The 144,179-nt window shown below is 41.2% G+C and overlaps 1 protein-coding gene across 1 annotated transcript; it reads right to left on the reverse strand.

Moving 5' to 3' along the window:
* Window positions 1–19,228: 19,228 nt before the first annotated feature.
* Window positions 19,229–100,929, reverse strand: LOC132380199 (transient receptor potential cation channel subfamily V member 6-like). Its single transcript, XM_059948886.1, has 16 exons — window positions 100,804–100,929; window positions 86,085–86,182; window positions 84,034–84,156; window positions 83,477–83,617; window positions 72,009–72,107; window positions 70,907–71,079; window positions 69,644–69,793; window positions 68,534–68,746; window positions 63,273–63,359; window positions 60,161–60,237; window positions 48,893–49,058; window positions 47,384–47,450; window positions 46,226–46,494; window positions 27,795–27,901; window positions 26,177–26,289; window positions 19,229–20,338 (listed from the first exon to the last, which is right to left on the reverse strand). Exons 1-16 carry the CDS (start codon window positions 100,914–100,916, stop codon window positions 20,235–20,237), a joined length of 2,100 nt encoding a protein of 699 aa, XP_059804869.1. The 5' UTR covers window positions 100,917–100,929; the 3' UTR covers window positions 19,229–20,234.
* Window positions 100,930–144,179: the final 43,250 nt, after the last annotated feature.

The following is a 144,179-nucleotide window of genomic DNA, read 5'->3' on the forward strand; positions in this document are numbered from 1 at the left end:
TGTTTCAGGAGCAGCTTCTTCACCTCCACCATCAGATTTTTGAATGGACAGTGAATCCTTGAACACCTCCACATTAGTTTTTCTCCTCTCTTTTTACATAATTTTTAATATATATTTTGTATTAGTTTTAGAAATAGTTTTTTTAGAAATAATTATGTATTGCAACATACTGCTGCCACCAAACAAAAAAATTTCACAATATATGCTATTGATATTAAATTGGATTCTGATTCCCTCATGGGTGAGGTAAAGCTTACAGCCTGATGCTAAAGTCTAAGATTGACCTTATCATTGACCATGGAATCCAACTCATATCCCTATCTTATTAATCTGTAATAAGGTCTGAATCTTAATTATGTTAGATGGCTTCTAATGGCAATGTTGATGACTCTATCCATCACTGTGTTGATAATGGAGAAGAGTCTGATGGTGTGTTAATTAATGAGGTTGATTGTCCTGTTTTTATTTGTAGCTGGGATGCATTTGGGCAATTTTCCAACTAGCTGGTAGATTGCCATATTATGATTGCACTGAGCTAGATTGGAAAGGGTACAGTCTGCCAATGGCCTCTTGTTTAATGTTATTCTTGATTTTAAGTCCATCTGTGGCCTCATCCCCAGTGGCGTATCTAAGGTATGGCCCTGGGCGCCACTTGAAGGGGGGGGGGGCGCCACTGAGCAGTTTCTATTAAAGTCAGACAAGCCATCCTCAGATACTGAAAGAAGAATTTTCTTCAGATGTATGATGTGTCTTTGAGTATCATGGATGAGAAGCACTAGGATGGCCTTATTTCAGAGCATTGTGTAAATGACAACCTGTTTTACCTTGACATTTGTAAGCAAAGCATAAAACTGGTTAATATCCCAGAACATGCTGACATTAAGAATGTGCTGGACATTTTATAAAATATTAGTATAGGTAAGTCACTGAGGCCAGACGGGAAATCTCCCACATTGCTACGGGAAGCAAAGAAAGAAATTGCTGTTCCTTTGGCGATGATATTTCCATCGATGGCAATGATATTAGGCCACAGGAGTAGTACCAGATGATTAGAGGGTAGCAAATGTTATTCCTTTGTTCTAGAAAGGGAGTACGGATAATCCTGGGAATTATAGACCAGGGAGTCTTAATTTGGTGGTGGGAAAATTATTGGAGATGATTCTTAGGGACAGGATTTACAAGAAATTGCAGAGCATAATCTGATTAGAGGAGGTCAACATCGCAGTGTGGCAGAAAGGTCATGCCATGTGAGCCCGATTGAATACTTTGAGGATGTACCAAAGCATATTGATCAAAAGCAGAGCAGTGGGTGTGGTGTATATGGATTGTAGTAAGGCATTCAACAAGGTTCCAGAAAGTCTGGAGGCATGGGACCCCGGGATACTTGGCTGTGTCAATTCAGAACTGGCTTGCCCTGAGGAAGCAGAGGGTGGTAGTAGATGGAGAGTATTTGGTTTGCAGGTCAGTGACCACAAGGATCTGTTCTGGGATCCCTGCTCTTTGTGATTTTTATAAATGACTTGCATAAGAAAGTGGAAGAATGGGTTATTAAGTTTGCAGATGACACAAAGGTTGAGAGAGTTGTTGAGAGCGCAGAAGGTTGTCGTGGGTGACAACAGAACATTGATAGCTGGGGAAAGGCAGATGAAATTTAACACAGATAAGTGTTGCACTTTGGGAGGGCAAACCGGCATAAGACTTACATGGTGAGTGGTAGGGCATTGAGTATTGTGGTAGAACAGAGGAATCTGTGAATACAAATCCATAAGAAGTGACATTAGAGATAGAAAGGGTCATAAAGACAGCTTTGGGCACATTGGTCAATTCGAAATATTAAGTATAGAAGTTGGGATGTTATGCAGAGGTAGTTTAAGACTTTGGTGAGGTCTAATTTAGATCATAGAAGACAAAACAGTATAGCACAGGAACAGGGTCCTCGCCTCAGAATGTTTTGCTGAACAAATTAAAATAATAATCAAATGGCCATATGAACTAGCTCCTTCTGCCTTCACAATGTCCATGTCCTTCCATTTTTCACATATTTATGTGCCTAAATAAAATGTCTCTTAAAAGTCCTGAATGTATCTATCTCTACAACATCCCCAGCAGTGCACTCCAGGCACCCACTAGACAGTGTAAAAACAACTTGCCTCTCACATCTCCTTAGAAACTATCCCCTCTCACCTTAAATTCATACCCACTGGCATTAACTATTTCCACCCTGGGAAAAAGGTACACTCTACTCTATCTATGCCTCATAATCTTATAAACCTCTATCAGATCTCCCTTCAACCTCCTTCACTCCAGGGAAAACAACCCAACTTTGTCCAACTTCTCGACATAGCATATGCCCTCTAATCTAGGCAACATCCTGGTAAAAGGCTTCTGCACCCTCTCAAAAGCCACAATGTCCTCTGGGGCAACCAGAACTGCATGCAATGATGCAGGTACAGCCTAACTAGAATTTCTGTTACTATTTCTGTGACTTTTGAACCCAATGCCTCAATTAATAAAGGCAAGCATGCCTTATAGAAAAACATAGAAAATCTACAGCACAACACAGGCCCTTCCACCCACAATGCTGTGCCGAACATGTACTTATTTTAGAAATTACCTAGAGTTAACTATAGCCCTCTATTTTTCTAAGCTCCATGTGCCTATCCAGGAGTATCTTAAAAGACCCTATCATCAATAGCTTATCTAAGGTATGGCAGGTATGGCACGTGCCCTGGGTGTCACTTCAAAGGGGGTGCCACTGAGCAGTTTCTATTAAAGTCAGACAAGCCATCCTCTGATAGTGAAAAAAGAACTTTCTATAGATGTATGATCTGTCCTTGATTATCATAGGTGAGAAGCACTAGGATGGTTTTAGTTCAGAGCATTGTGTAAGAAGACCATGAAACATTTCTTCACAAAGAAAAAGGAAAGTGGAGCTTAAGGATGGTACGAGATGAAAGTTTGAGGTGGAGGAAGCCAAGAAATAGAGCAAGTTCTTCATGCCCTTCTTTGAAAAGCCTGGAGCAAATAGTTCGACACGTTCCATGGAGTCACCTGCAACTGCTACAAGTTTGTTAGAATCTGAAAGTGGATCGAGTACAAATGTGTCACAAGCCGAGGAGGAAGTCAAATCAGATAAATCCGAGTATGATGAGATTAAGAGTGAGGCTGCCACAGAGAATGTGGACATGACAGGAGGGGAAGACAATGTGGTGGTGGTGATGTTGAGTTTATTGACAAGATTTTACCTGATGAACTGAACCTAGTGAACTGGATGGTGCCAAAAGAGCCTCAAACTGTCATACCAGAAGTGATTAAACAGCATGACATTGGACTTCTGAAGTTCGACAAGGATACTGGAAAAGCAATTCTCCCTGACATGTTGAGAACAGAAATAATAAAGCTGGGTTCAAAGTATTTCCAGAACAGTGAGAGGCCTTTCCTACCAACAAATAACCACTCAATGAATTAACTTGGTTCAAGAGGAAATTGGGAAATGGTCGTGGTGAGGAAGTGACTCGCTCATGGCTGGTCTATTCCCCTTCTAAAAAGTCTGCATTTTGTATCTATTGTCTTCTCTATTTCCAGTCAGACCATCAATCCTCATTGGAGCAGGAAAGTGGATTCAACCAGTGGAAAGCACCTGAAAGGATTAGTGTTCATGAAAATGCCAAGGATCATCGGGAACGCTTCACATAGTGGAAAGAAATGGAAAGAAATTTAGCTGGAAACAGAGGAGTTATTGACATGGTATTTCAATACCATGAGAAGGATTCAATACAGATTGAGAAGGAAAAGCAGAAGTGGCTTGATATCTTGACGAGAATCCTTCACTGCATAAAATTCCTTGCAACTCAGAAGCTGGCTCTGCGAGGACTCAGGGAGTCACTTCAGCTAGACGATGACTCCAATGTGGGGAATTTCCTTGGCTTACTGAAACTACTGGCCATCTTTGACCCTGTCATAAAAGAACACCTCACTCATTTGGAAAGTCATCCTGGATCCACATATTTCACTGTGTGTCCAGTATGAATTCATCCACATTGATGGCATCCAGAATGTTACTGAGAAGTATTTGTAAAGCTAAGTACTATGGTCTCATGTACAACTGGACTCCTGATCAGGCACACCGTGAGCAAATGTCAGAAGTAGTGAGCTGTGTGGAAGTTGACTTTGAGAGGAAAACAATCTGTGTTAGAGAGTCCTTCCTTGGTTTTATCCAGATAAGCCAGAAGGATGCTGAGAGCTTGGTTGAAGACATCTTGCAACAGCTAGAGAAGGATGAAATGGAGCTACAAAATTGTCGGTCACAGTGCTATGACATTGCTGCTGTGATTGCTGGACTCAGAAATGGTGTTCATCAAAGAATAAGTGAGAAAAACAATCTGGCAGTGTTTGTGAATTGCAACGATCACTCACTCAACTTGGTGGGTGTACATGCAGCCAAGCAGGATACAATGATGGTCACGTTTTTTTGGAACCATTGAAGCTCTCTACGTGCTTTCCTCTTGTTCAACACAGTGCTGGGAAAAACTCATAAACGCCATGCCTGTGGTTGTTAAGTTGGAGTCCGAAACCAGGTGGAGTGTAAGGACAGAAGCAGTGAAGCCTGTCAACAAGTACCTTGAGGAGATACTTCAAGTTCTCCAGGACATGATAGATAATGAAAAGGAGACCAGTGAAACAAGAAATGGCACAAGGCAGCTGTACAACTGCATGTTGAGTTACGATTTTCTGATTTTGCTAGGATTTTGGAACAAAGTGCTCATTCGCATTGACCGTATTCAACAGAGGCTGCAGGATCCTAGCATGAAGTTCCACGATGCTGCCCTGAATTTGAAAGTGCTCTGAGATCATTTTTATGATGAAAGCGAAGTTTTAGTCAGTGAGTCACTCGAAGAAGGAGTCGGTCTCTGTCAAGAATAGAATACTGAAGTTGAAAGATGTCAGAGACGAAAGAAATGAATGGCTGATGAGAACTCGAGAGATGCTGGGTTAACAGCTAAGGAGGAAATGGAAAGCATCATGAAGGGAACACTCGACTGCCTTCACAGAGCAATGGATGAAAGGTTCTCTCATTTGCATACACTGACGCCAAGTTTAGGACCCTTCTCGATGTCGAGGGACTGTGTTATGGCGCAGACAGTAATAACCTAAAGAAGAACCTGAAGATTTGTACAGCTCTAATGTTGATGGACAGCATCTATATGAAGAAATTTTGGTTTGCAGTATGTTGCTGTCAAGGCGGGTCAACATGAAAATATCAAGACTTGAATAGCTTCTTGAATTTATTACTCAGTATGGAGATGAGAGCGTCTTCCCCAATCTTCGCATTGCCATTCAGATAATACCAACCATCATAATTTCCATCGCCAGCTGTGAGAGATCATTCAGCAAGTTAAAACTAATACTTTTGTATTTGAGAGCCTCCATGGGTCAAGGAATACTCTGTGATCTTGCTCTGCTGAGTGTAGAAAGAGAAGAAACTGAAAAAACTAACTTTGATATCATCATAGACCAATTTGCATCAGTGAAAGCAAGGAAGGTGCAGTTATAATTTTCATGTAGTGCTATAATTAAATGATTAATGAGCTTGACTTGTATTTTTGAGCTGATATTATGGTAAAGTTATCTAAAAGATGGGTGTCAGATATTTGAACAGGGGCATAATTTCAGTGCTTGCCATAGGCGCTATTTTCTGTTGATACGCCCCTGCCAATTGTATCCGCCTCCACCACCGTCACCAGCAGCACATATCACACACTCACCACTTTCTGCCTTTTGTCTTCTTAACCACCCTATCAACTTGTGTAGCCACTTTCAGGGAGTTATGAACTAGGAAGATTCCTCTGCTCATCAACATTGTTAAGGGTCTGTTTAGGAATCTCTTGTCCTAGACTCCCTGACCAAGCAAAACATCATAGAACCATAGAACATTACAGTACAGAAACAGACCTTTTGGCCCTTCTTAGCTGTGCCAAACAATTTTTCTGCCTAGTCCCACTGACCTGCACCTGGCCCATATCCCTCCATACACCTTGCATCCATGTACCTGTTTTCCTTAAATGTTAAAAGTGAGCCCGCATTTACCACTTCTTCTGGCACCTTATTCCACACTACCACCACTCTCTGTGTGATGAATGCCCCCCCAATGTTCCCTTTAAACTTTCCCCCCTTCACCCTTAACCCATGTCCTCTGGTTTTTTTCTCCCCTGGCCTCAGTGTACAAAGCCTGCTTGCAATTCACTCTATACCCATCATAATTTTATATACCTCTATCAAATCTCCTCTCATTCTTCTATGCTCCAGGGAATAAAGTCCTAACCTATTCAACCTTTCTCTGTAATTCCATTTCTCAAGTCCTGGCAACAACCTTATAAACCTTCTCTGCGCTCTTTCAACCTTATTAATATCCTTCCTGTAATTCGGTGACCAAAACTTCATACAATACTCCAAATTAGGCCTCACCAATGCCTTATGCAACCTCACCATAACATTCCAACTCTTATACTCAATACTATGATTTATAAAAGCCAATGTACCAAAAGCTCTCTTTAGTATCCTATCTACCTGTGACGCCACTTTTAGGGAATTTTGTATCTGTATTCCCAGATCCCTCTGTTCTACTGTACTCCTCAGTGCCCTACCATTTTATCTTACATTATTACCTTGTATGTTCTAACTTGGTTTTTCCTTCCACTCAGAGAAGCAATCCTCCACTACCACTCTCTGACTTCTCCCATTGAGCCGATGTCTAATCCAATTTACTACCTCACCATGTATACCTAGTGACTGAATCTTCCTAAATAACCTTCCATGCAGGACCTTGTCAAAGGCCTTACTGAAGTCCATGTAGACAACATCCATGCCTTCCCTTCATCTACTTTCCTTGTAACCTCCTCAAAAAACTCTAATAGATTTGTTAAACATGACCTACCACGCACAAAGCCGTGTTGACTTTCCCTAATATGTCCCTATCTATCTAAATACTTGTAGATCCTATCTTTTAGTACTCCTTCCAATAATTTACCTACTACCAATGTCAAACTTACTGGCCTATAATTTCCTGGATTACTTTTAGAGCATTTTTTAACCAATGGAACAACATGAGCTACAAACCCTTTGATTCCCTGAATCATCCTTGTGAACCTCTTCTATACACTCTACAATGTCAGCATATATTTTCTTAGAGGAGCCAAAAACTGTTCACAAAACTTAAGGTGAGGCCCCACCATTGCTTTTAAAGGCTCAGTATCATATCCCTGCTCTTGTAATCCAGACCTCTTGAAATGAATGATAACATTACATTTGCCTTTCTCAACACCAACTCAGTCTGCAAGTTAACCTTTAGGATGTTCTGCACAAGGACTCTCAAGTTCCTTTGCATCTTAGATTTTTGGATTTTCTCCCTGTTTAGAAAATAATCTGTAAATTTACTTCTACTACCATGCACTTTCCAACATTGTATTTCATTTGCCACTTACTTGCCCATTCTTCTAATCTGTCTTAATCCTTTTGCAGCCTACTTGTGTCCCCAACACTACGCTTCCCTCACCAATTGTCTAACCATCTGCAAACGGCAACAAAGCCATCTATTCCATCATCTAAATTATTTATATACAGCATAAAAAGATGCAGTCCCAACATCGACCTCTTCAGAGCACCAGTAGTCACTGGCAGCCAACCAGAAAAGAATCCTTTTACTGCCTCTTGCCAATCAGCCAACATTCTAATCATGCCAGAAACTTTCCTGTAATACCATGGGCTCTAAACCTGTAAACACTTTGTTCAAGGCCTTCTGAAAATCCAGATATACAATGTCCACTGCATCCCCTTTATCTGTCCTACTGGTAAACTCCTCAAAGAATTCCAACAGGTTCATGAGGCAAGATTTTCCCTTAAGGAAACCATTCTGACTTTGTCCTATTTTTGCCTGTATCACCAAGTACTCCATAACATCATCTTTAACAATTGACTCCAACATCTTCCTGTGGAGGCCTGTGATTAGACATGGCATCATAGGTTAATGGGAGAAGGCTGGAAACTGGGGTTGAAGAGGTAGTAAAACAGATCAGGCATGATTGAATGGTGGAGCAGACTCGATGGGCCAGATGGCCTAAATCTGCTCCTATGTCTTATGTTCTTATGGTCTAAATGGTAGTGGTCACCTCAAGAGTTCCCTCACCTCCTCAAGCAAGGCATTTCTCTCAGTTTGAAGTGGTATTTCTCCCACCAGAAAAACAAGAGCAGGACTTCCTCCCAACCCCACTGATCTGTAAATATGTAAGCAATGACCCTTTCCCAGTTGATAATTGTGCTTGACTTTAAACCGTTCCCTTTCCAGATCATTCAGTATTTTTTTTTAAATTTTAAAGAGCTGTGCATTGAACTGAGATCTGAGTGAATTGGTTGCCATCTCCCTCATAATGTGTCAGTACAAACTGTACTTACTGAGATATTATCATTAAATAAGTTAGTCGTTCTTGTTGCCAATGTAAAGCTTTTTGGGAAACATTTCATTGGCTTTATTTGATCACAAAATGTGATTGCAATCACCTGTGCAATCAGAGGGGTCTGTGCAGAGCCAAACAGAAATGTATCATGAAACAGAAGGTTCTGTTAAAATAGTCATCGTGCGTTATGGCTTTTAATAGATTTACATCAAAGAAAGAGTTTTCCAGTGTTTTTTATTTCTGCAACCCAAATTGATCCAGAGCTCATCAGCGGGGTGAGTGGGAAATATTTCATTCTTACAGAATCGTACAATGTGAAAGCTGATCCTTTAACCCACTGAGTCCATCCTAACCACCTACCATCTATTTACATTAATCCCTTACTAATCCCATTTTATTCTCTCAATTTTCCCATCAACTCTCCTGGGTTCCACCACACCCCTACATATTACAGATAGTTTACAATGGCAAGTTAACATACCAATCTGCTCATCTTTGGAAAGTGGGTAGAAAATGGACTGTCCCATGGCAAACTTATTGACACATGCAAACTTCATGTAGAGTGTCATTGGGGTCAAGATTGAACCCAAGTCACCACAGCTGAGAGGCAGCAGCTCCAGGCATCTTCCTGTTCTCCTGTCCTTCTGGAAGATACTGAATCTCAGAAAGCTGGGACACTTGGGATGTTATGTTGACAGAAAGTATTAACTGGCTACTTATCTACAAAAAGTATCTGCACATGCAGACACAGTGGAGCTGCAATGGTTATATGACTGGATTACAAACCCAAGACCTTGGTTAGGATTGGGTGGAAACACTAGTCTTGCCAGTATTTCTCACATCCTGAGAGATGTGTGGTGACACAGGCTAATCTTCTTCCTCCCAAACCCTGAGGTGCAGATGCTAAATTGTAACAAACTTTCCTTAAGCATGCAGAGATCCATGAACTCAGTAAAGATGTGGGATCAAGGCCAGAACTAACCAGTACTGGGGCTTCAACAGTGAGAACACAAAAAATTAAAAAATACATCTGTTATAGGAATAACTCTTGACAGTTCTTCCAGCCAGTTATGATCTCTGACTCAAATAGAGAATTCGCTGGTGATTTGGTCACATGTTGGTCTTCAGTTTGATCAGACACATCAAAATCTTGTTTTCTGGTGTTTGGGGTAGAAACAACCCATTTCAGTATCTCAGTGATGTTTTAAGGACACATTCCAGGCCTTTCCATCTGAGCAGTAACTGGGCAGAAGTCATTGTTAAACTCCAACTACCACATTGCAGCCTCTGCATCCTAACCACCTGTACTGAACAATGGCTTACAATAGACAAAGTGGGATCAAACAAGTCCAGTCAGATCTGTTTCAAATATCATACTGTTGGCACGCAGGAACTTCCCTTTAGAGTTCAGGAAGTTCAAAGCTTTCTGCACATCTGTATATCCTACACTGGATGTCCTGCACTGTCTACTATCAATTAAGTGCCTTTAGAAATCTAAGAGAGCTACAATATAGTAAAAAATATGGCAGAGAATTTGTATAGTCCATGGTCTTGCAATTAGCAGGTGCAAATAACTATCTGTTTTAGTAGATTTGAGGGAGGCAAAGATCAACTTTTGTTCTTGAAAATGGTGCTGTAAAATCATCTGTGTCTCAATGATTAGCACAAAGGAGCTGGAACTGAGCAGTGTCATATATGGTGATTTGTGGTGATAGGATATGAGATATACAGTACATACAGAATATACTGTATGGGGTATCCAGGGAAGGTTGGCACCTCTGGTAAAGGGGTTTGTTGTGTCCATTCTGGGCAGCTAACTCAGCTTTGGTCCCCACTGGACACTCAACTCTCAACTCTCACCTGTGGCTCCATGCAGTTGCGGTACACAGCTTCGACAGGCAGACTAAACCAGGTGAGGGTAGCTGTTGGCCTCATACTCCAGTGAGACAAGGAGGTGCTTGTCCTAGCATGCAATGTCAGCTCTGAGCGGATAAGATCCACAGTGAGATCCAATGGCCAAGAAGGTGTTTCTGCAAAACCGCATGGAGTGCAAAAGGCATGACAAGGTACAGTAGATGTCATGGTCATCCACTGCAACCAAGGAAGACCCCAGTTTGTGACATTGTGTGTAGCACTGGACTTGGACTTCTAAGGTCTAGAAAATGGTACTGTCCCAGTGCAAAAGCTTTTCCACTTTAAAAATTTTCCCACACAAGTTTCCTGTCATCGTTGGATATGATGGACAACCACCATATTGGCACAGATAATTGAGTAAATAATTGCAGGGAGAGAATTGTGGTGTGGATGTAATTAGATGGTTCAATGCAATGCATGTAAGGTCAAGCCTAGAATTATCCAGTACTGGGGGTTCAGCAGTGGAAACACAAAGAATCAAAGTGACAACACTGCACTTCCTGAGGGGAAGCAAATTTAATACAGGCGATAGCATTCAAACAAAAAGCTGGAAGGGCAAATAATTGCAGGGAGAGGATTGTGGTGTGGATCTAATTAGATGGCTCAATGCAAGAGCCAGAAGAGTGAATCAAATGGTCACCTGCTGAGCTGCTTCATCCTTTAATTCTAAGATGCAAGGTCAGACCTTTGGCAGCAACGTACAAAGTATCTAACACAACTTGAGGGAATAGCCAAAGCGATGGACTGAACTGGTAGTTAAAATGCAGAATCTGGGGCGAAAGGTCTTCTTACAGCTCCATTGGAAAATTCTGGAGTGGGTCTTTGCAACCTCACAATACCCACACCTGGGACATGTTGTTTCTGTAGAACTGGAAACTTTACACAAATCTCCAAATGCCATCAACAATAACTCATACTTCATAAACAGTCATATCAGGGACAGGCAATGGCAATGATGTTCACTGATGTCTATGAGTAATGAGGCTTATCAAAGAAAGGAGTATCAAGAGGGTTGTGTGAGTAACATAGAGGTCATGGTAAATTCAGGTGAAGGTCAGTGACATGAATGATTCATTTGTTCCTGTCGCCACAGATCCTTCTTGATATGCTGGATATATCCAACATTTTTAACCTTTAATTCCCATCATTCGTGGCATTTTATAACAGAGAAAATAACAGTGAGATGTGGGGACAAGAAATTGTTGAGTGGGGAAAAAGTAGATGGTCCCTCAAGCGTGTCCACACCTGGGTGGCTACAATGTGTCACAAGGTTTCATTTCACCCTTCCACGTCCCTCTCACCCTTCATCTGTTCTTCCCGGGGCAGCCACAAAAGAAAAGAAAGCATGTCCAGAGTCAATACAGTCCAAAATTCCTCACTGACACCTCCTGAATGTTAATACAATGAAACAATCCACAGAAGTTGAGTTCAAATCTGAAAGACTGAATTATAAATACAAAAGATTCTGCAGATGTTGGAAATCCAAAGCAACACACACAAATGCTCAAGGAGCTTAGCACGTCAGGCAGCGTCTATGGAACTTTAAAAACAGTCAACGTTTAGGACCAAGGTAAAAATTTCAAGTTTATGCTTGAAAGACTGTATCACTAATGTGGCCTTGAAGCTGTTAGATTGAAAACAAAGCTGATTCACTGATGTCAGTCACAGAAGGAAATATGTTGTTTTTACCTGGGCTGACTTATACGTGATGCCAGACTAACACTTTAACAGCCAAGAAATCCACTGTCACTTTAAACAGAACAAAGCAACAAAGATTGGATAATAAATACTGCCACTGCCAGCAACACTCACACCTTGAGGACAAGTATTTAACCAGTGACTGAGTACACCAATGTGAGGTGTGGGAAGTTTCATACAGAGTCTTATCTGAAAGTAGTGTTTTTTTAAATGCACATTATCCATGTGTTGTATGTGGCCATGTGTTGTACGCTCTGGCCATGTGTTGTACGTGTAAACTGGAATGAATGCCCTGCTCCACGTGGGATTTTGTGCATTATCTTGAACTTGAGAATGTATGAAGTTACATTTCAATAACAATGGAACATCTAGGCTGATTCCGATTTCCTCAGTGGACCACAAGGCAGATACATTCCCTGAGTATTATTCACAACATTAATGGATTCACTTGGATTAATGGATCCGTTCTGAAGCTATGCTCTATTTCAGACTAATACTGGAAGGAATGCATCATCTGTAAGGATTATTAGCAACGATCCTTCCCAATAGTTCTATTCCTTTATTTTTCCCCTATTATCATATATTTCATTGTATTGCTGCCACAAAGACAACAAATTTCACAACATATGCCAGTGATATTAAAGCAGATTCTGATTCTGATTCTGATCATTAGTATTTCCCCATTGGCAATTGTAAAGCTTGGAGCAGCGTGGTGAAGTTATATGGTTTGGATCTCGGAGACTCGTATCATTGTCAACGTATTAGAATTGCCTCAGAATCGGAATCAGCCTCAACGCATATATCATGAAATTTGTTGTTTTGCGGCAGCGGTCCATTGCAATACATAATAATTAAAAACTATAAATTACAATAAGTATATATAAAAAAATAAAATTAAATAAGAAGTGCAAGAAGAGAGGGGGAGAAAGTAAGGTAGTGTTCATGGGCTTGTCCATTCAGAAATATGATGGTGAAGGGGAGAAGATGTTTCTGAAATGGTGAGTGTGTGTCTTGAGGCTCCTGTACCTCCTCCTTGATGGTAGCAATGAGAAAGGGGCATGTCCTGGGTGATGGAGATCCTTAATGAAGGATGCATCCTTTTCGAGGCATCACCTTTTGAAAATGTCCAGGATGCTGGGGAGGTTAGTGCCCATGATGGACCTGACTGAGTTTACAACTTTCTGCCACCTTTTCTGATCCTGTGCAATGTCCCTCCATAACAGATGGTGATACAACTGATGAGAATAGTCTAGATGGTACACAAATACTGCCAGATTGATTTTCTCACTTATTCTTTGATGAACACCACTTTTGTCTCCAGCCATCACAGCAGCGTTATCATAGCACTGTGACCGACAATTTTGTAGCTCCATTTAGTCCTTCTCTAGCTGTTGCAAGATGTCTTCAACCAAGCTCTCAGCATCTTTCTGGCTTATCTGGATAAAACCAAGGAAGGACTCTCTAACACAGACTGTTTTCCTCTCCAAATCAACTTCCACATAGCTCACTACCTCTGACACTTGCTCACGGTGTGCCTGATCAGGAGTCCAGTCGTACATGAGACATGTGGTTGAATTCATTCTGGACACCTGGTGAATGATAAGATGTGGATCCAGGATGACTTCCCAAATGAGTGAGGTGTTCTTTTATGACAGGGTCAAAGATGGCCAGTAGTTTCAGTAAGCCAAGGAAATTCCCCACATTGGAGTCATCGTCTAGCTGAAGTGACTCCCTGGGTCCTTGCAAAGCCAGCTTCTGAGTTACAAGTTCTGAGTTATGCAGTGAAGATTCTCGTCAAGATATCACGCCAATTCTGCTTTTCCTTCTCAATCTGTGACTGAAATGCCATGTCAATAACCCCTCTGTTTCCAGCTAAATTTCTTTCCATTTCTTTCCACTGTGTGAAGCATTCCCGATGATTCTTGGCATTTTCATGAACATGAATCCTTTCAGGTGCTTTCCACTGGTTGAATCCACTTTCCTGCTCCAATGAGGATTGATGGTCTGACTGGGAATAGAGAAGGCAACAGATACAAAATGCAGACTTTTTAGAAGGGGAATAGACCAGCCATGAGCGAGTCACTTCCTCACCATGACCATTTCCCAATTTCCTCTTGAACCAAGTTTAGTTCATTGAGTAGTTATTTATTGGTAGGAAAGGCCCCTCATTGTTCTGGAAATACTTTGAACCCAGCTTTATTATTTCTGTTCTCAACGCGTCATGCAGAATTGCTTTTCCAGTATCCTTGTGGAACTTCAGAAGTCCAATGTCATGCTGTTCAATCACTTCTGGTATGACAGTTCAAGGCTTTTTGACACCATCCAGTTCACTAGGTTCAGTTCATCAGGTAAAATCTTGTCAATAAACTCAACATCACCACCACCACACTGTCTTCCCCTCCTGTCATGTCCACATTCTCTGTGGCAGCCTCACTCTTAATCTCGGCAGACTCGGATTTATCTGACTTGACTTCCTCCTCAGCTTGTGATGCATTTGTACTTGATCCACCTTTGGATTCTAACAGACTTGTAGCAGGTGCAGGCGACTCCATGGAATGTGTCGAACAACTTGTTCTTGGCTTTTCAAAGAAGGGCTTGAAGAACTTGCTCAACTTCTTGGCTTCCTCCACCTCCAACTTTCATCTCTTCCATCCTTCAGCTCTACTCTCCTTCTTCTTCATGAAGAAACGTTTCATGGTCTTCTTACACAATGCTCTGAACTAAGGCCATCCTAGTGCTCCTCACCCATGATAATCAAGGACAGATCATACAGCTGAAGAAATTTTTTTTTCACTATCTGAGGATGGCTTGTCTGACTTTAATAGGAACTGCTCCTTTAATAGGAACATGCCATACCTGCCATACCTTAGATACACTATTGACGATAGGGTCTTTTAAGATACTCCTGGATAGGCACATGGAGCTTAGAAAAATAGAGGGCTATAGTTAACACTAGGTAATTTCTAAAGTAAGTACATGTTCGGCACAGCATTGTGGGCTGAAGGACCTGTATTGTGCTGTAGGTTTTCTATGTTTTTCTAAAGGCATGCTTGCCTTTATTAATTGAGGCATTGGATACAAAAGTCACGGAACTAGTAACAGAAATTCTAGTTAGGCTGTACCTGCAGCATTGCATGCAGTTCTGGTTGCCCCAGAGGACGTTGCAGCTTTTGAGAGGGTGCAGAAGCATTTTACCAGGATGTTGCCTGGATTAGAGGGCATATACTAGTCGAGAAGTTGGACAAAGTTGTGTCGCTTTCCCTGGAGCGAAGGAGGTTGAAGGGAGATCTGATAGAGGTTTATAAGATTATGAGGCATAGATAGAGTAGAGTGTACCTTTTTCCCAGGGTTGAAATGGCTAATGCCAGTGGGTATGAATTTAAGGCGAGAGGGGATAGATTTTAAGGAGATGTGAGAGGCAAGTTGTATTTACACTGTCTAGTGGGTGCCTGGAGTGCACTGCTGGGGATGTTGTAGAGATAGATACATTCAGGACTTTTAAGAGACATTTTATTTAGGCACATAAATATGAGAAAAATGGACGGACATGGACATTGTAAAGGCAGAAGGAGCTAGTTCACGTGGCCATTTGATTATTATTTTAATTTGTTCAGCAAAACATTCTGAGGCGAAGACCCTGTTCCTGTGCTATACTGTTTTGTCTTCTATGATCTAAATTAGACCTCACCAAAGTCTTAAACTACCTCTGCATAACATCCCAACTTCTATACTCAATATTTCGAATTGACCAATGTGCCCAAAGCTGCCTTTATGACCCTTTCTATCTCTAATGTCACTTCTTATGGATTTGTATTCACAGATTCCTCTGTTCTACCACAATACTCAGTGCCCTACCACTCACCATGTAAATCTTACACTGGTTTGCCCTCCCAAAGTGCAACACTTATCTGTGTTAAATTTCTTCTGCCTTTTTCCAGCTATCAATGTTCTGTTGTCACCTACGACAACCTTCTGCACTCTCAACAACTCTCTCAACCTTTGTGTCATCTGCAAACTTACTAACCCATTCTTCCACTTTCTTATGCAAGTCATTTATAACAATCACAAAGAGCAGGGATACCAGAACAGATCCCTGCGGATACCACTGGTCACTGACCTACAAGCCAAATAATCTCCACCCTCTGCTTCCTAAGGACAAGCCAGTTCTGAATCGACACAGCCAAGTGTCCCAGGGTTCGATGCCTCCAGACTTTCTGGAACCTTGTTGAATGCCTTACTACAATCCATATACACCACACCCACTGCTCTGCTTTTGATCAATATGCTTTGATACATCCTCAATGTATTCAATCAGGCTCACACGGCATGACCTTTCTGCCACACTGTCATGTTGACTACCTCTAATCAGATTATGCTCTGCAAATTCTTGTAAATCCTGTCCCTAAGAATCATCTCCAATAATTTTCCCACCACTGAATTAAGACTCCCTGGTCTATATTTCCCAGGATTATCCCTACTCCCTTTCTTGAACAAAGGAATAACATTTGCTACTCTCTAATCATCTGGTACTACTCCTGTGGCCTAATATCATTGCCATGGATAGAAATATCATCGCCAAAGGAGCAGCAATTTCTTTTCTTTGCTTCCCGTAGCAATGTGGGAGATTTCCTGTCTGGCCTCAGAGACTTACCTATACTAATATTTTATAAAATGTCCAGCACATTCTTAATGTCAACATGTTCTGAGATATCAACCAGTTTTACTCTTTCCTTACTCTGTCAAGGTCCCCCTCACTGGTGAAAACTGAAGCAAATTATTCATTAAGGACCTCCCCTACTTCCTCCATCTCCAGGAACATGTTTCTTCTCCTATCCCTGATCAGTCCTACCCCCCTCCACTCTAGTCATCGTCCTGTACTTCACAATTGTGTAGATTATCTTGGGGTTTTTCTTAATCCTATTCACCAATGTCTATTCATGCTCCCTTCTGGCTCTCCTAAATCCATACTTCTGTTCCTTCCTGACTACATGTAACTCTCTAGAGACGTGTCCTAAACCTTAAGTAAGCTTCTTTCTTCCTCTAGTCACCCATGTTTCCTTCACGCTACCATCCTTTCCCTTTCTGAATAGGACAAATCCAGAACTCCAAGCAAGTGCTCCCTAAACAATGTCCACATTGTTGTTCATTTCCCTGATTACATCCATTCTCAATTTATGCTCCCAAGTTTCAACTTAAGATAATCATAATTCCACCCCCCCTAAATTAAATACATTCCCACATTGTATGGTCCTATCCCTCTCCAAGGCTATGGAAAGTGTCAGGGAATTGTGGTCACTATCTCCAAAATGCTCTCTCACGGAGTAATCTGATACCTGACCTGGTTCATTGTCCAGTACCAGATCCAGTATGGCCTCTCCACTAGTTGGCTTGGCTACATATCCTTCCTGGACGCATCCAACAAATTTGCCCCACATAAATTTTTGCACTAAGGAGGTGCCCATCAATATTAGGGAAGTTGAAGTCTCCCATCAATAATACTGTTATTTTTCTACTTCTCTGAAGTCTGCCTCCTGCTCTGTTCCTTAGTGCCTCTTTTGCTATGAGGAGGGGGTGGGGGGGTAGTGGGCTGTAGAATACTCACAATAGAGTAATTGCTCCCTTCCTGTTTCTGATTTCCACCTACACTGTTTCGGCCAAGCCAATTTTGAATCCAAGGATCTCCATGGATCCCATCAGTCTTAATCTTCTGTATTAGCCTACCATGAGGTTGCAATGAGACATTGACAGGATTCAGAGATGGACTGAGAAGTGGTAGATGGAGTTCAGCCCGGAGAAGTGTGAAGTGATTCCCTTTGGAAGGTTGAATTTGAAAGCTGAATACAGGGTTAACGGCGGGAATCTTGGTAGAACAGAAAAATCCTGTTTCCATAGATCCCTCAAAGTTGCGGGTCAGAGGATAGGGTTGTTAACAAGGTGCATGGTCTATTGGCCGTTATTTTTGGAGGACTGTGTTCAAGAGCATTGAGGCTCTTTGCAGCTCTATAAAATTCTGGTTAGACCACTCTGGGAATAGTTTGTCACTTGCTTTACTGGCCAGAAGGCCTATGGTTTCTATACTATATGAAGCTCTCCCAAGACATTTATAATTTTGACTCATTGGCCCCATTTTGCTAGATCATGGCTCAGCTCATTCTACCTACAAAGGATGCTTGTCTCTTATTGCTTGTTCCCAATGCTGATCTATCAGTCTCAGTCCTGAATGGTCCAAATTATATCTTGGGGAAATGAGTTTCCAGAATTCCATAGGACTCTAGTCAATGCCACAGTGCTCCTTACACTTGGAACATGCATAGTTGCCACACCAGAATGTATTGCAATGGAAATAAAAAGATTCAGTTCTTTAGAAACTGGACACCTTTGTACTCATTTTTATATGTAAATTGTGAATCATCCATCATATTTCCAAAAAATGGCATCAACATTCCTGTCACCTACTGATTAATTCCCGACAAAGACCAGATCATAATCACAGCTTTCACTGTTATCTCCTGTTTCCATGAGGACTGAAAGTTGTGTATTTTATTGGACTAATCTTTCCCCACAGACATGCTTTTTATGATTTATAAATCCCACCAATGTATCAAAAATCTCATAGCAGAGAACAAATCGAAGCCATGATGGAAGTGTGTCTTCTGATTACAGAGATCTCACTCTCTGACCTTGATGTTGTTGCTGCCCACTGGGGCTTAGAGCTATCTGCAATGGATGGCAGTGTGTTTTGGCATGTCTCCACCTCCTCCTCTCAGCCATTTTCAGTGCCACAGCTTTGATGATGATCGTGAAGGATCCCATTAGAAGTGGCACTAGACCTATAGACCTGCTCCATGAAGTGGAGGGTCCATCATCAATACACGTTGAAACACCCTGCTTCTCTGCTCTTGCTCTGTTGCATGCCCTCCCTATTCACTTTTGGTTCCTTACTCGGTTTGGCTACCATAATCAACTTTACAGCACACAGCTCTTAAAGAGATATTAGCATTCATTTCAGGCAAATGTTACATACGTGGGCATTCCAGTTGGCTTTTAGTGCTTCTTAAATAAAGTAAACCACAATGATAACTCCTTAAATCAAGGATTCAGTTCAATTCAGGTTTAATTGTCATTTAACCGTGCATGAATACAGCCAAACAACATAGTGTTATTACATGGGCCAAGGTGCAAAGACACATTACCAACAGTCACACAGTAAGCACAGACAAGACCAGAATCAAATAACAGGAATCCCAACACCCACCTTCCCTGCGACACCTTGGCTTGATGCCTAGTCCTTGCATATACATGTTGACAAACCCATATAGAATATCAGTAAAAATACAACGATGCAAACTATGCATATTCTAGCTTTGAGGCCCAGTCCTCACATATACAAGCACATCTAGATTAGTGAAAACACAACCAGATCAATATATGTGTATATCGTCCAAACCCCTCAGCCCATTTTAAATCTTCAGTCATTACAACTGTGCTATGCCACACCCAGTAGAGCACAACGTCTCTGATCCCTAGGCCTGAGTCCTCTGAAGCGCCAATTACACAATTTTTCCCTCGTCCCTCCAGTTTGACATTTGGACAGGATGTGCTGCCTGCTCAGCCCTCCAAAAACACAACCTTAGGACACAGAAATCTTTTCCATTGTTAGAGTTTTATTAACAGGAAGATGGAAGAGAAATCTACATTTGTTGCTTGCACTTCTAAAATGCTGCCAGCCTTTTCAGTCAACAGACATAATGAAGTAATGTTCCTGTGCACTGTTGTGGACATGAGAATCATAGGATCATATTGGACAACATATAGGTGGATATATAATACAATTGAGACAGACGCTCTTAATGAATGATACTGTGTGGGTAGTGTTGGGATATTCATAGCCACAGCATAATTGTTGAGAAACTTACAATTAAACCAAATGAGAATTATCTTCAGCCAGTGAGGTAAGATTGACCCAAATATTCTGCAGACACACAACCACCAAAGTTTAGTTGTCAATGAATCCACCAACTAAAAGAAAAGCAAATGAAACATCCCAGTAATGTTAAATGTGATCGGCCTCATTGTAGCTCTCGTTGTACAGATCGCTGGTGTTCTGGCCCATCCTTCTCTGCCTCACCATGTGCCACCCCTGGCGAGTCTTCTGTTTGTTTTTGTTTTTGACTAATGCTTCTTCTTTCTCTGTCCTTTCATCCTGCCTCTTTGTTTCCGCAGCCTTGCTGTTAGATGGGATCTCCAAGACAGCATTGTCATTCCTGCTATCCACCCTGCAAAAGTCAACCACAATGTTAGCCTGGCTTTCCACAACACTAAATCTAGTTCATTTCATGCAGCTTAAACACAGATTTAGAACATAGAACATAACAAAAGTTTTTTTTTTCAGATATATAAAGAGAAAAAGAGAGGTGAGAGTAGATATTAGACTGCTGGAAAATGACACTGGGGAGGTAGTAATGGGGACAAGGAAATGGCAGACAATCTGAATGAGTATTTTACATCCACCTTCACTGTGGAAGACACAGGCAGTATGCCGGAAGTTCAAGAGTACCAGGGAGCTTGAAGTAACTGCAATTGTTATCATTAAGAAGAAGGTGCTTGGGAAACTGAAAGGTCAGAAGTAGGTAAGTAAGTTACACCAGATGGTGTTGATACCAGGTTTCTGAAAGAGGTAGCTGAAGTGATCATGGAGGTATTAGTATTTATTTCTCAAGAATCACTAGATTCTGGTATGGATCTGGAGGACTGGAAAATTGCAAATGTCACTCCACTCTTTGAGAAGGGAGGGAAGCAGAGGAAAGGAAATTATAGGCCAGTTAGCCTGAACTCAGTGGTTAGGAAAATAATTGGAGTCAGTTGTTAAGGATGAGGTCTCAGAGTACTTGGAGGCATATAATAAAATAGGCCAAAGACAGCATGGTTTCTTTAAGGGAAATTATTGCCTTACAATTGCCTGTTGGAATTGTTTGAGGAAATAATAAGCCAGATAGATAAAAGAGAGTCAATGGACGCTGTGTACTTGGATTTTCAGAAGGCCTTTGATAAGATGCCTTACATGAGGCTTATTAACAAGATAAGAACCAATGGTATTACATGACTAGCATGGACAGGGGATTGGCTGAATGGCAGGAGGCATAGTGTGGGAATAAAAGGAGCACAGTGTGGGAATAAAAGGCTGCCAGTGACTAGTGGTGTTCCAGAAGGGTTAGTGTTCGGAGTGCTTCTTTTTAATTTTAGATGTCAATGACTTAGATGATGGAATTAATGGATTTGAGGCCAATTTTGCGAATGATATGAAGATAAGTGGAGTGGCAGGAAATGTTGAGGAAGCAATGAGAGGCTGTGAGGATTTATCAGGTTAGAAGAATGGGCAAAGAAGTGACAGATGAAATACAGGGTTGTGAAGAGTATGGTCTCGTACTTTGGTAGAAGAAATGAAAGTTTTCTAAGTCGGAAGAAAATTCAAAAATCTGAGGTGCAAAGGGACTTAAGAGTCACTGTATAGCATTTTCTAAAAGTTAACATGCAGGAAAAATCAGTGGTGAGGAAAGTAAATGCAATGTTAGCATTCATTTTGACGGACTAGAAAATAAAATCAAGGATGTAAGCTGACACACTGCTGAGTCTTCACTTGGAGTATTGGGAGCAGTTTTTGCCTCTTATTTAAAAAAGGATGTATTGACATTGGAGAGGGTTCAGAGGAGGTTCATGAAAATGATAACTGGAATGAAAAGGTTAATATACTAGGAGTACTCACTGGAGATAAGAAGAAATGTGGGGGGAATCTCATTAAAACCTACTGAATTTTGAAAGGCCTAGATAGAGTGGATGTTTCCTATGGTGAGGAAGTCTAGGACCAGAGGGTGCAGCCTCAGAAAAGAGGGGTGTCTATTTTTCTAATAGAGATGAGGAAGAATTTCATTAGTCAGAGAGTGCGTTGCCACAGGTGGCTGTGGAGGCTAGGCCATTGGGTGTATTTAAGGTAGATATTGATAGGTTATTGATTAGTCAGGGCATGAAAGGTTACAGGAAGAAGCCGGGAGAATGGTGTTGAGATGGAAAGTGGATCAGTCCTGACTGAATGGCAGAGCAGACTTGATGGCCAGAATGGTTAATTCTGCTCCTATCTCTTATGGTCTAACATGGAACAGTACAGCCCTTTGGCCGTTGTGCTGACATTTTAACTTACTGCAAGATTAATCTAATGCTTTCCTCCTAAATAGCCCTCCATTTTTTTCATCCATGTGTGTATCTAAGGGTCTCTTAAATCTTCTTATCGTATCTGCCCCTACCACATTCCTGACAGTGGGTTCCATGCACTTACAACTCCCTGTGTAAAAATCCTACCTTTGACAGTCTGCCAATACTTTTCTCCAATCACTTTAAAATGATGCCCTCTTGTATTAGTCATTTCAGCCCAGGGAAAAAAGGTGCTGGCTGTCTACTCTGTCTATGCTTTCTGTTATCTTAAACATCTCTATCAAGTCACCTCTCACCCTCCTTCACTCCAAAGAATAAAGCCCTATCTCAATCAACCTCTCCTCATAAGACATGCTGTCTAATCCCAGTAAATCTTCTCTACATCCTCTCTAAAGGTTCCACATCCTTTCTAAATTGAAGTGACCGAAGCTGAACACAATACTTCAAGAGTGATCTCAATGGAATTTGATAGAGCTACAACAGTACCTTGCAGCTCTTGAACTCAGTCCCCCAACTAATGAAGGTCAACACACCAGAAGCATTCTTAACCACCCGATCAATTTGCTCTGCAACTTTGAGTGATCTGTAGATGTGGACCCCAAGATTCTGCTACTCCTCCACAAGGCTAAAAACTTGCCAATATCCTTGACCTCTGATCCATTGTACCCTTTCATAACTTGGTTCATCAATGAAAGTTCTGTGGAACTATAAAATGATCAAATGCAGCGTAAATCAGACAATAATTAACTGACATGGCTGTCAGTAGCCACGCAAAAGGGAAGGAGGGGGTTGGAATTTGCAGCGGTTTCCCTGTGAGGGACCTTAACATCTGAGAGCATTGGGGCAACTGACAGCTGGGGCTGGTGCTTAGACAACCAGGTGATAATATTCATCAAAGGTGAGGTTCTTTCTTGAAACACATGGAGATGAGTAAAATACTGACATCAAACACACATTTATAGGAGTCCTGCACTAATTGCATTTTGTATTCTCCTCACACCCCCATCAACTCCCACCAGATTCTTCTACCCCTCTCTTACTGACTAGCAGCAACATACCAACACCATGTATTTGGAAAGTGGGAGGAAGCCTATCCAGGAATGGGCAGTACGTGAAAACTTAGCACAGATAACGTACAATTAAATCTGAGTCTCTGGCTCTGTGAGGCAATGGCTCTATAAGCTATTTCATCCATAGAATGAAAAATTGAATCAATGCTTCTGGCTATTTGTCCCATCTGAAACATTAACTGCTTCTGCTTCTACAGATCCTGCCTGATCCGATAAGTGTTTCCAGCATTTTTTGTTTTTGGTTCCGATTTCCAGCAACCACAGTTTTTATTCTGAAGCACAGGGAAGTGAGGAACAGTAAAATATGCCCTGGCCCTAAAAAAGAGTTTTATGCTTTATCCAACTGCTTTATATCTTCAATACATAAGTGTACCTTATCCTTGTCAGAGTGGAACAAAAGACCAACTTTGTCTTTAAGCTTCAATGTTGGGGAAGTGCAATCAGATGTTTCCCATTTGGGAGGGGGTGTATTGTGTACATGATGTAAAGGGATTTCAAGGTCCAGGGCCTGACTGAATGTATCGTGAGACTTTTTGGGAAGTGAGAGAGAGTATTGCAGAGACCCTTGCTTCATTGTTAGCCACTGGTGAAATTCCCAAAGACTGGAAGGTGGTTAATATTGAGATCTTAAAACCTAGGCCATTTGGCACATTGAGTCTGCTCTTCCATTTGATCATGGCTGATCCATCTTCCTCTGAACCCCATTCTCCTGCCTTCTTCCAGTAACCTCTGATGCTTTGACTAATCAAGAACCTATCAACCTCCACCTTAAATACACCCAATGACATGGCCTCCACAGACACCTGTGCCAATGAATTCCACAGATTCACCACTCTCTGGCTAAAGAAGTTCTTCCTCATCATTTTAAATGGACATCCTTCTATTCTGAGGTTGTGCCCTCTGGTCCTAGGCTCCCCCACGATAGGAAACGTTCAGAATCATAATCAAGTTTATTATCACTGGCACGTGTCATGAAATTTGTTAACTTAGCACCAGCAGTTCAATGCAATACATAATACAGAAGAAAAAAAGTAAAAATAAAATTGGTAAATCAATTACAATATATACTGTATATATTAAATAGATTAAAAATCATGCAAAACAGAAATAATACATATTAAAAAGTGAAGTAGTGTTCATGGGTTTAATGTCCATTTAGGAATCAAATGGCAGGGGGGAAGAAACTGTTCCTGAATCGCTGAGTGTGTGCCTTCAGGCTTCTGTACCTCCTACCTGATGGTAACAATGAGATAAGGGAATGTCTTGGGTGCTGGAGGTCCTTAATAATGGACACTGCCTTTCTGAGATACCGCTCCTTGAAGATGTCTTGGGTATTATGCAGGCTAGTACCTAAGATGGAACCGACTAAATATATGACCCTCAGCAGATTCTTTAGTTTCTGTGCAGTAGCCCCCCCCCCCCCACTCCTTCCCATATGAGACGGTGATGCAGCCTGTCAGAATGCTCTCCACGGTACATCTATAGAAGTATTTGAGTGTTTTCATTGACATTCAAAATTTCTACAAACTCCTATTGAAGGTATAGTTGCTGTCTTGCCTTCTTTATAGCTGCATCGATATGTTGGGACCAGGTTAGGTCCTCAGAGATCTTGACACCCAGGAACTTGAAACTGCTCACTCTCTCCACTTCTGATGCCTCTTGGAAAACTGGTATATGTCGCTTTGTCTTACCCTTCCGGAATTCCACAATCAGCTCTTTCATCTTACTGACACTGAGTGCAAGGCTGTTGCTGCAACTCCACTTCACTAGTTGGTATATCTCATTCTATCTGAGATTCTTCCAACAATAGTTGAATCATCAGCAAATTTATATATGGTATTTGAGCTATGCCTAGTTACACAGTCATGGGTATGGGAGAGAGTAGAGCAGTGGGTTAAGCCAACACCCCTGAGGTGCACCAGTGTTGATTGTCAATGAGAAGGAGATATCACCAATCCACACAAATTGTGGTCTTCGGTTAGGAAGTTGAGGATCCGTTTGCAGAAAGAGGTACAGAGGCCCAGACATTCACTCTACCGAGGCCTTTTTTCAACGTTCGATAGGTTTCAATGATATTCCCCCTCATTCTTCTAAATTCCAGTGAGTACAGGCCCAGAGACATCAAATGCTCTTCATACATTAACCCTTTTATTCCCAGAATCATTTTTTGTGATTTTCTTTTGGAATTTCTCCACTGTCAGCACATCCTTTCTTACATAAGAGGCCCAAAACTGCTCACAATACTCCAATTGAGGCCTCACCAGTGCCTTATGAAGTCTCACCATTACATCTTTATTTTGATATTCTGGTCCTGTTCAGTTGTTTAAGAAGGGTAACAAAGTTCTCACATGGTAGGCTGTTCTGGAAGGTCCATGGAATCCAGGAAGGGCTAGTTAGGTGGATTCAAAGTTGGCTCTGAGTTGAGAAGGAGATGATATTGGTTGATGGCTGTTTCTCAGAATGAAGGCTGGTGACTCGTGATGTGGTGTAGAAAATGGTGTTGGGACTTTTGTTATTTGTTATTTATAGAGATGATTTTGATGCAAATGCATAAGGCTGGATCAATAAGTTTATAGATGACAAAAGTGCTAATGATAGCGAAGAAGGTTTTTGTAGATTATAAATGGATCCTGATCAGTTAGGGAAGTGGTTGGAGGGGTAGCAAGTGAATTCTAATACACACATGTGCGAGGTTCTTTGGAAAGTCAAATGCCTGAAGACATGCTATGAATGGTAGGGTACTGGGGTGTGTAATGGAACACAGGGACCTATGAGTACAAGTGGATATTTTATCAAAAGTGCATCACAGTTAGACAGGGTCATGAAAAAGGTACTTACTACATTGGCATTCATCCATCAGGCACTGAGTGTAGGAGCTGGGACATGATGTTGCATTTATATAAGTCATTGGTGAGGCTGCATTTGGAGTACTGTGTACGGTTTTGGTTACCCTGTAGTAGGAAAGACGTAGCTAAACTATAAATAGTACAGAAAAAAATTACAAGATGTTGCCAGGTCTAGAGGAACTGAATTATAGGGAGAGATGAGCCAGGCTGGGAATTTATTCCTTTAAACATAGGAGAATGAGGGGTGACTTTATAGAAATGTTTACAATGAAGAGGGGCATAGATAAGGTGGATAGTAATAGTCTTTTCCTCAGGTTAGGGGAGATCGGAACTAGAGGGGCACAGATTTAGGGTGAGAGGGATAAGATTTAAAAGGGACCTGAATGGCAACTTTTTCACATGGAGGGTGGTGTGCATATGGAATGAATGCTAGAGAGAGTGATTAAGCCAGGTACAATATTATTCTTTAAGCAGCACTTGGGTGGGTACATGGTGGGTGGAACTGAGAGGGGACTACTAATGCAGGAAATTGGGACTAGCTGGGTGGGCACTGAGGTCAACATGGTGTCTTTGACTCTATGATCCCTCTTCAATGATATTGGTGTCTAAGCCCTAAGATCAGTAAGTCTCAGATTTGCACAGTCTTTCACTGGGTTAAAAATGGGTTCTATCTTTACTGGTGTCCACAAGTTGGAAAATACATAATATCACTTGATATGGTAATTATATGTTAATGGTGCTGTAATGAATGGTATTAATGAAGGCCAATTAACATCAATGTTTATTTATTGTCTTTCCCTGCATGGTTGCAATGGTACAGAAACAAACTATCCCACATCAATTGGCTAGTTTCAGTGTGTTTGAAGTATCAGTAGAAGCTATTTTTAAATGCAGTTTTATTTTATTTATTTAGAGATACAGTACATCACCACAGGAACCCCAATTCAATGCTGGCCGAATCAAGAGAAAATTTACAATCACCAGTTAACTTAACAACCAGTATGTCTTTGGACCATAGGAGGAAGCACATGGAGAAAACTCACAGGGAGGATGTACAGACTCTTTACAGATGATGTCAGAATTGAACTCTGAACCCTGATATCCTAAGTGGCCTCTCACCGTGAAACTGGCAGCCTGTCCTAAAGATCAATAGTATTTGAATACTGTGGGGAGGTTACATTTTTTCTTACAAGTCTAGTTCTCATTTGAGTTTAATAATATTTTTTACAGGAGCTTGCTCATATGTATGGTTATACTAAAATTAGCTATTGTAAACCTGGGAAGGGCTTGTAAATGGCTTTAAATGGAAGGCATAATCAGTTTGGTTAATATATTTCTTGAACTAAATCCTTGGAAAGAGAAACAGTTAATACCTCATGTCTGGGATCCTTTATCAGAACTGATAGAGAGTTCTGGGCCTGAAATATTAACACCATTTCACTCTCTCCACGAAAGTTGCCCGACTTACTGAGTGTTTCAAGCATCCATCAACCTCAGGTTTTCACTTCACTTTTCCAACATATGCAGTTCTTTTGATGTTTGTTATATGTCTTAATCTGCTCAATTCTATGAGCACATCCTTCAAGACTAATAGTGACCTTTGAACTCACCGCATATACCAGCTATCTCCAAGTCCATACTGTTTTCCACAAATTCCCAGGCGAGGAAACAACCAGGTTGGGAGTCGCCGCTCAAGGAGGAGAACTGTGGCAACAACCTTGGAACTCAACAAAGGTCAGGTATTAAAACACAGTACCAGGATAAAGTACAAGTTGAAACTTGCCTGGCAATTCACATGGTTTGGCACATAATATAAATTATAAAAGTGGATAAATCTCCAGGTCAATTAAAGTAAAATTGGATAGGTATATGGACAGGAAAGGAATGGAGGGTTATGGGGTGAGTGCAGGTCGGTGGGACTAGGTGAGAGTAAGCATTTGGCATGGACTAGAAGGGCCGAGATGGCCTGTTTCCATGCTGTAATTGTTATATGGTTATATTAAATCTGTAGTGCTGATATGTACTAATTCATTCTAACTAAAATCTAATAGTACCCAAGATCTGTCTGACCCTTTTATGGTGTCCAAATTCTCTAATTAATTTTCTTCCTTATATTTCCAATTCTGTTTTTCTAATTCGGAATCTTTGTTATGTTTCCTACTTCCTAGTTCTTGCTTAAACCTTTTCTATCAGCATCAGCATGCTTGCCTATAAAGATAAGGTGTATTTTCCCTGTTGAAGTGCTCCCTGTCTGACCTGATGGGTCTCACCTTCCCCACAATTAATCACAATGCCTCAGGACTCTAAAGACCCCCTTTCAATGCCAATTATCCACCTATGTACTCTCATGCGACCTCACCACTCAATGGTATATGCCACCAGCAATAATCCAAGATTACCAGCACTGAGGTCTTGTCACTCTTCTGAACTCTTGCAACTCTTCTGCTAAATCTTATCCTCTCTTCTATTTGTATCATCAATACTGATGTGGACCATAACTTCTGCTTGTTCATTTCTCAACTTCCAGGATGTTCTACATCTATGAAGTGATATCCTTGACCACAGGAGCAGAGAGGCAATATATCATCTGCTATCACTTCTGCATCAACAAAATCCCCTGTCCATCCTCCTAACTATAGAATTCCCTATCTTGACTTTCCTCCTCCCTCTTTGTATGGCTGAGACACAGCTGATGTCACAAACTTTGGCCAGTCTCCGCATGCCAGGGAACTCCTTCTTGGTCAGTATTCAGAACCAAACTGCGTTCGATCCAAATAACTGCTCTATCTTTGTCTCTTGTTTTCCTTCTGTCCCCTGTTCCACCCTCCCCACCTCTCCCTCCCTCTCAAACAAACTTCTAGAGATGTATAGAGGAGAGAATCCTGATTGGCTGCATCACAGCCTGGTATAAAGGTTCCAAAGCATAGAGACTGCAGATGGTTGTAGATTCAACCAGCTCCATCGCAGGCACAATTCTCCCCACCGAGGACTACTTTAAGAAATGGAGATTTAGAAGGATGGCATCTATCAATCAGGACCCTCACCACCCAGGACATACCCTCTTCTCATTACTACCATCAAGGAGGAGGTACAGGAGCCTGAAAACCAACAGTCCATAGTTCAGGAACAGCTTCTTCTCCTCTGCCATCATATTTCTGAACAATGCCTCATTAATTCATTTTTTTGCACTATTTACATATATTTGTAATTTATGGCAATTTTACGCCTTTCACTGTACCACCACTATACAGATCAGTGAGATGCAGTGAGATTCCACCGAGATGCAACACTGAGCGTCATAGGAAGTCATTCCTGCCTGTGGCCATCAAACTTTACAACTCCTCCTTCAGAGTGTCAGACACCCTGAGCCAATAGGCTGGTCCTGGACTAATTTCCACTTGACATTATTTACTTATTATTATTTAATTATTTATGGTTTTATATTGCTATATTTCTACACTATTCTTAGTTGGTGCGAATGTAACGAAACCCAATTTCCCTCGGGATCAATAAAGTATGTCTGTCTGTCTGTGATAATAGACTGGATACTGATTCTCAAGCTCCGTGGAGTGCGGTTGAACAGGAGATATGGGAATAAAGGTCCATAATCCATTGAAAGTGGCATCACAGGGAGACAGGGTTATGAAGAAAGCTTTTGACACATTGGCTTTCATAATCAAAATACAGGGCATGTTATGTTGAAGTTGTATAAGATTATCAATAAGGCCTAATTTAAAGCATGGTGTGCAGTTTTGATCACCTACCTACAGGAAAGATGTAAATAAGGTTGAAAGAGTACAGAGAAAAATTACAAGGATGTTGCTGGGTCTGTAGGCCCTGAGTTATAAAGAAAGATTGAATAGGTTAGGTCTTTATTCCTTGGAATGTAGAAGATTGAGAGGGGATTTGATCGAGGTATACAAAATTATGAGGAGTTTAGATAAGGTAAATACAAACTGGCTGTTTTCACTAAGGTTGGGTGGGACTACAACCAGAGGTCATGGGTTAAGGGTGAAAGGTGAAAAGTTAAATGTTTAAGGGGAACACAAGGGGAAACTTCTTCACTATGAGGGTTGTAAGAGTGTAGAACAAGCTGCCAGCACAGGTGGTGCAAGTGAGCTCAATTTCAAAGCTTAAGAGAAGTTTCGATAGGTACATGGGTGGTCAGGGTATGGAGGGCTGTGGGCCTGGTGCAAGTTAATAGGAGTAGGCAGTTTAAATGGTTTGGCACGGATGAGATAGGTCAAATGGCTTGCTTCTGTACTATACTTTTCTATGACTCTAGGATGTGCATCTTTTACAACATGCTATTCACAAAATGCAGCCTCTAAGGTGGTCTACGCTAGTGGTTCTCAAAGTGGGCGATATTGCCCCACCCCATCTCCGGGGATGGTGGAGTGGCACTCGGTAAGCTAGGAGAGCAGCTGAGGGATTACAGACTTAATTTAAGAAATTAAATACTTATTATAAGTATTTTATACTCATAATCAATTATAATGATCACTTAATCACCCCATCTCTTGCTAACCCACTGTCTTTGAGTTTGCTTGAACAGCATGACAGCTGTTGGAAAGGAATGTGACTCTTCTATATTTGGCATATCGTGAGAAATTTGGACCAAAGAAATCATGCCACACATTATTGCCGTTCACTACTGTAGTACAGTTTTAGATAGGACAATTCCTATACTCTAATCATGCAGTGACGCAATTCATGTGAATTAGGGAATGACGTTCAATGGGGTTAAGTTCAGAATCTGTCCTTTTGAACGATCTTGATAGCATTTCTCTAGGCCACAGCCTAACTGAGGTATTGCTACCTCCACTTTATGGACTTTCAGGTAGAGTCATTTTTTTCCTGAACTATGATGACATCATAACTTTCCCCTTTTTTGATCGCAGCACAGGAGGTTGAACTTAAACAACAGGAGATTGACCGTGGACGTGAATCCATAATGAAAATGGCAGAAGCAGAACAAATGAAAAATAAGTGTTAATGGTATAGAGTGGAGTATCTGGAAAATGGATTTAATCCAGCATCAAGCAACCAACAGCAGCCAATATTGTGTAAAAAAGCTTTTTTCAAATGAGGCAATGAAACTATCCATTCCTTGAACATTTTGAGAATACATTTTGATAAAGCAAACAAGAACTTGGCTTATTTTCAGTCACTTCGTGAAAACTTGCAAGAAATGGAAAACATTTCAAACTATGTTTGCCAGCACTTCACACAAAACAGTGATGGTTTCCATGCTTAATACAACATTTCATTGTCCATTACTAAATCTGGAAAGCTCCATACAATGGAATAAGAACAGATTCTTCCAGCAAAAGGGGATATTCTGAGTACGGTTTTGCATAAATCACCAAACCAAATAATTTGAACAATTCTGTTCAGTGACAGCTCTGTTCAAAGATGAATAGATGAAATGTCTGAGACACATTGTGCAACAACAGAATTTGCTCCGCAGTTTTATCAATCAACTTTGTAGGGTAACAAATCTTTTCTTCTTCATTTCATAAAAGATGAAAGCATGGTTCAAGAGTTGTTATTTGCAAGGTGACTAGAGCAGATATGAAGGTGAAATCAATATTTGGGGTTGTTGAGCAATTTTTTCAAAGAGGACATTTCTGTCACCAGCATTCTTATCAGCACATTCTTCGGAGCAAGGAGGCTGCGAGTGCATGTCATCAGCCACTACAGCACAAAAAGTTTAAAAAGGCAAGGAATCTTCAATGGTTTTTGATTTGGAGCAAGAAGGCTGCGAGTGAATGGTTGATTTCAGGAGCGAAGGCAGTTTTTACTACATGGGTTAAAAGAGATACAAGATTGCGCAGGCACGTGTCATCACCCAGCAGAGTGCGAAAGGTTTAAAAAGGTAAGGAATCTTCAACAGTTTTTTGATTTGGAGCAAGAAGGCTGCAAGTGAACGGCTGATTTCAGGAGTGAAGGCAGTTTTTACTACACAGGGTGAAAGAGAGGCAAGACTGCGCAGGTGCATAACATCAGCCAGTAGAGCACGAAATGTTTAAAAAGAAGACTGCCATATCCAGTGGTCAGTGTTTGGAACAGGCAGCAAAATGAGAGGCAGCAGAGTGATAGGGCTTTGGCTCAACGGGCTTAGGCAGTAACGGGACGAGGCGAGATAGGTTTTACCTGTGTTAATTGCAGAAAGGAGCAAGTATGTGTGTGAGGCCAGTGTTCTGTGCTCAGTGTCAGATGAGGGATGCCCTGGAGTCTCCCAGCCTCCCGGACAGCCATAGGTGTACCCGGTGTGTCGAGCTGCAGCTCCTAAGGGACCAAGTTACTACCAAGAACTAGAGATGCAGCTTGATGAGCTTCTCCTGGTCAGGGAGAGTGAGGAGGTGATAGAGAGGAATTATGGGCAGGTGGTCACACCGAGGCCATGGGGGACAAACAAGTGAGTCACAGTCAGGAGGGGGAAGAGGAAGAGTCAGGTACTAGAGAGTACCCCAGTGGCTTTACCCCTTGACAATATAATTCCTGTTTGAGCACAGCCTATCTGGGGGAAGTGACAGTGGCCGTGCCTCTAGCACAGAGTCTGGCTCTGGGGCTCAGAAGGGTAGGGAAAGGAAGAGGAAGGCAGTAGTGATAGGGGACTCTATAGTCAGACAGGTGATTCTCTGGATGCAGGAAAGAAACTCCAATGGTAGTTTGCCTCCCAGATGCCAGGGTCCGGGATGTTTCAGATCGTGTCCACGATATCCTGCAGTGGGAGGGAGAACAGCCAGAGGTACATATTGGTAAACAGGACCGCAAAGGTAGTAATCTCGGGATTACTGTCTCTGCCACATGACAGTGAGAATAAGAATAGAATGAGGTGGAGGATAATTGTGCGGCTGAGGGATTGGAGCAGGGGGCAGGGATTCAGATTTCTGGATCATTGGGACCTTCTTTGGGGCAGGTGTGACCTGTACAAAAAGGATGGGTTGCACTTGAATCCCAGGGGAGCAATATCCCAGTGGGGAGATTTTCTAAGGCTACCGGGGAGAGTTTAAACTAGAATTGTTGGGGGATGGGAACCAAACTGAAGAGACTGAGGAAGAGGCAGCTGGTTCACAAATAGAGAAAGCTAGGAGACAGTGTGCGAGGGAGAATAGGCAGGTGATAGAGAAGGGACACGCTCAGACCGAAGGTTTGAGATGCGTCTATTTTAACGCAAGGGGTGTTGTGAACAAAGTGGATGAGCTTAGAGCATGGATCAGCACTTGAAAGTATAATGGGGTGGCCATTACAGAGACTGGGATGGCTCAGGGACAGAGATGGTTACTTCAAGAGCCGGGTTTTAGATGTTTCAGAAAGGACAGGAAGGAGGCAAAAGAGGTGGGGGCGTGATCAGAAATAGTGTGACGGGTGCAGAAAAGGTGGACGCCATGGATGGATTGTCTATGGAATCTCTGTGGGTGGAGATTAGGAACAGGAAGGGGTCAATAACTTTACTGGGTGTTTTTTATAGGCCACCAAACAGTAACAGAGATATCAAGGAGTAGATAGGGAAACAGATCCTGGAAAGGTGTAATAATAAGAGTTGTCATGATGGGAGATTTTAATTTCCCAAATATCAATTGGCATCTCCCTACAGCAAGGGGTTTAGGTGGGGTAGAGTTTGTTAGGTATGTTCAGGAAGGTTTCTTGACACAATATGCAGATAACCCTATAAGAGGAGAGGCTGTACTTGATTTGGTACTTGGAAATGAACCTGGTCAGGTGTCTGATCTCTCAGTGGGAGAGCATTTTGGAGATATTGATATAATTCTGCCTCCTGTACAATAGCATTGGAAGAGAGAGGAACAGACAAGTTAGATTGGAGAGGTATTGATTAGGAGTAGTCAGCATGGCTTTGTCAAGGGCTGGTTGTGCCTTCTGAGCCTGACTGAATTTTTTAAAGATGCATCTAAACACATTGATGAAGGAAGAGTAGTAGAAGTAGTGTATATGGATTTCAGCAAGGCATTTGATAAGGCTTATTGAGAAGGTAAGGAGGCATGGGATTCAAGGGGACATTGCTTTGTGGATCCTTAACTGGCTTGCCCACAGAAGGTAAAGAGTGGTTGTAGACGGGTCATATTCTGCATGGAGGTTGGCCTCAGGGATCTGTTCTGGGACCCTTACTCTTCGTGATTTTTATAATTGACCTGGATGAGGAAGTGGAGGGATGGGTTAGTAAGTTTGCTGATGACACTAAGGTTCGAGGTGTTGTGGATAGTGTGGAGGGCTGTCTGAGGTTACAGCAGGACATTGATAGGATGCAAAACTGGGCTGAGAAGTGGCAGATGGAGTTCAAGTGGGAAGTCGTTCATTTTTTTAAGGTCAAATATGATGGCAGAATATACTATAAATTGTAAGTCTCTTGGCAGTGTGAAGGATCAGAGGGATCTTGGGGTCCGAGTCCATAGGATGCTCAAAGCAGCTGCACAGGTTGACTCTGTGGCTAAGAAGGCGTACATCATTTGTTGGTCTACATCAATCGTGGAATTAAATTTAGGAGCTGAGAAGTAATGTTGCAGCTATATAGGACCCTGCTCAGAACTCACTTGGAGTACTGTGCTCAGATCTGGTTGCCTCACTACAGAAAGGATGTGGAAGCCATAGAAAGGGTTCAGAGGAGATTTACAAGGATGTTGCCTGGATTGGGGAGCATGCTTTATGAAATAGGTTGAGTGAACTCGGCCTTTTCTCCTTGGAGCAATGGAGGGTGAAAGGTGACCTAATAGAGATGTATAAGATGATGAGAGGCATTGATTGTGTGGATAGTCAGAGGCTTTTTCCGAGGGCTGAAATGAGTGCCACATGAGGACAAAGGTTTAAGATGCTGGGGAATAGGTACAGAGGAGATGTCAGGGGTATGTCTTTTTACTCAGAGAGTGGCGAGTGCATGGAATGGGCTGCCTGCAATGGTGGTGGAGGCGGATATGATAGAGTCTTTTAAGGGACTTTTGGATAGGTACATGGAGCTTAGAAAATTAGAGGGCTACGGGTAAGCCTAGTAATTTCTAAGGTAGGGGCATGTTTGGCACAACTTTGTGGGCCTGAAGACAGACAGGCAGACAGACAGACTGACAGACAAACATACTTTATTGATCCTGAGGGGAAGTCGGGTTTTGTTACTGCCGCACCAACTAAGAATAGTGGAGAAATATAGCAATATAAAACCATAAATAATTAAATAATAATAAGTTAATCATGCCAAGTGGAAATAAGTCCAAGACCAGCCTATTGGCTCAGGGTGTCTGACACTCCGAGGGAGGAGTTGTTAAGTTTGATAGCCACAGGTATTGTGCTGTAGGTTTTCTATGTTTCTATTCTTGCTTGTGCAAAATGAGACACCATCAATGACAGATTGCCTCCATAGGGTTTTTACTTTCTTTAAAAAAGCTGTACCTAACTCATTTATCATTCTCTGTGTAATGCCAGACAACATCTTCTCAGATAAAAACCTACCTATGCACAAATAATTAAATACTGTTATAACAGCAGTAAATAAAGTCAAGTTGCATAGTCTCAGTTTTCAACTATTTTGAGAGCTTTGCATTGAGAATGATAAACAGTTTCATTGCTTGCTGTTGTACACAGAAGTCAGATGGCTCTTAAAAGGAAATTGCCTGAGATGCTTTTATGTGATTTTTGAAACTGTGTTAAAATTCTCTGAAGACTCCAATGCTTCATTCAGTAATCAAATCAAGAATATTAATACCAAGATAAATAAAATAATTTTTAGCAATATTAAAAGGTATTTGATCATAATAATCAGAGTAATTATTAATAGGAAATAATTCACATTCATGTAAGTTTAGTTTATATCCAGAAAAAATACTAAATTCAGTAAATATAAATAACATAAAGGGAATAGATTCCCTAGGGTCTGAAATATAAACTAATAAATCATCTGCATATAATGAAACCTTATGTAGTTTATCCCCTCTCTTAATACCCTGTATAGAATTAGAATCCCTAAGAGCAAGAACAAGTGGTTCTAAAACCAAATTAAATAATAAAGGACTGAGAGGACAACCCTGACAGGTTCCTCTATATAATCTAAAATAAGGAGACTTTTGATTATTAGTTATAACTGCTGCCACTGGGGCTTGATAAATCAGTTTGATCCAGGAAATAAATCCCGGACTGAAACTAAACCTCTTCAAAACCTGAAGCAAATAAGGCCATTCCACCCTGTCAAAAGCTTTCTCTGCATCCAGAGACAAAATACATTCAGATTCTTTAACTGAGGGGGAATAGATGATATTTAACAATCTTCAAATATTAAAATGCGAATACCTATTTTTAATAAATCTAGTTTGATCATTTGAGATAACAGTAGGCAAAATATTCTCAAGTAGGCTAAAATCTTAGAGAGAATTTTAAAATCCACATTCAGTAAAGAGATAGGTCTATAGGATGCACATTCCGATAAATCTTTTCCTTTTTTAGGAATCAATGAAATTATTGCATCATAAAAAGTTTTTAGAAGATTCCCAGAGGGTATAGAATCAGTGAAAGTTTGACAAAGATGTGGTGTAAGCATTTCATTGAAGGTCTTATAAAATTTCACTGTATATCCATCTGGTGTCGGAGCTTTCCCTAATTGCATAGAGGATACAGCTTTAGCTATTTCCTCTTGTTTAATAGGTGCATCTAGTATATTAATATCTTGAGTCAAAATTTTCAGGTGTATTTCGTTTTTGCAAGAATCTGTTCATAATAAAAGTATTACCAGAGAATTGAGATTTATAAAGATTGGATTAGAAACATAAATATCTTATTAATTTCATAAGGGTCTAACGTTTCAATTCAGTTCCACATGGCAGGCTTATTCAGAAAGTCAGAAGGCATGGGATCCAGGGAAGTTTGGCCAGGTGGATTCAGAATTGGCTTGCCAGCAGAAGGCAGAGGGTTGTGGTGGAGGGAGTACATTCAGATTGGAGGGTTGTGACTAGTGGTGTCCCACAAGGATTTGTTCTGGGACCTATACTTTTTGTGATTTTTATTAACAACCTGGATGTGGGGGTAGAAGGGTGGGTTGGCAAGTTTGCAGATGTCACAAAGGTTGGTGGTGTTGTAGGTAGTGTAGAGGATTGTTGAAGATTGCAGAGAGACATTGATAGGATGCAGAAGTGGGCTGAGCAGTGGCAGATGGAGTTCAACCTGGAGAAGTGTGAGGTGGTACACTTTGGAAGGACAAACTCCAAGGCAGAGTACAAAGTAAATGGCAGGATACTTGGTAGTGTGGAGGAGCAGAGGGATCTGGGGGTACATGTCCACAGATCCCTGAAAGTTGCCTCACAGGTAGATAGGGTAGTTAAGAAAGCTTATGGAGTGTTAGCTCTCATAAATCAAGGGATAGACTTTAAGAGACGCGATGTAATGATGCAGCTCAATAAAACTCTAGTTAGGCCACACTTGGAGTACAGTGTCCAGCTCTGGTCGCCTCACTATAGGAAGGATGTGGAAGCATTGGAAAGGGTACAGAGGAGATTTACCAGGATGCTGCCTGGTTTAGAGAGTATGGATTATAATCAGAGATTAAGGGAGCTAAAGCTTTACTCTTTGGAGAGAAGGAGGATGAGAGGAGACATGAGAGGAGACATGAGAGAGGCGTACAAGATATTAAGAGGAATAGACAGAGTGGACAGCCAGCACTTCTTCCCCAGGGCACCACTGCTCAGTACAAGAGGACATGGCTTTAAGTTAGGGGAGGGAAGTTCAAGGGGGATATTAGAAGAAGGTTTTTCACTCAGAGAGTGGTTGGTGCGTGGAATGCACTTCTCTAGTGTGGTGGAGGCAGACACACTAGAGAAGTTTAAGAGACTACTAGACAGGTATATGGAGGAATTTAAGGTGGGGGTTATATGTGAGGCAGAGTTTGAAGGTCAGCACAACATTGTGGGCCGAAGGGCCTGTAATGTGCTGTACTATTTTTTGTTCTATGTTCTATCTGGTCTACATATTTTCAAAATCTGTCTTCTGACTATGTTTGCCTTTAACTGACCAGCCAAAAGTATATCTCCATGTATATAAAATAAACTTTTAGATTTTAAAATTTGCTGTTCGATGGGAAAGGTCAGAAGCAAATCATATTGTGTTTGAAGTCAACCCTTTCCTTATATAGATCTTCAGAAGATTTTACTGAATACACTTTATCTCTCTAATTTTATTAGTAAGCATTAACAGTTCCATTTTAGTTTTCTTTCTTAAAGCTGCTGAATGTGAAATTACCTGGCCCCTAAGATTTCATTGTGTCCCATATAACCAAATTTGGCATTCCTTCAATTGTATTAAGTTCAAAAAATATAGGAATTTGCTCCTTAATAAAACTAACAAAGGCTGGATCCTGTAACAATACGGAATTCAATCTCCCCTGTGGCATTTTCAAAATAACTATCAGAGAGCTTGGGTTAATTTCAGAGGCGCATGATCCGACAATGCAATGACATCATATGCATACTCAACAACTGAGTGTAGCAAGCGTGTGTCTTGAAAAAAGTAATCAATTCTTGAGTATTTATGATGAACATGTGAAAAAAAAGAAAAATCTTTGTCATTAGGGTGTTTATATCTCCAGATATCGACCAGGTCATATTCTAGTAGAAAAGAATTAATACAGGTTGCCACTTTATTAGGAGGTGCCGGATTGGTTGATGACCTGTCAATCGCCAGATTCAGACAGCAATTGAAGTCACCGCCCATGATCAAATATTCATTTAGATTCAGTAGCTCAGAAAAAAGCTTCTTAAAAAAATCAGAACTGTCTGAATTAGGTGCAGACCCAAAGCTACCTTTTGACCACATAATAAACCAGTAACAATTAAATATCTTCCAGTCAAATCAGTAATAGGATTAAAATGTACAAAAGGGATTTTAGAGTTAACAAAAATAGATACCCCTCTAACTTTATTAGTCGATAAAGAATGATATAAAGGATCTTCCCATAATTTGAAAAAAAAATCTTCATCCTGTCTCCGTACATGAGTTTCTTGTACAAAAATAATAACTGCATTAAGTATTTTTAATTTCTTAAAAATCTTTACGCTTAATAAGATGATTCATGCCATTCAGATTCCAAAAGATTTTATTAATTTTATTAACATCCTTGTTTAAGATTTAATTTAGTCTTAATAAAGAAAACTATTACGCAAGTGCACATTAATCCAAAAGGAACAGATTTGACCAGAAGTGACGACATATTTGAGAGAAAATGTCCATCAACAGAACCACCCAATTGAGAAAAAAAACCTATTCTAATAGCCCCCCTCCCACAAAGCCCGAAAAAAAGTGACCAATAGGATGATCGCATGCTAAGCTAATGACCCTTAACCCTGTCCTCCATTTTGCAGCTATATTAAAAAAAAATGAGATATTCATCCCACCGAATCTAGCCATAATAAAAGAGATAAACAAATTTCAAAAACTGCAATGTTATGTCTAACAATAATAAAAACGTAACTGTCGTTGGCCAGCTTAAATTTATCTAAAGTATATTAATCATGTCTTCAGAAAAGAATAAATCCAAGCAAATACTATTACAACTGAAGTTAATTCTTTCAAAAACAATTTACAATTTGTACAAAAAAAGTTGAATATATATATATATCAAACCTAAAGCTATATTAATATTGAGACAAGCAAAAAGATAGAAAAATAATTCAAACCAGGTCCTACACAGACCCCTATAAAGCAACAATTCAGTGATGGCTACATCATACCTGGCAATCTGTAATCATACAACAAGATCATCCACCTTATTTCTTATACTATGTGCATTTAGATGAAACACCTTGAGTACCGTACTTGCTATCCTTTCTGATTCTACATCCTTAATGTTTTTAAACCCTCCCCAACAGCTCTAACAAACCTGCCCGCAAAAATGTTGGCCCCCCTCGGGTTCAGATGCAACTTGTCAGTTTTGAGCAGGTCATATTGACCAGAAAAGATTTCAATGATTCAAGAACCTGAAGCCCTGCACTAGCTTCTCAGCCACGTATTTATCTCCCAAGTTATCCTGTTTCTACCCTCACTGGCAAATCCCTCTAACAACAATCCCAAATATCATATCTGCTGAAATCCATTCCTGTTATCTGAATCTGAAGGTAGATCTTAAACTTCTTCATGACTTGGAACAACCAGGAGGAAAAAAAAACAAAGAAAAGAGAGAGAAAGTAAAGGAACACAGAAATCACTAAGAGTGACAACTTGGTTCTCTATAACTACACACAAAACACCAGAGGAATTCAGCATCTACTCAGAGAAATGGATAGTCAACATTTTGGGCTGAGATAGTATCTACTATGTTCCTTAGCAAAGATTTCCAACTAAAATTCCAAAAAACTGACTCAGCCTCCACTGAGAATATTTAACTAGCAATCAGTTCTTGCCAATCAACTCATAAACTGGAGCTACCACTTGCAAGTAGCTTTTTTTTAACCACTAATTAACAATGGGGAATTGATGAGTGAATATTGAAATTAAATGATCAATGTAACCACATAGGTAAGTAAATTCTAGAACGGAATCAAGCCTGAAAACCTCTAGTTACAGAAATCCTGAGTTGTGAACTTGGCATGTCATGAAATTGATTTCTTGCGTTGCTTGGATGGATGCACCAGATGATGCATCACTGTCTTCTCCAGGCAAGTACTCTACCTTCTCTGCACACAGGAGGTCTCAGAAAGTCTATCTTACTCTCTCTGGCTATCCATCCAATAGGATGATGATGGTTCCTTTCAGTCAGTTAGTGGGTTTGATATGTGCATCCTGGGGTGGCTGTACGGGCCAATCCTTGATAGGCACTGCTTGCCTCATATTTACGTACACGACGCTGGAAGAACTCAGCAGGTCAGGCAGCATCTGTGAGAAGAGAGTAGCCAACGTTTCAGGCCGAGACCCTTCATCAGGAATGGGGGGGGGGGAAGAGAGGGCCGAAGCCCAGTAATAGGGGAGGGGGAAGGGCTAGAGGCGCCAGGTGGAGAACCAATCAAAGGAAGAATAAAGGGGGGAGGGGATAAGCATGAAAGAACTGTAGAAATAAAGGAGCAGAAAGTTGAAAGGGGAGGGGCAGAGAGGGACCTAAGATGGGGGGGAGGGGGAGGGAATTACCAGAAATTAGAGAATTCAATGTTCATACCACCAGGCTGGAGGCTACCCAGACAGTAGATGAGGTGTTGCTCCTCCAACCTGAGTTTGGCCTCATCATGGCAGTAGAGGAGGCCATGTCTGGACATATCAAGATGGGAATGAGAGGCAGAGTTGAAGTGGGTGGCAACTGGGAGGTCCTGTTTATTGTGATGGACGGAGTGGAGGTGCTCGATGAAGCGGTCCCCCAATCTGCGTTGGGTCTCGCCGATGTAGAGGAGGCCGCACCGGGAGCACCAGATGCAATAGACAACTCCAGCAGACTCGCAGGTGAAGTGTTGCCTCACCTGGAAGGACTGTCTGGGGCCCGGAATGGTGGTAAGGGACAGGTGTAGCATTTGCACTTACAGAGATAAATGCCGGGTGGGAGTTCTGTGGGGAGGGACGTGTGGACCAGGTAGTCATGGAGGGAATGATCCCTGCAAAAAGCTGAGAGGGGCAGGGGTTGAAAGATGTGCTGGGTGGTGGGGTCCTGTTGAATGTGGCGGAAGTTGCAGAGGATAATGTGTTGGATCCGGAGGCTGGTGGGGTGGTAGGTGAGGACAAGGGGAACCCTGTCCCTGTTGTGGTGACGGAAGGATGGGTTAAGGGCTGAAGTGCAGGAAGTGGAGGAGATGTGGGTGAGGGCATCTTTGATGACACCAGAAGGGAAACCACGATCCTGAAAGAAAGAGGACATTTGAGAAGTCCTGGAACGGAAAGCCTCATCCTGGGAGCAGATGCGGCGGAGACGGAGGAACTGGGAATAGGAAATAGCATTTTTGCATTGGGCAGGGTGGGAAGAGGTATAGTCAAGATAGTTATGGGAGTCAGTGGGTTTGTAGAAGATGTCTCTGGAGATGGAGACCGAGAGATCAAGAAAGGGGAGAGAAGTGTCTGAGATGGACCAAGTGAACTTAAGGGCTGGGTGAAAGTTAGAAGCAAAGTTGATGAAATTGATGAGCTCAGCATGGGTGCAGGAAGCAGCACCAATGTAGTTGTCGATGTAGTGGAGGAAAAGTTGGGGAGTGGTGCCAGTATAGATTTGGAGCATAGACCATTCCACATAACCCACAAAGAGGCAGGCATAGCTGGGGCCCATGGCTACACCCTTGATCTGGAGAAAGTGGAAGAACCAGAGGAGAAGTTATTGAGAGTTAGAACAAGCTCCGCCAACCGGAGGAGTGTGGTGGTGCTGGGGAACTGGTGGGGTCTGTTATCCAAAAAGTAGCGGAGGGCTTTGAGGCCTTCTTGATGGGGAATGGAGGTGTATAAGGATTGAACATCCATGGTAAAAATGAAGCAGTCAGGGCCGGGGAATTGGAAGTTATTGAAGAGGTGAAGGTCATGGGATGTATACTGGATGTAGGTGGGGAGAGTCTGAACTATGGGGTTAAAATGGAGTCCAAGTAGGCAGTTTGGTGGGGCAGGAGCAGGCTGAAACTATGGGTCTGCCTGGACAGTCAGGCTTGTGGATCTTGGGGAAGAGGTAAAACTGAGCTGTGCGGGATGTGGGAATTATGAGTTTTTTGGCTGAGGGGGAAGGTGTCCGGAGTTGATGAGTGTGGAGATGGTGCGGGAGACAGTGGATTGATGTTTTTTGGTGGGGTCCTGTGGCAGGGGTAAGTACGAGGAGGTGTCAGAGACCTGCCGTTTGGCCTCAGTGAGGAAGAGGTCCATCCGCCAGACTATTACAGCATCACCTTTGTCTGCAGGTTTGATGGTGAGGTTGGGGTTAGTGCGGAGAGTGTAAAGGGCAGTGCATTCAGAGGGAGTGAGGTTAGAATAGGAGAGAGGGGTGGTGAAGTTGTGACGATTGATATCTCGGCGACAGTGAGAGAAGAAAAGGTTGAGAGCAGGTAGAAGGCCCGATGGGGGTGAACAGAAGGAGGAGGAGACTAGAAGCCGAGAGAATGGATCATCACTGGGGGGCGGGGGGATTCCTTGTTGAAGTAGTAGGCTCGGAGACATAGGCGGCAGAAGAAGAGCTCAGCATCATGGTGGGCACGGAACTCACTGAGGTGGAGGCGGAGGGGGACAAAAGTGAGGCCCTTACTGAGGACAGAGCGTTCTGCCTCAGATAGGGGAAGGTCAGGGGGGCTGGCGAAGACAAGGCAAGTGACCCTGATATGGCCAACACGTCTCACATCCGTATAGCAAGGCTGATATGACAACGGCCCTGTATACCTCACACTTGGTGGCCCACCTCACGCTCTGTGACCAAACTTGATCTTTCAGCTGGCCAAAGGCAAAGCAAGCTTCTCTGGTTCTTGCCTCAATCTCTCCATCCAGAGAAGCTGAGGATGTTACTATGCTGCCCAGGTAGCAAAGCCTGTTGGCAGCATTGAGACAAGTGTCATCAATGAGGACAGCTGGTTCTTTGTAGCTTGAGCCAGGAACTGATTGGAACAAAACTTCTGTCTTTTCAGGTTGATTGTCAGTCTGAAGCTTTTGGCTGCACTGGCAAAGTGACTGGTGATCTCCTGTAAGTCTTTGAGAGAATGGGCAACCAATGCACAGTCATTAGCAAACTGTAGCTCCTGCGCCACAATGTCCCTGACTTTTGTTTTTCCTCTCAGTCTTGTGAGGTTGAGGAGCCGCCATCAACCCTAATTTGTAGGAAGACCCCTGACTTCAGGTCTGAGGTGGCATCCTGAAGAACAGCAGCAAAGAATAGTCCAAACAGAATAGGAGACAAAACACAACCCTGTTTTACTCCATTGCTCATGGGAAATGAGCCTGACAACTCACCACACATGTTGATGCGGCCTTCCATGCCTTCGTAGAACTGACTGATGGTTGATGTTGGTTAGGCATGGGGGGCAACCGAATTTTGGTAGGAGCTTCCACAGGCCATCTCTACCAACAGTGTCAAACGCTTTGGTTAGATCAACAAATGTGACATAGAGACTTCTCGGCTGCTCAACACATTTCTCTTGGAGTTGCCTCAGCGACAAGATCATGCCCACTGTACTACGGCCTGATCGAAAACCACACTGGCTTTCCGGAAGGATGTTGTCACTGATGTTGGACGCCAAGCATCTAAGGATGATCTTTGCGAGGTATTTTCCCAAAACTAACAGAAGAGAAATGCCGTGGTAATTGTTACAGTCTCTCTTGACTCCCTTGTTCTTGTAGATGGTCACAATTGATGTGTCTTTGAAGTCCTGTGGTAGGTCTGTAGCTCCCCACAACTTTGTGAACAGCCGCTGCAGGCATGATGTCAGTGTGTTATCACCATACTGGTAGATCTCGGCTGCAATACAATCAGGCCCTGGTGTTTTGTTGGGTTTTAGCTGTTTGATGGCTTTGATGACCTCGTGAAGCATCTAGCTCGAACAGTATGGGTCGAGGGTGTACTCTGCCCAGTGCTTCATTGGTGATTGTTCCTGGTCTGTTCAACAGCTCGTGGAAGTGTTCTTGCCATCTTTTCATGTGCTCTGACTTCTCAGTGAAGATGGATGTACTGTCCTTGCTCAGGAGTTGTGAGGTGCCTTGTTTTGATGGACCATACACAACCTTAATTGCTTCATAAAAGCTTCTTGAGTCATTACAGTCAGCAAAGGTTTGTAACTCCTTGGCCTTGTTCGCCCATCAGTGGTCTTTCATAGCTCTGAGGTGCCTCTGCAAAGTTGATTTTGCACTCAAAAAGGCACGTTTATTGGAACTTGAGTTTGGGTGTCGATGATGAGCCTGGTGTGCAGCTGCCTTAGCTCTTAGAAGGTCTTGTACAGATTGGTTGCTCTTATCAAACCAGTCCTGATGCTTGCGCTTGACTTTCCCCAGGGCGTCCTGGGCAGCACCATACACCTTTTCTTTAAAGGCATTCCAGTGCTCAGTTATATCGTCTGGTGGATTCTCAACCAGTCTGCTTAGAGCAGTTTCCATAGAAGATTTCAGGGCATCAGCATCTCACGGTGTTACAACTTGGTGGTGTTCAGCTTTTTGAGTGGTTTGGCAGCATACGGTCTGTGTGGAGGTTTGATCGATAGACATTAGATCCAACCACACCATGTGATGATCAGTTGAGCACTCAGCTCCACGCTTAACTCTGGCAGTTTGTCCAACTCTAGCAGTAAGAATCACAAGCAGAATCTGATTGTTGTCTCATGGAACATACGACCTCTGTTGGACAATGCTAACTCTGATTGCCCAGAGAGACGCACTACACTTGTTGCTCGTGTGCTCAAGTACTACAACATGAACATTGCGGATCTCCAGGAGTCCCGACTCACTGGAGAAGGCATGCGGTGTGAAGAGAAAGGAGGGTACACATTCTTCTGGTCCGGCAGGCCCGAAGAAGAACAAAGATAATCTGGTGTGCGCTTGGCTATGAAGAACAGCCTCACAGCAAAGCTTCCAACCTGCCTGTTGCTGTGTAATCTTACTGATATTTCACTAAAGGTATTAACTTTCCCCCCTCTCCCCCACAGCCTCTCTTCTCCATCTGTCCCATTTGTTTTAAACATAAGAGATTCTTGCAGATGCTGGAAATCTTGTGCAATGCACACACAATGTTGGAGGAACTCCACAAGCCAGGCAGCAGAGGAAAATAAATATTTGACATTTTGGGCCAATACCAGGACTCAGGACTCAGGCCTTAAAAGGTCTCAGCAAGAAGTTTGAGCTGTTTATACACCTCCATAGAGGCTGTCTGACTTGCTGAGTTCCTCCAGCATTTTGTGTATATTACTCACTTATTTTCTGAACATGTTATAATTTACAGTATATTTCTCTGTTTAACCCTTGATTTACAGGTCCTTCAGAGATTTGGGTTTACTTTGTGCCATTATGGGAATACATTGTTCCTGAGTTTTAACCTCTGCATAACCTTCAGCTTGGGGCCCCCACACTGAAGTAAGGAGGACATTGACTTAAACAAAGGTGCTAAACCAGAAACATTTTAAGAAAGTACCTGTGCTCTCCAAATGTCTTCACGTTCCCTTGCAATCTGTCGAATCAGATCATTCATCATGTGGCTAACAAGGAAGACCATGATGGCAAAAGCAAGGAGGGTGTACATTGCATATTGGAACATTGCCATGTCAGGCAAAATCACTTCCCAGTTGAGTGGCATGTTGACAAGCCCAAAAAAGAGGAGGTACATGGTGAAAAGAACAGTGCTAAAATCCACATAATATTCCCACTTTGCAGGATCCAAGACTTGGAATGACAGATGGGTACCTGGAGAAAGGCAAATGATACACTGAAAGACACTGTAGTACTGAAACTGCACCAAATAAGGCAAGTGGGATGAACTGAAACAAAGTAAATTGGAAAGGATAGGTAAAACCAAGCAGTAGGAAGTATCAAGGAAAGGAGAGGAAATACACCTTTTTTAAAAAAACATTTAGATTTTAACACTGGCTCTAATGCACAACCCCAATTTACTCCCAAGCTGAATACTGGGCAAAGAAAAATGTATGCAACGGAAATGAAGTTAGGATACATTTGTGAACATTTCCCATTATTGGGCCTTTGCATCCAAGCTGACAACTTCAGGGATTCCAGCAGAAAGAAAATATAAAGTAAAAATCAGTAGAAAAAAATCTGATGTAGAAAGAGATAAAAATGATGGAGTATGGGAGATAACAAGATGAGATAAAGAGAAATTGGGGGGCATAATGAAAAGGAGTGAAGAGCACCAGACATGTCATTAATTTCCACAAGGATTGCCCAATCCCTACATTTGGTCTAGTGGAAAACTAAGTTCATTAAATGAATCATATTATTCTGTCTCCAAAACCCATTCGGCTCGGCAGATTAGAATGCATTACTGTGACTCCACACACTTATTACTGCTGCCAGCCAGGGAGAATGTTTTCACAAATTCATTCCTATTATCTGAATCTGAGAGTAGATCTTGTACTACTACTTGACTTGGAACAATAAGGAGAAAAAGACAAAGGAAAGATGAGAGAGAAAATGAAAGAAAGGACAGAAAACAAACCATACTGAATTGCTTATCCAGAGATTCGTCATGCTTATAATATCTTCAGACTTCTTAACCTTTAGTAAATTATTCTGGGAGTACAAAGCTGCTGTTACATAGAAAATATCTGTGAGTACTCACTGAATGTGAAAGCCAGGAGCACAATGAGCATCAATACAAGGAATGGCAGTATAATCTCAAATATTATCTGGAGGGGAAAAAAGAGCATTATAAAAAACATTGGTTTCCCACAGCTCTATTTATCAATTGGGACCAGACACTCATCTTCTTAGACTGATTGTGGGCCTGTGTTAAGCTGATATGCTGGAGAGTTATTAATGGGTACTGAACAGCAAAGGCTGGGAGGTCAGCCACCCTATTACCATAGCCTGATTATCTTCTTTGTTCCATCAGTAAAGATGGAGATATGATAAACAAACTGACAAATGATAGTTGTACAGGTTAAACAGGCAGAAAGATAGGATTGCATGGTTCAGATCTTGATTTAATTAGTTTTTTTTCATTATTTATTTTTCACAATCTGGATATTAGTGTGGAAAACCCATACTTAATGATTCAGGACAAGCTTCTTCCCCTCCATCACCCAATTTCAGAACAATCCACAAACTCACAAACACTACCTCGTAATCCATTTTTGTGTTCTATTTATTTTTGCATGGTACCATATAAAAGTGTTAAGCACATATATATAGCAAGGGGTCTAAGAATTGTTCATAGTATTGTAGTAATGTTATGTACTGCACTGCGTTGCTCCCTCAAAAATAAACTTCATAACATTCCTGAGGATTGATAAACCTGATTCTGAGATGGATCTCTATTGTGGATTGAGAGTGGGAATGGTGCAGGGAGAGGAGATTCATGATTGGGGAAAGGGGAAGGGAGAGGGCAGGGAGTGGGAAGCACTAGAGAGACATTCTGTAATGATCAATAATTCATTTGTTTGGAATCAAATAACCTTGCCTGGTGACTCAGGGCTGGGGGTATCTGCGTCTATGTCAACCCGTGCCCCTGGGCTCTCTGTCACCTGTCCCACACCCTCACCATTCCCAACATCCTTTGCTCCTGCCAACTTTACAAACTCGCTTTCCGCTCCAAGTTGACAAATACTGTACTGTGCAAGAGTCTTTGGGGTGCTAGCTATATATGTGCATAAGCCATTTGCACAGTACAGTCATTTACAATAATTTCATGTCTTTGCATTGAACTTCCATGCAATGATAAAAAGCCTGATTAAAATTAGCAAGACTATCACTAATGGATATTAAGAAGGTGGTGGAGAATGGGAATTTATGGAGAAGAGAATGGGTTAGGAGGGAACTAGTGTAAAAATAGTTTAATAATCAGCAGTGACTTATTGGTTTAAAGGGTTTGTTTCTATTTTGGATGTCTCTATGATTTTATCACTATATTCTTCAGGCATCTGAAACACAATTATCTTTGAGTCATTGATGTAGATAGTAACAGGCTTGTTTGATTTGTTCATTAACTAAAGGCAAATTTGGATTAAATTATATCATTATTGAATTATGTACTGATTGTACTTCATTTTTTTCATTAGAATCAGCTCCCAGGGAGCATAAATGATCTGAAATGTACAGCTATAAAATTTATTTAACTGGAAACACTTACCTTCTGGATCATAATGGTGAAATGTCCCATCAAACGGAAGCCTCGAGCAAAGTACATCATGTTACACCAGGCAAGGATGAGGGCGAAGGACATAGGAACAGACTCACCAGGCATTGATGTCAGCCGCAGCACTAGCACAGCCAGGACCATGACACCATAGCAGATACTGCAGTGCACAGAAACAAGGGAGAGTTGTGGCAGCAATGCAAAATAGAGAGATCAGAAGCACAATGAAACTGGGTGCAGAGTGAAACTGTGAGATGGTGGCTCAGAAGTTCCTTGCAGGACATAAAACAACACCAAGCTATACTGCAGAAAATGTATTGTTTGTGGGTGTCTTAGCACCTTTTTGGAAATTTAACTAAGTATTTCATTTGTCCCTGAACCCTCCCCTCACCAATGTAAAACACTCTAAAATGAAGCCGGTATTAATGCAATAAACAAACATAATCTCTCATGCCATTTCCAACCTCAGTGCTCTAAAAGCACAAGTTCTTTCTTACGTACAGAAAAGATAAGTTTCATTCACCATGTTTCCCCTGAAAACATTTGTTTGATGAATTCAGATTAGTTTCTGTCATATACACATCCCTCATGTGAAACTTGCAAAGTAAACAGTATATGTGGCCATATTAAACACAACTGTAAATACAGTGTTGACTGAAATAATACAGAATGGTACAAAGATGGTAGCACAATTTAGAGTAGTACAAAACCTGGAAACAAATCATTCAAAATGCCACACTGTGCACCATTACACAGTCAAACCCACTATGTTGCTTAGGGAACTTCAAAAATTTTATCTTTCTTTCTTTCTTTTTAAATCTTTTTATTAATTTTTAAGCAAACATAAACGAAACATGAATACAAAGTGTTTGAGAGTACATAGTTGATAGTTTAAGTAGACATTCAAATATATAATAATCAATATATATAGCCTCCCAAACATAGTATTTATGAACAAAAGAAACAAAAAGAAAAAAAAAACAAAAAAAGAGAAGGAAAAAAAAACACTAACCAACATGGGCCGTTGCATAATGTTAGATACATACAGTAGTGCCAATAACTGCGAACCTTCATCCAAATAATTAAGGATAATAAAAGTGAGGTTTAGGAAAAGACAATTTAACTCATATGAAAATGTTGAATAAATGGTCTCCAAGTTTCTTCAAATTTAACTGAAGGATCAAAAACAACACTTCTAATTTTTTCTAAGCTCAAACAAGAGATAATTTGAGAAAACGACAGAAATATAGTTGGAGGATTAATTTCTTTCCAATTCAATAAAATAGATCTTCTAGCCATTAATGTAACAAATGCAATCATTCGTCGAGATGAAGAGGATAAACGACTATTATCCACCATTGGTAAACCAAAAATTGCAGTAATAGGATGCGGTTGGAAATTGATACTCAGAACTCTTGAAATAATACTGAAAATATCTTTCCAGTAATTTTGTAAACAAGGGCAAGACCAAAACATATGGGTCAATGAAGCAACATCAGAATGACATCTGTCACAGGTTGGATTAACATGAGAATAAAATCGAGCAAGTTTATCCTTAGACATATGAACTCTATGTACAACCTTAAATTGTATTAGGGCATGTTTAGCACAAATAGAGGACGAATTGACTAATAGTAAAATTTTCTCCTACTGCTCAGTGGATATAAGACAAAGAAATTCTTCTTCCCATTCCTTCTTAATTTTTTCTGATACTTCTGGCTGTATTTTCATGATCATATTATAAATGACAGCTACTAAACCCTTTTGACAAGGATTCAGAGCTAAAATTCTCTCCGTAATCTCCAATGGACATAGTTTCGGAAAAGACTGTAACTCATTATACAAAAAATTCCTAACTTGCAAATATCTAAAAAAATGGGTTTTAGGTAAATTATATTTATTAGATAGCTGTTCAAACGACATAACATTATCATCCAAAAACAAATCATGAAAACATGTTATACCTTTTGTTTTCCGTAAAAGAAAAGCTTGATCCATAAAAGAGGGCCGAAAAAAATAGTTAGATATTATAGGGCATGATAAAATAAACTTATTCAAACCAATAAATTTACGAAATTGAAACCAAATTCGCAATGTATATTTGACTATAGTATTAGTTATTTGCTTATTCAATTTAGATAAAAAGGAAGTGAAAATCCTAAAATTGAAAACAATGAAAAGTCTTGTACAGATTTACATTCCAAAGTTACCCATTGTGGGCAAGCAGCTGTAGTAGATTCTTTTGTCCAAAATATCGTATATTAACTGCCCAATAGTAAAATCTCAAGTTTGGCAAAGCCAAACCGCCCTCCTTCTTAGGCTTCTGTAAATATTTTTTTACCTAGTCTAGGATTTTTATTCTGCCACAGATAAGAAGATATTTTGGAGTCAATAATATCAAAAAAAGATTTAGGAATAAAAATTGGTAATGCTTGAAATAAATATAAGAATTTGGGTAATACCATCATCTTAATAGCATTAATTCAACCACCAATGACAAAGATAGTGGAGACCACCTGGTAGCAAGTTGCTTAATTTGGTCAATTAAGGGTAAAAAGTTAGCTTTAAATAAATCTTTATGTTTTTTAGTAATTTTAATACCTAAATAAGTAAAATAATCTGTAACAACTTGAAATGGTAAATGTTTATAAATTGGAACTTGCATATTTAATGGAAATAATTCGCTCTTATTAACATTCAATTTATAACCAGAAAAGTTACTAAACTGAGCAAGCAAGGACGAAATAGCAGGAATAGATCTCTCAGGGTCAGATATGTATAGTAACAAAGCATATAATGATAACTTATACGTCCCCTCCCCTCGAGTAATACCCAAAATATTAGGTGATTCACGAATGGCTATAGCCAAAGGTTCCAAAGCAATGTCAAATAGTAAAGGTCTTAAAGGACAACCTTGCCTTGTACCACAGAATAATTGAAAAAAAGGAGAACTTTGATTATTGGTAAAAACCGAAGCCAAGGGTTTATAGTATATTAATTTAATCCATGATATAAATTTTGAACTAAAATTAAAATGCTGCAATGTTTTAAATAAATATGGCCATTCAACTCTATCAAATGCTTTTTCAGCATCTAAAGAAATGACACATTCTGGTATTTTGGGTGAAGGAGTATAAATAATATTAATTAATTTTCTAATGTTAAAAGATGAATAGCGATTTTTAATAAATCCAGTCTGATCTTCAGAAATGATTTGAGGTAATATATTTTCTAATCTAGTAGCCAAAATTTTACTAAAAATCTTAAAATCTGTATTCAGCAAGGATATAGGATACACATTCAACAGGGTCATTATCTTTTTTAAGAATTAAAGAAATAGAAGCTTTACTGGAATTCATTGAAAAAATAGCCTTTTTTATTTCAGTTTCCATGATAGGTGTATCTAAGAATACACTATCCTCTACTGTTAATTTTGGAATATTCAATTTCCTTAAAAATTCATCTATTATAGAAGAAACATCAGCAAATTCTGATTGATATAAGGAATTATAAAAATCTTGAAAGGTTTTATTTATCTCTTTATGGTCGATCATCAGAGTGCCATCTTGTTTACGAATCCTAGTAATCTGTTGTTTAACCGAAGCAGTTTTCAATTGATTAGCCAATAATTTATCAGACTTATCACCATATACATAAAACTGGGTTCTAGATTTAATTAACTGATTTTCAATCGAAGAAGATAATAACAAACTATGCTCCATTTGGAGTTCCACTCTTCCTTTATAAAGTTCTTTGCTGGGGGTCACTGAATAAATCTTATCAATTGCTTTGATTTTATCAACCAATGTTAATATTTTAGAATTAGTTCATTTCCTAACTCCAGCAGAGTATGAAATAATCTGTCCACGAATAAATGCTTTAAAAGTGTCCCATAAAATTCCACTAGAGATCTCTGCTGTAGAATTTGTTGAGAGAAACAAATCAATTTGTTGTTTGATAAAATTAACAAAGTCTAAGTCCTGCAATAAAATAGAGTTGAACCTCCAAGATTTAGCACTAATAGATGAATCCATTATTTTCATAGATAACTTCAAAGGCGCATGATCAGAAATGGTAATAGAGTCATATATACAATCGATAGCATGTGTAAGTAAACAGCGATCAAGGAAAAAGTAATCAATTCTTGAATAATTATGATAAACATGAGAAAAGTATGAAAACTCTTTGTCATTGGGGTGTAAAAATGCCAAATTTTGAAATTTGCTGAATCAGTCATAAAAGAATTAATAAGAGAGGCCGATTTATTTGGAAGAGCTTGGGTGGGCTTGGATCTATCCATCGAAGGATTTAAACAACAGTTAAAATCCCCACCCATTATCAGCCTGTAATGATTCAAATTGGAAAAGGATGTAAATAGACACTTAAAAAATTCAGGACAATCAGTGTTTGGAGCATAAACATTAACTAAAACAACTTTTTGATTAAAAAGTAGACCAGTAATAAGTAAAAATCTACCTTGTGGGTCTGAAATTGTTTCATGGTGTACAAAGAAGGGTGAAGAATCTATAAAAAAAATGGAAACGCCTCTTACTTTGGCTTGAGAATTCGAGTGATATTGTTTACCCTTCCAAAACCTAAAAAAACGTTGACTATCCACCTTCCTTACATGAGTCTCTTGTACAAAGATAACATTAGCATTCATTCTATGGAATACTTTGAATATTTTTTTTCCGTTTGATCAGATGATTTAAACCATTAGTATTCCAAGAAACAAAATTAATAACCCTATCCATATTAACAATAGTTATTACAATTAACACATAAGGTTAAAAAAAAGATGAACTCATGAATCCGGAAGAGGGAAGTAAGTTCAAGGAGGAACCGGAAGTCACGGCACTGCAACCATTTTTGTAGTTTCATATGAGCCCATGAAGTGAAACTAAGCATAAAGCAAGCAAAAAGAAAGAAGAAAAATCCCCCTCTCTCCGCCCTCAAAACCCCAGGAAAAAAGCCGAAAAGAGGCAAGCAAGCAATCTAACACTAAAATTACCCCCATGTCTTAAGAAGGCAACTCAAACAAAAAAAAAGTTGAATAAAAGATACAAACCACCCATATTATAAGAAAGGGTTGGTATAACAAAAATTAAAATATAAAATTAGTATTATATATATAAAACAAAAGGATTTAGAAAAAAAATTAAAATGATAAAACCCATTACTGAATAATATTGAATTAGTGTTTTAAAAGAAAGTTTTAAACTTATTCAAACATATCAAAACGGATGTGACGTTCCAAGCACTAAGGTCTTTCTTAGTGCTTGGAACTTTATAAGAACTTTTCTTCTTTATAAGAAGAAACGACGTTTTATTTTTTTTTAAAAATCTTAATATTTAAATGTTAAAAATATTAAAAAGTGTATACGAACTTAAAAGAAAACCCTAATAAATTACTTTCAAAACTAACAGATTAATAATATGAAAAAATAACAAACTCAGAATAAACCAAAAACGGACTTTTACCATGTATAAAAAATACATGTAAGCCATACATAAAAAAAAATCATTTTATAAAAGATCCAAATCTATAAACTAATTATTACATTAGTCAACCCGATAAAATGTTATTCGTCAAGAAATCTTTGAGCATCCGCTGGAGATTTGAACAGCCAATAAGTTCCATCTTCGAGAGTAACTCTCAAATGTGCTGGAAATAACAGCGCTTGCTTGTAGCCTTTCTGATGAATTTCTGACATAACCAATTTAAAAGCCATTCTTGCCCTTAAAACTTCAGGGCTGTAGTCTTCCAGAATACGGAATTTTAAATCTTGAAAGCTGATCATACCCTTTTTCTGTGCAGCCCGAATCAAACGCTCTTTGGTATGAGGATAATGGATCCGGAGAATTACTTGTCATGGTTTCAAACTTGAATCTGAATGAAAATGAGAAATGCAATGTGCATGGTCGATTATTAGAGGGGAATCCAGTACTTCTGAGCCAAAGACATCCATTAAAAATTTGGAGGAAAAAACAGTGAGATCGCCATTCTCAAATTTTTCCGGAATCCCAATTAACTGAAGATTTTGTCTTCGAGAGCGGTTTTCATGATCAGTGATTTTAGATTTATAACGATCCATCTGTTGAGAAGTTGAAGTTTGCTGTTGTTGCAAAGTTTCAATTATACGATCTCTCTGGCGAGCGGCTTCTTCAAGAACTAAAATGCTTGCTTGTTGTTTTTGTGACTCCAGTGTAAGTGCTTGAAGTTTTGCGTCAAATGTCTTTAAAATTTCATCAAATATAGAAAGCTTTGCTGTTAATTTACTCTCCAGTTTTCCAAGTCTGTCGTCCATAAGATTCGCAATTGCTACTAAAGTTACTGGTTCTTTCGTCTGTTTCAATTCTTTTGCTTTAGATAGTTCAGCGAGTTGAAAATGATTCAAACAGTTGAAAAAAATTTCATATGTTTAAACCCCTTTAGAATAGGTATAAAAAGATCAATTAGGGGGTGTTTGTAGGTTAAAAAAAAGTAAAAGGATTGGAGCAAAGCCTAAAACCGCCTTCACTCCATAAGCGCCATCTTGAGACCTCCCAAAAATTTTGTCCTTGAGATTTTTAGGATTTACACAGTTAGGGGGCACACAACAGTAGAAAAATGCAAAGCTCTTCTTTGGCCAGTGAGAGGCAGAGAAAAGTGGGGGCATTGTTAGCGTAGTGGTTAGCACAACACTTTATAGTACCAGCAGCCTGGATTCAATTCCTGTTTGTGTGTTCTCTCTGTGACTGCATGGGTTTCCTCCCACAATCCAAAAGCATTCTGGTTGGTAGGTTAATAGGCCAATATAAAATGCCCCATGATTAGGTTGGGGTTAAATCAAAGGTTGCTGAGCACTGTGACTTGAAGGGTCAGAAGGGGCTATTTTATGCTGTATCCCAATAAATGGGATACAGAAGGTGAATGTGGGCAACACAAACCAAAGAGGCATAAACAAGTGATGGAAAGAAAAATGGGACAAGAAGTGAACACTAATAAAGTAAAGTGAGAAATAAGAATGTTCAAACATAAGAGAAACGGGGAATCAAGAATAAAGGGTGAGCAAGTCAACACCCCAATAACAAAGGGGGATAAAGAGAGTGATTGGTCCCTTAAAACGTTAAGAATTGTGGTGCATGAAAAAAAAGCCCTTTTCTACTATGCAATTCAAAACACCAATGTCATGCTGTCTATTTGCCTACATAATTGTTGTGGGAAGTGAGTGCCACCACTGATGGTCTCAGAAATAACTCTTTAGAAGACAGCCTGCATAGAGAATGACTGACACCAGTTAAAGCTTGCCTGCTCTGCTTCAAATCAGTGCCAGTTAAAGAGGCACCAAGACACAGCTGGAACTCATTGTGACAATTTATTTAAAATATTAAAGACATTATGAAGTACAGCATACAGGCAAGAGCATGCTTGAGCCAAGAGGGACCTCCAAGCAAACTAGAACTGCCTTGACAGCTACTGGCAATGAAGTCTGTATCCTGCTCTGAAGTTCTGATGGGGCAGTGAGAAGTTGTTTGTAAGGTCATGGTATTGCTGAGGTTACACATGTTCACTGAGGTCACACACTGAGGTTCAAATAGGAAGGCTGTCTCCTCAACAGGCTGGGTGAAAATAATGTCTTGCTGAGAATAGTTTCCTGTCTCCTCTTCTTCTCCGTGTTGCTTCTCCTACCCTTGATATCCTCTGTATGAGCCCCCTCTGAAGTGACCAACGCCCCTCTGGAAGAAACCTGACTCTTGAACAGGTCAGTTGGTTCAAGTCCCGAACTGGTGGTGGGGAGGTATTTTATCTCCATTGTGGGCAAAATCCACAATCATCAAGGACCTCTTCAAAAATTGGTTTCTGAAGAAGGTGGCATCTGTCATTATGCACCCTTGCCATCTGGGACATACAGCCATTACAGCCATTACGATGCAGATACAGGAGTCTGAAGATGCACACTCAACATCTTAGGAACAGCTCCTTCACCTCTGCCATCAGATTTCTGAATGGGCCATGGACACTATCTCACTATTCCTCCTTAGCAGTACTTACTTATTTAGTAACTGAAAGTAATTTTTATGTCCTGCTGTTATGTACTGCTGCCACAAAACAAACTTCACTACATATAAGATCACAAGATTATAGGAGCAGAATTAGGCAATTTAGCCCATGTCGTTATGGCTGGACCATTTCCCTATCAACAATCTCCTGCCTTCTCCCCATATCCCTTCATGCCCTGACCAATCAAGAATCTATCAATCTCTGCCTTAAATACACCAACTGACTTGGCCACCACAGCCACCTGTGGCACGAATTCCACAGGTTCACCACTCTCAATGATTTTGATTCAGTTACTAGGGGCATCCAGCTCCAGAATGGCAAAGACAGCTTCAAATGGCATGCATTTCTGGGAAAAACGAGGAAGGTACTGGACACATGTATTCCAAAAATGAGGAAACACACAAATGGTAAAATAGTCCAACCATGGCTGACAAAGGAAGTCAAAGATATTACAAAAGCAAAAGAAAGGGCATACAGCAAAGCAAAAACTAGTGGGAAGTTAGAGGATTGTGAAGTTTTTAAAAACCTACAGAGAGCAACTAAAAATTATTAGAAGGGAAAAGATGAAATATGAAAGAAAGCTAGCAAATAATATCAAAGTGGATAGTAAAAGTTTTTTCAAGTTTTGTCAAAAATAAAAGAGAAATGAGAGTGGATATAGGAACACTAGAAAATGAGGCATGAAATAATAATGGGGAAAAAGGAGATGGCCGATGAACTAAATGAGTATTCTCCATCAGACTTCACTGTGGAAGACACTAGCAGTATGTCTGATGTTGTCGTGTGTGAAGGAAGAGAAGTGGATGCAGTTGCTGTGACAAGAGAGAAGATGCTCAAAAAGCAGAAAGACCGAAAGGTACATTAGTCACCCGGACTTTCAGAAGGCCTTTGACAAGGTGCCACATATGAGGCTGCTTACCAAGTTAAGAGCCCATGGTATTACAGGAAAGTTAGTGGATTGGTTAGAGCATTGGCTGATTGGTAGGAGGCAGTGAGTGGGAATAAAAGCATCCTTTTCTGGTCAGCTGCCAGTGACTAGTGGTGTTCTGCAGGGGTTGTTGTGGGACCGCTTCTTTATAGGCTGTATATAAATTATTTAGATGATGGAATAGATGACTTTGATGCCAAGTTTGCAGATGATACGAAGATTGGTGGAGGGATGGGTAGCATTGAGGATGCAGAAGGACTTAGACAGACTAGAAGGATGGGCAAGAAAGAGGCAGATGAAATATAATGTTGGAAAATACATGATCATGCACTTTGGTAGTAGAAATAAATATGCGATCTATTTTCTAAATGGGGAGAAAATCCAGGAATCTGAGATGTAGAGGGACTTGGGAGTTCTTGTGCAGAACAACCTGAAGGCTAACTTGTAGATTGAGTCAGGGGTGAGGAAGGCCATGTTAGCATTTATTTCAAGAGGTCTAGAATACAAGAGCAAGAATGTGATGCTGAAGCTTTATAGGGCACTGGTGAGACCTCACCTTGAGTATTGTGAACAATTTTGGGCCCCTCTTTTTAGAAAAGATATGCTGGCAGTGGAGAGGGTCCAGACAAGGTTCACAAGCATGATTACAGGAATATAAGGAACGTTCGATGGCTCTGGGTCTGTACTCGCTGGAACTCAGAAAGATGAGGGGGGGATCTCAAATGTTGAAAGGCCTAGACAGAATAGATGTGGTAATGATGTTTCCCATGGTGGGAGAGTGTAAAGCCTCAGGATAGAAAGACACACTTTCAAAACAGATGTGGAGAAATTTCTTTAGCCAAAGGGTGTGAATTTGTTGCCACTGGCAGCTGTGGAAGCCAAGTCATTGGGTGTATTTAAGGCAGAGATTGATAGATTCTTGATTGGACATGGCATCAAAGGTTATGGGAGAAGGTGAGGATCTGGGGTTGAGGAGGAGGAAAATAAAGGATCAGCTATGATTGAACGGCGGAGCAGACTCGATGAATCAGGTGGCCTAATTCTGCTCCTATGTCTCCATATGGTCTTACAGTCAAATCAGCATGACACCCCAAGAGATGTTATTACCTGGCTCTCCACCTGTGGCAGGTGCTGGCTGTATAAATTTTCAGACTCAATAATGAGGTGAGCTGCTGGATAACAGGGTAACTCTGTAGGTCAGGCAGTATTTGTGTGGTGGGTCCTGATGTAGAGCCTGAAATCCAAAATGTTGACCATTCGTCTGCCTCCACATATGCTGCCAGACCTGTTGAATTCCTCCAGCAGCTTCTTTCTCACTCCACATTCCAGCACCTGCAGTTTCTTGTGTCTCCATCCTATTTAAACCAACTCAAGATCTTTTATAGCCAAGCTCTACAGCTTCAGGAAACACAAAATGCGGTGCTATTCATTGGCTTGACACTGCAAACGTTGTCAGTTACAATTACTGCTGTGGTAAAATGTTTGAAACATTGCGCAATGACACACTTCACATTAGATAGACTAGACAGATAGTATACTTTTCCCATGGTTGAAATATCTAATACCAGCTGACATGCATTTAAGGTGAGGGGGGTTATTTCAAAAGAGGTGCTGGGGCGATTTTTTTTTAAGTCCGAGAATTATGGGTACCTGGAATACACTGCCCGGGGTCGTGATAGAGGCAGAAACATTCAAGAGTTTTAAGATATGTTCATGTAGGCACATGAATATGAGAAAATTGTAATGTTATGGACATGGTGTAGGCAGAAGAGATTACTTTAGTTGGTCATTTGATTACTAATTTATTTGATTTGGCACAACATTGTGGGCTGAAGGGCCTGTTCCTGTGCTGTACTGTTCTATATATTCATTAACTTGGTCTTGCTTTCTGTGGGTAAATGTTAATATTCAAGTGTCACCCACATATACAAAGACATGTCCTATCCAACCACACTGTATTAGAATTTGTTTATTGTTGTTACATGTACCATGATACAGTGAAAATCTTGTCCCGCAGATCAAATCATTACACATTGCAACAAGGTACAAGGTAAAATAATAATAATAATGAGATACAGAATTTATATTTAAAACAATTAAATGATTATAATAGCAGGAATGAGTGAATCTGCAGGAAGCCTCTTACAACAAGTCACCATCTCCAGTGCCATCTTGCATGTAGTACAAGAGACAAACAGACACACAGACAGTTCTCCAAGTCCCTGCCATTCACTGGGAGTTCCAGCAATGCAAGAGGAATCTGCAAGTAGGTAGAACCTTTCAAACTTACTTGATGACATGAAATGGCCCACCCAGCGCAGTTCTACCAAAGTATTTCTTTGGTCCGTATCTCAATACATCATGAACCTATTAAGAATGGACAATTAATTTATCAAATGAAGCAAGAAATATTAAAATGAAAAAAATACATATTTCTAATAGCAACACAAATCAAATCCCAGTGGGGCAGGAATGGGACTCGGAGAGGGGGCAAGGAAAGAAGGGCCTGATGCACAGTGCTTCATCATCTTTCAGATGACTGTACGTCTGGCACTACTACTGCGTATGCCCAACATAGTGGGGCAGGGGAAGAACAGGGCCTGTTGCTCATCTGCATTTCTTATAGGGCAGTTAGGGGGGAGGGGTTAAGGGGAGGGGGTAAGGGTTATATACATTGTTTTTTCATACTTTGTAACCATTTAAAAATGCAATAAAAAGTTTAAAAAAAAAGAATAAAGCTACTGCTTAAAACTTAAATTTTATTTTTTCTTACTTTAATTGCAAGCTGAAGTCTTACACAAAGGTATTAATATTGGAAAATGGATAAGCTTTAATGGAACCTCGATGCAAAGGTAAGTCTTGTCTGATATAATCATACTTAATAAAAGAGAATATCTCTTTCATTAACCCTCAGATGTAAATTTTACTACATACAGTTGATTATAGTCCAAAGGATTGAAGAGTGCTGAAGTTTTGTAGGGAGTGGTGTGCATGTTCCAATGTCAGCAACACACTGAATGGTTAAGTGCCAGCCTTCACTGAACATCTGGGAACCCTCTGGCTTTCCCCTCATCATGAAGATACTACATCAATGGTGGTTCTTGTAGCTGTGGTCTGCAGCCTCAGGAGTCTGAACTAAATTCAGAAGATTGAATGGTGCACCAGAGTGTTAGCCAAGAAAATGAAGTGTCAGGAGTGGCATTAACCTTGACAGATGGAGCCAAAGAAAAGTTCGAAGTTTAAAATCCATTTATTAACAGAGTACGTATGCAGTATACAACTCTGAGATTCAACCATGGAACAAAGAAAACCATGGAACCCATTCAAAGAAAAACATCAGCACTCTACCATGCACAAAAGAAAACCAAATCGTGCAATTGGCAACAACATCAACCTACCCCCCCCCCCACAAGCAAAAAATAAAAACAAATCACACAAATGGCAATAAGAAAGAACAAGCGACAACACAGAATATAAAGACACAAAATCTAAAAGTCCAATCGACCTACAGTCCAATCCATAAACTGCAGACCCACCCAGAACTTCACTACCATCCTCAAACAGCATTGAGGGACAGAGAGACCATGTGAACGGAGGAACCTTCCCTTGGGAGCAGCAAGCAAGATGAAGGGAGAAAACCCTCTTAATAGAATCAAATCTGAGAAGCTAAAACCCAGAAATCATAGCAAACAAACACTATATATCAAAAGTGAACAACTTATCACCAGTTCATGCAAGAATCATATGAACTTTAAAAACAGCATAGTGGGCCATAGGAATGGAGTGGGCATTGTCTTCCACCATTGAATGATAGCACATCAATACAACTAACTCAAACTCTCTTTCTTGTCTGATTTACTTAGGCTCTGATTTCCACAGAAACAACCATTAATCTCTGCTTTGAACATGCCCAACAACTGACCCAATACCAGGGGTTCTGTCACATCCACCTGGAAGCCCAGAAAAATGAAATTTAACCCTTGTTGCTTGCACTGTTAAAGCTGTGTATTGTATGTGCTGCTGCTGGGATTTAGTTCTATCCATTCAGTGGAACCAAATTCTGGAGGCAAGTTCAACATACCAGCAGCACTTAACTACACCTCATTCAATTGCTTTCTCATAACCTCTGACTCAGAAAGCAGAGTTAGCTACTGGCAAGCCATGAGTGATGTTGTTTCTTTTGGTGTAGTGAGGGTTTGAGGTTGTGGAAAGAATGGGCAGACCTAGCAGAGAAGTTTAGCAGTTAATGATAGTTGAATTGAGCTGTGATTGGGAATTGGGGGAATGGTTACACCTTAAAAAAGGGGATCAGAATCTGGGAACAAAAACATTTGGTGGTGGTGAAAAGTGACAGAGATTGATATTCGTGCAAGTTTCAAGTTTAAAAACTCTGCAGTTGTGTTTTATGTGTTTCAGATTTCTGGTTACTCCTTTTTTATTACTACTTTGTGTGATTTTGATCAGGATGGACTGGCTCTGCCGCCTACAAATGACAGTGCAAAATTGAACTAAACTGAACATTTCTGGACTGTTTCAGACTCTGTGCTTTGATGTTTAATATTTTGTGTGTTATTTTCTCATTTTTTGTTGTTTGCATGATTTGTGCTTTGGGTGTTGGATATTTTCTTTGAATGCATCCATAGCCTTTCTTTGTTTCATGGCTGTCAGTGGGAAGACGAATCTCAGGGTTGGATACCTGAGATAATAAATGTACTTTAAACTTTGACTTTGATAAAGAGGTGTCTTCATACAAGAGTCCCTCCCTGCACACAGCTGATCTAAAATAACTATCTACCCCAGATCAATGGCCCCTCCCAGAACAATAAAACTCAATTTGCCACAAAGATTGCCCAGGAGGTGATATCACTGAATACCAAATATGAGATAGGATTGGGAGGAGGTCAGATTTTTGTAATGCGAAGTGATACATGGCATTTGCCTTTGTATCAATCCAGGCTAATAATTTTAAAATCTCAATTAAATTTGAAGGAATCAATGCAAATTTTTTGTATATATTGATTGGTTGTATTTAAGAATTATAATTTAATAAAGAGATATGTAATAGGATGGAGAAGAAACTTTTCTTCTGGTCATTATGGTTTAACATCTCTGTACATGAACAGTGACCACACTACTGTTATGCTGAAGTGGACACAACAACGAGGCTCTACTTCTGTGAAATTCTGTGAAATAGCTAAGAGCCACGACTGCTACATATCTTTGGACATCTATCTTCAGTTTTGCCTGGCTGGGGTTGGAGAGCCATCAACATGTAAATAATGGGGAGTGGTACTGCTACTTTGCAACGAAGCTCTGGCTGATTGCTTCCGAGAAACTAGCTCACAAGCAGCAATGATGTTGTCTCAGTGAGCTGGAGATGGTGAATGTGAGGCATCCCTTACTTCTAGCAGCAGGATGACAATTGCTCCAAACACACTGATAATCTCGCCCAGCAGTCGCAAGTAGTCCTCATTAGTCTGGTAACTTTCCTGCCAAAATAGTCAAAAGTATTAAAAATTGCTTTACTAATCAGCGTTTTACTGTGAATTTATTTTGTTGAAATACTAATTCTTTTTATTGAAATATTAATGGTAAATTCATGAGCTGAGATGAAGAAGAACAAAGACTATGAACATTAAGCACGTACAGGCACTATTTGCAATCCTTTACCTACAGCTGTTGAAAGCCACTGTCTCTCGATGATAGAAACATGGAAACATAGAAAACCTACAGCACAATACAGGCCTTTTGCCCATGATGCCATGCCAAACATGTACTTATTTTTGAAATTAATTAGGGCCATAGCCTTCTATTTTTCTAAGCTCCATGTACCTCCCCAGGAGTCTCTTAAAAGACCCTATCGTATCCGCCTCCACCACCTCCAGCAGCCCATTCCACGCACGCGCCACTCTCTAAGTAAAAAAATTTCCCCTGACATCTCCTCTGTACCTACTCCCAAGCACTTTAAAACTGTGCCCTCTTGTACTAGCCATTTCAGCCCTGGGAAAAAGCCTGACTATCCACATGATCAATGCCTCTCATTATCTTGTACACATCTATCAGGTCACCTCTCATCCTCCGTCGCTCCAAGGAGAAAAGGCTAAGTTTACTCAACCTCTTCTCATAAGGCATGCTTCCCAATCCAGGCAACATCCTTGTAAATCCCCTCTGCACCTTTTCTATGGGTTCCACATCCTTCCTGTAGTGAGGCAACCAGAACTGAGCACAGTACTCCAAGTGGGGTCTGACCAGGGTCCTATAAATCTGTAACATTACCACTCTTAAACTCAATCCGATGGTTGATAAAGAAGGCATTGTATGCCTTCTTAACCATAGAGACAAACTGCAGTTTTGAGTGTCTTCTTGACTCAAACCCCAAGATTCCTCTGATCCTCCACATTGCCAGGAGTCTTACCATTAATATTATATTCTGTCATCATATTTGACCTACCAAAATGAACCACCTCACACTTATCTGAGTTGAACTCTATCTGCCACTTCTCGGCCCAGTGTGTATCCTATCAATGTCCCGCTGTGACCTCTGACAGTCTTCCAAACTATCCACAACACCCCCAACCTTTGCGTTGTCTTCAAATTTACTAACCTCCACTTCCTCATCCAGGTCATTTATAAAAATCACGAAGAGAAGAGGTCCCAGAACAGATCCCTGAGGCACACCACTGGTCACGGACCTCTATGCAGAATATGACCCATCTACAACCACTCTTTGCCTTCTGTGGGCAAGCCAGTTCTGGATCCATAAAGCAATGTCCCCTTAGATCCCATGCCTCCTTACTTTCTCAATAGGCCTTGCATGGGGTACCTTATCAAATGCATTGCTGAAATCCATATACACTACATCTACTGCTCTACTTTCATCAATGTGTTTAATCACATCCTCAATCAGGCTCGTAAGGCATGACCTGCCTTTGACAAAGCCATGCTGACTATTCCTAATAATATTATACCTCTCCAAATGTTCATAAATCCTGCCTCTCAGGATCTCCTCCATCAACTTACCAAGCACTGAAGTAAGACTCACTAGTCTATAATTTCTTGGGCTATCTCCACTCCCTTTCTTGAATAAAGGAACAACATTTGGAACCCTCCAATCCTCTGTAACCTCTCCCATCCCCATTGATGATGCAAAGATCAGTGTCAGGGGTTCAGCAATCTGCTCCCTTGCCTCCCACAGTAGCCTGGGGTACATCTCGTCCGGTTCTGGTGACTTATCCAACTTGATGCTTTCCAAAAGCTCCAGCACTTCCTCTTTGTTAATATCTACATGCTCAAGCTTTTCAGTCTACTGTCAGTCATCCCTACAATTGCCAAGGTCCTTTTCCATAGTGAACACTGAAATAAAGTAGTCATTAAGTATCTCCGCTATCTCCTCCGATTCCATGGACTCTTTTCCTCTGTCACATTTAATTGTCTCACGTCTTATCCTCTTGCTCTTCATTGGGATTATCTTTAATCTTGCTCGCCAAGGCCTTCTCATGGCCCCTTCCAGCTCTCCTAATTACATTCTTAAGCTCCTGCTAGCCTTATAATTTTCTAGATCTCTAAAATTACCTAGTATTTTGAACCTTTTGTAAGCTTTGCTTTTCTTCTTGACTAAATATTCAACAGTCTTTGTACACCACGGTTCAAGTACCCTACCACCCTTTACCCTTTCCCAGCTTATTGGAATGTACCTATGCAGAACGTCATGCAAATATCCCCTGAACATTTGCCACATTTTTGCAGACATTTTCCTGAGAACATCTGTTCCCAATTTCTGCATCCAAGTTCCTGCCTGATAGCTTCATATTTCCCCTTACTCTAATTAAACACTTCCGTAGCTTGCCTTTCCCTCTCCAATGCTATGGTAAAGTAGGCTTATCTATATATTGTGTCAAGAAACCTTCTTGAACAGACCTGGCAAACTCCACCCCATCTAAACCCCTTGCTCTAGGAAGATGCCAATCAATAATTGGAAAATTAATATCTCCCACCACAACAACCCTGTTATTATTACTCCTTTCCAGAATCTGTCTCCCTATCTGCTCCTTGATGTCCCTGTTACTATTAGGAAGACTATAAAAAAATACCCAGTAGAGTTATTGACCCCTTCCTGTTCCTAACTTCCACACACAGAGACTCAGTAGACAATCCCTCCATGACTTCCTCCTTTTCTGCAGACGTGACACTATGTCTGATCAACAGCCCCCACCTTTTTTGCCTCCCTCCCTGTCCTTTCTGAAACATCTAAAACCCAGCACTTGAAGTAACCATTCCTACCCTTGAGTCATCCAAGTCTCTGTAATGGCCACAACATCATAGTTCCAAGTATTAATCCACACACTAAGCTCATCCGCCTTGTTTATGATTTTTCTTGCATTAATATAGACTCATCTCAAACCATCAGTCTGAGCACATCCCTTGTCTATCACCTGTTTATTCTCCCACTCACGCTGTCTCCAAGCTTTCTCTATTTGTGAGCTGACAGCCCCTTCCTCCGTCTTTTCAGTTTGGTTCCCACCCCCCCCCCCCAGCACTCCTAGTTTAAACCATCCCCAATAGCCTTAGCAAAACTTCTCTGCCAGGATATTGGTCCCTCTGGGATTCAAGTGACTCCCGTCCTTTTCGTACAGGTCACACCTGCCCCAAAAGAGGTCCTAATGACCCAGAAATCTGAATCCCCACCTATAACTTCATCCCAACATCTGGAATGAAATGGGTTGCATTACATGACCAATTTCATGGGCAAAGTTGAAGACATTATTGCTGACCCTCACAAGCATGGAGACTGGGGAGTCTTGACACATGGTCTTGACCCAAAATGTTAACTATCTCTTTACATCTACAGATGCTGCTCTTCCTTCAGCAGTTTTTATTTTTTGCATCAACAGTCTCCATCCTAATGAAATCAATTCAAGACTCATAGCAACCAAACAACAGAAGCAATAGAGTCAAACTCTGCAGTCTCAAGGTAATACAGGTGCAGTGATGCTCCATAGCCATAAAGATTTGGCAGTCACGAGGAAATCTGCAGATGCTGGAAATTCAAACAACACACACAAAATGCTGGTGGAATGCAGCAGGCCAGGCAGCATCTATAAGGAGAAGCACTGTTGACATTTCGAGAGAGAGAGGAAAAAAACAAACAACTAAATATGTCAGGGATGGGGTAAGAAGTGGAGGAGGGGCATTAACGGAAGTTAGAGAAGTCAATGTTCTTGACATCAGGTTGGAGGCTATCCAGCTGGTATATAAGGTGTTGTTCCTCCAACCTGAGTGTGGCCTCATCTTGACAGTAGAGGAGGCCATGGATAGACATATCAGAATGGGAATGGGACATGGAATTAAAATGTGTGGCCACTGGGAGAAATTGCTTCCTCTGGCAGACCGAGCATTGGTGTTCAGGAAATGGTCTCCCAGTCTGTGTTTTGTCTCACCAATATATAAAGGACCACACCAGGAGCACCGGACGCAGTATACCACACCAGCCGACTCACAGGTGAAGTGTCGCCTCTCCAGGAAGGACTGTCTGGGGCCCTGAATGGTTGTGAGGGAGGAAGTGTAAGGGCAGGTGTAGCACTTGTTCCGCTTACAAGGATAAGTGCCAGGAGGGAGATTGGTGGGAAGGGATGGGGGGGACGAGTGGACAAGGGAGTAGCGTAGGGAGCAATCCCTGCGGAAAACAGAAAGAGTGGGGGAGGGAAAGACGTGCTTGGTAGTGGGATCCCGTTGAAGGTGGCAGAAGTAAACGGAGAATTATACGTTGGACCCGGAGGCTGGTGGGATGGGAGGTGAGGACAAGGGGAACCCTATCCCAAGTGGGGTGGCAGGTGGATGGGGTGAGGGCAGATGTGTGGGAAATGGGAGAGATGCGTTTGAGAGCAGAGTTGATGGTGGAAGAAGGAAAGCCCCTTTGTTTAAAAAAGGAAGACATCTCCTTCGCCCTGGAATGAAAAGCCTCATCCCGAGAGAAGATGCAGCGGAGACGGAGGAATTGTGAGAAGGGGATAGCCTTTTTGCAAGAGACAGGATGGGAAGGGGAATAGTCCAGGTAGCTGTGAGAGTCTGGCAGTATAGAGATTGTCAATAACAATTAGTGGTAAGATAAAATGCTGTAAACTAAAGTACAATAACTCCCTTGATATTACCACTGTGGAGCTTGTAGGAGCCATGCATCTGTTCTCTATTTCTGCATTGTATTCTGTTATGCACATTTATTATGTTAGCTAGTTACAAGAGTGAGGGTGTGGTAAAAGCAAAGTGAATAAGTTATGTATTCGTGCTTTGTTCACATCAGTTTGGAGATGGGGACCGATGGATGTTATATCTTTCGTTGACCACTTGGTTACACTTAAGTTTAATCTAGACTGTATGTTTGATAATTGCTAATAAAGGATTGAATGAATTCAATTTTTGGAATAATCTTTATTGGAGTGATTGGAGGACATGTCACACACGCATAACAAATCTGTGAGCTTCACCAGCAGCCACAATTGTTTTTTCTTGACCACTCTTTACCCGAGTGCCCCCTATCTTTGCAACATTATTCCCTGCTATTGATCCTAACATCAACTCATGGCCACTGACTGCAAATAGTCAGAGAAAATGACAGTGCTGAAATACAGCTGGTTGGTGCCTGGATGGGGACACAGCTTATACACACCTGTAGGGTTCTCTCGACATATAATGCAGAGTCCTTCTCACTAGTTGTATTGCTGGGCCTGGGTTTCAGTGGCCGATAAGCACAGCAGAATGTGAAGATGGTGATGTAAATAAGATAGAGGAAAGCCAGGATTCGTATATAATATATTGCATAGTCATTCCACTTCAGGTGGATGAGTTCTTTCATTGGGGAAAGGCGTAAAATTTTCAGTGCCTGTGCAGTGAGACACAAGGGAACAATGAACATTAAAACATCTGCAAATGCTGGAGATCTGAAATAAAGTCAGAGGGTGGAAGAAACACTCAGCAGGTCAGGCAGCATCTGTGGAAAGTTAACATTTCAGGTCAATGTTCCTTCATCAGTACAGGGAAGGAGAAAGGGTTGTGTTCCACCACTTTGTGATTAGCAGCTCACAACATGGGGAAATAAAAACATTACCCCATTTCCCCAGTCTTACCCTATCACTCTTTCTCCACTCCATCCCTCCCAATATATTTTGTGTAACTTACAAATGTTTGTACCTTTTTGATCCTACTTTCCCAGTTTTGACTAAGATCTCAGTCCCAAAATTTTCTGTATAGGTGCTGATTGACCTCCTGAGTTCTTTTTATATTGATTTTTAATGCATTTTCTACAACACTACAAATAAAAAAAAACCCAAAACAAAGTAGAAAATTAGTACAGTGCAAGATAAACATACAATAGTAATATAATACAAAATAAGATAATTGAGAAAGCACCCAAATTGAAGTCATGTAAAGTTAGTGTCCTCCCCAAGCCCCACAACAAAAAAAAACTCCAGACCAACCAAAACAAAATGTAGAAAATATAAATCAGGACATTCAAACCCCTAAAACCGTAAATACACTTGAAAACAGAAGATAATAATGCCTACGACCAAAAAAAAAGAGCTGAAAGCAAGGGACTGAAAAAGAAACTTAATTAAGGGGAAAATTGTGAAAATACTTAATAAAAGGTCCCCAGACCTTATGAAACTTTATATCCGAATTAACAATTGAATAATGGATTTTTTTAATCAGAAGATATTAATGCTCTATACTTGTTCTATACAGTCTCCCTTTCCCCAAACAGTTCTACTCCCACAGTTACCTCCTTGTTTTCACTGGAGATCACCAGCTGCAGCACTGAGTAGTCATCGCCCCAGGAGTCGATCTCGGAGAGGTTATAGTACGTGCTGCATATGGGACTATAGGTCATTGGGGCATCTTTCTCCTTCCTCTTCAATAGATGCTGGAACATCTAGCAAAGAAAAACATGGGTGATATGGAACAGGAACGGGATGACTTTGATGGAATCAGGAATATAGAGTTCACTAAATGTCCATTTCACAAGAAACTAAGATTGACAAGCAGCAAAAGCAAGAAGGCAAAGACCACCAGGCTTAAAGACAGATTCTGTCCCTCTTATATAAAACAACTGAACGTTTCCTCGAACAATAAGATGAACCTCTGACCTCACAATCTACATTGTCATAACTGTGCACCTTAATATCTGCCTACAGAGCACTTCATTCTGCATTCTGTTATTGCTTTTCCATTGTACTACCTCAATGCACTGATGTGATGAAATGATCTGTATGGATGGCATGCAAAACATTTTGTTTAAAACTATATCCTGGTACATGTGACAACAATGAAGCAATTTACTAATTTAGAAGAGTCTGACCTGAAAAGTCCTGACGAAGGGTCCTGGCCTGGATTCCTTTGGCATCTTGTGTGCGTTGCTTGGATTTCCAGCATCTGCATATTTTCTTGTCTAATTTGATAGCATTCTGCTATCTGATGAGATTTCAATCGCTTTTTATCACCCTTGTTTACAATTATTGATGCCTATTTCCCTTCCTGCCTTTGATGAGGATTTAACCAAAACCCACTTCCAAAGCCACATCTTGCTGTAACTGATGTCTTTGACTACAACTTATTCCTTTGGTCACCCTAAGAGATACATCTGCCTCTCTCCTGCAGCTTAACAAGCTTCATCTCCTTCCTTGTTCAGTATAGGGTGTTTGAACAGAATGTTACCTTTCTCTTATCTGTCCAACTGAAATGCTTTCAGCATGTTCTGTTCCATTATGATTTAGCAATGTACCACAATAAAATCCAATGGTCACATACAAAAAAAAACTCAGTAGATTTCTGAGTCCTGTCCATTACCTTCTGATTTCCCTTTCCTGGAAGATGTCTATAAAGATATTTTGGGTAAGGAAAGTATTGCCCACACAGATGATAAACTATTCATCTGTGATTATTAGCTACGGGGAGAGCAATCTGAGATGGCGATATTAGTGGAACGATACAGTCAAAACTTGGTAAGATAATAGTGGAAGTTAAAATAGAAACCAATGCTTCTGACCTGAATATTTCCTTCAACCGCAGTGAGTTTGAAGGGAGAGAGACCATCTTTGTTGACAATGGTATCAACTGCAGTCTCGCTCTCTGGCTCATCATAGGATAGAATTAAATCATACATCTGTGGGACAAAGGTGCTCCTTGGCTGCAGCACCAGATTGTGTAGAACAGTGTTACCTGGTGAAAGAATGCATCAGGATTAAGGGATTTCAAATGAATGGGAACAGATTACCCTTTCATTCTTACCAATTAAACTCAGTATCTCTCCTCTAGTCATCACTCCTACCAAATCCTGGTTGCTAGGCTTCTATAGAACCATCTCTACATCAGCTGTCACATAAATATAGTACGGAAATAGGCCTGGGAGGCTACTGAATCCACAGCAACCATCAAATAGCCATTTTTACACTAGTCCTACCCTTGTCTATTTTCTACTGACAGAACAATCAGGAGGTGCCAGCAGTAACTCAGCAGACACATTCACATGTCTTGTGTTGGAAGATCTAAAGATCTCAGTTTAGCAATGCACACAGACCTTTCCCCCACCCCCCAGGGAAAGGGAATGAAAAACTGGAAGGCATTGGTTTAAGGTGAGAGGGGAAAGATTTTAAAGGGGGCAATTTCTTTGGTGGTGGGTATTTGCAACAAGCTGCTGGAGGAAGTAGTTAAGGCAGGTACAAGAATATTAAAAGACATTTAGGCAGGTATATAGATAGGAAAAAATTTAGAGGGAAGTAGCCAAGCCTGGTAAATGGAACAAACTTACATATATAGGTATCTTGACCAGTTGATCTGAATGAACCATGTCCATGCTGGAACACTCTTTAACTTCACATTTGATTCTTGAGCACAAGGTATATTTGCTACCCCAGGGGTAAGTGAAGGAGCCCAATACTTCCTGATCAACACTCATGTCACACAACACCAACAGAAGAATTTTTCTAGGTACTACTAGTTACCAATTTGTGTCCCAAAAAAATTACAGTGAAGTGGTTTGAGAGTCTAGAATGATCTCAATAACAGCATGGCATCTGTGGCTTTCCTAATTGGTGATTATTCCTGGTAAGAACTGTGAATTGATCCCAAGGACTGCCTCTTGCTCTTACCCAAGGAATCTTGTGCTGTAATATCTGCTCCATTGTCAATCAGGATTTGGACTAGCTCTTCATTCCCAACACAGGCAGCGAAGGACAACACATGTTCCCCTGGAAAGCAAACACAGCCAGAAGTGATATTTGAAGGAGTGTAATCTGAATCAAAATCTGGGGCTGGAGACACAGGGGTCTACAGATGCCGGAATCTAGAGAAACACACTATCTGCTGGAGGAACTCAACAGGTCAAGCAGCATCTGTTGTGGGAAAGAAATTGTCAATGTTTCGGATCAAGACCCTGAGAATGCTGAAAATTCTTATAGTACCAGACTCCAATGGATACTATTTTTGCTAGTAAGACACCCAGTTACGGGGTACATAACACTATCTATACCCCTCATACTTTTGTATTCGAATATCAAATCTCTCTATCTTCTTCATGTCATGACCCCTGTGGCTTCCCATAGAGTGTTGAGCTTATAAAGTTTTTGAGCACCTGTATTTACTAATCAATATCTTAACTAGAGTCATTAAGCCTTGTGGGTGGAGGTGGGGTAGGGGGTGAGGAGGGGGAGGTGGGATAGGAGGGGTGAGAGGGAGATGGGAGGTGGAGTAGGAGATGAGGGGGGAGATGGGAGGTGGAGTAGGGGGTGAAGGGGAGGTGGGGTAGTGAGGTTGAGGGGGTAGGTAATAGGTGGGGAAGGTGAGTTACGGGAGGGGTGGGGTAGAGAGAATGGGAGATGGGTGGGGGTATGATGGGGAGGTGAGGTAGGGGAGGGGGAGGCGGTGGGATGGGGTGTGGGTGGGGGAAGAGTGCGTGGGTTGAGGGGGTGGAGGTCATGGTCATTGTGTCAGAGAGTATGAATTCTCATGGTGCTGCTCCTCTGAAGCTCTGATTCCAATATTTAACCTCTTGTTTCTGTGCCTTCCTGGGGATCCTGCTGTTCCTCCACACCTATGTCCAATCCTTCATGAGTTCACCATTACACTATATTCAAAAGATTACAGTCCTAACCTATTCAATCTTTCCTTATGTCCTCAAGATCCAGCAACATCCTTGTAAATTTCCTCTGTACTTTCAACCTTGTTTACATCTTTCCTGTATGCAGATGATCAAAAGTGCCCACAATACTCCAAATTAGGCCTCACCAACATCTTGCACAACTTCACCCATCTCCTCTACTGAGTACTTTGATTTATGAAGGCCCATCTTTCAAAAGCTTTCTTTATGAACATATCTACCTGTGATGCCACTTTCAATGAATCATGGACCTGCTTTCCCAGATCCTTTTGTTTTGCCACACTCCCCAGTGTCCCACTGTACACTGAGTAAAACCTATCCTGGTTGGTCCTACCAAAGTACAAAACTTCACACTTGCCTGCATTAAATTCCACCTGCCATTTTCAACATATTTTTCCAGCTGATGCGGATCACTCTGAAATCCATTATAGCCTTTCTCACCTCATTTGTTCCTGTCCAGCTATATCCACTTTGCACCTCCTTTTTTTTTAAACCATGGCCTCAATATCTTTTGAAAACCAAGGTTCCCTACACTTGTTATCTTTACCTTTTACTCTGACAGACAGATATAAGCTTTGTATTCTGAAAATTTCATTTTCAAAGGCCTCCCACTTAACAAGTATACCTTTGCCAGACAACAGTCTGGTCCAATTCACACTTGCCAGATCATTTCTGATACCATCAAAATTGGCCTTTCTCTAATTTAGAATCTCAACCCATGGACCATACCTAACTTTCTGCATATTTATTTTGAAACTATTTAGGTTACCTATAAATTGACACTGGTGCATTGAAGACTTCCTATGACACTGGACTAATGACTGTAGACCATTTGCTGAAATCTTATCTTTAGAAAGCTGGAAATAAAATTGACATGGGTGTTCAACGGTCAGCATTTGCTCAATGGGCTGAATGGCCTGTTTCCTTACAGTGAAAATGAATACGGTATGTCAGATAGTGAAAAAGACTCATAGGGTTATTAGCTTCCTTCCTGGATAGAGACCATTAGTGAGTGTGTTTCTGACAAATGGAGCATGACAGCCGAGATAAAAAATGAAAAACTCAGCAGGTTGGCAGCATCTCTGGAGAGTGAAGAAGATTAAATGTTTCAGATGGATAACCCTTCATCAGGACTGAGAAAGAGTCAACACAAGTTAGTCTAAAAGCCAAGAAGTTGAGAAGGGCAGTGGATGGAACAGAGGGAATTTCTGTTGTGTGGTAAAATGATGTAGTTGTTGAGGGGCAGTTAATTTTTTTTAAATCTCCGAAACACGTTGGAAATATTTTAAAGCCTTGGTAATGGTCTATAACTATTGCTCACCATGAGGGGACCTCTACAACCCCTGTGGCCTGTCAGTAAATAAGGGTCCCATCTTTGAAGTGCTACTTACATCCAGACTGTAGTAACCTACTGCAGCATAAAGCGGTACACACAGAGGACAGGTTGGTCAATGAAGCCTAGGATTGGCTGCCTCTGGAACAGATTTAGTTTGTCCTTTGCTCTGGTTCGCACCCTGTGGTCCTGAGGCCTCAGAATATTAAGCATAGAACATTACAGCACAGTACAAGCCCTTCAGCCACAACCTTCAAGTTGATTGAGTTCAACTTGAAAGTTGATAGGGAGAAACTAATGTCTGCATAGCAGTATTTCAGTGTGTCTGCATAGCAGTATTTCAGTGGAGTAAGGGAAATTACCATGATATGAGAGAGGAGTTGGCCAAAGTAAGTTGGAAGGAGCTGCTGTCAGGGATGTCAGCAGAGCAGCAATGGTGTATGTTTCTGGGAAAAATGGGGAATGTTCAGGATGTATGTATTCCAAAACTGAAGAAATACTCAAATGGTAAAATAGTACAACTATGGCTGACGAGGGAAGACAAAGATAATGTAAAAACAGAAGAGGGAACACAACAAAGCAAAAATTAGTAGGAAGATAGAGGATTGAGAAGCTTTTAAAAACCTACAGAGAGCAACTAAAAAATAATCATTAGAATGGAAAAGATGAAATATGAAAGTAAGCTAGCAAATAATATCAAAGGGGATAGTAAAAGCTTTTTCAAGTATGTAAAATATAAAAGCGAGATGAGAATGGATATAGGACCGCTAGAAAATGAGACAAGAGATAATAACAGTGGTCAAGAAAATGGCAGATGAACTAAATGAGTATTTTGCATCAGTCTTCACTGTGGAAGACATCAGCAGTGTGCCAGATGTTGTAGTGTGTGAAGGAAGAGAAGTGGGTTCAGTTACTATTACAAAGGAGAAGGTGCTCAAAAAGCTGAATGACCTAAAGTACATAATTCACCTAGACCAGATGAATTGCATCTTAGGGTTCTGAAGAGGTAGCATTAGAAATTGTGGTGGCATTAGCAATGATCTTTCAAAAACCATTGGACTTTGGCATGGTGCCAGAGGATTGAAAAATTGCAAATGCCACTCCATTCTTTTAGATAGGAGGAAAGCAACAGAAAGGAAATTGTAGACCAGTTAGCCTGATCTCAGTGGTTGAGAAGATTGTTAAAGGCAGGGTGATGGAGTACTTGGTGACACAGGACAAGATAGGACAAAGTCAGCATGGTTTCCTTAGCTAGAGTGAATTTGTTGCCATGTGCAGCTATGGAGGCCAGGTCATTGGGTGTATTTAAAACAGAGATTAATAGGTTCTTGATTGGACATGGTTATGGAAAGAAGGCTGGGAAATGAAGTTGAGGAAGAGAAAAAAGATTCAGCCATGATTGAAAGACAGAGTGGTGTATATGGGCTAAATGGCCTAATTCTGCTCCTAGGTCTAACTGTCTTAAGTTGCAACAACTTTTTAAACTTATTCCAGCATAGCCCTCCATTTTTCTTTAGTCATGTGCTAATCTAAGAGATCCCTTAATGTTCCAAGTGCATCCACCTTTACCACCACCACTGCAAACACATTCCAACCACCCCATTCTCTAGCATACCTCTGATATCCCCCTTGTACTTTCCTTCAAGCACCTTGTAATTATTAATTGTAGTAGTCTGGCAGATGGACCTCTACCTCACTGAGACCAAACATGCTCTCTGACACCTCCTCTTACTTACCCCTGGAACAGGACCCTACCAAAAAACATCAAACCATTGTCTCCTGTACCATCACTGCCCTTATCGACTCCGGAGACCTTTTTTAAAAAATTAAAAATGAAGTGTTGACTGCTCGTTTCAACAGATGCTGCCCGACCTGCTCAGTTCATCCAGCTTTTGTACATGTTGCTTTGACCACAGTATCTGCAGTGTACTTTGCGTTTTGTAATTACTGTATCTGCCTTGCATTAAACCATTTCTACCCCAGAAAAAATCTCTGGCTGTCCACTCTATCAATGCCTCTTATTATCTTACCCACTTTTATCAAGTTACCTCTCATCTTCCTTTTCTCTAAAGTGAAAATCCCTAGTGTTGTAATGTGAGTATTATTAAAAGTAAGTTAATACTAATCGGGGAGCTGTTGGTAGCAAGAGGCGGGATCCAGGGTTGGCAGGGTCTTTGCTTCCGCTCTTTCTACTCCCAGTACGCATTTTTATAGTTCCTCCACCCATGCCACACGAGGTACCAGGAAGCCTCGGTATTGTAAATATCATTTGCTGTCCCAGATAAAGATGCTCTTTAGTCCATCAAGTTGTCGAGTGGTCTTTTTGTAAAGTAGAAGTCACCACATATTTTTGGCAACGAGGTAAACTGGTTTTGTGGACTTTTTTGATCAGGAGCTGTGAGCGGGCGAGGTGCCTTGCGTTCGGATGGCTACGTTCAGAACGGTCGGTGTGTTTGACGAACAAATCGAGGAGTGGCTGGAGTATGAGGAAAGGTTGGGCCACTTTTTCTATGCTAATGGAATTACTGAGGAGGCTAAGAAGCGCTCTATTCACCTGAGTGTGTGTGGGGCAAAGACATACAAGCTGATATGGAACCGCGGAAACCGGGAGAAATTCCATACGACGAACTGGTCAAGCTCGTGGGGAACCACCACAATCTGAAGCCTTCAGTGATAGTTCAACAGTTCAAGTTTCACAGCCATGTCCGGAAGCCAGGTCAGTCTGTGGGCGAGCTTCGGCAGCTGTCGGAGCATTGAGATTTCGGAGCCGTGTTGGATGACATGCTCTGTGACAGATTAGTATGTGGCATTATTAATGCTGCCATACAACGCCACTTGTTGGGGGAGATCCCACCATTGACTTGGATATGGGGGGTCACAGTTGGCAGCAGTGCTCCAAGTCAGGAGGGAGACTGGCAAATGTTTGTAAATTCAAAGATACTCTCTGCCATGCTTGTAGCAAGAAGGGACATTTAGTTAAAAAGTGCAAGAGCATGAAGGGTAAAGTTAAGCCTGGGCAGGGGAAAGCTCAACAGACTCAGGCAGCCACACACCACCTAGGAGAAGCAGATGAGGAGGCAGCGTGTGCCCACAACATGTTTGGGGTAGAGACGGATGAGGGACCACCTGAATGCCACAGTCATTGTCAAGGGAAAGGACATTAAGTTCAAGATTGATTCAGGGGCTACTGCATCGGTCATTAGTGAAGAGACCTACAGGAGGACATGGGGATCCAACCTGCCTCCCATCAGACCATCTGAGCTCCAACTCAGACCTATGTGGGGCAGCCCATACCTTATTCACATGTGGATATTTTGGCCGGGGGCCAGAAAGCTGAAGCCAGGCTGGTGATAGCTAAGGCCCAGTCTTTTGGGCTGCAATTGGATTCGCAAAATTTGGCTCAACTGGCATGAAATTAAATATGCACGCACAACGGAGGACATTCTGCAGCGGTATAGTAACATTTTCAGGGACGAGCTGGGCACACTGAAGGGCGTGACCTTGAAACTCTATGTCGACCGTGAGGACACACCATGTTTCTTTAAGCCCAGGTCAGTGCCCTATGCCATGAAAGGCAAAGTCAAGACAGAGCTGGTACATTTACAGGGGCTGGGCATCATTGAGCCCATCCAGTTTTCAAGGTGGGCGGCTCCTATTGTTCCAGTTTTGAAGGCTGGTAAAACGGTGAGGATATGTGGGGACTACAAGCTTACGGTGAATCAGGTCTCTAAGCTGGAGAAGTACCCATTGCCACGGGTGGATGATCTGTTTGCGACCTTGTCAGGGGGTAAGCTGTTCACAAAGCTGGACATGAGCCACGCCTACCAACAGCGCCCACTCGACAAGGATTCAAAGGAGTACGTCACCATCAATACGCACAAGGGATTATTGAAATACAATCACCTGGTGTTTGGAGTGGCGTCTAGCCCCGCCATTTTCCTAAGGACAATGGAGTCTTTGCTGCAGGGGATTCCATCAAGAAGTGTATCTTGATGGTATTTTGATCACGGGAGCCACGGAGGGGGAGCATCTTGTTAATTTAGAACAGGTGCTGAACAGACTCTCAGATGCTGGGCTGCGGTTGAATCACAGAAAATATATGTTCCTGGCTCCGAGTGTGACCTACCTGGGACACAAGATTACAGCTGAGGGGTTTTGCCCAGTGGAGGACAAAGTGAGAGCTATCAAGGAGGCCCCAAGCCCCAAGAGCATCACTGAACTCAGATCATTTTTGGGCATGGTGAATTATTATGGCAAGTTTCCTCTGGACCTGTTTTGGCCCCATTGTATAAGCTGCTTCACAATGACACTAAGTGGCAGTGTGGTGAAGAGCAGGAGGAAGCTTTCAAGAAAGTGAAAGAACTCCTGCACTCAGCAAAGCTGCTCGTTCTCTATGACCCAGACAAGGAGATCACCCTTCCATGCGATGCTTCACCCGATGGAGTCGGGGCAGTTCTCTCACACGTAATGGAGGACCGTTCAAAGAAGCCTATTGGTTTTGCTTCACGTACCCTGACGGCTGCTGAGAAGGGATATTCACAGCTAGACAAAGAAGGTCTGGCCATTGTTTTTGCGGTCAAACATTTTCATCAGTACCTCTATGGACGTGCATTCATGATTTATACAGACTATAAACCACTGATGAGCCTTTTTAGGGAGACCAGATGCATCCCACTGCTAGCCTCAGCCAGGCTATAGCGTTGGGCTCTCACATTGTCAGCCTACCAGTATACTATCGTGTACAGAGCGGGTGAGGATGCAAATGCCGATGTGCTGAGTCGACTACCTTTATCTGAGACACTTGTTACTATATATGTGCCTCCAGAGACTGTGTTTTTATTGGGGAGGCTGTCCACGACACCTGTAAAGGCGACCCAGATCAAGCAATGGACAGAGAGGGACCCAGTCCTGTCTCAAGTCAAGACTTTTCTTTTACAAAGTTGGCCCAGAGTTGTGGAAGGAGAGGAACTGAGGCCTTATGCCAAACGCAAGACAGAACTGAGTCTGCAGGATGGTTGCATTGTCTGGGGGGGTGAGGGTCATCATGCCTCCCCCTGGCCGTTCACAGATTGTGGAGGAAATTCATGAGACTCACCCAGGGGTGTCTCGAATGAAAAGCCTTGCAAGATCCTACGTCTGGTGGCCAAGAATGGATCAGGATCTGGAGAACAAGGTAAAGTCATGCACATAGAGTCAGACCAATCAGAACATGCCACCACCAGCTCCTTTGCACCCATGGGAGTGGCCTGTCTACCCCTGGTCTAGGCTACATTTGGACTTTGCTGGCCCCTTTATGGGACAGATGTTTCTTGTAACGGTAGATGTGCATTCCAAATGGATCGAGGCTCACATCATGAGCAACATCACAGTCCCCTCAACCATAGACAAGCTCAGGCAAGTGTTTGCAGTCCACGGGTTGCCTGACACTCTGGTCACTGATAATGGCCCGACGTTCACCAGTGAGCTATTTGGTGAATTCATGCGGCAGAATGGCATTCATCACATTCGGACGCCCCCTTTCCACCCAGTTTCAAATGGTTTGGCTGAGTGGGCTGTTCAGACAGTGAAGGAAGGCCTGAAGTGGATGACAGGGGACTCTCTTAGTACCCGGGTTTCACGTTTCCTGTTTAAATACCGCCTCACTCCACAGACTACAACTGTACGCACTCCAGCGGAGAGGCCTAAGTCAAGATTGGACCTGCTGTGCCCGGACATGAAGGCAAAAGTGGAGAGAAAGCAGGAAAAGCAGAAGGAGGGACATGATCAATATGCGTGAGACAGACAGTTAGAACCGGATGACAATGTCTATGTGAGAAACAATCAACAATGGCTACCTGGTGTTATTCTTAAGCAGAGTGGTCCAGTCTCCTATGTCGTTAAGCCGACTGATGGGCATGTTTTCCACAGACATCAGGACCATGTGCGCCTGCATCATGATTCCGGCTCAGAGGTAGATAGTTCTATGGAGTTTCCAATGGTGAGACAGACTACTGGGGAAGCATGTCCACCAGTGACTTTGCTAGAGGGAGAGACACTGGCAGAGGGGGCAGAGTCCCCTGAAGAGGCTAGAAATTCTCACGTAGACACACAGACCCTTCTTGTGTCCCCAACACTAGATCCACCCAAAACATCCTCACCAGGGTCACCAGGGGATCGCAGCGCCCTCACAAACCTCCACAATCTTTGATTGGATAGTTTCTTTTGTTGTTAGATTGAATGTTGAATTTGCCATGTTTGTTTTAGGTGTTTTTGTATTGGTAACCTATTGCTAATAATACCACTGTTTTTATTTTCCAGTTATATATGTTGGATTTTAAAGGAGGAGAAGTGTTGTAATGTGAGTATTATTAAAAGTAAGTTAGTACTAATCGGGGAGCTGTTGGTAGCAAGAGGTGGGATCCGGGGTTGGCAGGGTCTTTACTTTCGCTCTTTCTACTATATATATGCATTGTATATAGTTCCTCCACCCATGCCGCACGAGGTACCTGGAAGCCTCTGTATTGTAAGTATCATTTGCCGTCCCAGATAAAGATGCTCTTTTAGCCATCAGGTTGTTGAGTGGTCTTTTTGTAAAGTAGAAGTTAGCACACCTAGCTCATTCAACATTTCCTCTTAAGCCATCAGAATCAGAGTCAGGTTGAATATAACTGGAGTATGTCGTGAAATTTGTTGTTATGTGACAGCTATACATTGCAATATATAATAACAAAGACTGTAAATTAGTATAAAGTTAAATTAAATACAGCAAAAAAAAAAGTAGTGAGGTAGTATTCATGGGTTCCATGTCCATTCAGAAATTTGATGGCAGATGAGAACAAGCTGTTTCTGAATCATTGATTGTGAGCCTTCATGCTTGTACCTCCTCTCTGATGGAAACAATGAAAAGAGGGCACATTCTGGGTGATGGGGGTCCTTAATGATGGACGCTGCCTTTTAAGGCATCGCTCCTTGCAGATATCCTGGATGTTGGAAGGCTAGTGCCAATGATGAAGCTGAAGTTCACAACTTCCTGCAGATACTTTTGATCCTGTGCAGTGCCCCCCTCCATACCAGATGGTGGTACACAGTTGGAATACTCTCCACATACCTCTGCAGTGTCTTTGGTGACATAGCAAATCTTCTCAAACTCCTGATAGAATATTGCTGCTGCTATGCCTTCTTTGTAACAGCATTGATAGATTCCCAGAAATGTTGACACCCAAGAACTTGAAATTGTGCACACTTTCCACTTCTGATCCCTTGATGAGAACTGATGTGCGTGCTTTTTCCTTATCCTTTCTCATCCACAATCAATTTTTTGGTCTTACTGATGTTGAGTGTAAGACTGTTGCTGTGACCCCACTCAACCAACAGATCCTATACGTGCTCTTGTCACCACCTGAAGTTTTGCCATTAATAGTTGTGTCATCACCAAATTTATAGATGGCATTTGAGCTGTGCCTAGCCACACAGTCGTGGGTGTAGAGAGAGTAGAGCAGTGGGCTAAGCACACTAAGGTGCGCCAGTGTTGATTATCAACAAGGTGGCGATGTTACAAGGGGTGATTGATAAGTTTGTGACCTAAGGTAAAAGAAGTCAATTTCAGAAAACCTAGCACATTTATTTTTCAACATAGTCCCTTCCTACGTTTACACACTTAGTCCAGCAGTTGTGGAGCATATGGATCTTGGACTTCCAGAAAGTGTCTACAACAGGAGTGATTGATAAGTTCGTGGCCTACAGTAGAAGGAGATGAGTTATACAGCTCTCTTTACTTGCACATGCAGTTTAACTCTGCGTGATTATGCAGAAAGTTTGAAATTAATAACTCCTTAGTTAATAACTCAACGGGGTGATTGGTAAATTTGTGACCTACGGTAGAAGGAGATGAGCGTGGCAATTTTCTCTTTATTCCACAATTGGTTCTTTTATCCATCAAATTTAAAACCCAAGCTCCTTATACTATTGGCTCTCAATGGAAACATTTACCATGGAAATCTCTGTTCTCCTTAATAATCAATCTGCTTTAAACACTTGTAGAAGGTTTCTCACTAACAAAAGATAATCTGCAGATGCTGGAAATCTGAGCAACACACACAAAATGCTGGAAGAATTCAGCAGCGTCTATGGAAGAGAGTACAGTCAATATTTGGAGCCAAAACCCTTCGGCAGGACTGGAGGAAAAAGCTGAGCAGTAGATTTAAAAGGAGAGAGAAACACAAGGTGATAGCTGAAAATGGGAGGGGGGGGGGATGAAGTAGAGAGCCGAGAAGAAAATTGGTAGAAGAGACAAAGGCCATGGAAGAAAGAAAAGAGGGGAGAAGCACCAGAGGGAGGTAATGGGTGGACAAGGAGATGAGGTGAAAGAGGGAAAAGGGAATGGGAAATGGTGAAGGAGGGATGAAAATTATAAGCGGCATGGACAAAGTAAAAATAAATTTGTTCCTCTTATCAGAAGTGGAGGAGGTGTAACCTTTTTTGATAAGAGAGGTCATAACAGCAATGCTTTGAGAATATATTCTTGGAGATCAATAGGGTAGAATAGGGTAGAAGTTAGAAATAAGAAGGGATGATCATCCTTATATTATACACCCCCAACAATAGTCAGTGAGAACTTTAGCAGCAGATGAGTTAAAAAATTTCAACCTAGTCGTAAGAACAGTAAAGTCGTGCTAGTGGGAGATGTCAGTTGTCATGGTATCTACTGGGCCACCCAGAGCACAAGGAGCCTGTATTTGTGGAATTTAGGAATTTGTGCAGTGTGTTCAAGCTCGTTTCCACAAATTGGTGTTAAGATGTTCCTTTCTCTTTGATTAAGCATATACTTTAAAATTATCATAGGTTGTTTGATGACCTCCTTTAATGCACTTCTTGCAGTTCTCTTCCACAGTTGAAGTTTCAGGCACCGATTCAAATATCACCTGAAGAGGCACAGTGTCAACCTTCTAAAAATGTCCTATAAAGTGGCTTGGGACATTCTCCAACATTTAAAGTGCTACATAAATGAAAGTTGCTCTATTGAATCAAAGATCTACAACTTCCACTTTTTCTGTGTTGGTGCACTTTGACAACTACTGACTGTGCTGCTCCAGGAGGTTGTAACCATGGGTTCTGACACTGATTCTAGGCTGGATAGAGTGTGCACTCACCATAATACATGACCCTTCCTCTGCTGCGGCTGAAGAAGGTGCCAGTTGTCCGAGATGTGGCCACATCTGCTCCTCGCCTGATCAGTTCTTTCACCAGACTCACATTCTCATTTGCCACAGCGATATGAAGGGCTGTTACTCCTGTTTACAAAGGGAAAAATCTCAACACTTCCACACTGGGCTTTGGTTAACTATCTATGTACCCAAACATAGACAAGAATGATGTTGCAAAATTCTCATTCCCTTTTCATTGACTTTACTGCCTAGTCTCACTCACTGCCTGCCACGCACACTCTCAATACCATCCCTGGTACTCTCGAATCACACCTCACACTTCACTCCTCCACTCCAAAACCACTCACACCATTTCCCTGCACTTCACCCCCCCCCCCCCACACCTCACTCCATACACACTTATATTCTTCACTCACAACAGACCCAGAACACTGCCCTCGATCGGTGTGTACTCTGCTTGGGTCCCATCCTCCACCTCGAGCCCCAGATCTGACTGTCCCTCAGACGATAGAATGCTGAGAGCCTGGATCTGAAGCAGGTACCTTTGTATAACTTTCCCGTGACTGAAATGTTCACGAGCTCAGGAGCCACCTGAAGGAGCGCCATCACCGCCCTGTTGCTATCGTGCATGGCTGCCACGTGAAGTGCTGTCTCCCCCATTGCACCTGTATGAAAGAAAAGCCCAAGAGATTCATTAACTTATTGGGCAACAAATAGACGTCTGAAAACAGGAACGATGGAGTTTGGAGAAAAACCAAGGGCTTTGCTGAACCCACTGGGGAAGGTTGATGGTTAAAGGTGGCTCTACTATAACTAACACAATGACTGTTCTGAAGGAAAATTACTGCGGCACCTTTTGTGACCATGGTTTTTCACACTGGGACTGCATAGTGGGAGCAGCCTCTTCAATTCCAATGCCAATGTTTCAGATGATTCCATATCAAGGATGGTTTATGAAGGTAGAAGATAGTTCCTAGCTTTAACCTGTCATTGTTACTTCCCCTCTGACAGAAAGATGTAGACAATACAAAAGCAGAACAATGATGGGCTGGACATACTCAACAGATCAGGAAGCATCTTTGGGCAGAAATACCCTTCACATTTCAGGTTGATGACCTTTCACTTGAACTGGGAAAAGTCAGAACCAAGATGAACAGGTAGGATGTAGGGAGCAGTAAACTTAAAATCAAGATTGTGTCAGGAGAAAGCTGTGGAGATCAGGCATTGAAGAGAGTGAGAGTGCAGATGAAAGGGATTAATGATCCTGATCTGTAGGAAGTGTTACTAAAGGAAACATTTAACTAGGCAGAAGTAAGAAAACTGTTCACCGAAGCAGGAAGACGCAGGAGCTCTGACAACCTGAAACTGTTGAATTCATTACTGTGACACGCTCAGTAGGAAAATAAGATGTTCTACAAAATCACAAAGAACTGTGTGGTGTGCTGGTCATGATGTGATTGGGATGAAGAACTAAGGAGGGAAGTAGCATAAAACTCAAGGACAAGCTCTGAATGGAGGAAATCTTTAAAGCAGTCACCTGCATTGCATTTGATTTCCCCACCTCAGGTCCAGCACCATTTACAAATTCCCAATATAGGTAACCCAAAACATGTGAATGGATGTTTGGGAGACCAGCAGAGTGGATGGGGATGGATTTTCTGGTTGCTATGCAGCCACAGGTATCTTCTGTAGACAGGAGTGGAGCCCTTCTACATGACTTCTCTCCCTTGCCCTGAGCCACAACACTTGGAGGCTGGGTGGAGCCAGACAGAGCTGTAAGTGCTGAGCAGACTTACTAAGTCAGTGAGGCCAGCTGGCAACCTCCCTTCCTCAGATTCATCTCCCATCACTCAGTTCATCTCCCATCACATCTGCTCCCTCACACCAATTTGTATGTTTACAACTTGATGCACCATCAATAACTCTCTGAGAAGTGAGGAGAGATATAGGCTTTTATTGGCTGGAAGAAAGAACAAGCAGCAATTTACCACCATACTACATCCTGGAGACTGAGGGCAGGGCCCAGGTTCCAATCGCCTTTATACCGGGGTCTGTGGGAGGAACCACAGGAGCAATCAGCGGGGGGACGCATCCAGACAGGTATATGTAGTTCACCACACAACTACAATCTATGAAGTGTAGGTATTCCCTTATCTCCTGAGATAAGGAGGTGTAAACATCAGAACACAAGAAGCCTTTTTACATTAATGCCAGATTTTAAAAATTTTTTCCAGGGAGCTGTTGGAGAGTGACAGGCACTGGGTTTACACGTTGACATCTACTATCAATATCACACACAGTTTAATTCCAGCATCATTTCAGATCCTGAAAATAAACTTTCACTGAAGCAAGCCAGGATGAATTTTTAGTAAGTGCTCTCAGACCCAATGAGGGAAGTAAATGTTCACAAACTGAACTTGGATTTGAATGAGATACTGCCATGGCACCATATACTGGACAGTGCCCAGGGCACATTGCTTCAACAGCAGCAGGTTCCAGTGTTAAATAAAATCCTGATCCAAAATTGTGACATCAAATATATTGTCAGGATATCCATCTAGAGTATAGTTATTATGAAATAAGCCCTTCTCACCTGTTTCAAACAGATCAACGGAGGGACACTGAGCCAGTTTATAAATATCCTTCTCTTTATTGTCCTTGGCAGCAGAAAGCAGAGGGGACTTGCTGATTCTGTGGGAAAGAAATAATGTAAACAAGCTTATTCTAATATAAAGTACATCCAGATCTCATGATGCCCCTGAGCACTCCTCACACACCAGCTGGCTGAGAACATAAATTTATATTAGAACCTATTCAATGCTGTTGGATCACAAATCCTCAACTCTCCCTCAAATTAAACCAAGGGAGTATCTTTGTCAGGGGGGCTGCAGTAGTTCATGAAGACCCACCTCATGGAAAGCCAGCATTTCTAGCAAGCTGACAATGAACTAATGAACCATGGCGTACTTTTGTAAAGTGGCTAACCTTGTAGCATGGCAAAAATAACAGCAGTCAATTTACACCCAATAAAGCACCATAGACAGAAATAGATAACAAGAGGAGGCATACAGGAGCTGGTCGAATGGTGTCACAACACCACACTCAATATCAACAAGACCAAGAAATTGATTTTGGACTTCAGGAAGGGAAGTTAGGGAAAGGAAACACCAATCTTCATTGAGGGGTCAGTGTTGGAATGGAGGATTAGTTTCAAGTCCCTGAGCATCAACATTTCAGAGGATCTATCCTGGTCTCCACCATATTGATGTGATCATGATGAAAGCAGTCCAGCAATTATACTTCGTTAGGAGTTTGATGAGATCTGATATTTCACCAAAGACTAGCAAACTTCTACAGATGTACCATGGAAAGCATTCTGACTGGTTGCATCTTTGTTTGGTATGGAGGGGCCAATACACAGGATTGTAAGAAGCTTCAGAGGATTGTAGACTCAGCAAGCTCCATCATGGCCACAAACCTCTGAGTCATTGAAGACATCTTACAAAGGTGGTGCCTTAAGATGGCAGCTTCCATTATGAAGGATTCTCACCATCCAGGACATGTTCCCTCCTCGTTACTATTGTCAGGGAAGAAGTACAGGAACCTGAAGACACATACTCAACATTTTAGTAACAGCTTCTTCCCCATCCCATCAGATTTCTGAACAGCCCATGAACCCAACCTAACTATTCCTCTTTTGCATTATGTATGTATTTTTGATTCTAACTTATGACAATTTGTTCGCTTGCACTGTCCTCCTGCCTCAAAACAACAAATGTCATGACTTCTAACAGTGATAATAAACCTGATTCTGAGATAGTTTTGGTGACAGAGAGGAATGCTGGTCCCTGCTCTGTCAAAGTGATTTGGAAGCTCCAGCAGAGAAGGCAGACAAGTGTCCTGGTCCAGGACAGAATACACTAACTCACTGACTGACAGGGACTGTGCAAGGAAATGAATCAGGATTGAAACCCTGAAGGATATCAATGCGTGGTGGATTTGATTCATGTGTTAGTCTAATTATCATATTTGTATCTCTGAGTGTGGTCCAAACCAAGCTGATTAAGGAGGCAAAAATCTCTGCTGTACACCGACTGATGTAAACTGTGAGTTTGGGATTGTGTCAAGATTTTGGTTAAGGTGGCCAGGATGCGACATTAGTCTGGGCAGTGATAAGAAACACAAAGCTGAAAGAAACATTGATATTGAAGAATTTCAGAGTTGTATACTTTGATAATAAATGAACCTTTGGTATTGGTGCGATATAGTTCCCTTAATTGTGGCAATTGTAGACCATCTTGGAGTATGATCCAAGAACTTATGAGGGTTAGTAATACAATAATTATGGGCATTTTTGTTATCTACAGTACCTATACAAAGTACTTAGCTCCTCCCCCGGAAGTTTTTTTAATATATTGTTTTACAACTTTGAACAATAATTTGGCTTATTTCACTACATAGCCCTCTATTTTTCTAAGCTCCATGTAGCTATCCAGGAGTCTCTTAAAAGACCCTATCATTTCCGATTCCATCGCTGCCACCAGCAGCCCATTCCATGCACTCACCACTCACTGTGTAAAAAGCTTGCCCCTGACATCTCCTCTGTACCTTCTTCAAAGCACCTTAAAATTATGTCCTCTCGTGCTAGCCATTTCAGCCCTGGGGAATAGCCTCTGACTATCCACATGATCAATGCCTCTTATTATCTTGTACACTTCTTCTTTACAAAACTGCTCAACCTCTGCCAGAATGCAAGGTGATCATGAATGAACAGACCTTTTCAAGTCCAGCCACAAATTCTCAATTGGATTTAGGTCTGGAGTCTGACCTGGCCACTCCAGGACATTAACTTTGTTGTTTTTAAGGCATGCCTGTGTAGCTTTGGCTTTATGCTTGGGGTCATTGTTTTGCTAGACATCAAATATCCCAAGATGCAGTTCTCTTATAGTCTGCATCAGATTTTCCTCCAGGATTTTCCTGTATTTTGCTGCATTCATTTTGCCTACTACCTTCATGAGCCTTCCAGAGTCTGCTGCAGTGAAGCATCCCACACCATGCTTCATGTTAGGCTTGGTGTGTTTCTGATAAATGTTTGGTGTTTGGCTTATGCCAAACATAGCGTTTAGTCTGATGTGATAAAAAGTTCAATTTTATTTTCATCAGAACATAGAACTGTTACAAGGTAAGAGGTAAACCCAAATGCAGGACCCTGGCACAGAGATTAAGCTAGGATGCAGACAAAGGTGAACAGCAAACAGAAGGGAGTACAGGAAAGCAGAAGGCAGGCAGAACTTTTCTTAACATGGAGAGACGGAGTTACACAGATAAACCTCGGTGCAGAAGTAAAACTTAGAGTACTTATCTTGACATGGAGAGACTGAGTTTCACAGGTAAATCTCGGTACTGAAGCAAAACTGAAGCACAATCCTAAGCGGCCGGGAAATGTTAATTACCACACTGACTAAACGAACGATCTAGCAACGAGTGGGTTGAAAGCCGGGGTTCTAATGCTGCAGGTCTTGATGAGAATCAGGTGTGCCACCATCAAAGGAAATTAGGAGAAAATGGGGAATTAACGGTCGGGTCCGTGACAATACTCCCCCCTTCAACGGGAGCCTCCAGGCGAACCACCAGGCTTGTCTAGATTGTCATGATGGAAAGCTCGGATAAGGGAAGGGTCCAAGATGAAGAATTGGTCATCAGGACCATAACCCTCCCAATCAACCATGTACTGGAGACCCCTGCCTCGGCGGCGCACATCCAGTATTTGCCGGATGGTGTAAGCTGGGTAGATGTCAATGAACCAGGCGGGTGGAGGAGGTTCAGCAGGAGGGCTCAAAAAAGGGCTGACAGATACAGTTTTCAGTTCAGAGATGTGGAAAGTGGGATGAATGTGCATGGATCTGTACAGTTTGAGTTTGACCACCGAGGGGTTGATGATGCTCTCAATTTCAAATGGTCTGGGGTAACGAGGTGCAGGTTTTTTGCATTCATTCTTGAGGGGAATATCTTTTGAAGAAAGCCAAACCTTCCGATAATTAGATGCAGGAATTCGATGGCTATCGGCAATGCTCCGGTTGCGGTTAGCTGAGTGGAGATGGGCCTGAACTGAAGGCTCAGCAATGTTGTCTTCATGTGCAGGAAACAGAGGGGGTTGGTAATCAAAAGTGGGCATTCGAAAGGGGACATTCCGGTGGCAGTGCTGACCAGGGGGTTGTGGGCATACTTACCCAAGTGAAAAGGGTGCTCCAGGATGATGGGTTGTTGGTGGATATGCAGCGCAGTTCTGGTTTGCTTGATCCGTTTGATTGTTAGTCTGTGGATGGAAACTGGAAGACAGACTTACTGAGGCTTCAAGGGCTTGACAGAAGGATTTCCAGATTTGAGACGTGAATTGAGGGCCCGGGTCAGAAACAATATCAGAAGGCGGAAGACATGATGGACAAGGAGGTTGGCTGTTTTACGGGCTGTAGGGAGTTTGGGAAGGGCTATGAAGTGCACAGCTTTGGAGAAACGATCTACCACTATGAGTACAGCAGTGTTACCATGTGAAGGAGGTAGTCCAGTGACAAAATCCAGAGCAATGTGGGACCAAGGGTGGCTAAGGACAGGTAGGAGATGAAGCAACCCAGCAGGAGGTCGATAGGAGGCTCTTCTGCGGGCATAAACAGTACAGGCAGAGATGAAGGAACATAATGAAGTCAGCATCTTTGGTGGGCCACCAGAAATGTCGCTTCAGAAGGGACACAGTTCAATCGATTCCAGGATGACAGGCGAAGTGGGAAGTATGCCCCCACTGCAGAACCTGAGACCGAACAGCGTCAGGCACGAAGAGGTGATTTGGGGGGGGGGGTGTCCATTGCCTGGGTCCGGTTGAGTCCATCAGGCTTCTTTGACTGTGGATTCAATCTGTGGATATTGACAAGAGAGAGCATCTGGCTTCCTGTTCTTGGAACAAGGATGATAGGTGAGGGTGAATTTGAAATGGTCAAAAAAAAAAAATGCCCAACGGGTTTGGCAGGAATTAAAGTGTTTAGTGGTTTGGATGTATGCCAGGTTCTTATGGTCCATCCAGATGATGAATGGGTGTTCTGCTCCCTCCAGCCAGTGCCTCCGCTCCTCCAGGCCGAGTTTCACAGCCAGCAACTCTCAGTTCCCAACATAGTAGCTCTGTTCAGCAGGGGATAGACGGTGAGAGAAGGTGGCGCAGGGATGGAGCTTTTGGTCTGAGCCAGAGCGTTGGAAGAGGACCGCTCCCACCCCAGAGTCAGAGGAGTCGATTTCCATAATGAATTGGTGAGGGGGATCAAGTTGGACCAGGATGGGAGTGGAGGTGGAACATTGCTTCAACTCTGAGAAGGCCGAGTCCGCTTTAGGAGTCTGGTGAAAAGGGGTTGCAGGAGAGGTAAGTTGAGTAAGGGGCATTGCCGCCTGGCTGTAGTCCCTGATGAAGTGACGGTAGAAGTTTGCGAACCCCAGAAATTGCTGGAGTTGTTTGAGCGTCGTGGGTTTTGGCCACTCTGCCACCGCCCAGAAATCAATGCTGTACCCCAGGAAACTGACAGAATGGGCATGGAACTCTTACTTCTCTGCCTTAACAAATAGCTTATTCTCCGAAAGCCTCTGAAGGATCTGATGAACATGATGGGTGTGTTCCTGAAGACTATGGGAGAAGATTAGGATGTCATCCAAATAAACAAAAACTGAACAGTTAATAAAGTCCCTAAGGACGTCATTTACCAGGGCTTGGAAGTCAGCAGGGGCATTGGTGAGACCGAATGGCATGACCAGATGTTCAGAATGTCCAAGGGGGTGTTAAAAGCTGTTTTCCATTCATCTCTCTCCCTTATCCTGACCAGATGATAGGCATTCCACAAGTCCAACTTAGAGAAAATTGTGGCTCCGTGAAGGGGCTCGAATGCAGAGTTGGTAAGGGGCAGGGGATACTTATTCTTTATGGTGATGTTGTTCAGACCACAGTAGTCAATGCAGGGATGTAGTGAGCCATCTTTCTTCCCCACAAAGAAACCTACACCTACAGGGGAACATGAGGGTTGGATAATGCCAGCCATGAAGAAGTCACTTATGTAAGTCTCCATTGCTTCTCTTTCTGGACGGGACAGGCTATACAGTCGACTGGTGGGTAATGAGGCTCTGGGGATAAGGTCAATGGCACAATCGTAAGGGCGATGTGGAAGCAGGGAAAGAGCCCGTTGCTTGCTAAACACTTCTCCCAGATCATGATACTCTACTGGAACCTTGGACAAGTCAGGGGTCTCAGAGGCGGACGTGGTCGCGGTGACCTCCACTGGGGAAAGGGCTGATTGCAGACAAGTAGAATGGCAGAATGAACTCCAGCTGACTATCTTCCTGGTGGGCCAGTCAATGTGGGGGTTATGATGGTTTAACCAGGGGTAACCAAGAACCACAGGGGCTTGAGGAGAGGAAATTAAATTGAATTGTACCTGTTCCTGATGGTTTCCACAGAGAAGGAGAGACAGGGGTTCTGTGCAGTGTGTTACTCGGGCCAGAAGTCTACCGTCCAGTGCCCGGGCTTCCAGGGGGGTGCACATTGGCTCACGAGAAATTCCGGCTTGGAAGGCTAAGTTTTCATCCAAAAAGTTTCCCTCAGTGCCGGAGTCCACTAGTGCTAACAAAGTGTTGGTTGTAACACAAAGTACCTTGAAGCTGCATCCAAGGTCGGACAACAGAAGGGAATGATGTCTGGCTCACCAGGGTCCCCCTTTCTCCTGGTGAGCCTTCCCTTTTTGGCAGGAGGGGACAGGTAGCAACAAAGTGACCAGACTGGCTGCAATTTGGACACTCACCCACTCTCAATCTCCGTTCTGTGGGAGAAAGGCGGTTCCATCCCAGCTGCATGGGTTCCTCTCCCAGGGCGGTAGAACTGGCAGGGCAGGGAGCTACTCTGGGAGTAGAAGGAGGAGAGAGGCTTGTTCTGGAAGGAGGTGGTGGACGACCAGTTCTTTCTCTATGGTGTTCTCGGAGGCGATTGTCCAACCTGGTGGCTAAGGAGATCAGGGAATCCAGGCAATCAGTGTCATCTCTTGCCACCAACTCATCTCTCACTACGTCGCTGAAACCATTCTGAAAAACCCCTTGGAGTGACTTATCGTTCCACCGAGTCAGCTGCTAATGTCCAGAACTCCACGGAATATTAGGCAACACTGCGTGAGCCCTGACAGAGAGTGAGCAGACACTTGGCGGCGTCTTTACCCGGACGGGGTGGTCAAAGATCTTACCCCGCAACAACCCCATGATATAAACAATCTTTGAGTTATCCATGGAGTACGTGGACGACTACTGTTCGAACACCAAGTAGCACTGAAAAAGGAAGGCCGGGCACTTCCCCAAATCCCCAGCGTGGTGCTCCGGCTCAGGTATGTGAGGCTCTCTTGGCGGGGGTGTTGCTGACACGTAGGGGGTTTGCCACTACGGACTGGCTGGGCTGGTTAGACAGGCATGGGTTGAGTAAAATAAGTGGATGCATGGTCCACCTGGTCACCGATCTGCGTGACATGAGCCGACAGGGAACAGAGTTCTACATGATCTCCCAGAGGAGATGGTTGTGCTGTCTGATGCACCATCAATAACTCACACTGAGACGTAAGGCGAGATATCGGCTTTTATTGACTGGAAGAAGGAACCAGGAGTGAGTGTCTATCATACTATGTCCTGGAGACTGAGGCCGAGCGTCAGGCCTCAGATCGCCTTTATACAGGGGCCTGTGGGAGGAGCCACAGGAGCAGTCAGCAGGGGGCGTGTCCAGACAGGCACATAGTTCACCACACTGTCCCAGTAGGGAACTTTGGCTGGCAATGGCTTGTTGAAGGGTATTGGTGTCTGCTGGGTCCATCATGGCCAGATCACTCTGATACAGTAACGAAGTGAACCCAAACGCAGGACACTGCCATGGAGATTAAGCTAGGATGCAGACGATGGCGTGAGTGTTGTACGGCAAACAGGCAGAACTTATCTTGACACAGAGCATAGAAAGGCAAGCAGCAAACAAAACTTTTCTTAACACGGAGAGACGGAGTTACACAGGTAAACCTCAGAACTAAAGTAGAACTTAGAAAACTTATTTTGACACGGAGAGACTGAGTTACACAGGTAAACCTCAGAACTAAAGTAGAACTTAGAAAACTTATTTTGACACGGAGAGACGGAGCTACACAGGTAAACCTCAGAACTAAAGTAGAACTTAGAAAACTTATTTTGACACGGAGAGACGGAGTTTCACAGGTAAACCTCAGAACTAAAGTAGAACTTAGAAAACTTTTCTTAACACGGAGAGACGGAGTTTCACAGGTAAACCTCAGAACTAAAGTAGAGCTTAGAAAACTTTTCTTAACACGGAGAGACGGAGTTACACAGGTAAACCTCAGAACTAAAGTAGAACTTAGAAAACTTTTCTTAACATGGAGAGATGGAGTTACACAGGTAAACCTCAGAACTAAAGTAGAACTTAGAAAACTTATTTTGACACGGAGAGACTGAGTTTCACAGGTAAATCTCAGTAATGAAGCAAAACTTAGAACACACAACCCTAAGCGGCCGGGAAACACTAATTACCACACTGGCTAAACGAACTATCTGGCAACTAGTGGGTTGAAAGCCGGGGTTCTAATACTGCAGATCTTGATGAGAGCCAGGTGTGCCAGCATCAAAGGAAATTAGGAGAAAATGGGGAAGTAACGGTCAGGACCATGACAAGAACCTTCTTCCAGTTGACTTCAGTGTTTCCCACATGCCTTATGGAAAACTCTAGCCAAGATTCATGTGTATTTTTTCCAAACAGTGGTTTTCTCTTTGCCACTCTCCCATAAAGCTGCATTTGGTGAAGCACCCGGGCAACGGTTGTTGTATGTGCAGTCTCTCCCATCTCAGCCACTGAAGCCTGTAACTCATCCAGAGTTGTCATTTATTTTTTGGTGGCCTCCCACACTTAGTTTTTGAGGACGGCCTGCTCTAGGCAGATTTACAGCTGTGCCATATTCTTTCCGTTTCTCAATGATTGACTTAACTGTACTCTGAGGAATATTCAGTGACTTGGCAATTTTCTTGTACCCATCTCCCAACTTGTGCTTTTCAATAACCTTTTTGCAGAGTTGCTTGGAGTGTTCTTTGTCCTCATGGTGTAGTTTTTGCCAGAATACTGACTCACCATCAGTTAGATCTTCCAGATGCAGGTGTATTTTTAATAAAATCAAATGAAACACCTTGATTGCATTCAGGTGATCTCCATTTAATTATGTGACTTCTGAAACCAATTGGCTGCACGAGTGATGATTTTGTGTGTCATATTTGGAAGTAAATACTTATGCAATTAACTACCATCCAGCCTCTGTTGCTATCTTTGTCCCTCTATCTCCATATTATCTCTTCTCTTCTCTCCCATCGGGAAGAAGATACAAACATCTGTAGGTACATACCACTAGGCTCAAGGATGCCTTCTACCTTGCTGTTAAAAGACTATTGAATAATCCCCCAGTATGATAAGATGGACTCTTGTCCTCACAATCTACCTTATGATCTTTCACCTTACTGCCTAACTCTACTGGCCTTTCTCTGCAGATGTCCCACCCTATTCTAGATTCCGTTCCTGTTTTACCTTCTACAACCTCAACACACTCTGTAATGATTTGATGTGTATGAACAGTATGCAAGACATGCTTTTCACTGTACCTCAGTACATGTGACAATAAACCAGTTTCCAAATCTAATTCCACCTAGCTCCATCTGTCAATCAACCCCTCCTCAGGTCCACCTATTGCTTACCAGCTCCTGCCTCACTCCTCCCCTTGGCCTCCTCAGACTGGCTATCTCCCCTTTACATTCTCTATTTATCAGTTAGTTATTTTGCTCCTGAATCAGATAGCTTATATCAAAGAGATCTAAATAAGGGGGAGGGAAGTGCAGAGAAAATGTAGGTCCCAATAGACTTGAAAGCAAAATATGAAGGAGTTTCCTAGAAACTATAAAGAGAATAAATAAGGAAGAATTGGCCAATCAGCCTGAAAAAAAGGATTTTCATTGAATGTACTGTAATAATCAAATAATTAGAAAAGTAAATATTCAGTTAGGGGATTTGTATTTGATCAGTTTAGTAGAGTGTATAAAGAGGATATTTTACAGGCCAGGTAATGGAAAATCAGTCGATGTGTGTTTTGAAGAAGACTTTGATAACGTACATGTGCAAGGTTACTCCCTGGAGGAAGAGGACATGGAGGCTAAAGATGATGTTTTAAAGTCTTAGAGATTTGGTTAAAAGACAGCAAATTGAGATTAAAGATATTTTCAAGTTGTCTTGCTTTAACTAACTAATGTGCCTTAGGGACCAATACTTGCATCTCAGTGATTGCAATGTTCTGTTCATAACACAAAATGATTGATTGTAGTGCATCCCTGTTTATTGACGATGCAAGGACAGATGGGAAAGTAAGAGCGAATTCATCAAATCTGCCTGGACTGGACAAGCAAGTGAGGCAAAAATGTAGCCAATAGAGTATAATGTGAAGAAATTGGAGGTTATCAATCTCCATAGGAGAATAACAATACCGAGTAATATTTAACCATGTGAGACCTTTGGTGTGAAGAGGTCTGGAGAATGACAAGCACAATATTTCTGGCATATTCACAAGGTGTCAAAACATTCAGATATGGGGTTAGGGGGGAGAGAGAGAGGGGAGAGGGGGAGAAGGGGGGAGGGGGAGGGGGAGGGGGAGGGGGAGGGGGAGGGGGAGGGGGAGGGGGAGGGGGAGGGGGAGGGGGAGGGGGAGGGGGAAGGGGAAGGGGAAGGGGGAGAGGGGAAGGGGAGAGGGGAAGGGGGAGAGGGGAAGGGGAGAGGGGAAGGGGGAGAGGGGCGGTCAACAGTTCACTGAGTTTAATGAGAACTGTTGCAGAATTTAAAGGTAAGAAAAACAATAAACACTAGGCCAACAGGGTCATTAAGAAATTCTCAAACTGAAAATTAAATGCCAACACCACGGCTGGAAGCAATAACTAAACACAAACTGAATACTGCATCTCTCCCACAAGGACAAGGATATGCAGGAAGCATAAATATTCTTGTGCTTTTGGTCATGTCTTGACAAGACTACACCAAAAAGAAGGCAGTTAAATACCACCTTAGTGAGACAGTCATTAGCTGGAAAGTGCATACTCAAGAGCACAATTGCTGAACCTATGGCACAGCCTGACTGCGGAAGTGCATAGACCCTGCAGTAGAGTTCATGGCTGTGACACAATGAGGGTCAATAGAAATTTTTTTTATTGTATCAAGAGGGATAGATAATGAAGTTGGGAAGTCTTGTAACTGCAAGAATTTGCAATCTTGAGTATAGTTTTGGCTTCATCAATTAAGAAAGGAAATGTTTGCTTTGGGGACCACTCCCAGACATGAATCCCACAATGAGGCTACAGACAGTGAAGACCAAGCTGATTGGTCCTAGGCTTACTGGAGTTTAGAAGTAGAAAATGTTCAAGATACTCAGGGGACTTGGTAGGGTAACTGCTGAAAAGTTGTTTACTCTGGTGAAAAGCCCTGAACTAAGATGAAGATGAGGAATTCCTTCTCTCAGAGGGCTCCAAATTCTGGCATTCACTGCCGGAGAGAGTTACAGATCACAAGCCATCTTGTATAGTCAAGGTTTTTAAAAAGGATTCAAAAACTTATAGAATTCATCAGAAAGTGGAGTTGTTCAGATCACAGTGGACTTGATGAATGGAAAAACAGTGAATTTACACCTGACACTTGCTGCTAGTTCTTATATCTCTAAGGAACTTTATCTAACCCACATTGACTTAGCCAGTGAGCACTTAATAGGCTATTGGTGAGCTAGTTTTACTTTATTTCTGACCCATACCACTCCTGCTGTTCACTGCTTGATGGGTTTTTATGTAAAGAAATTTACTGTGTTTAACAAATTCTGCCCATGTGTTGGGTATTTGATGGGATACTGGGAGCATTACAATGGTCTGTCCATCTGAGCTCACCGACTGGAAGAGTTTGAAGCATTTGTCTATAGAAGTTTTAATCTGTGTGTAAACCATATTTTATCTCTTGGGAATATTCATCACTGAAACACATCTTTCTGACCACCTTTTCCATTCTGACCAATGATCACCTATATAGACTAATTACATTCTCCAATGGGCCAGGCGAAGTCTGGGTAGAAAAGAAATATTGATCAGGGTGTCAAAAGATATGGTGAGAAGGCGGCTGTATGGGGTTGAGTGGGATCTGGAATCAGCCATGATGGAATGGCGGATCAGATTTGATGGGCTGAATGGCCTAATTCTGTTCCTATGGCTTAGGGTCTCATGTTTCAGGTTGAAACCCTGCATCAGGCCGACAGTAGGATTTTGACCAAAAGCACTGACATTTGCTGCTCAACCTCCAGCCAATTTGTTTGTTGCTCCCCAGATTCCAGCATCTGCAGTCTCTGGCATCTTCTTTATGATTTAAAAAAAAGTTAACCAGAAGTCCAAAAATTATAGGTGACTGAAAATATTTAGCATGTGAAACCTATCCCGCATAAGGAATCAGTGCAATCTTGCATTTCACTAGCCAGATGGATGATCCCTGAAATGCAAGTAATTCCTGAAATTCTTTTCAAACATATTTGCTGTTACTGCACTGTTGGAGAGTGCTTAGCATACACTGCTCAGTGCTGACACCTGGAGACAAATAATCCAGTGTCGTTGACAACTGGAGATGCCAGACAGACAAGAGACAAAAAATAGAAACACAAAAACACCAACTTCAGAAATGAGGTCATTGTGCTTAAAACAAAAGTTCAAGCATTAAACCATACACTGTCAACAGACATTGCACACACAATAACAAAAATACACACACTCAACTCAAAAATTTAGAAAGTCTTTCCTTCAGCATCAGATTTCTGAATAGTCCATGAAGCCAGGAATAGTATTTTGTTATTTCCCTTTTGCATTATTTATTTTTGTAGCTTATAATAATCTTGCATCTTAGCACTGTGCTGCTGTAGTAAAACCACAAATTTCTGGCCATATGAATGAATGATAATAAATCTGATTCTGATAAAAACAGAAAATGCTGCCCAGGCCAGATGTATGGCACTGTTAACGTTTTAGGCTTAAATCACCTGTAGTTATTTTATATTTGAGGCATCTGTAAGTTTTGTTTCCAATATACACATCTCCCTCATCCACAGCTCTGCACATCACAGACAACAGCCTCTCCTCTGTGGACTCTGTCTACACTTCTTGCTGCCTCATTAAAGAAGCCAGCATAATCAAATACCCAGTCATTTTCTCTTCTCCCTTCTTCAATCAGACAGAAGATATAAAAAGTATAAAGTATGTACCACCAGGCTGAAGGACAGCTTCTATCCCCTAGTATAATTAAATGGATGCTTGACCTCACAATCTAGCCCATTATGATTTTGCCCTGTTTACCTGCACTGCAGTGTTTATACTTTATTTTGCATTGTTATTGTTCTACTTCAATGCACTGTGTAATTATCTGATCAGTATGAATGGTGTGCAAAACAAGTTTTTCACTCTTCTATTTTGGTACACGTGTCAACAATAAACCATTTCCAGTTCATCCCTTCTTTAACCCACACACTTTTTTTCTTCCTTTGTTCTGATAAAAGTGACCTTGACCTTGGAATTTCCAACCTTTTTTATGCCATGGACGAATATCATTAAGCAAGGGTCCATAGACCGCTGACCTTAAACATTTCCTCTGTTTCTCTCTCTGCAGATGCTGAGCATCTCTATCATTTCCTACTGGTAAAACAGATCTTCCTCAATCTGGGCCAGGTTCAGTGCCCCACATTCCATATTGGCCAAGTCACACCTGTTGATCACCAAACCTGAGTGGAGGAGAGAAGAGTTTGGCAGAAGAAAGTCATTCGGCAACCTTCCCCAATTCTGACGCCACTGATCAAACACTGACACTTTTTAGATGCCCACTACCCACAGCCAGCCAGGATGGTCTCATCTTTTGAGAATAAAATCCAAAGTATTCCATCAACTACTTCTGTTTAGCCATCGCCTTTGTAAACAGAAGCATTCTCATTTTGAAAAACGGGGGAGATAACCTAACCCTTCTTTGAGGAAGCATAAGGGACGATAGAGGCAAACAATCCACAGATGAAGACCTTACTGACTTTTTTTTGCAAGCAATGGTTTCATTTGTATAGTAATGATCAAAAAAAGGATGATAGCTGGATTAAACTGACAGAAAGGGACACCCTAGAGTCTGGGGCAGGACCTAACCAGTATAGAGCATGACAAGATTAAGTTCATCTGTGACAAGCAGGCACAAGAGATTACAGATGCTGGAATCTGGAACAAGAATTCAGTGGGTCAGGCAATATCTGTGGGGGGGGGGGAATGGGCAGTCAACGTTTGGTTGTCTGTCTTTTCCATCCGCAGAAGCTGCCTGACTTGCTGAGTTTCTTCAGCATTTTCTATTGCATTTGTAAACACTGAAGGAAATGATGAGAGCAAATGAATCACCTGCAGTGATGGATGTCACTGGTGCACCTGGCTAGGTAAGGCAGCTCTGGGATACCAATGCTGAACTTATAGACACTTCTACATTGGAACAGCCCACATATTATTATTACACCCAAGTCAGGGGTACTTACAGACCTTGGTTTCTAGGAACAGCTTAATTTATTTTCTGTCGCTCTTCCCACTTTTAGTAATTATTCTTTCTTATTATTATCACGTGTTTTCGATACTATTCATTGCAATACCGTGGAGCTGTGGTTACCACATCAAATGATTTTTGTGTATTTTCCGACTTATGGACAAAAGCGAAATTAGGTCATCTCTAAAAACGGAAGCTGTATGTCACTCGTGGACGGCTTGTATTATTCTTTGGGATGGGATCCAAAGCAAGCTGACTAACAGCGTACAGATTATTGATTACGTTAAACTATAATCAACTCAATCAATTAATTAATAACTTAATCAATTAGCCTTAAAGTTAAATAAAAGATAGATATTAATACAAGTAAGGATAGCAAGGCAAAGGATGATCCTTGTCCCGGGTCATTGGGGTATCAGAAGAGCAACCAAAACCTCCTAAAAAAAAGCCTTAAAGTTGGCATTCTCGGACGGGTCTCGAGAAGCCAGGGTCGGGGACGCTGCCATGTAGTCCCACTGCGGTTCCTCATCTTCCTCAGCCAACACCCTCACGATGCCGAGATGCGGTTGCCGAGGACAGCCCAATCGGTGCCTGTTTCTCGGTGGGATACAGGTTGACAGGGGACATCCCGCTGCCCTGCGCTCACCTCTTCTGCTGCACCGCGTGCATCTGGTAAAGCTGCGGACCCATCTCTGAGTCCGGCTTCCGCAACCAATTCGCCATCGCCAGCCTCCAGCCGTCCCATAGCAAGCCCACCATCTTCCTCCTGTGATCTCCTCCTCCACCACCCTCTGAGCTGAGGCCCTGACAGAAGCAATAGAACATCAGTGAATTGTCACACCTCTGGGGGAGGAGCTGCCAAACTAGATCTTTGTTTTAACTCTTTCACGGGAAAATGCAAATGTCAGACATAAGGACTGTCGAGACTGGAATCTGGAGCAAACCAAGAGCAAAAATCTACTGGGGGGATAATAGAGAATCCGGGAGCATTGGTAGAGGGAAATAGAAAGCTGGACGGGGTTCCAATGCTGCCAGACCCATTAAGTTCCTCCGGCAGATTGTTGCTCTGGATGGAATCTGCTTCCTCCCTCCCCCGCCCCACCTCCCCGCTTCCTTTCTCTCTTCGTCCTGCTTTATCAAATTCATCTCGCTCACAGCCAACCACCCCCAGCTCCCCATCATTCAGTTTATTTCTCTTCCTCCATCTGTTCAACACCACACACTCCTCTCACTGGGTCGTACCCCACACCCCTATTTCCACCCGATCTCCCCATCTCCCCTATCAGATTCCATGCTCCACGTTCCTCTTCTATATGAGATTACATCATCTCCACCTATTACCTCCCAGCCTCTGCCATTATTTCCACTTATCCATCAGCCAGTCACCCCTCCTACCTCCATCCACTGATCAACCATCAGCTCTTGCTCTGCCTCTTCCTCTCACTTCTTTATCTTGCCTATCTCCAGTCAGTCTCAAACCAGATGAAGGGTCTCAAACCAGAATGTCAACTCCCTACCCCTCTCCTATCCTAGCAGATGATGCCTGAGCTGCTAAATTCCTCTAGCAGTTTTTGGTGGAAAAGGAAAGGCCATTCATCCAAAAGCTTTTCAAAACCTGTGTATCCCTGATCCCTTTAATAACCTCATGTTCTTAAGCATCAAAGTGGTTGAAGGTAATTTTGGGAACAATATCTGCTTACCTGGAGTTAATTCTAATTGAGTGAGTATGTACTCTGTGACTAACCAGTATCTCCCAGTCACATCTTGTTCAACATATATTTTCATTGGCTTCTGGAAATTAAAATGGTGATGGGGTACAGAGAAATGTTCAGAATTTACTTGTAATGCTCAGACATTGAAGTTATATAGAGCTTCTTCCCATCCTTGGAAGCCATGGATAGTTTACAGCCAAAGATTTCCCTAGGTGCTGTCACTGATGTAATGTACAGTGCGTGGCTGGATCTTGTACAGAGGAAGGTGCCACTTTCAAACCACTTATTTTGGTGATAAATATAAGTCAGAAGATGGAAAGTTAGATTCTGGAAGAGACTGGGGCCTTAGCAGAGGTCAGGGTTTGGATATCAGAATAGCTGGAATTCTTCATAATCCATGAAATTTTAATTCTCAGTCTCTAGGCCAGGTTCCCACTGAAAATTCTATTACTCACCTTTGGAAAGTATTTCAAAATATCCATCAGGAAAAATATATAGAGCTTGTATTAAAGATCTCATCTAAAATGGTACTTACAGCAACTGGGACTTTCCCCCCCCCCCCCCATCACACACCAAATCTCTAGTTTTTAATGGATGTTCTTAATCTCAACCCCCTGGTAGGTGATCCAATCTTTGGGATTAAGGTCATGGCTACTGGGGATGGTATCCACTCCCATGATTACACTGCCCCTGACACTACTACAATCTTTTCACTTTCATCAGGTGTAGTATGGTACTTTGATTAGTTGCTGTTCCTCCTGTTAAAGTCTTCTTTTGTTTTGGATTTGTAAGTGCTGAAGATTCTGCAACATTACTGTCTTCATTCCCCTATCTGCCAGAGCCCAGTCACATCACCCTGTTCTTGACCACTGATTAAAGCTGAAGTACATATATAACTTCACAATATTATCATTAGAACTAGCATAGATTCAATGGGCCAGATGAAAGGCATTGATCGTGTGGATAGTCAGAGGCTCTTTTCCAGGGCTGAAATGGTTGCCACAAGAGGACACAAGTTTAAGGTGCTGGGGAATAGGTGCAGAGGAGATAGAGGTCAGGGGTAGGTTTTAATACTCAGAGGGTAGTGAGTGCGTGGAATGGGCTGCCAGTATTGGAGTATAAAAGTTGTATTGTTTGCTGTGTAACCAAAGCTATGTAGTCAGCTTTGAGCTTGCTATTTTGCTATGCAATGTATCCAATTTAGTAGGAGAATGAAATCTTAAGAATGTAGAAGATAATTGTGTGTTAATGAGAGGTAGCTAAGAGATGTAGATTAGAAAATGATTAAATCAATGGGTAGAAACAATAGTGGCGGATGTACTTGTGATAAGCAACTGTAGACCGATTGGATATACTAATGCAACTAAACCAGGAGATTGCTATAAAAAATGCTATGTACAAGGATCGGTGGTGGGCAATCAGCGACTAGCTCAATGACTGTCTCAGCTTTGATTTGCAAATTAAAGTTTAACCCTTCTTGAAGAACCTTCTGCGTCTCCTGGTTGTTTGTGGGGCACGAGAAACCACGACAAAATTGGCGACCGCGGTAGGACCGGAAAGAGACCCGCGGAAAGGAAACGGCAGATTGGGGATGCTTCCCAGTCCTCTAGGGACCCCCACAAGGCTAACAGAATTAAGGGTGCACCCAAACTAAAGGTAAGTGCTTTTTGCGACAATTTGGACTAAGAATTCTGTTGGTTTTGGGGAGGTCTTGGGAGTCTCAGAAGTGTGGAACCACTGCCAAAGGGTCTCTCCAGTCCAAAGAATCTGGCAGAATTGGGGGTTAACAGGAGGCTCAGAGGATTGATCAAGAACACTGCAGTGAGGGTAAGTACAAATAAGCTAATAAGAAGTTAAGTGAAGAAAAATTCCACATGGTGTTGGTAAGTCCCTGTGGATACCGCTTCGTATAAAACGAAGGTCTGAACGGGCAGGGAAAGGGAAAATAGAGAAAATCCCTGTGGATACCGCTTCGTATGAAACGGAGGTCTGAACGGGCAGGGAAAGGAAAATAGAGAAAATCCTCATGGATACCGCCTTAAGAGATAAGGGTCTGAATAGACGAGGTGCAAAGAGAAAGTTCTGTGGATACCGCTCTGAATAGAGGTACCGCTCTGTATAGAGGCAGAACAGAATAGGAAACAAGGACAGTCTAATATATAGTTTAAAGGGCTGGTAGATAGACGATAAACTAGGCATAGAATTAGAGTAAATAATGATATCCAGTAAACGAACTGTGAATCTCTGAAATACCTTAAAAAGAGAAAATAACATGACAGGTAAAGGAACGGCAGTAGAGATTCTGAGCAAAAAAATCCTGGTAAATAAATATGAGATCACAAAACTTAAGAAAAATGGGAAAAGAGAACCAAAAACCTGGTCACAAAATGGCCAAGAGAAGGAATGTTTGATGTAAGCTTGTGCGAAGAAATGGAGGCACTAATTAAAAATTACAAACCAAAAGATAAATCTAAGAGGGCAAAAAAGAGAACGAGAAATGGAAGTGCTAAAACTCTTCAGAACGGAGGGAGAAAGGCTGTGGAGGACAGATAGAATATTGATTACAAGCGAGGAAGACACTAAGGTGCTGGAGAAACAGCCTGTTAGAGAGAGGAAGGTACAGTGAGAAGCTGGCTTCAACTCTGTACCCGGATGCGACAGAAACAGAAAAGCCCCCTCCCTATAATGAGGAAGGAACCCCTAAGCAGTGCCCCCTGCTGACGGGAACAGTAAACATGCAGGGAGAAGTACAAGTTTGGGATAATGAGGAGGAAAAAAGACAATACGAGAAGGAAAAAGTGGCGATATGGAAGGAGATACAGGCAGAAAGGATAAAGGTGGAACAGGCAAAGAGAGAAATGAAAGAAGAGATTGAACGGATGAAATACTTGAGAGAGGAAAAGGAGTATGAGGAGTATCGGTTATACGATAGAAATAAACAGACTAGAAAAGAAAGTGGCTCATCAGGGCAGGAAGAGATGAGGCATTCAAGAGGAAGTGGAAAAAAGATAGGAGATGAGAGTCTTGGAGAAACACAAGAGAGAAGGGAGTCAAGCACGAGTAAGGATCATGAGGAATCCCTGCCACAGGTGTACAGACACGGACAGGAAGAAAGAGAAGGTGACTCATTGGAGGAGCAAGAGTTAAGTGGAGAGAGAGAGGATGTGAGAATTTGTGGGGAAGAGGTAGGAGGCAGAAGCCTAGAAGAGCAGAAGGAGGCGGTAGGGGAGCGACTTGCGGAAGTAGAGAGAGAGCTAGATAAGTTACTGAGAGGGGATTGCCAGAGGAGATGCAAAAAATACTCCAGGGGCCAACCAAGTATTGAATCAAAACAGAAAAGAAGGACTCCGAGGAAACCGAGGGAAGAAGAGGCACCAGAGACATTTGTGTGGGAGGCAGTAAAGACATACCCTGAGACAGATAGGGAGTCAGGCGAGGAGGAGAGCCAGGGCAGGTGGGAAGAAGGAGGAAGAATGATGCCGTTGTTAGTTAAAGGATCAGGACAAGTGCAGTACATCCCTTGGGGATCCCAGGACCTAGAAGGGCTGAAAAACACTCTGCCCAATCTACATGAAGGAGCAGGGAAATGGATTAGAGCCTTTGAAGAAGAAACGGCGAGACGATTATTGGCTATGGGAGATTTGAAGGCACTATTGATTGGGTTGATGGGAACCTCCAAATTTAATGAACTAATGGAAACGGCTGGCATAGTAAACTCGAACGACCCGAGAACTGATGGAGACAGGTTTGACAGAGTGAGGCAGAGGGTATGGCAGGCCCTCAGGAAGCTTTATCCACCTAAAGTGGACCCCAAAGCCTTAAAGGGGTATCCACTGGGAGACACAGAAAACCCAGCAGCCTACGTAGAAAACCAGTTGAAAAGGTGGAGACTGGAGACTGAGCAAGAGGTGGAAAATAACTTATTTATCACCACACTGTTCCGACATAGCATTTTGGATGCAATGCCTCCGCAAGTAAAATCCAAACTGGAGAAAGTGGTTGGGCTGACGTCAATGACCCCACAAGAATTTAGAGACCACGTAGTCCATGCGGTTGAGAAATACCGGAAAGACAAACAAAGGTTGGCTGAGCAGCAGGAAGAGGTGCAAAGAAAGTTAAGACAAATGCAGCTCGGAGAACTCAAAAAGAAGGAAAAAGAGAAAAGCAAAAAGATGCTGCCAGCAACCACCAGTCCGAGTACTGCCATCGAACTGGATGAAGCACCGCTATATGGAGGAACTGATCATACTGTAAGATAAGGGCCGAAAAACCCCATGCCAATACGGGGTCTTTGGAGACCCCATGACTTTGGAGGAGCATTCCTACAAATGCCCTATCAGGAACAGACTAAATTCAAACAGCCCAGATAGGACTGGAAGTCCTAAGGAAGGGGACAGAGGAGCTATGGGCAGAGGGGACCAGTGAGGAAACAGGGGGAAAGAGAGGTTGAGAGATTGTGCTGGGGATGTAATCAGCCAGGTCACATGAGAAGAGATTGTCCGTTTACACTATGGCCTGTCACACACCAGCAGGAACCAATAAGAAGGGAACTAAAGTTCAGCCAAGGACTAGCCCCCACAGGCCCAAGCGGACCTGTGAACCCCTATGCGAGATATTAGGGGTGCCCCGAGAACTCGAGTGGGAAGCGACGTTACCCAATGATAACAAGGGAGGCAGACGAGGAACCCATTGTTCAGGTTATGTTAGAAGGGCAACTGACACCAATGATGATAGATACTGGAGCCACGTACACTTGTGTACAGCCACAGTATGCCCTTCACCTTCCCATGTCAGGAAAGTCTATTAAGATGGTAGGGTTCTCAGGGAAAACACAGTTGACACAGTGCACGGCTCCAGTGCAGTTGAGAATGGAAAATAAAGGAATTGTTTTGCCAGTGCTAGTATTTAAAGGAACTCCGATTAATTTGTTAGGCAGAGATGCCTTATTGAAACTGGAATTAAAATTAGAATGCACCAGAAATGGGCTAAAGAGCAGGGGCTCAATTGATAGTGCGAGAAGACAAGAAGGCTAATGTCTTTTGGATAGGAGACATTGCAGATCAGATTCAGGAAACCTGGGAAAAATGGAAAAAAGGGCGTGCAGGCTATATTACCCAGGGCTGTAATGCCCAAATCTGAGCTACATTGTACAGTGATTTTTGACGAGACTCAGAACAGGGAGTTAGAGGAGAGATGGCACCTGGAGGCATGTACCCAACAGTACCTGGAAGGGGAGGCTGTGATAATTGGAAAGCAAAGGGCAGCTTTACAAGTTAAATGGAACACCTTTTTAGAAAAATGGTACAAGATACCGGAGGCTGCGCTCCACGTAACGTTGTTGGTAAACATGGGATATCAGTCTAAAGACTTAGGACCCTTAGTTAAGAGTACTGAAACCGTAACAGTGTGGAGGAAAATCATGCCAGAGGTGTGGATATCAGAAGACAACAATTGCATTAAGATAATGGTAAGTGTAGATATGGTAGGAACAGTGAGAGAGGTCGAAATAACTCCCCAACCACACATGCCATTGCTGGGAAAGGAAAAAGGCCAGCAGAAAGATAGAAGGTTAGATGAATTGCCGTCTATTCTGTGGTCGCAACACGACACGGACATAGGGAAAATAAAAACAGCTAGTCCGGTGGAAATAAAGCTGAAAAGGGGAGCAATTCCACCCAGGAGACCACTATACCCTCTAAGACCAGAAGCAGAAGAGGGAATAGCATCGACAGTGCAGGGGTTGCTTGAAATAGGAGTGCTTAAAAGAACAAACAGTCCATGCAATACCCCATTGCTGCCGGTCTTAAAAGCAGATATATTTAAGTGGAGATTGGTGCATGATATGCGAGCGGTAAATGATGTGGTAGAGGACTGGCCAGCGGTAGTCCCCAACCCACACACACTTTTGACTAATGTTCCACCAGAACCAAGTTACTTTTCAGTGATTGATTTGTGTTCAGCTTTCTTCAGCATTCCTCTAGCCGACCAGTGTCAGTATCTGTTTGCATTTACTTACAGAGGTGCTCAGTATACCTATACCAGAATGCCACAAGGGTTTAAACATTCACCACATGTTTTTAATCAGGTGTTGAAGGCAGATCTAGAGGGCATACCATTGGAAAATACATTATTACAGTATGTGGATGACCTGCTGATTTGCTCCCACAGTAAAGAACAGTGTGATCAGGACACTATAACTCTGTTAGAGAAGCTGGCACACGGAGGACATAAAGTATCCAAAAAGAAACTGTAATTTTGCACGCAGCAAGTGGAATACTTAGGCAGGGTAATATCCAAGGCTATAGCACCAGATCAGATTGAGGCAATAACTAAGGCCCCAAAACCCCAGACTGTAGGGCAGATGATGACGTTTTTGGGAATGGCAGGGTACAGCTCAGATTGGATAGGAGAATATGCTGAGATTGTGGCACCTTTGAGGAAGATAATGAAAGAAGCAGAATATACAAATTTGAAGAACGGCTTACAGTGGAATGGAGAGGCGGAGATAGCTTTCAATACTATTAAGCAGGAATTGCAGTCAGCACCAGCATTAGCTTTGCCTGACTACGAGAAGGTTTTTCATTTGTATGTATCCAACCGACAGGAGGGTTATGTCACAGCGGTTCTAACACAAGAGACAGGCACAGGAAAAGCAAAGCAGCCGATAGCATACTACAGTAGGAGACTAGATGAGGTGGCTCAGGGGTATCCACCCTGTTATCAGGGATTGGCGGCATATGAAAAGGCATCATCTGTAACCCTAGGCTATCCTATGACTCTGTACACACACCACAAAGTAGCAGAATTGCTGGAAAGAGGGAAATTTGTGCTGACGCCAGCCAGGATAGCAGCGTATCAGATGCTATTGACATTTCCAGACATAACTATACAGAGATGCACTGCCAGTAATATAGCCAATTTTGTCCCTTTGGGCTATGAAGGAGAACCCCATGATTGTGTAGGGAAGATGATGGCATTTGCCAAATTGAGAGCAGATTTACGGTCCAAACCACTAGAGGATGCAGATAAAAAGGTTCTGTTCGTAGATGGCTCTTGTTATAGGGATTATGATGGAAATCAGTAGTGCAGCAGGATCAGTCGAACTATAAGATTATTAGGATGGAGTCCTGTCCCCAACCGTGTTCCGCCCACTAGCGGAAATCAAAGCCCTGACAGCTGCGTGTGAAATGATGGAAGGGGAGAAAGTAGACATCTATACTGATTCGGCATATGCCCATGGAGTATGCCATTTGTTCGCAGTGTGGGAACAGAGAGGTTTTAAAAAGAAGTAGTGGAGATCCCATACAACATTGACAGCAAATTCTAGACTTAATAAAAGCCATGATGAAACCTAAAGCATTGGCTATAGTAAAATGCCAGGCACATAAAAAGGGAAATGATGTAATAACAAAGGGAAATCAAGCTGCAGACGAGGCAGCCAGAAAAGCGTCTGGATGTTCATCGGCTGTCATTGCCCCCCAGGTAAGCCTAACTCCAGAACCTGAGGTAGGGGACCTAATTGAAATACAAGGTAAGGCAACTTTGGCAGAACAGACAATGTGGAGACAAAGGAGGCCAAGCAGAACCCGGAAGGCTTGTGGAGCATGGAAGACGGTTTGTTGGTAGCGCCCACCCCTCTACTGATGATTCTGATTTCAGAAGCGCATGGGATTGACCATTGTGCAAGGGGGCAAGTGATAAAGAAAATAAAGAAGGATGGTTTTTGGTCACCTTATTTACAGGCTTCAGTGGACTTTGTCTTGTCACAGTGCGAGGTATGCACACAGAATGCAGGGTTCGGACATCAGTTATTTGACTGGTTAGAAAGTAGACTCGGAGGATGGGGAGCATGGCTGACTAAAATGGCAATAACTGTCAGTATTGTATTGTTGAGTTGTGCGCTTGTGCTGTGCTGTTTTCTTCCTTGTCTCAAGTCTCTTGTAGTGCGTGCTGCAACCAAACAATTTCTGATGCTCGTGGCAATTACTGAAGCAAGCTTAGTGGAGAAAGAAACACCGAAAATGTATCGGTGAACAAGAGCAAAACGACAGTGTGGGAGTAGGTTGTAAGGGCTTCTGAGATTTTTCCCTGTCTCAGGTACAAAGGGGCAGGTTTTTGGCTCAGCGGCTCAGGGTAACAGGGAGAGAATACTTTGAGGTCTTGGTGCAGAAAATTATAGTTTAACCCGAGATTTGGGATTAAGTGCTTGAGTTTATTGGGGCTTTTGTGCGCGGACTCTTAGTTTTCTTTCTCTATGGGTCTCAAAGGGGGGATATATTGGAGTATAAAAGTTGTATTGTTTGCTGTGTAACCAAAGCTATGTAGTCAGCTTTGAGCTTGCTATTTGCTATGCAATGTATCCAATTTAGTAGGAGAATGAAATCTTAAGAATGTAGAAGATAATGGTGTGTTAATGAGAGGTTGTTAAGAGATATAGATTAGAAAATGATTAAGTCAATGGGTAGAAACAAAAGTGGTGGATGTACTTGTGATATGCAACTGTAGACTGATTGGATATACTAATGCAACTAAACCAGGAGATTGCTATAAAAAATGCTATGTACAAGGATCGGTGGGCAATCAGTGACTAGCTCAATGACTGTCACAGCTTTGATTTGCAAATTAAAGTTTAATACTTCTTGAAGAATCTTCTGCATCTCCTGGTCATTTCTGGGGCACGAGAAACCACGACACCGGCAACGGTGGTGGAAGCAGATACAATAGGGTCTTTTAAGAGACTTTTGGATAGGTACATGGAGCTTAGGAAAATAGAGGGCTATAGGTAAGCCTAGTAATTTTTAAGGTAGGAACACGTTTGGCACAAATTTGTGAGCCGAAGGGCCTGTATAGTGCTGTAGGTTTTCTATGTTTCTATATATCTAATGACTGATCTGGCCATGGACTCATCTCCATCGAACTGCCTTTTCCCCATAACCCTCAATTCCCCTACCAAGAAATTTAAAGATAAACACAGTTGTAAGCTCATTCAGTGTTCATCAGTTGACTTTAAAGTAGGTAAGTTTAATTAACTAAAAGCTTATTTTACATGCGTTATGTACCACAGTTCTCAGGGGCCGAAGGGGCGGGAGCAGCCCCCTCCTTCCGGAGAATCGCAAGAGCACTATTAATTCGGGTCTCGGACCCAGGAAAATGAGAGACAATGTAATGGTTTTGGCCATTGCTCTTAGAGACACCTGTGCTAAGTGCATGACCCTGCTACGTGACAGCTACCATGGATATGGACACCCTCAGGCAATGTGGGGGTGGGGATTGCATCACCCTACTTTGATGGACATCTACAACTCTGCAAGTCAAGATAAAAGGGGACTGCAGGAGGCGGTACCCCAGAGAGACGCACCAGAAGGACTCGATCCCTCAACGCTCCCGTGATAGCTGGAAGCCAGTCAAAAGCCACGTGCGCTCCGTAACTCCTTTGCCTGGGGAGCGGGTGGCTGATGATACCAAGAAGGACTTCAAACTAATAACAGGAAAACAACGCTCCCCTGATTCAACGGAGGTGCTTCATCAAAGACCCGGGCAAGTTTTTCCGTTTCTCCTCAATCTCTCTAAAACACGTGAAACCCAGCGATTCCCCAAAAAGACTGAAGCCTGCAGACTTCTGAGTGACTTATATTTCCAACGGACAATATATTATCCCCTAGACAACAGTCGAGATGATTTCTTAATGATGATTATTGCTATACCCGCGCTTTAGATTGAGTTTTGCCGATGTATATGTTCTGAATGTTTGTATTAACCTTACTTTTGTGCCCCCCTTTATGAATAAAAACGTTCGAAAATAGTGCCATCAGACTCCAACGGACCTCTCTATTTTTGCTGGTAAGTTATCCAGTTACGGGATACGTAACACATGGAAATTATACTTTAGTGTTCCCAATTTTAGCACTGAAGCTACTGTTACGAAGAATTAGAGAACTCTTGGTAACCAGTACCTGTACCAATGTCATTATCCATTTACAGTATAGTGGCCTAGAGTTTGTTCTGATTGACTAAACTAAGCCAGCACATGGAAGCTGTAACTGGGAGACATAAAATATTTTTATTCTTACAGCAGTTCTTCTGGAAGGACTCCACTGTAGATCTCAAGTCCCAGTACAGTATTTTTATGCCTTTAAAAACAAAGACACTAATAGATGATTAACTGCATTTTCAATGCCTATAATCACCTACTTAGCTTTAACATTTTTTATACAGAATATTGTGAGGCCTATGTCAGTCAAGGTTGACCATGGATGTTGCATCATAGCTATCAAAAAACGCAAGCCTTTGCAATATGGAGAGCAAGCCGTTGTCCATATAGCAAGCTCTCCCTCTCCACGTATCTGATGAATGATGAATGGCAGTCTGAAACAGTTTGGTATCAGCAGCATCACAGGAGTTGCTAGTCAGCATTGAACTCAATGTAGTTAGCCTTAGAGACTCCAGCTTCAGATCTTCCTCTGGGTGTAATCGTAAGGCAACAGTGGTTTGAGATCAGAGTTTTCCTCCTTCTAGATAAACTGCAAACCCAGACGGGGACTCTCTTCTGCGCAAAGCGACGGGTTTTAAGGCACATCACAATAGCAGAACCACCTTGAATACTCAGTACTGGTGGCTGGTTCAGAAGCATCTCAGCACTAAATCCAGACACCCAAATACACCTTTAAAGTTACAGTGTTGAGGGATAGTTCCTTGAATATACAACTAGCCAGAATGTGTATCAAACAGACTTTAATGATGCATAAATACAGGAGATACCCACTTAATCTCTGATCTCATCTTGTAGTATTCAATGATCACTGATTACTGTGAACATATGCTTATTGTTCCCACTCAATGATTGGGATCAATAACTTAAGACTATCAGTTGAAGTTGATGGTTAAACAAATGCACTCAGAACTTCTATAGTTTGGCATGTCAACAAATACACTCAAAAACCTCTATAGTTGTATCGTGGAGGGGCTGCATTCTGACAGGCTACATTACTGTCTGGTATGGAGGAGCTACTTACTGCACAGGACTGAAAGAAGCTGCAGAAGGTTGTAACTCTAGTCAGCTCCATCTTGAGCACTAGTCTACAAAGTACCCAGGACATCTTTAGGGAGCAGTGTCTCAGAAAAGCAGCGTCCATTATTAAGGATCTCCAGGACCCAGGGCATGCCCTTTTCTCACTGTTACCATCAGGTAGGAGATACAGAGGCATGAAGGCACAGACTCAGCAATTCAGGAACAGCTTCTTCCCCTCTGGCATCCAATTCTTGTAAGGACTTTGAAGCTTTGGACACTACTCACTTTTTTAATATACAGTATTTCTCTTTTTACACATTTTTAATAATCTATTCAATATATATAATTTACTTGTTTATTTATTATTATGTTTTTTTATTTATTATTACTTTTTCTGTCTCTGCTCTATTATATATTGCATTGAACTGCTGCTGCTAATTGAACAAATTTCACATCAGTTCTCTTTTTTAATTTATATCCACTATATATAAGTTAATAACTCCAGTTATAAATTTAATAATCTCTAACAAAATTCATTTTATTTTTCAATCTTTTTATTGATTTTCAAATAAAGAATATACAGATCAGAGGAAGAGTTTAGCAAACAGATAATATAAAAGACAAGTAAACAGTAATAAAAAAACAGAAAATATATAATGTCAAAATCAGATAGGTAAAATATTACGCTGTTATATATACAATGGTCAAAAAAAAGCGACAACTCCTCATAGCAATCATAAAAAAAAGATTGGAAATTTTATTTGATAAAGGAAAAAAAAACCCACTAGCTAACTAAGATGAAAGAAAAGAGAAAGAAAATTAAAGATTGGACAGTCCAATTGAGGATAAAATTTAAAAAAAAGAGAAAAAAACATCCTTCCAGTCATTTCAAAACCTCCACGGATAAGGATTTTCCGAAGAGTAAAGAAAAATAAATAAATAAGAAATAAATTAAATAGTGAAAATATTGAATAAAGGCTTGTTCAAAATTAAAGGATGTATCAAATATCCGGCTTCTAATTTTCTCCAAGCTTAGACGTGACATAATGGAGGAGAGCCAATAAAAAACAGTAGGTGGGTTAGATTCTTTCCAGTGCAGCAAAATAGCCCTCCTAGCCAGTAAAGTTGAAAAGGCTATCATATGTTGAGTGGAAGCAGACACTTTGCTTGTTTCCTCTGGAATAATCCCAAAAATTGCTGTGTGAATTAGGTTGAACATCCACATCTATAACTTCAGATAATATTCCAAACACATCCCTCCAAAAATTGTTTAAGCTTACACATGACCAAAACATATGGGTTAGAGTAGCCACTTCTGCATTACATCTGTCACAAATAGGGCTTATAATAAGAAAAATATGCGCCAATTTATCTTTGGACATATAGGTCCTATGTACTATCTTAAACTGAATTAAGATATGGCATGTGCAGATAGATGAACTATTAACTGGATAATAAATTTTACTCCATTGATTGTCTGAAAGTGTGTGTTGTTCTACTTCTCAGATGCGTTGAACCCTATCATTAGGCGACATGCGAGCATTCATTAACTGTTTATAAATGATAGCTATTAATCATTTTTGAAAAGGTTTAAGCTGAAAAATAGCATAAGCCAAATTTAAAGAGCAGGCCAAGGGGTAATTCGGTAACAAATCACGTAAAAAATTCCTAACCTATAAATATCTGAAGAAATGTGTATTAGAGATATCATATTTGTCCATTAACTATGAAAAGGACATTAAACAGTCCTGTAAAAACAAATCTAAAAATGTTTTTATACCCTTAGTTTTCCATATTAAAAAAGCCTTATCCAAAGTTGATGGTTTAAACAGAAATTAGAATAAATATTACTAGAAAGTAGAAAATCATTTAATTCAAAAAATCTACGAAACTGAAACCAAATTTTTGAACAATAGGGTTGAGAGCTTGTCTACCTATTCTGGAGAGCGAAAATGGAAGAGGAGCTCCTAATAAAGAAGCTAATGAAAACCCCATTACTGAATTTTCCTCCAACTGAAGGGCGATCTTGGTCATCTATATCATAAGTCCAAAAAGTAGTATAACGAATATTAATTGCCCAATAATAAAATCTAAAGTTTGGTAAAGCCAGTCCTCCATCTTTTTTTGGTTTTTGCAATAAAAGTTTATTCACTCTAGAGAAAAAAAAAACACAAAATGCTGGCAGAACTCAGCAGGCCAGACAGCATCTATGGGAGGAGTTAGTGACGATGTTTCGGACTGAAGGGTCACTCCACCCTATCAAAGGCTTTCTCTGCATCCAAAGATACAGTACATTCAGATTCTTTGGCTGAGGGGGAATAAATGATATTTAACAATCTTCGAATATTAAAATGTGAGTACCTATTTTTTATAAATCCTGTTTGATCATTTGAAATTACATTAGGCAAGATATTCTCAAGCCTATTTGCTTAGAGAGGATTTTAAAATCTACATTCAATAAAGAAATGGGTCTATAGGATACACATTCCAGTGGGTCTTTTCTTTTTTTTGGAATCAATGAAATTAGTGCCTCATAAAAAGTTTTAGGAAAGTTCCCAGAGGATGCAGAATCGGTAAACGTTTGATGAAGATGTGGTATAAGCATTTCATGAAAAGTCTTGTAAAATTCTGCCGTTTAAACATCAGGTCCCAGAGCTTTACCTAATCGCACAGAGGGTATAGCCTTGACCATCTCCTCTTGTTTAATAGGTGCACCTAACATATCAACATCTTGAATCGAAATTTGAGGTATGTTTAATCTTTGCAAAAATTTATTCATAATAATAGTGCTATCAGAGCATTCAGATTTATATAGATTAAAATAGAAGTCCATAAATATCTTATTAATTTCATAAGGATCTAAAGTTTCTGTTCTATCTGGTCGACAAATTTTTAAATCTGTCTTCTGACCATCCCAGCCTTTAACTGACCTGCGAAAAGGTTAGAAGATTTTTCCCCATGTATATAAAATAAACTTTTAGATTTAAAAATTTGCTGTTCGATGGGAAAGGTCAGAAGCAAATCATACTGTGATTGACGTTCGACCCTTTCTTTATATAGGTCTTCAGTAGGTTTAACTGAATACGCTTTACCTATCTGTTTAATTTTGTTGATAAGCACTGACAATTCCAGTTTATTTTTCTTCCTCAAAGTTGCTGAATATGAGATTATCTGCCCTCTAAGAAAATATTTCAACGTGTCCCATATAACCAAATTTGACATTCCTTAATTTTGTTAAATTCAAAAAATATAGAAATTTGTTCCTTAATAAAATTAACAAAAGCTGGATCCTGTAACAATACAGGATTCAGCCTCCACTGTGACATTTTCAAAAATCTATCCGAAAGCTTAAGGGTTAACTTTAAAGGCATGTGATCTGAGAGCGCTATGATGTCATACGCACATTCAACAATGGAGTTTAACAGACGTGTATCTAAGGAAAAGTAATCAATTCGAGAATACTTGTGATGAACATGTGAGAAAAAAAGCGAAATCTTTATCATTGGGGTGTTTATATCTCCAAATATCAACAAGGCCATATTCTAATAAAAAAGAGTTAATACGAGCTGCCGCTTTATTAGACGGATTGGTTGATGACCTGTCAATTGCCGGATTTAAACAATTAAAGTCACCACTCATGATCAGTATTGAGATTCATTGAGATTCGGTAACTCAGAAAAAAGTTTCTTAAAAAAATCAGAGTTATTTACATTAGGTGCGTAAACACACACAAAAGCTACCTTTTGCTCACATAATAAACCAGTAACAAGTTCCAATCGAATCAATAGTAGGATTAAAGTGTACAAAAGGGATTTTGGAGCTAAGAAGTATAGAAACGCCTTTTATTTTACTATCTGACAGCGAGTGAAACAGAGGCCCTTTCCAGAAGCGGAAAAACATATCCTTATTTTGTTTTTGTATATGATTTTCTTGCGCAAAAATAATATCTGCATCAAGTGTTTTTAATTTCTTAAAAATCTTTTTACACTTAATGGGGTGATTGACGCTGTTCCAATTCCAAGATATTATATTGATTTTATTAACATCAATGTTTAACATTGAATTTAATATTATATAAAAGAAATGTTACGCAAGTATAGATTAAACCTAAAGGCATGGGTACAACCAGAAGGAGAGACACATTTACGAAAGAGAAATCCATCAAAAGAACTGCCCAATCAAGAAAAAAACCTACTTTAATAGACCCCACACCACTCCCGCCTCCCAAAAGATAGAAACTAAAGAACTGATAGGCTGGTCCCATGCTGACTAATAACCCCTAACTCTGTTCTCCATCTTGCAGCTCTGTACATTAAAATAAAGCAAAGATCCCACAGAAAATAGCCGTAATAAAAGACACAAGCAGAATTCAACTACTATAATGTTATGTCTAACATTAATAAAAACATAATCAATTACAGCCATTTTAGAATCAGCTGAAGTAGCTTAAACACATATTCGAAAAAAAGGAGAATAAATCCGAGCAAGTAATATTACAAACAATATTCTTTCTCTCAAAAAAGAAAAGTAAATGAGTATATATGTATATATAGATATATATAATAGACCTAAAACTAAATATTGAAACAAATAAAAAAAGTAAAAAGGTTAATACGCAACAGGTCCTACACGGACCATTAAAGTACAATACTATAAAAGTTCCCTACAAAACAGTTATATATGTACTAATTATTAATAAGGTAAAAAATTAAATCAGCCATGTCCCATACCGAAGAATGAAAAGGTATAGAATGTACTTAACTCAGAAGATCCATAAACAACTCATACAACAAATACCAAAATTGCCTATTGAGTAATCGGAATAACTTTAATATTTTATTCAGTAGATTTAACTGTAAGGTTTTTAATGTACTCCCATCCCTCCTGAGGAGAGTAGATTCTCAGTGACTGAGATTTTTCAGGAAAAATTATCAGCTTTGCTGGAAAGCGAAGGGAGGGGTTTAAATCTAATTTATACATTTCACTCATAACTTCTCAATATTTCTTTCTTTCGGCAAAGATTTCAGGAGGATAGTCTTCGACTATATGAATCTGTGTTGAATTAAAGATTAATTTCCGCTTCTTTCTGGCTTCTCAAAGAATAGCTTCTTTAGTCATATAATAATGCAAAGAAAGTACAACTGGTCGAGGACGTAATTCGGATGAACGCCGAGAAAATGGAATTTTGTGGGCTCTGTCAATTAAAGGGCTAGTTTCGAGGGTCTCATTGAAAAATGAGTACAACATATCTGAGGAGAATTTTAACAGATTGCCAGCTTCAGTATTTTCTAGCAGACCCAGAATACGCAGATTCCTCCGACACTCTCTACTATCTAAATCAACCATTCTTTTCTTCGTTTTAAATAGTTCTGAGGTAATTTCATTGATTTTCTTTTCCATCAAAGGTATCTTCATTCCTTGATCTTTAATAGTTTGCTTGAATAGATCATGCTCAGTCTTGATTCCGTTTGCAGTCTGCTGAAGTGTTTGAAGTTGAGAGTCCAAATTTTTCTAAGAGTCTTGAATCACAGAAATAGCTTTATCAAGCTTCCCATTTGTACCGGCCAGCTTATCAAGTTTAATACTAAGTGATCCGAATTCCGATTTCATGTCTTGTATTGAAGAAAATATTCCTGCTAATGTAACAGATTCCTCCATTTTCTTGGTTTGTTCCGTTTGCTCCGTTTCAGGAAAAGTCTTGCCACTTCTTAATTCAATACCAGAATGACTTTTTTCGGCCATTGTAATTAAGTTGTAAATCCTTCAGTAGAAGTAATAAATCATCAAAGCCAAAAAAGATCTGTCAGTGGGATATAAAATATATTAAAAGGGAAAGCCGCTAGGAATGCGACTTACTCCATATGCTACAAAATGGAGAATCCATCACAAAATTCATTCCTGACATTTCCTATGCTAGTCTGTACCCAGTTTGTAAACTAAGATATTTACATCTCCTAACATGTCTAAGGAAACATTACAAATCCCTCTCAGATATATGGTGGTTAAAGTTTATTTTCAGGGTGAATCCGTAATGGCACTGGGGTAGTTATTCAGCAGACATATCTTCCTGTAATTCTGCAGTGGCAGCTGTTCATGATAGAACTTTCCCCAGTACTTCCCAGGGAAGAAACAAGGGGAAAGTAACTGAGGTGTTAGGAGTGGAACCATGACCTTACTTTCCCTGCAAGTGGGAGAAGTGCTGCACCTGCCCCTACACCTCCTCCCTCAACATCATTCAGGACCAAACAGTCCCTCAAGGTGAGGCAATGCTTTATCTGCAATGCTCATGGTGATGCCTCCTCCATGTTGGTGAGACCTGACGTAGATTGAAAGACTGCTTTGTTGAGCACCTTCCCAGTTAGACTTCCCAGTGGCCATTTCAAATCAACTTCCCATTCCCATTCTGATATATCACTCCATGGTCTCCTCTACTGCCATGAGCAGCTCTCAGTCTGGAGGAGCAACACCTCCTATCAGTTTGGGTAGCCTCCAACCTGATGACACGAACTTCAATTCTGCTAACTTTCGGTAATTTGTCCCTCAACCCTCTTCTCTTTTTTCCATTCCCCATTCAGTTTCCCCGCTTACTTCCTATCTTCCCCTCACCTGCCTGTAATCTCCCTCTTCCCTTTCAGAAAATTAGCTGGCAAGATATCAGAGTTGATTAATAAGTATGAGTTCTGGGGTACTTGTAACATGATTAAAAACTTTCAGTAGTCAGCATGGTTTTTGTAGGGGAAAATCTTGCCTGACAGTTCTGTTGGAATTCTTTGAAAAAGTAAGAGGCTGGAATGTAAGGAAGGCACAACTTCAGACAGAGCAAAGAGTTAAATTATACCTTCTTCTTCATGTGCCTTGCATGTTACACACTTTGGCGATCATGGCTCTCCACATTGAACGATCCCTTGCAGCGTTAATGATATCTCGCACACTTAGATCTGTTAGTTCTTTCATAGTGTCCATATATTTTTTCTTTGCCTTCCCATTTGCCTTCCCATTTCCCAGGCATACGGCCTTGTTATGTAAGGCATTCTATTTCTCCCTTTCTGATGATATAGCCCAGGAATTTAAGTTTCTTCTCATTTTATGTTCTCATTAAAGATATATATGTCTGGGCACATTGGAGTACTGCCTCATTAGTTACCCAGTCTCTATATGGTATTTTCAGCATTCTTCTAAGAAACCACATTTCTGTTGCTTCTAAGTTTCTTTAGAGTTCTGGTGTTATCGTTCTGGTGTTATAGAAGCATACAGCAAGATTGATCAGATGTAACATTTTAGTAGCCTAAGCCTTGTTGTCATTGAGATGTGTCTGTTGGTAAAATTGGGTTTCATTTTTGGAAGTTGGTTTTGGCTATGGCAATTCTTTTTTTTTAATTTCTACTTTACTTCTAGCATCTTGTGATATAAAGCTGGTAATTAAAGCTGGTTACTGATTCAATCTCTTGGTTACCGATGTACAATTGGCAGTTAGGAGAATCATGCTGTTTTGATATTACCATACATTCGTTTTTTTTTTACAGTTGATGGTTAGACCAAAATCTGCACTTGTTTGCACTTGTTTGTACTTTGTCTAGGAGGACTTGTAGGTCTCCTTATAGGATTTGTAGGGTGGTATCATCTGCATATTTTATATTGTTGATGTTAACAACTCCAATTTTTATCCCATCTAGGTCTTCTATTTCTCTGAAAATCATTTCACTATAGATATTAAATAATTCCAGTGAGGCAATGCATCCCTGTCTAACTCCTCTTCGAATTTTAGTCCAACTGCTTATATTATCATCAATTTTTACCACCGCCGTTTGATTCCAATATAAATTTTGAAGCAATTGTTGGTCCCTTTTGTTTAGCGAGAATTTGAAATAATTTTTCATGTTGCACTTTGTTGAATGCTTTAGTGGAATCAATAAAGCATAAAAGGACATCTGTTTGATATTCAATTGCCCTGTCTGAAAGCATTGGTAGTATGAAAATTGCACTCCTAGTTCCTCTATCCTCAATAAACCCATAATGCAGTTTAGAAGTTTCTGGCCTTAACTTGTTTTTAATTCAACTCAGAACAATTATCAACAAAATCTTCATTATGTGACTCATAAGACTGATTGTTCTATGATTTTCACAGTCAATAGTTCCAGGAATTTTTGGCAGAGTTATAAATGCTGATTTCAGGAGATCGTCAGGCAATACACCAGACTCATATATGCCATTAAACAGTTCAAAAAGAATATCTATGCCCAGATCTTCTAGGGTCTGTATCACTTCCACTGAAATTTCATCAGGTCCAGTGGCTTTACCATGTTTCATGCTTTTCATTGCTTTGGTTATTTCTTCTTTGGTAATAGGTGGGCCAGAATTAGGGTGTTTAAGATCTGGGGGTTCCCCTCTATTACTTAAATTGTACCACAGAGGCAAATTTCATAAGGGCGAAGTATGCAGGACACAAAGTGCTCTATTTAAATGCATATAGGATACGGAATAAGGTGAATGGACTCGTGGCGCAATTAGAGATTGATTGGTATGACTTTGTTGGTATCAATGAGTTGTGGCTGAAAGAAGGTCATAGTCGGGAGTTTAACATCAAAGGATATACTTTGTATTGATAGGACAGGCAGGAAGGCATAGACAATGGTGCAGCTCTGTTGGTAAGAGATGGAATTACAGTACATCTTTATAAAGAGGTGACATAGGATCAAAGAATGTCAAATCTTTGTGGGTGGAGTTAAGAAATTGCAAGGGTGAATCATTCTGGGAATCATGCATAGGCCTCCAAATAGTACCCAAGATGTAGGGTTGAGAATGCAAAGGGTGCTGGAAAAGGTATGTAATAAGAGCAATGTCACAACTGTAATGGGGGTCTTTAATATGCAAGGGGATTGGGAAAATTAGTTTGGTGTGGAACCTACTAGGGGAAAGGCTGTCTTAGACTGGGTGTTGTGTAATGATCCAGATTTTATTAGCTTAACATAATGGAACCCAGAGGAGACAATGATCATAATCTGAATTTGAGAGGAAGAGGCATAACTCCCATGTATCTGTATCATAATGGAATAAAGGGAATTACAGAGGAGAGCCAATTGATGTTTTCTTGGATTTTCACAAGGCAAACAAGATAAGAGTGCATGGAATTACAGGAGAGATGGATAGAAGATTTCCTGACTAGCAGGGGGCAAAGAATGTGAATAAAGGGAGCCTTTTCTAGTTGGCAATTGGTAATTAGTGGTGTGCCGTAGGGTTCAGTGTTGAAACCACTATTTTAATGTTAAAAGGGGTGATTGATAAGTTCGTGGCCTAAGGTAGAAGAGGTCAATTTTAGAAAACCTAGCACATTTATTTTTTTACCACAGTCCCCTCCTACATTTTTACACACTTAGTCCAGTGGTCATGGAGAATACAGATCCCTTCTTTGTAGAAGTCGGCATCCGGGACCTCCAGAAAGTGGTCCACATCAAGGGTGATTGTTAAGTTTGTGGCCTATGGAGAAAGAGATGAGTTATACAGCTCTTGTTACATGCACCTGCAGTTCAACTCTTTGCGTGATTATGCAGAAAGCTTGAAGTTAATAACTTTTGTGGTATTTCTGTTTCAGATAATTGAAAATTACAAGTAAGCACTGTCTGAGAAAATGGACAACATCAGCCTTCGTGCAGTCATCCGCTACCTCGTTCTCAAGGGCTTATCACCCAAGGAGGTTCACAAGGACATGGTGGCAACTAGCTCTCATGGCCTAAGGTAGAAGGAGATGAGTTATACAGCTCTTGTTACATGCACATGCAGTTCAACTCTTTGAGTGATTATGCAGAAAGTTTGAAGTTAATAACTCATCGGGGTGATTGATAAGTTTGTGGCCTAAGGTAGAAGGAGATGAGTTATTAACTTCAAACTTCCTACATAATCACTCAAAGAGTTTACCTGCTGAGTTTTGGTCAGACTGCATTTGGAGTATTGTGAGCAGTTTTGGGCCCTTTGTTTAAGACAGGATATGTTAGCATTGGAAAGGGTATAGAGGAGGCCCATGAGAATGATCCCAGGAATTAAAGGGTTAAAGTATGACATAAATTTGATTGCTCTGTTCCAGTACTTGCTGGAGTTTAGAACAACAAAGGGGGATCTCAATGAAATCTATATATTGAAAAGCCTGGACAGAGTGGATATGGAGAAGATGTTTCCAATAGTGGATGAGTCTTGGACTAGGGGGCACAGCCTCAGAATACAAAGATATCCCTTTTGAACAAAGATGAGGGGGATTTGCTTTTTTCAGAGTGTGGTGAATTTGTGGAATTAATTCTCACAGATCATGGTGTAGGCCAAGTTATTTAGTATATTTAAAGTGGAGGTTGATAGGTTCTTGTTTGGTAACTGCATCAAAGGTTACAGAGAGAAGATAGGAGAATAAGGTTGAACAGGAACATATATTATTGAATGACTCAATGGGTCAAATGGCATATGACATGATCTCTTCAATAATCATGGCCAAGGAAAACACTCTACTAGGAGGAAATACAGAGAGATTTCCTCTGGACCACACAGGAAATGTTGTGAAGCATCATACAAAGGAGCTGGAGGAACTCAGCAGATCAGGCAGTATCTATGGAGGGAACTGGACATTCAGCATTTCAGGTCAAGACCCTTCATCAAGGAATATAGTTTTCTTCAACTACCTTCTCACATTTCATTCCACATAGTGTGGATCTCACACTATAGAATGACATTGTCTTCACCACACAACAACTCCAAGTGAAATGCCAGGAGCCTCATCGAACATTGTTACATGGCCTTGCTGTTTGACCTTGCAAAAGCATTTGACCATGTGTATCAAGACGGTCTATAGAGAATCTCTCTCAAATTTGGCTGTCATCAAAAACACAAAAACATTCAATTTATACAGCCATAGGGAGAATGTGCAGATTCCACAAAGTATGTGAAAAATTAAAGATAAGTCTGTTCAAGGGCTCACTGTTTTATATTTTTACCATGCAAATTTTGATCCTAACCGATGAGTCTACAGCCAGTCCAAATGCAATGCTGGCATTTAATAGAATATAAAAGTTAGGAGATAATGCTGAACTCTTATAAGACACTAGTCAGGCTGCACTTGGAGTACTGTCAACAGTTTTGGGCCTGTATTTCAGAAAGGATATATTGTCATTGGAGAGAGTCAAGAGGAGGTTCACAAGGAAGATTCCACGAATGAAGAGGTTAACATATAAGGAGTGTTTGGCAGCTTTGGGCCTGTACTCACTGGAATTTAGAAGAATGTCGGGGGGATCTCATTGAAACCTCCCAAAAGTTGGAAGGACTAGATAGGGTGGATGTGGAGAGGATGTTTCCTATGGTGGGGGTATCCCGAACTAGAAGGTACAGCCTCAAAATTGAACAGAAGTAAGGAGGATTTTTTTTTAGCCATTGAGTAGCGAATCTGTGGAATACTCTGCCACAGACTGCCATGGAGGCCAAGTCCGTGAATATACTTAAGGCAGAAGTTAATAGTTTCCTGATTGGTCAGGGCATCAAAGGATATGGCAAGAAGGTAGATGTATGGGATTCAGTAGGATCTGGGATCAGCCATGATGGAATGATGGAGCAAACTTGACAGGCTAAATGGCTTAATTTTGCTCCTATGTCTTATGGTCTTATGTATGGTCTCAACCCGAAACATTGATTGTCCATTTCCTTCCATCGATTCTGCCTGACCTGCTGAGTTTCTCCTGCATTTTGTGTGTTTTGGGTCTACGGTTGACCCACCTTCAGGGCTGATTGGGTTCAAACACGGCTGCAGCATCATCATCCTTCTCTCAATCTTCTGACTTCAGTGCCCTCAACAAATTCCCTGCCAGGTATATGTTGATGCTGTTACAAGTCTGGCAACAATGAATATAGAATTGAGTCAGGTTTTATATACAAATAAACATTAATTAAACTCTGCTCAACAAAAGTGATAAGTAAACAAATGACTAACTTAACTGGAAGTTAACTGCTATACAGCAACTCTGGAACAGTTCTTAAAGTGGTAAATGTGAACACAGTCTTAAAAGTGGTAAATATGAAAGTCCATGTGATTTATACAGTTAATTAGGAGAGACTTTCCTGAAGTAACGAATTCCTCGACGACGTGATGTTACTGCTGATCCCAGCCGAAATATGCCTTGTCCGAAGGATTCACGACGAAGGAAATAGAAATGGCTTAAAGGAACTGACCTTTTTCTTGGCAAATGAACACTGCACAACCCTTTCTGCTCTTACAGGCAGGGGTTATCTCAGATGCAGGTCACTATTTCCTGAACGAAGATTCAATAAGGTTGATCCTGTATTAAACTGCCAAACGACACCAACTTTACTCGATCCTTTGTGTTTCCATACTTTGGTAGTCTTCACTCTCCAATACTTAGACTTTAAAATTAAATCAAAGATACATCAAACAAAATTGGCAGTGCTTGGCGAAACTGCCGGCAATTACCTTACAATAGAAACTAAAACTCCACTTTAAAACAAAACTGTATCATGAGACAAATACGCAGCATAACGGAGTAACTGATGAATTAAATGACGAATCAACTGCGTAACAACAGGGGTTTCCCATTATATACCTGTTGAGAATATGTCATCACAGGACCTCACACTGGCGGGAAATTACATCACCTCACCATCACAAGATCATTACATCGTGCTCAAAAGATACTCAATTACATCATGGTCATAAGACAGTCACAAGATACCCATGGGGTATGTAACACCTCCCTCCAAAAAAAATTGGTCCATCATGAGCAAAATTTTAACAATTAACTAATTACAAAAAATACAAATATATAAAATCTACAACATAGAAAATATAGATAGAATGATCATACAGCACCTTACAAACTAATATACAGTAGGAGTATTACAAATGTTAAAATACCATTTCCTAAAAAAATTACATTGTAATTCAACATCTAGATGACAGTCAGCAATCACATTATCTATACTTTTAATATGAGTTATCAAAATATTATACTCCTGTAACATCAAACTCCAATTTAGTAACCTTCTATTTTTGTTTCTCATCTTACTCAGAAACACGAACGGATTATGATTGGTGTAAACTATGAGTGGTTTCTGATTTGTACCAACATACACATCAAGATGTTGTAAAGCCTCATTCCTTTGAAGTAACGCTGCTTCTGCAGCCTCATCACTAGCATCTACAGCTAATGAAAATGGTTTTTCAGTCAGATGCCCTGAGCACAGGCTGATGACATAGCATAGTTTTCAATTTCTCAAATGCCTCCTGACAAAGCACTGTCCACACAAACTTTTAATTTTTCTTCAAGAGGTTAGTTAATAGAAAGACAATATTAGCAAAATTCTTACAAAATTTTCGGTAATATCCTACCATTTCCAAAAATCTTCTGTGAGTCTTTTTACCAATTGGAGTGGGGACCTCTAAAATTGCCTGAAATTTTACCTGAATAGGAGCTACCTTATCTTGACCCATAACATAATCAAGATAAGTCACAGTGGCATGACCAAATTCACTTTTAGCTAAGTTAATAGTTAAGTTAGCTTTTGAAAGACTTTCAAATAGTTTCTCCACCACAGTAATATATGCTTTCCAGGTATCATTTCCTGGAACTAAATCATCAATATAGGTATCTGTATCCTTTAATCCATGAATCACAGAATTAATCATTCGCTGGTAAGTACCCAGTGCATTCTTCATCCCAAAGGGAAGAACATTATATTCATATAACCCAGATGGGGTTACAAATGCAGAAATCTCTCTATCTCTATCTGTCAATGGAACACAGCAATACCCTTTTAACAGATCAATCTTTGTAAGGAACTTTGCTTTTCCGACTTTATCCACACTATCATCCACTCTAGGGATTGGATACGTATCTGTTTTCATTACAGCAGTCACCTTCCTATAGTCCGTACAAAACCGAATACTACCATCCGACTTAGGTACCATAACACAAGGTGAACTCCAATTCAAATTAGAAGGTCTAATAATATTATTCTCTAGCATATACTTAATTTCTTTCTCAGCAAGTTCACATTTTTCCATGTTCATCCAATATGGATGTTGCTTTATGGATTTGACATCTCCAACATCTACATCATGTGAAGCTACTGTGGTTCTTTTAGGAACATCTGGAAATAAATCCCTATATTTAAAAATGAATTGCTTCATCTGCTGTCTCTGCTCTGGCTGTAAATGAGCTAATTTCTCATCAATATTTTCCAGAATTGTTGAGTTTGGTAATCTGGCAGAGATAATATTGAGTTTAAAATGAGTTTCAGATGAATCATCCATTAAGTTCCTAGTGAGATCAGACTCATTATTATTAATCACAACAGTCATAGTAGCAGATTGTTTCTCATAATATGGTTTTATCATATTTATATGACATTTATATGTTGGCATTCTGCAATCTGGTGTTTTTTTCACATAATACACATAATTAACTTTAGACATAATTTCATAAGGACCATGAAATTTAGCTTGTAAAGGGTTTGTTTGCACCAGGAAAAGAACCAACACCTTATCTCCAGGCTTAAATGACCTCATTCTAGCTTCCTTATCATACCAAGTTTTCATTTTCCCCGAGCCGATTTTAAATTTTCCCTAGCTAAGCTACAAGCTTTATGCAATCTTTCCTTAAGTTTTAAAACAAAATCCAGCAAATTAGTATGTACCTCTTCATTAATCCATTGTTCTTCTAATAAGGCCAAAGGTCCTCTAACTCTATGCCCAAACACGTTCAAATGGACTAATGATGCCTGCACTAACTCCCGTACTACAAATAGAAGTAAGTGTATGCGCTTATCTCAAACATTTTCATTTTCCACACAGTACGTCCTAATCATAGTTTTGAGGGTTGAGTGGAACCGCTCCAAGGCTCCTTGTGATTCTGGATTGTATGCAGATGAGGTCATCTGTTTAACTCCCAGTTTATGAACTATCTGCTGGAACAATCCAGACATAAAATTACTACCTTGATCAGATTGTATTTCCTTAGACAACCCAAAATAAGTAAAGAATTTTATAAGAGCCCTTGTTACAGTTTTAGCCATTATTTTCCTAAGTGGTATGGCCTCTGGAAACCTAGATGATGGTCAATAAATATTGATGCCAATTTTAGTTTTTGGCAATGGGCCTATGCAGTCTACAATAATTTTAGAAAACGGTTCACCAAATACGGAAATAAGTTTCAGTGGAGTCACTGGAGTAACTTGATTAGGTTTACCCACAATTTGATGAGTATAACACATTCTGCAAAATGTTGCCACATTGTTTTTCAAACCAGGCCAGTAAAAATGTTTAAAAACCTTGTTCACAGTTTTCTTCACACCAAGGGCATGCTATGAGCTAAAGTTAAAATATCATTCCGAGAAACTTTAGGAACTACTACCTGGTGAATAACTTTCCATTCATCACTTGCAGGAATTGTAGGTGATTTCCACTTCCTCATTAATACCCCCTTCTCAAAATAATATCCTACTGGCACCTTCTCAATTTCACTATCTTGTTCCTTTAATTTGATAATCTCAGGGTCTCTACTCTGCTCTGCTGTCATCTCCTTTTGAGACAGAGACAAATCTTCATGGTCAGACTTACTACAAGAATCTTGATCAAACAATGAGGGTAAGAAAGTTTCTGACACATCCGCAAAATTCAAATCCCAAGTTGAACAGTCATGGGTAGCAACCTCATCCTGCACATCAAGCTTTTTAGCCATAGCTCAAGTTACAATACAGGAGGAATCTGTGTTAGAATCCATCCATGGTTCCTCTGACTTTATTGTCAAATGCACTTCAGGAAAAACTTGTCCATCTGCTAAGTCATTCCCTAACAATAGAGAAACATCATTCATGGGTAAGCTGGGTTGTAGTCCTACTTTAACAGGTCTTGTAACTAACCATGACCTTAAATTTACTCTATGCAAATGTACAGGCATAAGGGCACTCCCTACACCTCATATATAGTTTACCTCACCAGTGTCAGACTCATCACTAAACTTTAACACACTGTCTAACATTAGTGATTGAGAAGCTCCAGTATCCCTAAGGATTTTTATTGGCACCGGAGTGGATCCCTCTTTCAAGTATACAAATCCTTCAGTTATAAAATGATCATATCCCCTCTTAACTTGGTCAGACTCTGACAAAGCTCTATTTGTATTTGTCGAACCCTGTGGATTTACAGGTGTTTCAATATGTTGCACACAAACATCTGGGACTGCCTCCTTCTCCTTCTTTTTCAATCGGAAACAGTTAGCTATTATGTGACCAGGTTTCTTAAATAATTACAAATAGGACCAAACTGTCTTTCCTTCATCCTTACCTTTCCTACTAACTTCTGATTTAATTTCTGGTTTAACTTGACTCTCTGCTATTTTTTCTTTTAGAAGTTCTACCCTGAGGAAATTTACTCTTATGGATTAAAGCATACTCATCAGCTAATTTAGCAGACTCCTGCAATGTAGCAGTGTTGCTCTCATTTAAGTATGTTCTTACTTCAACAGGGATGCTCCTTTTGAATTCCGCCATTAAAATCAACTCTTTCAATTTATTATACTCCCCATTCACATCTTTAGACGAAACCCATCTCTCAAAATACACAGCTCTATCATAGGCAAATTCCACATAAGTTTTTTCCACGGATTTCTTCAAATTTCTGAATCTTTCTGTATAAGCTTCTGGAACCAGTTCATACACTTTCAGTATATGCTGCTTCACAATATCATAGTCAAGTGCTTGCTCAGCAGTTAAAGCAGTTGTTGTGCCTTGCCTTTAATTACCTCTGTAACATCACTGGCCATTTCTCTTTCGTCCACTCTGAAATCAGAGCAACAGTTTAAAAATGTTGAAAATATTTATCTGCTTTTGTTTCCTTAAGTGGAGGAGCTAATATAACCTCTCGACTAGCAACAAATTGTTTCCTAGAACCAGAGGACTGATACTCAGACTTTAATTTCTCCATTGCTAGTCCATTCTCTTTTTCTCTGCTTCTGTAGCTTCAAATTCTCTCTTTATTTTCATCTTCTAACCAACATTATTCCAAGTCTGCTTTACATTGCTCTAACTTCATTTGTTCAATTTGTAACTGAATCTCTAGATTACTTATTAGAAACAAATCTAACACTTCTTCACCAAAATCACCTGACTCTACATAGTGTGACGCAATTTTTCTCTGAATTACCGGCTTTGTTGTAGCCTTCAAAATACCTTCAAGGTCCAACCTTCTAGCAATCTCAGATACAATACCCTTTTTCGCTTTCACTAATAACTCCGGGTCTGGCAATGCCAGAAAGTTGTCAATATTCATTGTTATTGAATACCAACCACAAACCAATCAAAGCAATCAGGTATTTCCCTTTTCCAAATCAGATTGATAATTAAACAAGCACTTAAGCTCAAAAACGGAACATATCCAGACAAGCCCCCAATATTTATGTTATGAGTCCGGCAATAATGAATATAGAATTGAGTCAGGTTTTATAAACAAGGTTACTAAGTGGAGGTTTAACTCCACCCTTCTAAAAAACGATGAATTTCTAAAATAACTGAGAACAAAATTGAAGGAATTTATAAATTTAAATCAAAGTAGTGTCTCAGATGTGACTGTGGTTTGGGCCTCCATCAAAGGTTTTTTACATATAAGCCAGCTTCAAAAGATTCCCACCCTAAAAGAACAATATAAGGTTTTGGAGAATGATCTCAAAATGAGATACACCATAAAAAAAGAAAACAAGCTTAAAACAAAACAAGCAGAATTAAATGATTTATTAAGAAGCAAGGCAGAATATATGATCCATATAACCAAACATAAGTATTATGCAGAAGGCAGCAGACCGAGCCATCTTTTGGCACTAACGTTCAAACAACAGGAAACTAAAAGGTCTATACCAGCAATTGGATGTGCTAAACATGGAGTAGTATCTTCAACAGAAGAAATAATCAAAACATTCAAGAATTACTTTAAAGAACTGTATACAAGTGGCTCAGCTCCTTCTGAGAATTACTTCACCAATTTTTTTAGTAAATTAGACCTCCCTACGTTGTCATTAGAGGACACCAAAACTCTAGACTCTCCTATTACACTGGATGAGTAATAGGAGTCAAAGCAGGAGAAAAAGCAGTCAAAGCTACAAATATGCCAGGTATAGATGTCATACCTGTGGAACTTTACCTAACACTTTGGGATATTCTTGGACCAGTATGGTTAGAAACATTAAATTATGCTATAGGAAATGGCACTTTCCATAGAGATCTAAACACAGCCCTGATCACAGTTATACCTAAGCCTGGTAAGGACTCCTTGGAGTGTGCCAATCACTGTCCAATCTCCTTGATAAATGCCGAGCTCAAGATATTTTCCAAAGTCTTAGCCAGAAGACTCAAGACAGTAGTTGGGAAAATAATTAGCCCAGATCAAACGGATATTTCTAGATGCTGAAAAAGCGTTCGACCGCCTTGAATGATCATATCTTTGGAGAGTTCTAAAAGAATTTAAGTTCAGCAATAAATTTATCAATATGATTCAAACACTGTATGCTAATCCCTCAGCCCGGGTATGTGTGGGAGGAGGTTTTTCAGAGTTATTTGACATAGGACGGGGCACACGACAAGGGGACCCTCTGTCTCCTTTAATTTTTACTATATTGAACCGTTAGCACATTTAATTAGAAACGCTCCTCAGATCTCCCCTATTACAAAAGGTACAACATCACATTCGTTATCACTTTATGCAGACGACACATAAGTTTATGTGGCAAATGTTCAACAAACTCTCCACTATGTTTTAAGAACACTGAAGCAATTTGGATTTCTTTCAGGATACAAAGTTAATCTGTCAAAATCAGCACTGATGCTAATTAATACAGATCAAAATAAGGTGTCTCTCCCTCCCCAGATTAATGTTACAAATGAGGTCCTCTACTTGGGTATTAAAGTTAATACTTCCCTATCATCTGTGGCTAAAACAAATTACTCTTTAATTTTGAAAAAAGTTAAAGAAAATATTAATAGATGGAGACAGCAGCCAGCATCGGTCCCAGCCTGTATATCAGTCATTAAAATGGACATATTACCCTGCATTAATTTTATCAGCTTAGTGATCCCACTTGTGCCTCCAGCAGGATATTGGCAAAAACTGGACTCCTTACTACGATGCTATGTTTGGAACAGTAAACGACCCAATATAAAGTGGTCAGCTCTACAATTCAAAAAGTCAGATGGGTGATTGGCATGTCCAAATTTTAAACTGTATTATTGGGCATTTGTATTACAAAGTCTTAGCTATTGGATGGAGGAGGATAAATTTTTCTCATTTTAAAATATAGAACAAGAGCTAATAAAGTTGACAGACTTTCTCCTTATAGATATGTCTACTAAAAAATGTGAATTGTATTAAGGTCCAGTTTTAACCTATATGCTACAAGTGCTTAGAGCAGCAGAAAAATTCCTAAAATTTAAAAGCGTATGGTGCAAATCATCTCCATTATTGAACAATAATCATTTCCTATCTGGGGGAACCATTCATATAACCATATAACAATCACAGCACGGAAACAGGCCATCTCGGCCCTCCTAGTCCGTGCCGAACTCTTAATCTCCCCTTGTCCCACCTACCTGCACTCAGCCCATAACCCTCCACTCCTTTCCTGTCCATATACCTAACCAATTTTACCTTAAATGACACAACTGAACTACAGGAAGCTCATTCCACACAGCTATCACCCTCTGAGTAAAGAAATATCCCCTCATGTTTCCCTTAAACTTCTGCCCCCTAACTCTCAAATCATGTCCTCTCGTTTGAATCTCCCCTACTCTCAATGGAAACAGCCTATTCACGTCAACTCTATCTATCCCTCTCAAAATTTTAAATACCTCGATCAAATCCCCCCTCAACCTTCTACGCTCCAATGAATAGAGACCTAACTTGTTCAACCTTTCTCTATAACTTAAGTGCTGAAACCCAGGTAACATCCTAGTAAATCGTCTCTGCACTCTCTCTAATTTATTGATATCTTTCCTATAATTCGGTGACCAGAACTGCACACAATATTCTAAATTTGGCCTTGCCAATGCCTTGTACAATTTTAACATTACATTCCAACTTCTGTACTCAATGCTTTGATTTATAAAGGCCAGTGTTCCAAAAGCCTTCTTCACCACCCTATCTACATGAGACTCCACCTTCAGGGAACTATGCACTGTTATTCCTAGATCTCTCTGTTCCTCTGCATTCCTCAATGCCCTACCATTTACCCTGTATGTTCTATTTGGATTATTCCTGTTATTCACTAACAGAACTTGGGAAGATAAAGGTACTCTTCAAGATATTAATGGGGCAAGTACTATCCTTAGCTTTCAAGAACTGGTATATCTACTTTAGAGTAAGATCAGCTTGTAAAGCCTACATGGTTCCCTGGGGTCAGATTTAAAGGACCAACCCATTTTAAGTTGGATACAGAGTGCTCCATGACAGAGTGTCATATATCTATGATAAATTAAACTCCCAGATATATATGACCACATCAGGAATGAAAGCCTGGGATAAGGACATATCTGAATTGGGACAAGACTTACACTGGGATGTGATTTGGGATAATGCTGCCGGTGCCTCGAAAAACCCAAATCATCAGTATATACACTTGAAATTTTGTCATAGAGCATATCTAACACTGAGAATTAGACATCAAATGGGACTGGTTCCTGACCCATATTGCTCATTTTGCTCACATGGAACCATTGGCTCTTTTATACATGTTGCATAGGAACGTCCACGGGTTTTTGGTTTGTGGGGGAAGGTTATCAGTACTCTTACAGAACTAACGGGGGTACAATTACCAACGGACACTGCTGTACACCTTCTAAATGATGGCTCCCACCTTTCCCTTATGGAAAAAACACACAATATCTGGCTGGCAGTCCTGACTGCAGCTAAGAAGCTTTTCAGCATTGGAAACCTTTCAAGTACTCACTGGTTTCGGAGCTTTTTGGACATTTCTTATCTGGAATTATCATCAGCGAGAGTAAATGATGTATGACCAAACACAATCTTAATGTGGACAAATTTGATATCTAATTTGAAAGATCATCTGTTAAAATAGGAATGCTCTGTCTGTGTATGCACTACTATTCAGTTGGTTGGTGGGGGTGGAGAGGGGGGGTGGAGATGAGGGGTGGGGTTTTGCTGGGTTAAACAGCCAAAATGTAATCACCAACTGGTTGTATTGAATGTAATTTGTTGGTGTTGCAATAAAAATTAGTAATAAAAAAGACTCATATCACCAGATTCAGGAATAGTAATTTACCCCTCAGATATCAGGCTCTTGAACTAAAGGGGATACTTCAGAGTCCCTTCAACTTCAACTTCAACTTCACTTCCACATTGAAATATTCCCATAACCTATGGACTCACTTTCAATAATTTTTCATCTCATGTTCTTGATACTTATTGATAATTTATTTACTATTATTTCTTTAGTTTTGTATTTATATAGTTTTGTCTTTTGCACACTAGCTGAACACTCAAGTTGGTGTGGTTTTAATTGACTCTATTATGGTTATTATTCAATATGTCAGCAAGAAAATTAATCTCTGGGTTGTATATGTTGATGTATATGTACTTTGATAATAAATTTACTTTATTTTGAACTTTGGTCTCCACAAGAAGCAGCTGGCAGTCTTTCCTCATTGCATCTATTCTCATGTTGAGTCATTATGTTGTCAATATGCTAAATACCATATAACCATATAATCATATAACAATTACAGCACGGAAACAGGCCATCTCGGCCCTTCTAGTCTGTGCCAAATGCTTACTCTCACCTAGTCCCACCTACCTGCACTCAGCCCATTCCTTTCCTGTCCATATACCTATCCAATTTTTTTTTTAAATGACAAAATCGAACCTGCCTCTACCACTTCTACTGGAAGCTCTTTCCACACAGCTACCACTCTCTGAGTAAAGAAGTTCCCCCTCATGTTACCCCTAAACTTTTGCCCCTTAACTCTCAACTCATGTCCTCTTGTTTGAATCTCCCCTACTCTCAATGGAAAAAGCCTATCCACGTCTATCTATCCCCCTCATAATTTTAAATACCTCTATCAAGTCCCCCTCAACCTTCTATGCTCCAAAGAATAAAGACCTAACTTGTTCAACCTTTCTCTGTAACTTAGATGCTGAAACCCAGGTAACATTCTAGTAAGTCTTCTCTGTACCCTCTCTAATTTGTTGACATATGAATACAAATTCATATGAACCTTTTCTTGGAGAAGAACTTTTCAAAAGTGTAAATAAAATCTGAGTAAACTTTAAGGTTCAGCAGTGTAGATTACCTTATCATTTCAGCCTACACATCTCCTTGTGCACAAATTCATCACCCTATTGCACTATCTCATGCAGCTCTGCCCCATCTCATCCCACTCCCAACCTGTGGTCACTTTACATTGGTATTGGTATTGGTTTATTATTGTCACATGTATCAAGATACAGTGAAAACCATGTCTTGTATACTGTTTATACAGATCATATTATTACACAGTGCATTGGGATAGAACAAGGTAGCATGCCAATAATGCAGAATTAAGAGCAACAACTACAGAGAAAGTGCAGTGCTGGTAAATAATAAGTTACAAGATTATAACAGGGTCGATTGTGAGGTCAAGAGTCTGTCTAATTGTACAAGAGGTCTGAAAAAGAGTCTGATAATAGCAGGGTAGAAGCTGTCCTTCAGCTCTGTGATACATATGTGCTTTCAGGCTTTTGTATATTCTACCCATAGGGAGAGAGCAGATGAGAGAACGTGGTGGGGTCTGAATCTGCAGGGGGCTCTAATGAGCCAATAAGACGTATTGACAGTGGGGACACTGGTTCCTGTGATGGGATGATCTTTGCTAACAACACTACACATTTTTGTGGTCTCGTGTAGAGCAGTTGCTATAACAAGCCATTATGTTCCCAAATAGAACGCTTTCAGTGGTGCAACGATAGAAATCAATAAGGGTTGAAGGTGACATGTAGATTCCTTTTGCCTCTCAGGAAGCAGAAGTGCTGATGAGCTTTCCTGGCATGACATCAATGTGGTTGGACCAGAGCAAACTATTGGTAATGGCCTTAACATTCTATTTCTGTGGTGGCATTGATCTTGACCTTCTTCATATTTGCCCCACCACCCACTGGTCCCCTCTCAGCCCTCTCATCTCCACCTCCAGTTTTGTACTTCCTCTCCACAATCTTTCTGCCTACCACCTGGCAAAGAAGAAAAGTGTAGTTCTAGTTCCATTTCCATGGAGTTTGTATGCAACCAGGCACCACAGCTGTTCCATCAGGCTTCCTCCAGGTAAGTGTTCACTCTACCACCACCCCCCGCCCCCGTAAACTTCCCTTAGGTTCTTTGAATATTGGCCATCAGGTCCTATGATGCTGTTTTTTCAAAGGTGAAGTTGTAATTCCATGAAAAGAATTCTGCAGCCCAAAGAGGTAGGCAGTACTATTGAACAACTCATGAACTGTGAAACAGCACCTCTGACAATTAAACACATGCTTCATCACAGAGTAGTGGTGAACATCTATGTGACCCCACCCAGAGCAAAGACAATTGCTGCAAACTGATTGCTCAATGATTGCTAAGCACTAAAGCATGCTTCCTCCACCTCATCCCTTGAGACATTTGTGAGGAGGTATGAAACTGGCAGAAGAGCCTACTCCATGTTATTTCACTAAAATTACAGCCAGAAGGGTGTTTCACTAAATTAACAGTGAGAACAGCCTACTGCTTGCTATATGAATAAATGAAGGGCTATCTCGGTACAGTATCACTAAATAAATGGCAAGTATGCCCTACTCCATGCTGTTTCACTACAGAAAGGGTCAGAAGGGCCTACACAGTGCTATATCACTAATTAAAGGTCCGAAGGGGCCTACTCCATGTTATATCAATAAATAAAGGGACAGAAGGGCCAGCTCTGTTCTGTATCACTAAACAAAGGGCCAGAGATGTCTACTCCAAAAGAAATGGGCCAGAAGGGCCTACTCCATGCTATACTACTAAATGAAGGGCAAGAAGGGCCAGCTCTGTGTTGTATCACTAAAGAAAGGGAAAGAAGGGTCTACTCTGTGCTGTATCAATACGTAAAGGGTCAGAAGAGCCAACACCATGCTATATCACTAAATAAAGTGTCACAAGGGCCTACTCTGTACTATATCACCAACTTATTAGCCAGAAGGCCCTACTGCATGCTATATCACTATATAAAGAGCCAGAAGGGCCTACTGCATCCTATACCACTATATGAAGGGCAAGAAGTGCCAGCTTGGAGCTGTATCACTAAATAAAGTGGAAGAAGGGCCGACTCCATGCTGTATCACTATGAAAAGGGTCAGAAAGACCCACACTGTGCTGTATCACTAAATGAAGGGCCAGATGGGTCTACACCATGCTATATCACTAAATAAAGGGCCAGAAAGGCCTACTCCATGGATTTCCACTAAATGAAAGGACAGAAGAGCCAGCATCCTGCTGCATCACTAAATGAAGGGGCAGAAGGGTCTACTCTATGCTATTTCACTAAATTAACAGTCAGAAGGGCCCACTGCTTGCAATACGAATAAATGAAGGCCCAGAAGGGCCATCTCTGTGCAGTATCAGTAAATAAAGGGGAAGTATGGCCTACACCATGCTGTATTACTACATAAAGGGTCAGAAGTGCATACCACATGCATTTCCACTAAATAAAGGGCTAGAAGGGCCTACTCCGTGCTGTATCATTAAATAAAGGGGAAGATTAGCCTACTCTGTGCTGTATCAGTATGAATTATGTTGGAGGGGCCTACAGCATGCTCTATCACTAAATAAAAGGGGAGAATAGCTTACTCCATGCTATTTCACAAAAATTACAGCCAGAAGGGCCTACTCCATGCTGTAGCACTAAATAAAGGGCCAGAAGGGCCTACTGCATCCTATACCACTAAATGAAGGGCAAGAAGGGCCAGCTCAGTGCTGTATCACTAAATAAAGTGGAAGAAGGGCCGACTCCATGTTGTATCACTACGTAAAGATCAGAAAGGCCCACACCATGCTGCATCACTAAATGAAGGACCAGATGGGTCAACACGGTGCTATATCACTAAATAAAGGGCCAGAAAGGCCTACTCCATGGTATATATCACAAAATAAAGGACTACAAGGGCCTGCTCCATACTATATCACTAAATTAATAGGCAGAAGGGCCTACCCCGTGCAATATCACTAAATAAAAGGTCAGAAGGGTAGACTCTGTGTGGTATCACTAAATAAAGGGTTAGAATTCTCTCCTCCATGCTGCATCAGTAAATGAAGGGCCAGAAGGCTAATACCATACTGTATAACTAAATAAAGGGCCAGAATGGCATACTTCATGGTATATCAATAAACAAAGGGCCATTAGGGCCTAATCCAATTAACAGCCAGAAGGGCATACTGCTGGCTATAAGAATAAATGATGGGCCAGAAGGGCCATCTCTGTGCGGTATCACCTAATAAAGGGGAAGAATGGCCTACTCCGTGCTGTATCAGTATGAATAATGTCGGAGGGGCCTATTGCATGCTATATCACTAAATAAAGGGGGAGATTAGCCTACTCAATGCTATTTCACTAAAATTACAGCCAGAAGGGCCTACTCCATGCTGTAAAACTAAATAAAAGGCCAGAAGGGCCTACTGCATGCTATACCACTAAATGAAGGGCAACAATACACACTAAATGCTGGTGGAACACAGCAGGCCAGGTAGCATCTATAGGGAGAAGCACTGTCGACGTTTCAGGCCGAGACCCTTCATCAGGACTAACCGAAAGGAAAGATAGTAAGAGATTTGAAAGTAGTGGGGGGAGGGGGAAATGCAAAATGCTAGGAGAAGACCAGAGGGGGTGGGATCAAACTAAGAGCTGGAAAGGTGATTGGCAAAAGTGACACAGAGCTGGTGAAGGGAAAGGATCATGGGACGGGAGGCCTCAGGAGAAAGAAAGGTGGGGGAGCACCAGAGGGAGATGGAGAACAGGCTAACAACTAAATATGTCAGGGATGGGGTAAGAAGGGGAGGAGGGCAAGAGCAATCTCTGTGCGGTATCACTAAATAAAGGGGAAGTATGGTCTACTCTGCACTGTATCACTACATAAAGGGCAAGATGTACCAGCTCCATATATCAATAAATAAAGGGGAAGAATGGCCTACTCTGTGCTGTATCAGTATGAAAAGTTTCGGGGGGCCTACTGCATGATATATCACTAAATAAAGGGGGAGAAGGGCCTAGTCCATGTTAATTCACTAAAACTATAGCCAGAAGAACCTACTCCATGCAGTAGCACGAACTAAAGGGCCAGAAAGGCCTACTCCATGGATTTCCACTAAATGAAAGGACAAAAGAGCCAGCGCCCTGCTGCATCACTAAATGAAGGGGCAGAAGGGCCTCCTCCGGGCTATTTCACTAAATTAACAGCCATAACGGCCTAGTGCTTTCTATACCAATAAATGAATAGCTAGAAGGGCAATCTTTGTGCGGTATCAATAAACAAAGGGGAAGAATGGCCTACTCTGTGCTGTATCACGACATAATGGGTCAGATGCACCAACTACATGCATTTCCAATAAGTGAAGGGCCAGAAGGGCCAGCACCCTGCTGCATCATAATAGCCAGAAGAGCCAACTGCATCCTATATTACTATATTAAGGGCCAGAAGGGCCTACTCCATGCTATATCACTAAATAAAGGGCTGGAAGTGCCTACTCTGTGCTGTATCACTAACTAAAGGGCCAGTAGAGCCAGTTCTGTGCTGCATCACTAAATAATAGGCCAAGAGTCACTGCTCTGTGCTGTATCATCAAATAAAGTGCCATTGGGGCCTACTCCATGCTATATCACAAAAGAAATGGGCCAGAAGGGCCTACTCCATGCTATACCACTAAATGAAGGGTGAGAAGGGCTATCTCTGTGCTGTATCTCTGAATAAAGGGCCAAAAGTCTCTGCTCCATGCTGTATCACTAAATTAAGGCCCAGATGGGCCTACTCCATGCTATATCATTAAATAAAGGGCCAGAAAGGCCTGCTCCATGCTATATATCACAAATTACAGGGCCACAAATGCTTACTAAATGCTATCTCACTAATATAATAGCTAGAAGAGCCAACTACATCCGATATTACTATATTAAGGGCCAGAAGGGCCTACTCCATGCAATACCACTAAATAAAGGGCCAGAAGGGCCAGCTGCGTGCTGTATCACTATTTAGGGCAGAAGGGCCTTCTCCATGTTACATCACTAAATTAATAGCCAGAAGGGCCTACTGCGTGTTATATCGCTATATAAAGGGCCAGAAGGGCCAACTCCATGCTTTATCACTAAATGAAGGGCCCAGAGTCTCTGCTCTGTGCTGTATCACTAAATAAAGGGCCAGAAGGGCATGTTCCATGCTATTCACTAAAATTATAGCCAGAAGGGCCTACTTCGTGCTGTATCACTATATAAAGGGTCAGAAGGGCCTACTGCATACTATACCACTAAATAACCATTAAACCATGTAACAATTACCTCACGGAAACAGGCTGTCTCAGCCCTCCTAGTCTTACTCTCACCTAGTCCCACTGACCTGCACTCAGCCCATAACCCTCCATTCCTTTCCTGTCCATATAGCTATCCAATTTTACTTTAAATGACAATACTGAACCTGCCTCTACCACTTCTACTGGAAGCTCATTCCACCCAGCTGCCACTCTCTGAGGAAAGAAATAGCCCCTCGTGTTACCCTTAAACTTTTGCCCCCTAACTCTCAAATCATGTCCTCTTGTTTGAATCTCCCCAACTCTCAATGGAAAAAGCCTATCCACATCAACTCTATCTATCCCCCTCATAATTTTAAATGCCTCTATCAAGTCCCCCCTCAACCTTCTACGCTCCAAAGAATAAAGGCCTAAATTGTTCAACCTTTCCCTGTAACTAAGGTGCTGAAACCCAGGTAACATTCTAGTAAATCTTCTCTGTACTCTATTTTGTTGACATCTTTCCTATAATTTGGTGACCAGAACTGTACACAATACTCCAAATTTGCCCTTACCAATGCCTTGTACAATTTTAACATTACATCCCAACTCCTATACTCAATGCTCTGATTTATAAAGGCCAGCATACCAAAAGCTTTCTTCACCACCCTATCCAAATGAGATTCCACTTTCAGGGAACTATGCACCATTATTCCTAAATCACTCTATTCTACTGCATTCTTCAATACCCTACCATTTACCATGTATATTCTATTTGGATTATTCCTACCAAAATATAGCACCTCACACTTATCAGCATTAAACTCCATCTGCCATCGTTCAGCTCACTCTTCTAACTGGCCTAAATCTCTGTGCAAGCTTTGAAAACCTACTTCATTATCCACAATGATACCTTAGTATCATCTGCATACTTACTAATTCAATTTACCACCCCATCATCCAGATCATTAATGTACAAGTCAAACAACATTGGACCCAGTACAAATCCCTGAGGCACACCACTAGTCACCAGCCACCAACCTGAGAAACAGTTATTCACCACTACTCTCTGGCATCTCCCATCCAGCCACTGTTGAATCCATTTTACTATTTCAACATTAATACCTAACGATTGAACCTTCCTAACTAACCTTCTGTGTGGAACCTTGTCAAAGGCACAGAGTACTTTTGTGCAAAATTGAAATGTGCACAATTTTGATCTGAATGCAGTATATTCAATACTGTGCATTCTCTGCAAATATGTGTACATAACTGTTCAGGTTGAGGTGCAACTGTAGAGTTGCATGTATACTACTCAGAACCATGTATTCCTGTAAATAAAGATTAACTCAGGAAGCTACCACACACCATTTGGATTGGACTGTCAGTAGTTATCTTTTGCTTTAAAAAGCTGAATAACTATTATGTGCAAATGGTGATATTACAGATGGTAACTTCTCTAAGTTCAGTAGCACACTGATAAAATTGTTTGCAGGCAATTCTAAATCATATGGTAAGTAAAATTAAAAAGTTTACTTCAAGGTAGCATATAGTACTTTTGAGCAAAATTGAAGTGTGCACTCTTTTGATCGGAATGCATTACTTTCTATTCTGTGTATTCTGTGTAACATATGTGTACATAACTGCTCAGGTTGATGTTAAACTGTAGAGAAACTGCATGTATACTACACAGAATTCAAAGTAAAGATGAACTCAGGAAGCTGACACAGACCATTTACATTGGAACTGCCATTAGCTTTCTTTTGCGTTGAAATCGCTGAAGTTCTTTTGTGTGCAAATGATGATATTACTAATGGGAACTTCTCTAAGTTCAGTCGCACACTCGTTAAATTGTTTGCAGGCAACTCTAAATAATATGGTAAGGGCAGTTAAAAACTTTACATCAAGTTAGCACACAGTACTTTTGAGCAAAATTGAAATGGTGACGCTTTTAATCTGAATGCATTACTTTCATTTCTGTGTACTATGTTCAAAGTATGTGTACATAACTGTTAAGTTTGAAGTGTCACCATAGAGAAACTGCACATATGCTACTCAGAACAATGTAGTACTGAAAATAAAGCTGATCTCAGGAAGCTACCACAGACCATTTACATTGGACTGCCAGAAGCTTTCTTTTGCTTTAAAAAGCTGAAGTGTATTATGAGCAAATGGTGATATTACGAATGGAAACTTCTCTAAGTTCAGCAGCACACTCATAAAATTGATTGCAGGCAACTCTAAATCATATGGTAAGTAAATTAAAAAGTTCACATCAAGGTAGCATGTAGTACTTTTGAGCAGAATGGAAATGTGCTCTCCTTTGATCTGAATGCATTAATTTCAACTCCAATCATTCTGTGTAAAGTCAGTGTACATAACTGTTCAGGTTGATGTTAAACTGTAGAGAAACTGCATGTATACTACACAGAACTCAAAGTAAAGATGAATGCAGGAAGCTGACACAGACTGTTTACACTGGAACTGCTATTAGCTTCCTTTTGCTTTGAAATCGCTGAAGTTCTTTTATGTGGAAACGATGATATTAGTTATGGTAACTTCTCTAAGTTCAGTAGCACACTCATTAAATTGTTTGGAGGCAACTCTAAATAATATGGTAAAGGAAGTTAAAAACTTTACCTCAAGTTAGCACATAGTACTTTTGAGCAAAACTGAAATGGTCACGCTTTTGATCTGAATGCTTTACTTTCATTCTGTGCACTGTGTTTAAAGTATGTGTACTGTCACGTACCCTGTAACTGGGTCACTTACCAGCAAAGATAGAGAGGTCCGTTGAAATCTGATGGTACTATTTTAACAGTATTTATTGGTAAAAATACACAAAAATAATATCAATGCAAACCTACAGATAAAATACATCATCAATACTAACTCTAAAAGTGCGGGTATGATAATAATCAATAAGAAATAAGCTCTATCGTTGTCTAGGGGATAATGTATTGTCCAATGGAAATATAAAAGTCATTAGCTCATTCAGGCTGCAGCCTTTGGTTGGAGTCAAGAGCGACAGATGTTTTAAACTTGCCAGCTTTTCCTTTTTATGATGTCGATCCTTTGAGAGTTCCGTTTTTGTAGTCGGTCCTTTTAGCTAAACCATTCCGTGGAAGCCCGCCAATTCCTTGGCCAAGGAAAAGGACGCACGCGAGCCCCATCGACTGTCGCTATTAAATGCTGGCAAGGGATTTCTAGCGTTTCTCCTGGTGTGTCTAAAGGGGTTGTTCCCCAGACCTTCTTTTATCCTTACTCACGGGGTCTCAGATGTCAATCAGGTTGGAATGATGCCATCCCCCAACCAGCCCACATTGCTCATTCCTTGAGGGCTTCAATGAATAGCACCATGCTCAATGCACAATTCCATCTCCAAGAGACAATGGCCGTTTCCCGTGGCTTTGTATCGCTGAGGGCCAGGTCATTCCAAACCCCTTTGTGGATTCTGCGTGTCTTTCTCTCATTTCCTAGGTCTCCTGACCTGAATTAATAGCGATCTTGCCATTCTCAAAAAAGAGGGGGCTACTTTGTACCTCAGAGTTGGGGCACAGGCGTAACACCCACTTTCTTCAACGCATTTTTACCATCGGTAAAAACGAAGTAATACAGAGTCTTACAGGATTTTAGAATCTAACACAATACAAAAGTTTTTTTTTCACTACAGAGTAATACAGTTATACATTCAATTCAGCATCTAGATAGTTACCGATTACATTGTCACTTCCTTTAATATCTTAACATCTTGTACCTTACTAAAGTTTTGTAGCATCAGATTCCAATT

This window comes from Hypanus sabinus, chromosome 23 (genome assembly GCF_030144855.1).
Source record: "Hypanus sabinus isolate sHypSab1 chromosome 23, sHypSab1.hap1, whole genome shotgun sequence".
Classification (NCBI taxonomy): Eukaryota; Metazoa; Chordata; class Chondrichthyes; order Myliobatiformes; family Dasyatidae; genus Hypanus; species Hypanus sabinus.

Excerpts from the sequence above, each read along its gene's own strand:
- LOC132380199 (XM_059948886.1), bottom strand. The coding sequence starts at position 100,916 with ATGGTGGGCTTGCTATGGGACGGCTGGAGGCTGGCGATGGCGAATTGG. Across the intron at positions 68,747-69,643 it reads TCTCCAGTGAAAACAAGGAG|GCACTGAAAATTTTACGCCT; the intron begins GTAACTGTGGGA and ends CTCACTGCACAG. Across the intron at positions 49,059-60,160 it reads GGGCCATTTCATGTCATCAA|TATCTGCTATGGTGTCATGG; the intron begins GTAAGTTTGAAA and ends TGTGCACTGCAG.